At 57.6% G+C, this 136,920-nt stretch overlaps 2 protein-coding genes and 1 long non-coding RNA gene across 3 annotated transcripts; all 3 read right to left on the minus strand.

The window, feature by feature from the left end:
- Positions 1–2,403: 2,403 nt before the first annotated feature.
- On the minus strand, positions 2,404–86,912 carry ADGRD1 (adhesion G protein-coupled receptor D1). The gene is made up of 26 exons (XM_075996415.1): positions 86,274–86,912; positions 86,146–86,182; positions 77,339–77,422; positions 74,385–74,480; positions 72,496–72,618; positions 68,621–68,800; positions 65,629–65,883; positions 63,389–63,453; positions 62,199–62,354; positions 61,110–61,169; positions 60,460–60,577; positions 59,572–59,682; positions 57,777–57,852; positions 55,947–56,091; positions 39,502–39,575; positions 34,876–34,999; positions 28,250–28,353; positions 27,260–27,371; positions 26,742–26,895; positions 22,584–22,650; positions 20,309–20,375; positions 11,457–11,548; positions 7,768–7,894; positions 7,224–7,265; positions 5,660–5,752; positions 2,404–4,503 (listed from the first exon to the last, which is right to left on the minus strand). Exons 1-26 carry the CDS (start codon positions 86,340–86,342, stop codon positions 4,408–4,410), a joined length of 2,727 nt encoding a protein of 908 aa, XP_075852530.1. The 5' UTR covers positions 86,343–86,912; the 3' UTR covers positions 2,404–4,407.
- Positions 86,913–96,720: 9,808 nt separating this feature from the next.
- LOC142863515 (uncharacterized) lies at positions 96,721–101,923 on the minus strand. The gene is made up of 3 exons (XR_012914292.1): positions 101,721–101,923; positions 97,469–97,562; positions 96,721–97,326 (listed from the first exon to the last, which is right to left on the minus strand). It is a non-coding gene; the product is annotated as an uncharacterized LOC142863515 (long non-coding RNA).
- A 19,061-nt stretch (positions 101,924–120,984) lies between these two features.
- Positions 120,985–124,510, minus strand: RAN (RAN, member RAS oncogene family). The gene is made up of 7 exons (XM_012767028.3): positions 124,376–124,510; positions 123,907–123,952; positions 123,577–123,661; positions 123,342–123,467; positions 121,975–122,162; positions 121,473–121,643; positions 120,985–121,380 (listed from the first exon to the last, which is right to left on the minus strand). Exons 2-7 carry the CDS (start codon positions 123,940–123,942, stop codon positions 121,336–121,338), a joined length of 651 nt encoding a protein of 216 aa, XP_012622482.1. The 5' UTR covers positions 123,943–123,952; positions 124,376–124,510; the 3' UTR covers positions 120,985–121,335.
- Positions 124,511–136,920: the final 12,410 nt, after the last annotated feature.

Consider the following 136,920-nt stretch of genomic DNA (forward strand, 5'->3'; position numbering starts at 1 on the left):
TTCCACGCACGTAGAGAGGATCCTAGTTGCTGGTGCTAGAAGGCCCCGGATTTTGCTAATAACAAAGGCTGAACTCCCCCTGCCTCCCGTCATGGAAACTGCACGTTCGCTGTCCATCGCGGAAAAGCGCGGCCAGCCAGTCTGCCGCTGCGAGCGCGGCGGTGCCTGTACGCGAACCTCTTGTCGATTACAGCAGAGTCCGCGTCTGCGAAGACGGGCACGGACATGTAGGAGATACACTGTCCAATCCGTAGACAATGCCTAGGGTGTGCACTGATTCGCAGATACGCTACTTTGTAATAATACAGCTTTTTGTCGCCTGCCAGGGGCCAGGCACCCCGGTTTCATGCCACGGAGGTCTGCGTGGAGTTGCTCCCGCCCAACCTGCTCTCTCCTCCCATCACCGTGTTCCAGAAAGTTGGCTCAGCAACCACCGTAGCCACGGGAACCTCCTCTAAGATTCAGGACAATGATCCTGATCTCCAAAGTAAACTCATGGATAAGAAAAAAGCACCTGGCACTGCAGAAGGTTTGCCACAGAGAGAACGTCAGCGAAAGAGGAACATGTTCTCCTGGGCGAGATTCTCCACCCAAGGAAGTGAAACCCACAGTGCGGCCGTTCTGTCCACGGGGCACGGGGACACACCGCGTCACGTAAAGCGGCAGCCGTCTGCATAAAATGTGCTTTGCGATAAAACACCATGGCACACTAAATAGAACTGAGGCACTAAATAGAACTTAAGCTCTTAAGAACTTAAGAGCTTGTCCCCGAGCAGGAGGAGACATGTCCCCATGTATTCAGGGCGTTCAGCCATCCCCCTAAGAAAAAGCGAAGGGGCCGGGCGCGGCGGCTCACGCCTGTAATCCTAGCTCTCTGGGAGGCCGAGGCGGAAGGATTGCTTCAGCTCAGGAGTTCGAGACCAGCTGAGCAAGAGCGAGACCCTGTCTCTACTAAAAATAGAAACAAATTAGCCAAACAACTAAAATTAGAAAAAAAATGAGCCGGGCATGGTGGTACATGCCTGTAGTCCCAGCTACTCGGGAGGCTGAGGCAGCAGGATTGCTTGAGCCCAGGAGTTGGAGGTTGCTGTGAGTTAGGCTCATGCCACGGCACTCTAGCCCAGGCAACACAGTGAGACCCTGTCTCAAAAAAAAAAAAAAGAAAGAAAGAAAGAAAGAAAGAAAGAAAGAAAGAAAGAAAGAAAAAGCAAAGGCAAAGGAAAGACATAAGAAAAACCATTCAACCTCAGTAGCAATCAAGGATATTCAAATAATAAGTTTCACACATATGAAATTGGTAATAAAAATACCAGCAACACTCTTTGCTGGTAAAAACTTTTGAGAAACAAGAATATCAGTGAGAACTGACCCAGGAACCATTTTGGTAAACAATCTGGCAAAATGTCTTGAGAGCCACGGAATTGTTTACTTTCTGTTGCAAAAGGCAGTTTTAAAATTTTAACCTGGAAAATCATCAATGTAAGAAAAAATATATATAAGGAAAAAAGCCATAAGCTCACAGACATCCACGTGCATCCATCTGCTGTTATATGTTAAGGTAGGTATAAAATATATTAAAATATACATATAAAAGATACTGTGTAATATGTATATAATATATTCATATATAAATGACATATATAGTACTGATAAATATGTCTATATATAAATATATGTGTATGTATATATATTTTATATATATTTATATATAATATATATTTATATATGTATATACTTTTATATATGTATAAAAGATACTATGTAATATGTATATAATAAAGATATATAAATAACATATATGGTGCTGAAAATGTATAGATGTTGATATATTTAATATAACACGGGAGCACAGATAATCTAATTGTAAAATAACGCAAGGGTTTTGGTAAAACACGGCATGTACTTGAGCATTTTGGGCACGTCACACTGTCCCTGTGAACAGTCCCCGGCGCCGTGGAAGGCGGTCTGCGGGAACGCGCTGAGTCTGAAAGCGGCTGCACAGCAGAGACGCCGCAGGGCCGTGGACGTGACGCCTCCCGCCTGCAGGAGGGACAGGCAGCGAGCGGAGGGGCCTGGAGGGTGGCGTCCCTGGTCCAGGCGGCCGCGGCGAGGTCCCCCAGGCAGGCAACGGGCTGTGCCGAGCCCGCCCCGCGCCTGCCGTCTGCCCGGGTTCCTGTTCGCGCCCTGTCTCCGGGGACGAAGGCTCCAGAATGGGCATCCCCAGGGTGGGGCTTGCTGGGTACACAGCAGGTGCCGAATACATGCCTGCTGAGTGAGCCCCAGCTAGGGCTCTGCTCACGCGTTTCTCTGCAGACGCGCGCTGAGAGACCCGGTCCTGCGGACGCGTGCTGAGAGACCGGGTCCCGCCCTCGCTCCACGGGCAACAGGTTTTAAAGACCACACTTTATTTTAAGGACAATAAGATTTTATTTCATAAAACCGCAACATATTTTCACTACAAAGTGGCATTCATCACCCTTCGTGTACTACACACTACTTTCACACACGACTCATCCCGATTTCTTATTTGGGGCCAAATTACGTGCAGATAATAAAGTACTACGGAAGCCAAAATACACAGCCTATAAATAAAGTGCCGACTCGCATTCACTGGAAACGAAGGGCTCAGACGGGTTTTGTTCGTTGCTTCTCTGACATATTATCTAGGGGGAGAGAGGGAGGTGACGGTGACACACACGGAGGTCCGTCTGGAACACAGACCCCGAGTGGACTCGCCTCGGCAGAAACTGCACCAGGAAGGAACCCGTGTGTACGCCGCAGGAATACAGTGTTCTCGCTTCTCGGTGCTCGGGGGCGTGACGGGGGTCTGAGTCCCCGTGACTTGGCATGTAGGACTGCAGGTGAACCCGGAGCGGTGGCCACGTGCAGGCTAAGCACACAGGGACACCTCAGTGAATACTCGGGCGCTGCGGTGGCCTGGGCCACACAGCCCGGCCACGGGCCACGGCCACGACTCGTGGGACCTGACCCAAGGCACGTCCCCACCGTGGCGAGGTGGGGGACCTGCAGACGGCTGTCACACTTGGGGGGTCGGGGCTGAGCCGGGGGCCACAGAGCTCGTGGAAAACTCGCTCCGAAAGGAAGCAGCCACGTGGGGGGAGGGGCCTACGGGCATCACGGTCACAGTTTTAAAGATTTTCCAGCATCAAAAACAGGTCTGAGTGTCCTATCTGCACCTTGCACAAACACGGCTGGTGCGGTGGTCACAGTATGCTCACGGCGTCTCCCAACACTCCCGCGGGGCCTTTATTCACATCTCTGCGCCCAGACCCTCGAGTTCCACGGGGCCCGGCCCACCAGAGCTGCGGCAGTCACCCCGCGTGCTGGGGGCCGAGTCCGAGTCCATACGTCGACATCCACACAGAAGGCTCAGCGTCGTCACCTCCCTCCCCATCCGTGGGGACTCGGGGCGGCCCTGCCACGTGGGACCCAAGTGGCCTCGACCGCGGCCCGGTCTGCCTTTGCAGCCACATGAAACAGCCACCGCGCTGCCACTACATGCTCTGCTCACTGGGAACGAGAAAGACACCCACCCCAGGGGAAGGGAAGACTTGGAACCCAAGAGATAAAGACACAGGAAGAGGCCCTGGCGGGAGGCCGCCTGGGCTGCAAGCAGCAGGGCAGCTGTGCTGGGACGGAGGGACCCTCCAGGTGGCCTTGGGCCCCAGTCAAAACTCATGAGGGGGAGCTGAGAAGCCCCCAAGGCAGTGGCATCCCCAGGTGGCCTCGGAGCCCAGGCTGCCGGCCGGGGTCCCCCCGGTTCCTCACACAGGTGCTGGTCACGCCATGTCACACCCATGGGGACCGCCAGTGACTGTGGCCTGCAGCTCTCCCTGACCCCGGTCATGCCCCAGCTGGCACCCGGTACCAAGGCCGGCCCACATAGCCGCGTCCCCGTGGACAGACACGCTCGTCCCTGGCACCGGCTTCTTGTTGGGTCAACCCTGCAGATTGGGAGGCTCCTCCCCACTTGCCCCACTCGCCCCCAGCTGCCTGCACCTGGCCCTCCAGGGGACCCTGCCTGGGGACCTTAACCACCTCTGTGGCCCCCAGTCCCCACGAAGGGGCTGAGGCAGAGCTTCCCCTCCCAGAGCTCGTGCCCCGCTGGGTCCCGGGGAGGCTCACACACAGCGTCACGCGGCCACTGCACAGCCCGGGACCCCAGAGGGCAGTCACTGCAGTCTCACAGCCCGAGGGGGGGGGCCACGCTGCCCACGCTGGCCTGGGCCGGCTCACACGGAGGTGCAGGTGAGGACGCCGGCTCGGGGCCACCACCCCGCGTCCAGACAGCAGTGAGGAGAGGGGGCGGGGGGAGGCGGGTGCGGTTTTGTCCTGCCAGGGAGGGGCCGTGCGAGTGGCAGGCCTGGCTGGTGCTTGGCCCTCGGCTCACACCGCGGACAGGTCCACGCGGTGGGCGGAGTGGCTGCTCTTGTCCCAGGGGCTGAGCTTGGTGGAGGCCATGCCCGGCCGGGTCCCGTTCATCTGCGGAGTACAGAGGGGTGAGGAGTGGAGACCCCGCCCCAGGAGGAAAACTCGAACCCCACGTAAGTGCAGAGAGCTCTGGGCCTGAGGTAAGGGGGGGTCCCCCCGTTGGGGCAAAGCGCAAACTGGGCCAAAGTGGCTCAAGCCTGTAATCTCAGCACTCTGGGAGGCTGAGGCGGGAGGATTGCTTAAGCTCAGGAGTTCGAGACCAGCATGAGCAAAAGCGAGACCCCGTCTCTACTGTAAATAGAAAGAAATTAATTGGCCAACTAAAAATATATAGAAAAGGCCGGGCGCAGTGGCTCACATCTGTCATCCTAGCATTCTGGGAGGCCGAGGTGGACAGATTGCTCAAGGTCAGGAGTTTAAAACCAGCCTGAGCAAGAGCGAGACCCCGTCTCTACTATGAACAGAAAGAAATTAATTGGCCAACTAATATGTATAGGAAAAATTAGCCAGGCATGGTGGCGCATGCCTGTAGTCCCAGCTACTCGGGAGGCTGAGGCAGCAGGATTGCTTGAGCCCAGGAGATTGAGGTTGCTGTGAGTGAGGCTGACGCCACGCCACACCTCTATCCCGGGCAACAGAGTGAGGCTCTGTCTCAAAAAAAATAATAAAATAAAAAAAAAGGATGAGGTTGCTGAGAGCCCTGAGCACGGAGACTGGACTCCTCGGCGCCTGCGGGGAGTGGCCGGTGCAGGGGATGCAGCCCTCCAGGACAGGGCCGGCCCGCTGCCGTCTGTGCCCAGGCTCTGCCTGTTGGTCGGCTGACCTGTCAGCCCCTCCGTCCCCAGACTCAACGCAAGTCCCGGCCCTGGGGACTGGGCAAGGGAGAGGCTGTGGCAGCCTCGTCAGGGCCAGGCAGGACGTGGGGACGAGAATGACCAGTGTCCCCAGCCTCCTGCCTGCACAGCGCCACCCCTCGGGGCTGGGGCTCTGGGGGAGAGGCTGAGCCTGCAGCGCCAGGCATCCTCGGGGAGGCAGAGGCCACACGAGGTCAGAGAGCCGGAAGGCAGCCTCCGGGGCCAGCCTCCTTGTAACCACCACAGGAGCGAGAGCCCTGGGGCCGGGAGGGCTTGGGGGGGGGCATTTGGAGCAGGGTCAGCCGGGCGGGAGGAAGGGCTCACGACAGGACGAGCACCCCCCAGGCACTCACGATGTCCGAGTGGAAGGGCTTCCCGTGGGCACTGCGGGCAGAGCTGCTCGTCAGGGACCAGACCTTGGTTTTGTGCTTGAAGGCGGCTCTCACCTTGGGGAGCGGAAGGGAGGTTCGTTAGAGGCAATTTCAGAGGCTGAAAGAACAGAAACCAGGCTGGGCGCGGTGGCCACGCCTGTAATCCTAGCACTCTGGGAGGCCGAGGCAGGCGGATTGCTCGAGGTTGGGAGCTCAAAACCAGCCTGGGCAAGAGCGAGACCCCGTCTCTACCAAAAATAGAAAGAAATTAATTGGCCAACTAATATATATAGAAAAAATCAGCCAGGCATGGTGGCGCATGCCTGTAGTCCCAGCTACTTGGGAGGCTGAGGCAGCAGGACTGCTTGAGCCCAGGAGTCTGAGGTTGCTGTGAGCTAGGCTGACGCCATGGCACTCACTCTAGCCTGGGCAAGAAAGGGAGACTCTGTCTCAAAGAAAGAACCAACGAACAAAAACCGGAGCTCGTTCTGAACGGTCTCTGGGAATGTGGGCTGAAGGGAGGCCCCGGGGCGGGGACAGATCTGGAAACGCCAGAGTTGGAGGTGGCGGTAGCTCCAAAGCAGCCACCCGTGTAGCTGACTTGGCAGCGTGGACCACGCCCCCCCCACAACCGGGACAGGCCTGGCCTCTGGTGGGCTCCTCCCCGCTCAGCAGGGACTGACCCGGGCAGAGCGTGAGGATGGAGACCAACACACAAGCCAGCACACGCGTGGGCGGGCCGTGCGTGGTTCCGAGGCTGCCCCGCCCTGCCAGGGGGATCCCAGTCCCTGGGCCCTGCAGCCACGTGACACTTCCGACACGGGCACCGTCCTCCCCAGCAACACTCTCGGTCCCACTGCCCCCCCACCCCGCCGGCCTATCCTGTCCCTGCAAACTGGCGTCTCCACTGAGCATGCCCAGGCGAGGCGGGGCGGGACGGGACGGGGCGGGGCGGGGGGGGGGTCACCATCCCAGAGGCTGCCCCCCCCAAGCCACGGCCTGCAGGGCCTTCAGTGACAACGGGCAGGGTGCCAAGCCCATGGTGCAAGGCAGACGTCCCACCATGGGACTGTGGGCCCCGAGGGGCAGGGCTGCGTCCAGAGAGCCCCCCTCAGCCGCGTCCATGACAGTGCAGTGGCCCCCCTCGTGCCGCCCGGCACCCTAAAAGTCCTCCGCCAGCTCCCGCAGGCAGAAGTCCTCCTCCCCACAGCCCAGCAGCCTCCCCGGGCCCCGGGGGGACCAGCGGGAACACGTCTGCACCCTGCTCTCCCCAACTCCCCAGACACCCCTCCCCCAGCTCGGCTCCCCGCCCGCCCTGCCTCCCCAGTCCCCGCGCAGGGGGCGGTGCCTGCCGTGACGACATCAGCAGAGACAGGATGCTGGCACGTCGCCTAGCAACCGGGGTGGGAGAGGAGGGGCTGCTGAGGGCTGTCACGGGCCAGGCCCAGCCGGGACTTTGTCCCCAGACGCCAGCCTGCAGGGCGCACTGGGCCCCTTCAGGATGACGCCCCGCTCCGCGCTGGCAGGACGTGGGGGGGGGACATACCTCTGAATTCAGGAGACAGTGGAAGAGGAAGATGAACAGTCCCTGGGGAGGAGGGGAGGAAACACGGGGTTAGAGCCGTTTGGACGTCATACAGGCCCTTTTCGGAGGCGCTTCCCAGCCTTGGGCCCTGCGAGTGGCCCTGGCAGGGCTGGCTGTCGGGGACTCGCTGTGACCGGATCCCGTGACCCAAGTCCACGGGAGGGAAGGCGTCTCGGACCCTGGGTCTAAGCCAGACCCCAGGCAGCAGCTGCAGTGGGGCGCCCCTCAGGTCTGGGGGTGCCCATCCTTGGTCTGGGGGTGCCCGTCCTTGGGTCTGGGGGCACCCATCCTCGGGTCTTGGGGTCCCCGTCCTCGGGTCTGGGGTCCCCATCCTCGGTCTGGGGGCGCCCGTCCTCGGGTCTGGGGGCACCCGTCCTCGGGTCTGGGGGTGCCCCACGCCAAGGGCTCATGAGGTGTGTGACGGGGACAGAGCCTACACCCCCTCCTGCCTCCGCGGCAACCTGCTGTGCACACCTCCCTTGCAGGGCCGGCCGGCGGGTCTCACCTGCAAGGAGTTGAGTGTGGCAAACAGGTACTGGAAGACCAGGGCCCGGTCGTTGACGGCGAGGACGCCAAAGACCCACGAGGTGCCCAGAATAGGCAGCAGCACGGCCACCGCCTTCGCCGTCAGCCTGGGAGAGAAACGGCTGCGGTCACTCGGGGCGGTGGGTGGACCGGCGTGGGCTCGCGGATGGGCTTCTGGGTGGGGCGGACCAAGCCCCTGCAGGGTTGAGACCTGGGGTATAGGTCACCTCAGGTGAGGCATTTACCTGCCGCGAGCCTCAGGTTCCCCCAGCTTGGTCCCCTCGTGGCTGGCAGCAGGAGAGGGCTCTGGGGAAGGCTCAGTTCCCTGCAGCGCTGAGCGCCAGCCCAGCCGGACCAGGACGGGAGGAGAGCCCCACCCAGGCCTGCGGACTTTGAGTGTTCGCAAAGACAAGGGGGAGGACGCAGGCAGGAGGGGCGGGATTCGGGGGGACGGAAGCCGCAAGGGACCCCGTCTGTAGGGGACTGACATATATTTTCCCAGTTTAAGGATTAAATTTAGCGAGTAACGTATGTGTTCTGCCCAGAGCGTTTGAAAGTGATGTGTTCTGGACAAGGTCCTTGTGACAAACACGGTTGCTGCCCAGAGGCATGACAACAGACCTGAGTCTCTGCATTGAGGGGAGAGCTGCCCAGCCCCTCGATTCGTGGAGGCCCGGAGGCCACACGATAAACACATTGCTCCTTTGATTGCTGGTTAGCCCCATAAGATGGGTGGTTAGTCAATGACCGGTAAGACCCCTCAAGGGAGGGGCGACCTAAGCCATGCACAGCCGCAGGGGATCGGCCTAAGAGCAACTGGGGAGGAAAAATGCCCCCGGTGGCGGCCTTGCCCTACCTTGCTAATCTCGGTCTGTGATCTATGCCTGGCGCCTCTAGCAACTGCCTGGAAACCTTGAGTCAGGAGACATCTGTGTCCTCAGGCTACGTGTTCCGGAACGTTTATGGCTATTGCTGCCACGCCTGGGTGGGCACGTACAAGGAACTAACTTTGATTTTGGGGGTATAAAATTAAAACGACTGGTGCGTTCTGCACTGCAGTCTTGTAACCGTCTTTGTGTGTGTCTGTGCGTCTTTTTGTGTTCTGTGTTCATTCTCCGTCCTGCACAGGGGCCATGACACCCACAGCATCTGTAACTCTGGGAGCTGGGAGACGTCGGGAAGGGGTGGCAAGGCCCTGGGATGTCCCAGTCCACTCGACACTCGCACTTGCCACAGTCCCGTCCCCCCTGACTTCTGAAACACCGGGGCTTTCCACCGCGGGGCCCCTCTGTGTTTGAGCCTCACAGAAAAGTCTAGAGGCCGAGGGGGCCCAGCTGCTTAGGCCAGCAACCGCCACCTGCCTCGGTTCACCTGTCATCATGCGGCACGGTGGCGGTGAGTCTGTCCCCGCCACTAGACTGCGAGTTCCCTAAAGCTGGGACTGTGTCTTCTCCCCTCTGCAACCCCAAGGCGCAGCCCAGCGCCGGGACGCAGGGGCCTCAGGGAACGGTCGCTGGAATGAATGAATGAATGAATGAATGAATGAAGAACAAATGGATGGAAGTACAAAAGTGCCACACGTGGACCCAGGGCCTCCCAGGAGGAGGGGAGACGCGACCAAAATGAGCTTCCTGGTCAGGAGCCCAGGATCCTGGCAAACTCCCTGCAAAGCCCAGGACCGCTCCAGCACTTCGGATCTCAGGGAAGCTGCAGACAGCGTGTTCTCATAACGTTAATGCAATAAAAATAAAACACCTGTCTCTAGGAAACAAAAGTATCGGGCATTATTCAGCCACAGTCTTGAGTTCATGGAGAGACCATGTTTGAAAGGATCAGGCACTGAGAAAAATGTGCTACTTTTAAAGTGGTGGTTTTTTTCTTAAAAATAGAGCGATGAGAGAAGATCTTGGGGAAACAAGTGGAAGCTCTCTGAGGACTCTTGTTAACACGGCCAGAGCCACCAGTGTCTCCTTGTCACACGCAGAGGAGAGGGGCCCTGGCCCCAGCCGAGGCCCTGGGCAGGTGGGGCTGCAGCCAGTCACCTTTAGTCCCCACTGCAGCCGCCCCCTCTGCTGTCCAGGGCCACCCTGTCGTGGGTGCCCAGGCCCTGTGTGAGTCCCCACCCGCCACACCCACTGCTCACAGGTGAGCTTCCTCGCTGGAACGAACAAATGAATGAATGAACGAATGAACAAATGGATGGAAGTGTGAAGGTGCCACCCGCGGACCCAGCGCCTCCCAGGAGAAGGGGAGACAGGAGTGGATGAGGCTGCTTCCTCGGAGGGTGGGGGTGGGGCGGGGGGACAGCGGGGTGGAACAGGGAGGGAGCACAGGTGTGTTCTGGGGTCCTGTGGGGGGCCGGGGCTCAGACGGGGCCGAGCAAGTTTTCTCTGGGGACAAGAGCTGACAGACTGGCCACGAACGCCGGGTGAGGGCCTCGAGAGGGGCAGGGCTGGGCCCCTCCCAGCCAGGCCACGGTAGGGTGGGGCCGGCCAGTCTCAGGCACGGAGGGTGGGGGACGTGGCTCTCGGCCCCGTGAGCCTCTTCTCGCCCACACAGCCCTGCGAGGGCTCTAGGGGCTGAGAGGCCCACGCGGCTGGGCCCCCGTCAGCTCGGCTCACGGCGTCTGGAATTTGTTACAGAATTGTCATCTCTTCCATCTGCGGCCGACTTATTTTCCATCTCGGCCTTCTCATCAGGAGAGATGCCCCGCAGGGCAGAGCCGACAGAACATCAGCTGCCGGGGCCAGGCCGGTCGCCACGGAAGCCGCCAAGTCCCCTGAGAGGAGCTGCCTCCCGTGTGGGTCCCTGTGGTCTGGCCACTGCTCCCGGGGGGCTCGGTTCCGGGTTGACGGGTGAAGCCCGCCCCTCTCTCCCAGCCTGAGTCCTCCTCCTCCTCCTCCTCCTCCTCTTCCTCACCCAGGCTCAGGCTCCGTCTGAGCAGGGACAGAGACTCTCCTGTGGGCTGAACCCCCCCGCCCCTGCCACAGCCTCTGCCCCCGGGGGACCAGAGGTTGGAGGAGGGACCGGGTCCCGGTGACAGAGCCGGCAGACCATTCCTGTGACATAGGCCTCCACCCTCTGACTTCACAGTCCCTGCTTCTGCTCTCGCCAGTCTGGGTGGGGTTTTCTGTCACCTGCAGCCGGCAGGGCCCCCGCGGGTACGGGTCAGGAGCCCCCGACGGCAGCAGGACGCGTGGGTGGAAACCCCCAGACACCTGTCCCCTCCCCAGAGGGGCCTGAGCACGTCGGGGAGCTGCTGTCTCTAGGACCAGCCTCCACACGCAGCCCTGCACGGGGGACCCTGTCCTCCTGCCATTCCACAGTGGGGGCAGCCAGACGTCGAAGGCTAAATAACTCGCAAGGCCCCAGCAGGTGGCGGGGTGGCTGGGGGGTGGGCAGTCTGGCTCCAGCACACCCCCAGCTGCCTCTCTCCTGGGGGGGGGGCCAGGGGACATCAGCAGAGCCACTCGTCACGCACGGGGCCCCAGGCCGCTCAAGGGCCCCGTCCCGCATTGCAGGAGGTGGGGACACGGAGCCAGGGGAGGTCGTGACGCCCAAGTCGCCCCTGAGCTCGCGGCGGGGGGGCCCGGTCCAGCCTGGGGCTCAGTTGATGGCCCTGGAGTGGCAGAGCGGCCGCAGCCCCGCTGGTGGCCAGAGGTCACTTACTTGAAGGCGCTGGGGTCTCCGTGGATCTTGTAGTTGTCGGCGCTGATCTGAGAGATGACCCTGGTCACAGCGACCAGGATGCCAATGTTGACCTGCGCGGGGAGAGCAGCGGCGGTGAGGGTGGCGGGGCCGCGCCCACCGCAGGGCTGAGCCCACTGGCAGCTGCCCCTGCCCCCACCACCCTGCCCACCCGGGTTCCTGAGCACGGCAGACGTCACTGGGCCAAAGCTGCTGTCCTCCCCAAGTCCCTGGGCCTTTTCCAGCAAACAGCACGTGGCTCGCCTCAGAGGCCGCCCGCACCTCAGGGAGGAGAGCAGAGACGTGTTCGGGGCCCAGGGACGGGCCAGGGAGGGAGGGGAGGAGCGTGGACCTCGGGTCGGAGCCTCATCTCAGCATTGGCTCGCCCCGGCAGCGCCCCCGAGCCCTCTGGTCCTCGTTCCCCGCTTGCTGGGAGACGCTGAGAGCCCCAGCTGCTCGGAGACGGGAAGTCCCAGGCGCCAGGCCCCGGCACAGTGCCCGGCCCTGTCTCCTGTCCCGGGCAGCAGCCGTGTGACCCATGGAGTTACAGCAGAGGGGCTTTGGCTTCTGCCCACACCGGGTTTGCTGGGCACCTCTGGGAGGCTGCCCTGGGGACCCACGGGGCTGGGCGGGGCACGGGGGTCCCTGGCGAGGCTCCAGCGTGGCCCATGCCCTCCCCTGGGCAGCCCCCCCATGTCCCGAACAGGGGGTGCAATGCGGGGGACAGCGAGGGAGGTGGAGCCCCGATTCCCCCCTGCTGCAGGCCCACAGCGGCGTGTGGGGCTGTGCCGTGGGCAGTTCTCCGCCTCGGCTTTGAGAAATCCGGAGGTCACTTGCAGGTGCATGAGGGCCCGGCTCCGGGCGCAGACCCTGCCTGGACGCTCAGGCCTGGCCACAGGCACTCGCAAAGGCTCTTCCTGGCAGGCCTCACGGGGGAGCTGCTGTCCCCCGAGCACCAGGGCCAGGGCCTGGCAGTCCCAGGGGAGCCGAAGGAAGGCGCGGCCTCACCCCGCCCGGCACCCACACGCCAGGCCTCACTGAAGGCCCTGCCGCGACCACAGTGTCTGGACCACGTCCTCTCCGACTCAGCACCTGGCGCCCTCCCACTGTGAGCCCTGCCTCTCCTCCCGCCCAGCTCCCGCCCGTGAGCCGCCTCTGCTCACGGCTCCCTCCCGGCCGTGCTCCCCGGGGAGGCCGTGCTCCCTGCAGCCTCCCGCAGCCACCGCAGCAAGCGGGCACGATGAGTTGCCCCTCTTCTGGCTCCTCCTAACCGACCGTCTCGGCCCCTGCGCCCAGCCATCTCCCCAGCTCGGCCCCCCAAGGTCAGCCCACCTGTTCCCTCGTTTCCTCACCTGTCAGGTGAGGCTGATGACACAGGTGTCCCACGGCCACGGGAGAGAGAGGAAAGGAGCCGACGGCTCAGCGCCCAGTGCTGTGTCCGCACAAAGAGCGCCCAGCACGGCGATGCCCCCAGCCCCCCTGCCTGGCCGGCTGCATCCCAATGGCCAGAGAGCCGCGCCGGCCTAGGTCTGGGCTGGCGGCGTGGACGGCAGGGTACCGGGTTCGACGCAGCTGCGTCCCACCCAACTCGGCCAGCGGCAGCGCCAGGGCGACTGGCGCGCGGTTATGGCTTCCAAGAGTGGGCGGCTCACTCTCTGGAACCTTCTACCCACGCCTTTGGGGCGGGGCGCCTGCACGGCTGGTCACCTTCACCCAAATCCGCAGAGAAGCCCCAGGACACCGGGGCCCTGGGACGGGGTATCGAGGAGACTTTCTGTGCAGCCACCCTTAAGCTTCTCTTTTAAGTTTTTGAGCCACGTGTGTCACCGAGTCAAGAATCGGGTTATTCAACTAGATCCCCATTTGAATCAATTATAAATTAAAGGGGAAATGACACGACACCCAGTTCCTGCGAACGCCCCAGCAGTGTCAGGGGTCAGGAGGAAGGCACCGCCCTTGCGGGGTTCCGGTGACGCAGGCGGGCAGGCGGCGGGGAAGCCGTGGAGGCCGGCGGCCCCCCAGGGAGGACGGACAGCACCTCCGGGGAGCCTGGCCGCCCCCCAAGCCCCCGAGGCCGAGCGTCCCTCCTGCTCTGCTGCTCATGGCCAAGATGCGCGTCCCTGCGGCAAAGCTGGGGGGACCACACGGCCGCCACGGACTCTTCCCAGGAGGCCCCTCACCCGCTTCTACGGCAGCAGCGTCACCCGGTCCTGACGGCAGGGCCCTCCCGACCTAATGGCCCGCTAACCTTGGTTCCACCTTCAACACTGGCTCCTGGGGGGGGGGGAGTTTCCAACACGGGGACTCTGGGGAAGCCTCCGACCCACAGCTGCCTGTGTCTGCATTTACATGTCTGCATCCGCACGCATCCACGGACGGCCCCCGGCTTGCCGTGGTTTTACTAGCAGTTTTCAGCTTTACGGCGGTGGGGAAGGGGCTTGCGCTCGGCAGACGTCGTCCTTTGTGTGCTCACACAGCCAGTCTGTCTTTCACTTCCAGTCAAGTGTCCAATGCATTGCACGAGACGGTCAGCACTTCATTATAAAATACGCTTTGCATTAGACGATCTTGCCCAAGGGCAGGCTACTGTAAGTGTTCTGAGTGCGTTTGAGGCAGGCTAGGCTAAGCTGTGAAGTCTGGTAGGTTATGTGTATTATATCCATTTTCAACTTGTAATATTTTCAATATATGATGGGTTTATGAGGACTTAAGCCCATCATAAGTCCAGGAGCATCTGTATTTCCCTGTAGCTGTATCTATATCTATATTTATGTATCAATATCTCTGTATCTGTGTCTATATCTGTATCTGTCTATAACTGTATCCACGTATCTGTGTCTATGTATCTGCCTGTGTCTGTATCTCTGTATTTGCAACTGTATCTGTTTCTCTATTTGTATCCATGTATTTGTGTCTATGTATCTGCCTGCATCTGTATCTCTGTATTTGCAACTGTATCTGTTTTTGTCTCTATTTGTATCCGTGTATTTGCATCTATGTATCTGCCTGTGTCTGTATCTCTGTATTTGCAACTATATCTGTTTCTGTCTCTATTTGTATCCGTGTATTTGCATCTATGTATCTGCCTGTGTCTGTATCTCTGTATTTGCAACTGTATCTGTTTGTCTCTATTTGTATCCACATATCTGTGTCTATGTGTCTGCCTGTGTCTGTATCTCTGTATTTGTAACTGTATCTGTCTATATTTGTATCTATGTGTGGGTCTGTATCTCTGTATCTGTATCTGTGTCTGTCTCTACGTGGCAGGCAGCCACTCTGGCTTCTACTCAGGGGAAGCAAGAATTTCAGCTTCTCCCCAGACCTGGAGGCTCCCTCCTCTCCTCTCCTCTCCTCTCCTCTCCTCTCCTCTCCTCTCCTCTCCTCTCCTCTCCTCTCCTCGGTGGGGCCAGCATGGAACAAGCCACTCTGAGGGCGCAGGCTAAGGTACTCTTCACATCTGTGGAGTCCCTGCCCCGGGTGGGGGGTGTCCAGGCTCTGTGGCTACCGTAAGATCAGGTGCCACGAGCTGTATCCCCTCCAAAGTTTGTATGTTGAAGCCCTGACCCCCTGTACCGCAAAGCCAGACTATACTTGGAGATAGGCTCTTTAAAAAAGGTAAAATGCAGGCCGGGCATGGTGGCTCACGCCTGTAATCCTAGCACTCTGAGAGGCCGAGGCGGGAGAATCCGCTCAAGGTCAGGAGTTTGAAACCAGCCTGAGCAAAAGCGAGACCCCTGTCTCTACTAAAAATAGAAAAAAATTAACTGGCCAACTAAAAACATATATATAAAAAATTAGCCGGGCCAGGCATGGTGGCGCATGCCTGTAGTCCCAGCTACTCGGGAGGCTGAGGCAGGAGGATCGCTTGAGCCCAGGAGTTTGAGGTTGCTGTGAGCGAGGCTGACGCCACGGCACTCTAGCCTGGGCAGCAGAGTGAGACTCTGTCTCAAAAAAATGATAAAAGTTAAGATGCGGTCATCAGGGTGGGCTTTAACCCCCCCATGACTGGTTTCCTCATTAGAAGAGGAGGTCGGGACGCAGACACCCATGACGGGATGACCGCTCAAGGACACAGGAGGAAACAGCCACCAGAGAGGCCTCAGAAGAAACCGACACTGCTGACACCTCGATCTTGGACTTCCGGCTTCCGAAACTTTGAGGAAGCGAATTTTCTTTGTTTAAGCCACCTAGTCTGTGGCACTCTGTCATGGCAGCCCTAGTACCAGGGGCTGCACCAGGGGCTGCACCAGGGGCTGCACCAGGGGACCTCGGGTCCCACGGGCACGTCTGAACTAAGTGTCACTGGAGCCACCCAGCGACTGAAAGCCCACCCCCCTGCATCACGGAGGACAACCTGAGAAGGCGCAGCGGGTCACGTGTGCATCTGGCGGCAGGAAGACGGGGGAGGGTGTCACCACAGGGGACTCCGTGCTGCGCTCTTCTCCCCAGCAGCAGGCCCGGCAGGTGCCACAGTGCCCCTACACTGTCCCCAAAACTCCTGACCCTGCAGGCCAAACTTCCCCAGGACACAGGGAAACCACGTGTCTCAACAGAAATGTACAGCTTTCCAAAGTGTGTTGCTGTACCCTCATGCCAGCAACAGAAGGGTGTTTCTAAATGAGTGTAATCTTGCAGCAACCGTCCCCAAGCCCAAATCTCCCCCTAGGGAACCACCACTCGGCACGCATCTGTCCAGATGTTCTCTTATCCACGCACACGCTCACGTGAATGTGCACGGCATGCAGATTTTAGCCTCTTACACAAACGGGGTCACGCGAGACTGGTTATCTTGCAGCTCGCTTCTTCTTTGGAAACGAGGCTAAGGACCGTGGTTAAACGGGGACATGGCCCAACGCGGCACGAGCCATTTGATCCTCTGAAGAGGAGAAAGAGGGAAAAGGCGCAAGACCCACCGCCCGCCCAAGCCTGGGTGACACAGGACAAGTGGGGGAGGCACGGGGTTGGCAGCACCCTCCAGGGCTCCCCCAGACCAGTCGTGGTACCGTCCGGCCCAGTGTGGAGCCTCAAAGCAGCCGCAGACGATGTGTAAATCAGGGACGCGGCCGGTGCCAATAAAACTCCATCTGCAAAAGCAGACACAGGAGGCTGGGCGCGGTGTCTCACGCCTGTAATCCTAGCATTCTGGGAGGCCGAGGCGGGCGGATTGCTCGAGGTCAGGAGTTCGAAACCAGCCTGAGCAAGAGGGAGACCCGTCTCTACTATAAATAGAAAGAAATTAATTGGCCAACTAATATATATAGAAAAAAATCAGCTGGGCATGGTGGCGCATGCCTGTAGTCCCAGCTACTTGGGAGGCTGAGGCAGGAGGATCGCTTGAGCCCAGGAGTTGGAGGTTGCTGTGAGCTAGGCTGATGCCATGGCACTCACTCTAGCCTGGGCAACAAATCGAGACTTTGTCTCAAAAAAAAAAAAAAAAAGGAAACAAAAGCAGACACAGGGCCACACTGGCCGCCACCCGCTGAACCGTGCACCGGGCCACAGAATCGCTTAAGGCTGTGCTCAGCCCCTTTCAGCTCGGGCCTCCCTGCGATCCCAATCCCCACTGATGTCGGGGCTGGGGGTGCCCAGGCCCTCAGGCCATTGCATGTGAGCGTCACCCAGGCGGCTGCAGGGCCCTGAAGACCAGGTCTGGAGAACCCAAACCTCTGCGGGGGAAGTGCAGGCAGGAAGGACTGACAGGGGGTGGGACTGAGGACCTGGGGTGACCGACTGTCCCCCCGGGAATGACAGTGGGGCTCTAGCACCCTGGGAAGCTGGTGCTGTGCTCCACGCCCTGAGGGGTCGGAGAGGAGAATCCCAGCTGAACAGCCTTAGAACCTCAGCCGTCGCTGACCAGAGCCACACACAAAACTGAGATCCCAGAAACATCTGAGACAGGCTGACTCTGCCCAGGCGCTGCAGGCCTACAGGGCTTAAGTCAGCAAGAGAGAGAGCATGGAACATCATACGTGACACAGCTATTTCTCCCTCTCACCCTTTGTCACTACATTGTCCTTCAAGCCCTGTTCCAAGTGGCCGTGCTCTGACCAGGGGTCTGATTACCAGGGGCAACTGAAGTCTGTTCCGAACAGATTACTACAAATTGTCCTTCTAGACCCCAGAGAGCTGGGAGGAAGAGAGAGCAGACCTCTTACTGGAGCCTCCGGCATTCGTTACAAGTGTATAACGCAACTGCAGGTGGCCCCGCACAGGCCTGGGGACCACAGCGCAGCCCCGGGTTTGAGGGGCTGCAAGCACACGACAAGGGGCCACGTCCACGCTGACAGCAGCGCCAGAAAGATGCCTCAGCTGTGCGCAGAGCCTCTGCCAGACACAGGGACCCAGCCTCTCATGCAGGGAGAGCCCCCCACGGCAGGGGTGGCCGCATGGAAGGGCAGGTGCAGGGAGAGCCCCCCACGGCAGGGGTAGCCGCATGGAAGGGCGGGTGCAGGGAGAGCCCCCCATGGCAGGGGTAGCCGCATGGAAGGGCAGGTGCAAGGAGAGCCCCCCAGGGCAGGGGTGGCCGCATGGAAGGGCAGGTGCAGGGAGAGCCCCCCACGGCAGGGGTGGCCGCATGGAAGGGCAGGTGCAGGGAGAGCCCACCAGGGCAGGGGTGGCCGCATGGAAGGGCAGGTGCAGGGAAAGCCCACCAGGGCAGGGGTGGCCGCATGGAAGGGCAGGTGCAGGGAGAGCTCCCACAGCAGGGGTGGCCGCATGGAAGGGCGGGTGCATGGAGAGCCCCCCACGGCAGGGGTAGCTGCATGGAAGGGCAGGTGCAGGGAGAGCCCCCCACAGCAGGGGTGGCCGCATGGAAGGGCGGGTGCAGGGAGAGCCCCCCACAGCAGGGGTAGCCGCATGGAAGGGCGGGTGCAGGGAGAGCCCCCCCACGGCAGGGGTGGCCGCATGGAAGGGCAGGTGCAGGGAGAGCCCACCAGGGCAGGGGTGGCCGCATGGAAGGGCAGGTGCAGGGAGAGCCCCCCACAGCAGGGGTGGCCGCATGGAAGGGCGGGTGCAGAGAGAGCCCCCCACGGCAGGGGTGGCTGCATGGAAGGGCGGGTGCAGGGAGAGCCCCCCACGGCAGGGGTAGCTGCATGGAGGGGCAGGTGCAGGGAGAGCCCCCCACAGCAGGGGTAGCCGCATGGAAGGGCGGGTGCAGGGAGAGCCCCCCACGGCAGGGGTGGCTGCATGGAAGGGCGGGTGCAGGGAGAGCCCCCCACGGCAGGGGTAGCTGCATGGAAGGGCAGGTGCAGGGAGAGCCCCCCACGGCAGGGGTAGCCGCATGGAAGGGCGGGTGCAGGGAGAGCCCCCCAGGGCAGGGGCCCAGGGAGCTAGTCCCAGCAGGGCTTGGTCCCAACCACGTGGGGCAGGACCTGCCAGCAGGAAGCCTGGGCCAGGCCCACAGCAGCCCTTGATATCTTCCCCTGGGTGCACCCCCCTGCTGGTGCCAGCACCATCTCCCCAGGGAACCCCTCCCCACACTCCCCCTCCATGGACCTGGGGGAGGGTTGATCCCCCAACTCAGTCTCCGAATTATACCTGTGACCTACGTCCGACCAATCAGAGCATTCCTCTCCTCTGACCACAGTGAGGGCTGGCCAATCACAGCATTCCTCTCCTCTGACCACAGTGAGGGCTAGCCAATCACAGCATTCCTCTCCTCTGCCACAGTGAGGGCTGGCCAATCACAGCATTCCTCTCCTCTGGCCACAGTGAGGGCTGGCCAATCACAGCATTCCTCTCCTCTGGCCATAGTGAGGGCTGGCCAATCACAGCATTCCTCTCCTCTGGCCACAGTGAGGGCTGGCCAATCACAGCATTCCTCTCCTCTAGCTCAGCAGGACCCATGAGGGACAAATTGCTCAGGCTCATCAGAAGTGGCGAAACTCAACCCCAAGCCTTGTGGGAACATGGGACAATGGCGGTGTCCCCATGGCAGTTGATGCCGGACTCCTGAGGGAACCGGGAGCCTCCCAGCAGCCTCGGGCACCTGTCTGGGCTGAGGACTCAGGGCAGCAGAGCCGCCAGGTCTGCACTGTGAGCCAGGCTTTCTGCACCTGGCACCCGAGCTGTCACCTGCACCCCGTCACCTGCACCCTGTACCCGTCACCTGCACCCCACACCCGTCACCTGCACCCCACACCCTGTCACCTGCACCCCACACCCTGTCACCTGCACCCCACACCCTGTCACCTGCACCCCACACCCTGTCACCTGTACCCCACACCCTGTCACCTGCACCCCTCACCCTGTCACCTGCACCCCTCACCCTGTCACCTGCACCCCTCACCCTGTCATCTACACCCCATATCCCAGCTGTCCTGACACCTACACCCCGCACCCCTCACCCTGTCACCTGCACCCCTCACCCTGTCACCTGCACCCCTCACCCTGTCACCTGCACCCCTCACCCTGTCACCTGCACCCCATACCCCAGCTGTCCTGTCACCTACACCCTGCACCCCACACCCTGTCACCTGCACCCCTCACCCCAGCTGTCCTGTCACCTGCACCCCACACCCCAGCAGTCACGTGGTTCCCAGGAGCCGACTGCTGACACTGCTTTGCGGCCATGGTCCTGGTGCCCCTGAGCAAGGGCAGAGTGCGTGGAGATGGCAGCCGCGGGGGGCCGGGAGGGCACAGAACCGGGCAGGGCACCTGTGGCCTCAGCAGGGACAAGGTCGCCAAGTCTTCCCCAGGCGCTCGGGGAGGTGACACTGAGCCACTCCCCCAGGAGGAGCTGCGGCAGGTGACACTGCACCCTGGGGGGACATGTCCCTGGGGAGCCCCTCCCCCCTCCCCAGCCCGGCTCTGCGCCCACATGGGCAGGGACCTACCACGATGACGGACAGGGCGGGGGCGACGAAGGCCCAGATGGCGCCACTCCGCAGGGACAGCCAGCAGCTGGGGAGGGAGCAGAGCGTCAGTCCAGCCGCTCGGCCGCCTGCACCCGAGGCGCTGAGCAGCTGCTAAGGCGGTGTCTTTCCCGGTGACAGGGCCCGCCTGGGCACAGCCCTGATAACACCCTTAACCCCAGCGAGTCTCTGTGTCCCCACGACGCTCTCCCGCGTGCTCGTGGAAAGGGTTTCCAGGTCTGCAGGCGGGGTCAGCAGCCTCTGGAGAGTCTGCCCAAAATCCAAAGTAGATTTTAATTTCATCATGAAAAATAAATAAGCCTCTGCCGGGGACCAGCTTTCTCGCAGAGCATCTCAAGAAGCCCCTTCCAGGAGGGGTTAGCTGGCGGGCCGCCACGTGGCCGGCACCCGGCCGTTCCCATCGGCCCAGAACGGGAGGCCGGGTCCAGCCCTGGTGGCCCCACTGGGGGAACAGGCTGCGGAGGATCCGGTGGCCGCTCTGCCGTCCTGGGCCGTCGGGTGCAGTTTGAGGACTCGGGCGGGAGAGCCGGGTCTCACAGTCCGTCTCTTCCCAGCGCCCGGGCACTACCGAGAGCCCAGACTCCCTGGGGCCTGGCGTCTTGGCGTCCTCTCAGCCGCTGGGTGCTGAGTGTTTGCCGGGGCACCTGGGTGCCGTCAGCCGTACCCAGGCAGCCACCTGACCCGTCCTCACCAGCACAGACGTGACGTCTCCGCCTGCAGCTCGCTCACCCGGTGACCGTTTGCCGAGCAGTATGTCAGCCCCGAGTCACGTCAGCCCCACACGCCAGGTCACCCAGCGTCGCCCCACGGAGCCCTGTGTCCGTGCAGTGATCACCGCACCCTGCAGAGGAGGAGCCGGGGCTGGGAAGCTCAGGTGGCCTCCGAGCTCTCTCACGGGCACGCTCGCCGCCTGTTCCTGCCCCGTTCCTGCCGACACCTCCCGGACCAGGAGACTGGGGGCGGCCCGAGACAGGTGACCGCGCCTGCCCGAGGCTCACGCGTGTCTGGACACGGAGCGGGGCGAGGAGAGACCTCTCGCCTGCGGCGTGTTGCACAGGAGGAAGACGCTCCGCGGGTCTGAGTGCGCCTCTGCGCGGGGCAGCTCGCGGGGGCTCCGAAGTGCGACGTTCTGCAGAGACGGGTCGTGCCTTCCAGCGCTTCACCAGGACTCCGAGTCCACGAGGAGCCTCCGACAGACGCCCGTCCTGCCCGGACGCCCTGTGCGCTTCCTGAGCCCCGGCTGGCGGGCGCTGCCCGGCTCTCGGCGGCGAGTGCGGGAGGCGCATCCTCCTGTCTCAGAGCGGTGGGCGCCCCCACCCGCCAGCGCGGGCGCGATGAGACTGCACCAGTGCCGCCCAGGTTGCTCCAGAAGAACATTCTTCTTCTAACTAGTGCCTCAAGTTCCAGCAGCTTCCAGGACGGAAGGAACGGGCCGGAACAACGGTCTGCTTGATCACCCTGATTTCCAAACGCTCGCAGGCGGCGCCTTCTCTGAGTGCTTCATCCGCGCCGAATCGCTGCACTAAGGCAGAAGAGCTAGACTCCCCCGCGTCACGACTCGTCCAACTCTCTTCCTCTTCTGAAGCGCTCTCGGCGGCGGTTCTCTTTCATGTTCTCACCCGGTGCAGCCGCAGCCCGCTGGCGCAGGCACCGGCCTCCCGAGGACATCTGAGCCGAAGCCCTTCTTCTTTAAGGAGAGCAAACCACATTTCTAGAACCGGAACCCACGGCTGGTCCCACGCGCCGTCTCATCCTCCTCCTGGTCCCGCCGTGGGCTCGCCGGCTGCGTTCCGGTGGAGCCCGTGACCTGCAACACGGAGCCCCCACCCGGGACTCCGGCGTGGGAACCCCAAGCCCCGCCTGCCTGGTGCACGCGAGCCCACGTGTCTCCAAACACGCATGTGCTCACTGCAGCTCACCGGGCACGCCGTGGACTACGCACGTGCCGACCGCCCTAACAAAGGGCGGGGGTCACACACGGGTGTCCAGAACCGCGCCTGGGCAGGCCACACGCGTGGGAAAATTCCAACCAGAAACTCCTACCCACCCCTCACCGCCCTGAGGCCATCATCGCCGGCTCCAAGGCTGGAGGTGCCCAGAGCAGAGCTGGCTGGCGCCGCCCTGCCTGGCCCACGCCCTCCCGCCACCAGCCTGGGGAGCCATCCCCGTGCCTGGGGGGCGTGGGGGGCAGGGCGCGAGGCCACGGGCCCTTCCCCAGGGCAGGCCTTTCACTTACTTGTCACTTGTCCCGTAACCGTCCATGGCCGATGACATGGAAACGATGCAGATCAGGAGAGGAAAACCTGCAGAGAATCAGAGGGAGCCACGTAGGCGCCAGGGCCCTCCGGTCGCTGGTTCACGCACCCACGTTCCGCCCAATGCGTGCGGAGAGCTTGGCGCTGGGGGCTGGGGCGGGCCCTCTGCCTGGAGAGTCCCGGCCCGAACGAGGCATAAGGCACAAGCGCACGCCTCGCCTGCCCGCGCACGCCCCGCCTGCCCCACACGCCCCGCCTGCCCGCTCACACCTGCGCCCGCTCACGCCCCGCCTGCCCACTCACGCCCCACCTGCCCCTCACGCCCCGCCTGCCCGCGCACGCCCCACCTGCCCCTCACGCCCCGCCTGCCCACTCACACCTGCACCCGCTCACGCCCCGCCTGCCCGCGCACGCCCCGCCTGCCCCGCACGCCCCGCCTGCCCCGCACGCCCCGCCTGCCCCGCACGCCCCGCCTGCCCCGCACGCCCCGCCTGCCCGCTCACACCTGCGCCCGCTCACGCCCCGCCTGCCCCTCACGCCCCGCCTGCCCCTCACGCCCCGCCTGCCCACTCACACCTGCGCCCGCTCACGCCTCACCTGCCCCTCACGCCCCGGCTGCCCGCTCACACCTGCGCCCGCTCACGCCCCGCCTGCCCACTCACACCTGCGCCCGCTCACGCCTCGCCTGCCCCTCACGCCCCGCCTGCCCCTCACGCCCCGCCTGCCCACACACGCCTCGCCTGCCCACTCACACCTGCGCCCGCTCACGCCCCGCCTGCCCGCTCACACCTGCGCCCGCTCACGCCCCGCCTGCCCACTCACACCTGCGCCCGCTCACGCCCCGCCTGCCCGCGCACGCCTCGCCTGCCCCTCACGCCCCGCCTGCCCCTCACGCCTCACCTGCCCACACACGCCTCGCCTGCCTGCTCACACCTGCGCCCGGTCACGCCCCGCCTGCCCACTCACACCTGCGCCTGCTCACACCTCGCCTGCCCACACACGCCTCGCCTGCCCGCGCACACCTCACCTGCCCACTCACACCTGCGCCTGCTCACACCTCGCCTGCCCACACACGCCTCGCCTGCCCGCGCACACCTCACCTGCCCGCTCACACCTGCGCTCACTCACGCCTCACCTGCCCGTGCACACCTCGCCTGCCCGCTCACACCTGCGCCCACTAATGCGCTAGACGGGAAAGCGCACGGGTCTCGCCAAAGCGTGTGACTGACGCGGGTGAGACCAGGCACCGCGGTGCCAGAGGAGGGGGCTCGGCTTGGGCCGTCGGGAACCTGGTTCGCAGCGGGGGCCGAGGCCGTGCCAAGGGAGACCGAGTCATGCTGGGTTGCCACGCGGGGGTGGTGTCTGGGGCGGGTAGAGGCCAGGGACCCTGCTCTGCACCCCGCAACGCCAGGACGGCCCACGGCAGGTCACCCGGCCACGCGAGTGTCCAGGGCCCTGCTTGCGAAACCCGCTCCGGGTGGCGGGGGAGGGGAGCAGACCCTCCCGGAGGTCTCGATGACAGGGACACTGCATTTCTCAGCCCCGGGATGGGAGGAGGGGATGGAGAGGCACGGGGAGGACCCTCCTGCCCACCAGCAGGGGCGTCTCCACGCCGCGGCTCGCCGCCGCCCTCTGGGGGCAGAATTGGCCTCGCACCTCCCTCTCGGAGAACCAGGGTTTTTATTTTTTTGAGACAGAGTCTCACTCTGTTGCCCGGGCTAGAGTGCTGTGGCGTCAGCCTCGCTCACAGCAACCTCTAACTCCTGGGCTCAAACGATCCTCCTGCCTCAGCCTCCCGAGTAGCTGGGACTACAGGCATGCGCCACCATGCCCGGCTAATTTTTTCCTTAGTTGTTTGGCTAATTCCTTTCTGTTTATAGTAGAGACGGGGTCTCGCTCTTGCTCAGGCTGGTCTCAAACTCCTGACCTCGAGCGATCCTCCCCCCTCAGCCTCCCAGAGTGCTAGGGTTCTTGGTGCTCATGACTCAGTGCCCGCGGGGACGCCCGGGGCAGGCAGGAGCGAACGCAGCCGCCAGCCCCGTCTGTCCGCGGGGATCTGCTGCCCAGATGACGCCCGCATCGCTCCACAGACCCGCGCCCCCTCGGGACAGCCGCGGCTCATGGAAATCAGTCAAAAGAAAAACACAACAGTCTCTGCAGATTCCCCTAAGCACACACACAGAAAAAAAATTTTTTCATTTTACTCAAGAAAATCTATGAAATCTTGGGTAAGGACAACGAGAGTCAGAACTTGGGCTCTTGGGCCGGGCGTGGTGGCTCACGCCTGTCATCCCAGCACTCTGGGAGGCCAAGGCAGGAGGATCGCTCGAGGTCAGGAGTTCAAAACCAGCCTGAGCAAGAGCGAGACCCCGTCTCTACTATAAATAGAAAAATTAATTGGCCAAATGATATATATAGAAAAAATTAGCCGGGCATGGTGGTTCATGCCTGTAGTCCCAGCTACTCGGGAGGCTGAGGCAGGAGGATTGCTTGAGCCCAGGAGTTTGAGGTTGCTGTGAGCTAGGCTGATGCCACGGCACTCACTCTAGCCTGGGCGACACAGCGAGACTCTGTCTCAAAAAAAAGAACTTGGGCTCTCAAGTCAAGGCTGCTGCCCCACCCAGCTCCTGCGGGGACGTTCCCGCTCCGGGTTGGTGCCGGCTCCGCTCCCCCCCAGACTCCCAGCGTCTCCTGTCTCCCGGGGACGGGGGCAGCCCTGCATTTCTCACACCCCCACCTCCACCTCGCAGAGGCTCCACCCCAGGGAGAAGCAGCCGGCAGGCGGGCTGAGGCCTCCTCCTGCCCCACCAGCTCAGCGCCCAGGGTGTGGGGCCCGTCCTCGGGCCCCACAGGGCGGCGGAGGGTCCACACTGGGAGACACACACCCCATGTGTAGGAGACACACACTCCAGATTCAAAGAAACAAATGCGTGGAAAGGGAAATGATGGAAAAGACAGACCAGGCCAGCAGCAACCACGCAAAAGTGGGAGTAGCTGTGCCAATGCGAGACACAGAGGCTTTATTTATTTTTTGTTTGTTTGGTTTTTTTTATTTCGGCATATTATGGGGGTACAGATTTTAAAGACACAGAGACTTTAAAACAAAGATGATGCCCAAGATGAAGGGAGATGTTGTATAAATACAAAATTCTTCAGAAAGACGTAAGTATGATCGTGTGTGTACCTGACAACAGGATGCCAAGGGACAAAACAAAACCCAACAGAATTCGAGGGAGAAATCCATGATTCAACAAGTGGCGACTGGGCAGAGCAGCTGGATGAGAGATTGACAAGGAAACAGGCCAGGGGACTCACACACACACCAGCTAGACCCGACACACGCTGCAGACCACTCCACCCAACGACGGCAGAACACGCTCTTCTCAACGGCAGATGGGACATTTTCCAGTCTAGATCATTTACTAAGGAGCAAAACAAACCTCAACACATTTGAAATGACCGGAATCACATAAAATAGGTTGTCTTTCCACAATGGAAATTGAAATGAGGCATTAGTAACAGAAAAAAAAAAAAATTGAGAAATTCTCCAATGTGGGGAAACCAAACAACACACTTATAAGTAATGAATGAGTCACATAAAAAAAAATCAAAAAAGAAATTAGGAAATACTTTGAGATGAATGAAAACGGAGACACACAAATGAAGAATAACAGGATGCAGCCAAAGCAGAGTGTAGATGAAAATATATAGCCACACAGGCCCACATTAAAAAAAGAAGGATCTCCACTCAGTAACCTCAATTTGCACTTCAAAACACCAGAAAGGAAAAACCAAACTAAAGCTAAAATAAGCAGAAAGAAGGAAAAAATGAAGATTAAAACAGAGAGCAACGAAATAGATAATAGAAATAATAGAGAAAATCAATAAGACCAAAATTTGGTTGTTTGGAAAGACCACTGAAAGTCATAAACCAAGTCAGAAACGTTGGAATCGTTTCCAAATGCTGTGGGATTTTTGCCTTTGATTGGCCAGTGGGTGCTGCTTCCCCTCTTGGCCTCCAGGAGACCCCAAGAAGGACAACGTGAAGAGGAAGTCCCATCTGCAACCTGCCCCGTCCTCACCTGCCCCGTCCCCTCCCCGCCTGCCCGTCCCCTGCCCAGCCCTGGCGCCCCACCTACCCCATCCGATCCCGTAGTAGTAGAGGTGCTTGCTGTCCTCGGACCCGAAGACCTTGATCACCATGCTGTACAGGTGCAGCCCCTCCACCAGCATCCAGGCGAAGGAGCTGAGGAAGAAGTAGTGCAGCAGCGCCGCCATCACTCGGCACAGCGTCTAGGGTCGGCCGGAGACACGGGAGGTGAGAGGACGCTGGGGTGCACACCGGGCTTGCCTGGGGTCCCGGCCTCCCTGCCTCCAACTCCTGGGGCCTTTAGACACAGGGCCCTGGGAGGCACGTGCTCTCCTGGCCCCCCGGGGCCACCGTCTGGGATTGTGCACGCCTGGGTCCGGGGTGGGTCCCGGGGTGGGCCTGCACGGGCAGCGTCATGGTCTCCCCATGGACGGACACGCGTGACGCCGGGCCCCACACAGCACTCCCGAACCAAGATCTGCGTTTTGAGTGACCCCACCCCCCGCCGGGGGACGAGGAATCCCGAGTAACGGGAAGGGCGTGGGGGGACGGGGCTGGGCGACCCACCGTGCCCGGCTCGAGGCGGAAGCTGGCGAGCAGCAGCACCTGGGCCAGCAGCACGGCGCAGGACAGGTTGGCGTGGATGTGGTAGCGCTGGTTCCTGATGGTGCTCACGGACCTGGGGGCGGGGGCGGGTGTGAGGCCGGCGCCCACCACGGCCCCCACCGCGGCCCCCACCATGGCCCTCCTCCAGCAGCAGCTGGGGGGTCTCCACAGCCCCTCCCACGTGCTGTCACTGTCACTCCCTGCCGTGAACCCTCGCTGGCTCCCTACTGCCCCAGGGTTCGGCCCCAGCTCCTTCCAGAGCCCGCCCAGCCTGCCAGCTGCTCTCACCCGACTCTACTTTCCCGCTCACCGTGCCCTGCCTGTTTCTCGCCAGTCCCCGGCTCACTCCGGCCTCGCAGCTGTTTACCCGCCATGGTGAGCCGTCTGTCTGCCCGGGTCTCTGCGTCGCAGCTCAAACGCCGCCCCTCACAGAGACCTCCTGGCCCTGCCCCCCCCACTCCAACTGCGAAGACGGCTGCGCTTCTGTTGCTGCCCAGCCCCCACCCGGGCATGCTCTCGGGGTCCTGGGCCGACCCCACGCGGGCTGGGGCTTGCTGAGGCCACGGCAGGAAGGGACGTCCGGGCCCAGCTCCTCCCTGCAGAACTCCCCGTGTGCCTGGCCGGGGCCCTTCCGGACCCTTCCAGCTCAGCTGAAGCCTGGTGCCCCCCAACTCCACAGCCCTGTCCCCCCATTCTCTAGTCCCCCCCAGCAGCCCCTCGGCCCCCCGCACCCCAGATCCCAAACCGAAGTGTCACTGGGGAGCAGCTGCCTGGCTGGGACGTGCGGGGTGCGGGCAGCGCCAGGCGTCCACACCACGGCCAGGCGTCCACACCACGGCCAGGCGTCCACACCACGGCCAGGCGTCCACACCACGGCCAGGCAGCCGGCGGGGCTGGCGCCGGGGTCTGCGCGAGCCGCCGGGGCTGGCGGGGAGAGCAGAGGGCACTCACGACAGCACGGCGAAGGTGGCCAGCGTGGCCGCCAGGCAGAGCACGGACACGGAGCAGCCCACGTAGCTGATGGAGGACAGCGCCACCTGGTGTCCGCGTGCGAGCTGGGGAGGGGCAGAGGTGTGGACGTGAACAGAGTCCCCAGGGCCCAGCCCTGCTCCCCGGCAGGAGCGGCCCCACAACCCCGCCGCCCCCTCCAGCTTCCCCTCGGACAGACAGCCGCCCGCAACCCCCGCCCGGAGCACAGGCAGCCGAGAGGCGCGGCCGCCCCACCGCCCGGTGAGGAGCGAGGGGTGCAAGACCCCCCTCGGCCGCCTCCCAGGGGACGACGTGACTCGTGTGACTCGCTCAGCTGTGAAAGGAAAACGCCACGAGGCCCCTGTGAGCACACGCGTGCACAGTGCTCGGAGCAGGGCTGGGACGCGGGGCGAGCCAGGCGAGGGCGGCCACTGCCCGTCCGTCCCACCCCCGGTCCCCACAGCGGCTGCAGGTGCGTGTCTCCGTGCTGCCTGCACACGACGGCTCCCAGGAGCCTCCCCTCCCCGGGCGTGGGGCGGTGAGCCCCTGCGCCCGGCCGCCGTGTCTCGCAGAAACGGGGCGTGGACACGCAAGGCGGCCAGAGCAGACGCAAAGCCACGGAGGAGGGGACGGGAGCCGCAGGCCACGTGACGGCACAGCCCACACAGCACTCCCTGGCTCTAGCCGTCCGGACACATCTGACCCTGGGCTCCCAGAGAGACGGGAGGGCCGGGTGCCCACGCCGGCTCACCCAGCGGTGGGCGCCACCTGCCGTTCCCGGCTGTCACCAAGTCGGCATTAGGCAGAGCTGGGAGTGAAGGCAGGTACTGCCGGGAAGCCCGCCCGCCCGGTGGGTTCCGATGCCCGGACACAGCCGGGAACCTCGGCCCTGGGCTGGCGGCGGCGGGGAAGCCTGTGCCGCCAGAGCCCACCGGACAGGCTGGGAGAAGCCGCCATGCAGCCTCCTGCTCGTCCAACTTGTGCCAACGGGCCCTTTCCAGGCCTTGTTTGAACACCCTGTGTCTTGAGGAGGCGGCATCTTTTTTTTTTTTTTGAGACAGAGTCTCACTTTGCTGCCCAGGCTAGAGTGAGTGCCGTGGCGTCAGCCTCGCTCACAGCAACCTCTAACTCCTGGGCTCAAACAATCCTCCTGCCTCAGCCTCCCAAGTAGCTGGGACTACAGGCATGCGCCACCATGCCAGGTTAATTTTTTCTATATATATATTAGTTGGCCAATTAATTTCTTTCTATTTATAGTAGAGATGGGGCCTCGCTCAGGCTGCTTTCGAACTCCTGACCTGGAGCAGCCTCCCAGAGTGAAGGACCTAAGCACCTGCCTTGCTCACGCCGCGTCACCTCGTTGAGGGGGGCATCTGAGGCCGGGCGCGGTGGCTCACGCCTGTAATCCCAGCACTCTGGGAGGCCGAGACAGGAGGATCGTTCAAGGTCAGGAGTTCGAAACCAGCCTGAGCAAGAGCAAGACCCCGTCTCTACTAAAAACATAGAAAGAAATTAATTGGCCAACTAAAAACACGTAGAAAAAATTAGCCAGGCATGGTGGTGCATGCCTGTAGTCCCAACTACTCGGGAGGCTGAGGCAGGAGGATTGCTTGAGCCCAGGAGTTTGAGGTTGCTGTGAGCTAGGCTGACGCCACGGCACTCTAGCCTGGACAACAGAGTGAGACTCTGCCTCAAAATAAATAAATAAATAAAATAAAAAATAAAGGGGTCACCAAGGGGCCCCGCGTCCCCTCGCTCCCCAGCCCAGGGGCCCTGGGGTGCCACCGTCCCCCCAGCCGCACAGATCGTGGGTCAGTCTGGGGCCATCTGGGGAAACAGAGGCCTCTCTGGCCTTGCACAGAGCGGGAGATTTAATTCCGGGAGCTGTCTGCCGCGGGGAGGGGAGAACCGAGACCCCGAGGGGCGAGTGAGGTGGCCCAGGCCTGCGCCATGCCGGGAGGCCACATCCGCTGGAGGACACAGCTGGGTGGGGAGCTGTCCCCCAGCAGGGCCCCGGCAGGGGGGAGGCCGCTGCTGGAAAAGCCGCTGGCAGCTCAGTGAGAGAAGAGCCCAGTGGCCTCCTCCCCTCCGCTCCCCAAGTGACGGGGCCGTGGCAGCCGGCGTGGCGGGCGGCCCCGTGGGCAGAGCGGGCAGCGGGAGGGATGGATCCGAGCCCTCCTGTGCCCCGGCCCGGGGGGACGGCGCTGCGCTGGGCAGCTGCTGGCCTCGGGGCTGGCGGAAGCCGTGGGGCCCCAGCTCCACACGGGCGGGGAGGCGGCCCGGGGACTGAGTGCAGAGCACGTATGTCCGCTCCCCGTGGGAGGCGTGTGGACAGTGGGAAGACCCCAGCTCGGGCTGTGAGGGACGCAGGCTGGTAGGGGGTGTGGTTGGGGCTGGGTGGTGGGGCTGGGTGCTGAGGCTGGGTGCTGAGGCTGAGTGCTTAGGGCTGGGTGCTGAGGCTAAGTGCTTGAGCTGGGTGCTGAGGCTGGGTACTAAGGCTGAGTGCTCAGGGTTAGCTGCTGAGGCTAGGTATTTGAGGCTGGGTGCTGAGTTCTCAGGCTGGATTCTGAGGCTGGGTGCTCGGGCTGAGTTCTCAGGCTGAGTGCTGAGGTTGGGTGCTGGGGCTGTGTGATTGGGCTGGGTGCTCAGGCTGGGTGCTCAGGCTGAGTTCTCAGGCTGAGTGCTGAGGCTGGGTACTGAGGCTGGTAGTGAGGCTGGGTGCTCGGGCTGGGTACTGAGGCTGGGTGCTCAGCGCTGAGTGGTACCCTCTCTCCCCCTCACAGCTCCATGGGGACAGGCCCCCACGGTGCAGACGGGGCGGCTGAGGCTCCGGGAAGTCACCGGCCCGAGGCCACTCGCCATATGAGGAGAGACCACGTGTCTGCCTGCAGAGAGGGGGGGCCCCGCTGAGCCCGGCCCGGTGGCACGCAGAGCTGCCCGGGGGAGGGGCCCCCGACACCCACGCAGGGCCCCCCGTGGAGGGAGCTGCACGCCCTGCGGCACCCGAGAGCCGTCACACGCCCGCTGCACCCTCGCCCGGCTCAGGCGGCTCCCGGCAGCCTCCAGCACCTTACCCAGGCCCTGCCGCCGCCCGCCCAAGCCAGAGCCAGCCTCAGTGGTCCGGGCTGCACCTGGCCGGGCAGCCACTGAGCACGGGTTCTGGAGCCATCTGTCCAGGGTGGGGACAGGCCCTGATTGGCCGGGGATAGAGTGTGAAGGCGGGCCCCCCCAGCGGGCCGCACTGCCTGACCACACGCCGGCGAGGCGTGGTGTGCCCTGGCTGTGCCCTTCCTTTCCCACGGTGGCTGATTTAGAAACGCCCGGAGCAGCCGGGAGTTTGCTCAGGACGCGGATTCTCCGAGGCGGAGACCACAGACGCCCACGCCCAGGGCGGCCCCGGCAGGAGCGAGGCCAGGAGGAGCAGGCGTGGCAAACTCGGGGCTGCTCTTTGGGAGAGAGAGCCCTCGGCTGCCGCGATCCTAGCAAACGCCCCCTTCTCCCACCCGCGACAGGAACAGGAAACACGAGTGCGTGATGAACTGCACTGCCGGTGTCGGGGGGCCGTGGGGGGCGGCAGGACGGTGGCAGCCACGCCAGCCCGCAGGCCACGCTGCCCGCCAGGACCGGAGGCTCGGCATGGCCACATCTCCTCTATCTATATTTTCTTGAACCGGAAATCCAAATTTTTAGATAACACATCTGGGTTTTGAAATATTGACAGCCAAGTTTTTTGTTTTTTGTTTTTTTTTGTCTTTTTAATTTAAACTTCCGTGAGCTAAGTGCAGCCTGTGTGCCGACCGGAGGCAGCCTCAGACCCTGGTGTGCGGCCGTCTCACTGAGTTGCTCTTTCCCCGCGCCCGCCAGGGAGCGGTTTTTCCCAGGTGCACCTGCCCCAGGTCCCAGGCGGGCACCCCACAGGCACCCGTGGCCCGGCCACTCCCAAGGACCCTCCAGAGCCGAGGTCCCCAGCCCCCGGGCCACAGACTGGTCCCGGTCCTCCGTGGCCTGCTAGGAACCTGGCCACATGGTAGCAGGTGAGCCAGCAAAACTTCGCCTGCATTTACAGCCGCTCCCATCGCTCTTGTCACTGCCTGAGCCCCGCCCCTGCCAGACCAGCGGGGGCATCAGACCCCACGGGAGCAGGAGCCCTGCTGTAACTGCGCGTGCGCGGGGGCTAGGTCGCGCTCCTGTGGGAACCCGATACCGGGTGATCTGGGCGGGGCTGGGCGGTGGTGCCAGCGCAGGGGAGCGGCTGCAGACACAGACCATCAGCAGGGAGGTCCGACTGCGCAGTACCCGTGACGCGCTTGCATCATCCCGAAACCTTCCCCAATGCCCCCAGTGCGTGGACAAATGGTCTTCCCTGAAACCGGTCCCTGGTGCCAGAAAGGCCGGGGCCCGCTGCTCTAGAGGAACGGGGGTGGGGGTGGGGTGCTGGGCAGCGGGCGGCAGGGAGGCACCGGCCCCTGGAGGATGGCGGAGCTGCGTGGTCCTGGGCTCTGGGTTCCTGCCAGCTCGGCCGCTGTGCCACCCCCGACTCCTTTCCCCACGGCACAGCCGACAGGTGCCTGTCCCACCTGAGACCAGCAGACTGCCACCTTGGGTGGGAACACAGGGACAGAGGCGGGAGGCTGCGTTGCCCTCGCTGGGCCCAGGGGGCTGCCACAGGCCGGCCCTGTCCCGGCACCCCGGCCTCATCCCCCAGTCCTGCCTGTTCCAACCTCCCTCCACGGCCTTCCCGCCTGCGCCTTCTCCACGCCAGCACCGTGGCGCAACAACAAGGAACGCCAGGAGGCCACGAGTGAGCCCCTCCCAGGTCCTGGCTGGGCCAGGCCGGGGCCCCATCCGCCATGGCTTCCGCCACGGCTTCCCCCTCCCTGTGGCTGGTCCACGGAGGTGACAGAAATCCGGCTCCCACCCGTCCATGTAAATCAGGCTGTTGGCTGACCCAGCACGCACGTGGCGCCGTGGCTCCCAGAGAGAGCGTGTCTCTGTCCCTGGTCCCTCTGCCCTGCGGAGCGGGCTCGGCCACCCACGCCCTCGTCCCGCAGCTCTCGGGCTCTCAGTGCCGGTGTCAGGCTGGAGCCCGGACGAGACGAGCCCTCGAAACACCACACCGGGAGCAGCCTGAGAAACACGGCTTCACGCCGCCATTTCACGCGGCCACACGGATGCCGGAATGGCTCCGACCCGCGGGCCGGGGCTGCAGGCCTGTCTCCCCGGCTCTGCCCCGGCTGGCAGCCCAGCACGCACCGCCACGCCTGCCCGATGGCCACATACCGAGACACAACCACACACGTGTGAACACACGTTCACACGCATGAACACACGCACCATTGTGGCCTTGTTTTATAAAAATGGGATACGTGTCCACTCTGTTCTACATCTTGCCCTTGTCACATAATGGTATCTTGGAAATCCTTCCAAGGATGGATTGTAATTGCAAGGCAGGATTGTAATTCGTGCTTTAAAGCTTGCACATCACTTGAGTTCATCATCTCTCTTTTAGTAGAGAGATGAACAGTCTTCCTTAGCATAGGTGCGTTGAATTTACGCAATCATCAGTGCTGTCGCTATTAGTGCTCTGCCATTCTGCCATTTCTACTGTGAATCGTGTTGCAGATCTTGCCTTACTTACACTTTCTTTTGTCGTCTTGTTTTCTCCTCCCTTTAATCCGCTAACCCTCCCCTGGGCAACATTCCCGGAGCGCCACTCCCGGCCGGCCGGCTGTCTAGGGGCCCACCCAGGGGCGCTCGGCGTGGGGAGGCCAGGAGAGCGTCTCGGGCAGAAGGGTGGGCGATGAGACGCAGGTGTGCACTGAACCTGCACCCGGGACCGGGGGCCAGCGGGGCCAGCCCTGCGCCCGGCAAGACTTGAGACCCGCGCCAAAGAAACACGGTCTCTCAGGGCGTTTTTGCTAGTTCTCTGAACGCGCCGTGGGTTTGGCGCCTACTTATGCTATCGGCCTGAATTTTTTTATTTTTCATAACAATGTTCCTTTTTAGCATGGGTCATTTTCAACCATTTTCAAATCAACCCTTCCTGGCAACGAGTAGATGTGATTTCTCCCGCGGCGACACCCACAGACTGCCTGAGTCCAGCGTCACCTGGGCTGGGTGGCGGCAGGTTTACCATCGCAAACGTTTGCTCTCTGGTCCCAGCTGTTCTGGCTTTCGGGGCTGCGCCCCCTCCCCGCCTCTCGACCACAAGCAGGACGCCCACGACCGCGGTTTCCCGCTGAGACTGGACCCTCCCCCCTCGCTCCCTCCGCACGGGACGTGGGGCTGGTCTTCCGTTCCCAGCACGGGGGGACCCGCCAGAGGCCAGGCTCTGCCCCCTGGTGTGACCTCCCAGGGTCCCCAGCAAGCCTGGTCTGCGGTTGCCACGGTGACAGTGCACGTGGGCAGGACCACGCCACACACGGCCAATACACCCGTGGACTCATCACGTACGTGCCGGCGCCCAAACGTGGGAACCCTGGACCCCAGGAGCCAGGACAGTAGTAAGTTCGGCTTGTGGACACAACCCGCAGAGTGCGTGTGCCCACCTCCCTGCCCCCGCCTGCAGCCAGGCGTCTCCACGGCAACCCCTGCGGGACTGCGCTTACCTGCAGCGGGACCACCTGCATGAGGATGGCGAAGTTGGTGAGGTGTGTGCAGCGGCAGCTGGAGTAGCTGAGGTTCCCCGCAACCCGAGCACAGCCCTGGTCCGACCAGACGCCTTCCCCGGAGCTGCAGACACGGGAAGAGTCGGTCACGGGACAACACGGACCCTCGGCCGGGGCAGCAGCCCTCACCCACACGGGCCTGGCGCACTCACAGCGGCCACCAACACAGGTCAGGACGGTGCGGGGACCTGGGTCCCACCACCGCGCCGGCGAGAGCTGGGGAGTTGAAGGGAGCTGAAGCAAGCCGTCCCAGGGTCAGATTGGCCGAGACCCCAAGTCAGCAGAACGGGAGCCCATTGCTTGTTCCCACGATTAGCAGGACGTGGCTCGTTGACCGGCTGAAGAGACTGTTTCTCCAGGCAAACGGCCAAGAACCTGTGGCCTAGCACTCGAGCCAAGATTGCCTGGTAACCAGCACGCGGTGCTAGGCACTTGCAAGATGGTCTCGGATTCAGGGTCTCGCGCTCGAGCCAAGATTGTTATTATCCGAAAGCAGCGCAAAACATCAAAGAGACCTCTTGTAGAAGGCCATGCTTTCTGCTTTGACCGGAAAAGCAGGTGTTTTGGCCGTGGGAAGTCACGTACCAAAAAGTAGCTGGGAAAGTAGCTGGCACGAGAAAACAACCGTGGGACGCTTGCACAATTAAACTGTATATAATAAATTGAGGAGCACTTTTCCAGCGCTGCAGTCCGAAACCGTCTCTCGTCTCTGTGTCCTTTTTTCTTCCGGGACTGCAGCCAATTCTGTCTGTCTGCGTCTTACGTATATGTTCTGTGTGTGTCACCCCCCGTTCTGTAATCGGGCCACGACAGGAGTGGCTGGGGCGGGTCATGCCGCCAGGACACAAAGCCCGCCCTGAGCCCGGACACGTGCAAAGCCCCCAGGCAGCACCCGGCCCGGAATGAGACGTGCACACCCACGGCCCGGCTCCGAGAGAAGCTCCGGCTGTATGCTCGAGGGGCCACGCCCGGGGAGGGCCACAGAACCACGTCTCAGTGGCGGCAGTGCCCGTCTCGGGGAGACTCACACAAAACCTCACACCCCCCCGTCACCCCCAGAGGAGGGGGCAGGTCAGGACATGACGCCAAGGTCAAAGGGGAGCTTTGCTGTCTCGTGACATTTGGCTTCTTACGTGAATCACGTATCCACCTGCTCCGTGCACGATTTCTGAAACTATAGACCCCGACAAACACGCCTGGACGCAGATACACGCCTAGAGCGCCAATTGCGGTCACCCCGCAGTGGGATGGATTCCCACGTTCAAGAAAGAAAAGACGCTTCTGTGGTTCCTCTTCCCAGGACTTGGCCGCTCGGTGGTCACAAGGACAAACTTTGCTGCGGGAAAGGCAGGGCCCAGGGAGGAAGCGCTTGTGTAGCTGGAGAAACGAAAGGCTCCGTTTTTCTCTGCTTCAAGTTCAGCATTTGGGGCTTTTTTGGGGGGGGGGACAGAGTCTCACTCTGTTGCCCAGGCTAGAGTGAGTGCCGTGGCGTCAGCCCAGCTCACAGCAACCTCAGACTCCTGGGCTCAAGTGATCCTCCTGCCTCAGCCTCCCGAGTAGCTGGGACTACAGGCATGCACCACCATGCCTAGCTAATTTTTTATATGTATTTTTAGTTGGTCAATTAATTTCCTTCTATTTATAGTAGAGGTGGGGTCTCGCCCTTGCTCAGGCTGCTCTCAAACTCCTGAGCTTAAGCAATCCTCCCGCCTCGGCCTCCCAGAGTGCTGGGATGACAGGTGTGAGCCACCACGCCCAGCCCTACCACATTGCCTTTTTAAACACTTGGGAATTATTTTTTCTCAGCCAAATCATTCATTAGTGATTTTTATTTTATTTTAGACAGAGTCTCACTCTGTTGCCCGGGCTGGAGTGAGTGCCGTGGCGTCAGCCCAGCTCACAGCAGCCTCAGACCCCTGGGCTCAAGGAGTCCTCAGCGTTAACTGTGTAGAGCGTGAGGCAAGTGCCACGTGCGCCCCACTCTCAAGACAGAGCCACAAAGCACCAGCAACAGAGCTTCAAAATACACCACAGAAAAACTCACAAAGCTAAAAGGAGAAATACGGAAATCCACCGTTCAAGGCTGGGTGCGGCAGCTCACGCCTGTCATCCCAGCACTCTTGGGAGGCCGAGGCGGGAGGATTGCTCCAGGTCAGGAGTTGGAGACCAGCCTGAGCAAGAGCGAGACCCCGTCTCTACTAAAAATAGAAAGAAATTACCTGGACAACTGAAAATATATATAGAAAAAATTAGCCGGGCATGGTGGCGCATGCCTGTAGTCCCAGCTACTCGGGAGGCTGAGGCAGCAGGATCGCTTGAGCCCAGGAGTTTGAGGTTGCTGTGAGCTAGGCTGATGCCACAGCACTCACTCTAGCCTGGGCAACAAAGCGAGACTCTGTCTCAAAAAAAAACAAAATAAAGAAATACACTGTTAAAGCTGGAGGAGTCACACTCCTCAGAACAAGTTGACAGAAAAGGAATGACCCAGAAGAGCTGAGCATGACTATCACTCGCTGGATCCAATCGACGTTGCTAAAACAACCCCCCCCAAGTGCATGTTTTCGTCAAGCACACATGGGATGTTCCCCAAGACTGAACATATATCCTGGGTCATATAAAAGCTCCTAACAAATTTAAAAGAACTGAAGTTATAGAAAGTACATTTTCAGATCATAAAATGATTTAATTACAAATCAATAGCAGAAAGTTCCCAACTATTTGGAAATTAAACAACATACTTCAAAATAACACATGGTTGAAGGGGAAGTCACTAGGAAAACTAGAAAACATTTGAAATGTAATGAAAATAAAAACGACACATCAAAATTTGTGGGATGCAGCTAAATCGTGCCTACGGGAAAACTTAGAGCATTAAATGTTTATATTAGAAAATAATAAAAAGCCTCTCATCGATATCTAAATCTACACTTTAAGAAATTTTAAAATGGAGAGCAAATTAAACCCAAAGTGGGCAGAAAGAAATAAACTAAAGACAGAGAGTAAGTCAATAAAACTGACAACAGGAACACAACACAGAAAAATCCATGAAAACAAAAGCTATATCTCTGGGGAAAAAAAATCAATAAAATTAATAAACATCTAGTAAAAGTGACTAAGGAAAAAAAGTAAAGACACAGATTACAGATGTAAAAAAAAAAAATGGAAAAGGGACCCTCCAGACATGAAAAAAAAAAACTAATAACAGAATACTACAAACAACTCTATCCCCATAAATTAAATGGCTTTGATGAAATTCTTTTAATTATTTAAAAAAAAAATAAACCCACAAACTGCCAAAACTCATTTAAAAAGAAACAGATTGGCTCAAACAGTCCTGTATCCATAAAAGAAATCGAATGTGTAGTTAAAAACCTGCCAACAACGAAAACTAAAGCTCAGATGGCTTCACTGGTCAATCCTACCAGAATATTAACGAGAGGATTAACGTCAAGTCTGTGCATTCCAAATGCATCCCCAAAATGCACCTTTCACAAAGGGGTCACTACCTGGACACAGAAACCAAAGACACTGCAAGAAAAAAAAAAAAAAAAGGAAACTACAGACCAGTGTCTTTCATGGACTCAGACACAGAAAGCCTCAACGATGCCAGCAAATTTAAATCCAGTAACCACAAAAAGGGTTCCATGTAATGACCGAGTGGGGTTTCCCCAGGGGGTGCAAAGTGGGTAAAAAACATTCAGCTTTAACCGTGACGCCCCCCCCCCCCCGTCTGGAAGCTGCCCAGACGTCCCTCTCCTAGGGACAAGGGGAAGACACAGGATGGCAGCCTGGGTGCGGGAACGGCGGAACGCCACGCCACTCCGCAGGAAGAGCAGGACGGAGCTGTGGACACCGGCACTAGAGCAACGCGGCTGGACCCTCGGCCTCCCGACACGCGGTTCCCCGTGCCGGGCGTGGGACAGAACCCCGGAGGCGGCACGCGAGCCCCCGTTTGCAGAGCTGGAGGTGGGGGGCGGGAGGGGGCGGGGTGACAGACGGACACAGGGGAGTCTCTGGGGGGACGGATTGTTCTGCAGGTCGACACCCGGGGCCGGGGCCCAGCCACAGAGGCCGGAGGTCGGGACTCAGAGTTTTGAGCGGCTGATGTTCGGCACACGTCCCTGCGGCCAGCGGGGACTCGGGGCAGGAGCACGACATCGAGTGAGCCGGGAGGGGCCGTCCCCCAGCCTCTTTCTCCAGCCCCCCAACCCGGAGACCCCCAGGACGGGGCCAGCCGCCTCCACGTGCCCCCCACCCCGGCGTCTCCACCAAACCGGTTTGAAGGCCCCCTGGGCTCTAGGAGGCTCCGTCCCGGCAGACCCGGACAGTGGCCGGCCGCGCCCCACGGGGTCAGGGAGGAGGCCGCGTGCCTGCGCCCCTCCAGCGCCTGCCCCCCTCCAGCGCCTGCCCCGCGTGAGTTGTTCACGGGAGACACAGACATGTTGGCTCCAATACCCCGGGCGGCCTGTCGCAGGCCTGGCACTGGACGCCCACCAACCGTCCTCCCGGCCCCCCGGCCCCCAGCCCTCCCGCCTGCCCCCGCCCGGCAGCCCCCTCGGGCGGTACCTGAAGTCCAGGAAGGCGCAGTACAGGAAGACGCGGCTGCTCCCGTCCGTGGCCTCACTGTGCTGCTTGCGAGTCTGGAACGAGAGAACACGGGACAGGCTCCGTGAAACACGGGACAGGCTCCGTGAAACACGGGACAGGCTCCGTGACGAGGCTCCGTGACTCGGACAGGGCCAGCCCTGGGCGCTGGCATGGGGCGGAGCCCCTCACACGGAGCCCTGGGGTTTGAGGCGCGTGGCCGCTGGCTTTCTGTCTCCATCCCTGCCGTGGTCCCGCCGCACTCCGCCCGCGCCTCCGTGCCCCACGCCGGTCCACCAGCTGGGCTCCCCACCCCAGGGCCTTTGCACGTGCCGCCGCACCCCCGGAAAAGCGCACCTGCCGGAAGACAACCACCTGCTCCCACTGCAGCTCCGCTGGCCTCTGCCCAAACGCGAGTCCTCAGAGACCCCGAGCCCGTTCCGCGCACTGCCCGCCCTCCTGCCACGTTCTCTCAGTGTGGGTCACCACGGGGCGTGCCATACATTCAAACAGACGACGTGTACCTGCAGGAACACGTTCACTCCTCTGCTCCCCTCCCCGCCTGGAACACTCGACAGTCACCGTGCCCAGAGCCTCTGTCTGTCTCCCTCGCTGCCTCATCCCGGGGCCTGGACAGGGCCAGGCATACAGCAGGTGCTTACTGAGCGTCTGCCGAATGAATGGAGAAAGGGACGACCAGCCGGGAACTCACGTGGCCTCCTGAACGCGGAGGGCCACGGCACCGGCGCGCCCAAATCACACCTCCTGATGGTTTCCAGGAGCGAAAGGAGGAGCAGGACAGGAAATCCACGAAGCTAAGGCGCGCTCTCCTCTGGTCTCGAGCTGAGGTTGGACGAGAAGAGCAGCGTCTACACACAAGCACCTGCAGACGCGCCCCGGCTGCTGGACTTGGCGCCGGGGCCGCAGCTGTTTGGAATCTCTCCCGGCGCTTGGGGTTGTGGTTTTCTTCCCTTTGCTCCTCTTGTCGTGAAATTGGCCCAAGTGTTTAAGCCCGAGAGAGCCGATCCCTTAACTCCTCTGCTATTTATACGGCTCTGACGCCCCCCCCCAGGAGAACTCGGGACGGTGTGCAGGGACCAGAGGCGAGCGCTGCCCACGCCGGGCGTCTTTAACCTCTCCGGGGAGGCTGGGCCGTGGTTTCGCCGTGAGGACGGCCAGGGAGTCTGGTCGAAATGGGGCGCGGAGCCCAGCGGCCTCAGCCAGATGGTCCTGCTCCACGTCGCCACGACACCCGTGTCCACGGCGACCGAGACCACCCGCCCCGCGCCTCCCCACCTCCCCCCTCGCTTCGCGGTGAGAGGAGCCCAGGCGGGGCTCTTGCTCAGGTTGCTTTCAAACTCCTGACCTTGAATTATCCTCCTGCCTCAGCCTCCCAGAGTGCTAGCATGACAGGCGCGAGCCTCCTCGCCCGGCCCTCTTCACGGGACATCTGCGTGGTAAGTCATTTGTCCCCAGGCCCCCCGTCGGAATCCTTCTGGGACGTTCCACAGCCGCCATCCAGCGTTATCTGCCTGTGATGCAGCGCGAGGATTCGCCTGGCTTAAAGCAACCCCAACAACGGCCCGCCAACGCCCGGGGTCTGGACAGAGCCCGACTCCCCGCGGCGGGCCCCAGCTTTACGGAGACGCTCCTCACTCGGACAAGAGGCGCGGCCGGCCCTAGTGGTCCTCGTTGTTGACGCCACACCCTCGGCGTTTCCCCACAGCCGGGAAACCCTCCTCCTGGGCCGCGAACCAAAGAAAGGCCTCCAGGTTTTGCTCTCAGAGCGAGGCAACTCTGCCCTGCTCCGTCTCTTAGGGGCGGGGGTCTGCAGACCGCGGGGAAATTTCAACTCCAGGGACGCCCCGGGGGGCTCAGTCAGAACCTCCCGGGGAGTGTCAGCACTTTTATTTCTGGGGAAATAACGGCGCGGGTTTAAAAGGGTATAAAATTCTGATCTGGTTCTTCAAACCTGGTTCTTTGGCCATTAATCATAACAAATCGCATTTGCGGCCTCCAACGCTCTGATGCAGCCCGTTAAAACGGTGCTGTTTTCCATGGCGGATGAGCAGTCTGACTTCAGAAAAGAAAGTTGGAACGTGGCAGTCCACGATTCGCATTCTAGAACTGTCTGCGGAGAGGACCGCCGTGACTCTGCCCGTATTTTCTGTCCCTACGCTTTGCTTCCCGTTTTCCCCCATTTGCCGCTCTGTACGCTCGCAAATAAAACGGTTAACCCTTAACTTTCCCGGGCCTCAACCACATGGGAACTCTCTTGCCCCAAAATCTCTTTTCCTGAGTCCACAGCGAATATGGAGCCGGGGGCGGGCACAGACGCTCCGCTCAGCAGCCACCAGGAGACGCAAGGTAAATGCTCCACCGGGTGCTACTTCACACCAGGGGGACCGCTGAGATTCCGTCTGGCGACGCCGTGAGCAGCCCGGCAAGAGCCGGCAAAACTGAAAGTTTTCCTGCCGTGTGACCCAGCACCCCGCCCCAGCCCCACATCAGCCCTTTGCACTCGCTTGCTCTTTTTCTCCATTCCTTTATTCTACTCGGGATTTAATTTTGTAAATACTCCAGAATAATAAATACTGGAGTTTCTTTTCATACAGACTTATTTATCTGGATCTTATGTTTCAAACTATTGATACATTCAAAGAGTAATTTTAACCTCTGTGATTTTTCATGGTGTGAGCTGCTACCGGTGCCAGCCGTGTCGAGTCACACTAGACATCCCAGTGCAAAGGGTTAAACCGCAGCCATGACCGTCCGTGGAACAGTGGCTAAGCCACCGTGGAGTAGCCGCGAGACGCAGCCACCCTGTCGCCGTGTGTGTGCGTGTGTGTGTGCATACGTGCATGCGTGCGCACGCATGTGTGCGTATGTGTGTCCGCACATGTGTGCATGTGTGTGCATGCACGTGTGTGCACATGGGTGCATGCATGCATGGGTGCATGTGTGTGCACGCGTATGTGTGCATGCATGTGTGTTCGTGCATGTGCGTGCATGTGTGTGGTGTGTGTGCGTGCGTGTGTGTGTGTGCGCGTGCGTGCGTGCATGAATGCATGGGTGCATGTGTATGCATGTGTGTTCGTGCATGTGCATGCGTATGTGTGGTGTGTGTACGTGCGTGTGTGTGTGTGTGTGTGTGTGTGTGTGTGTGTTGAGTTGACTGCTGAGACTCACCCACGTTGATTAGTGAAGTTCCAGTTCACTTACTTTGGCTACTGCTACAGAAAGTCTAAAAACGTCTGAAATTCTTAAAAGCAGTCTTGCTGATGAGGTTACGGTGGGGTGACGGCCGATTACTTCTGAAATGATCACCTGTCATGCCCAGGCCACAAAAATCGTTTTGGGTCCTTTCCAAATCACCGTGTTCGCTTCTCCAGAAAAGGCTTTTACTCCAAGGATGCGCACCTTCCTAACCGGGCAGAGCCTTGGGCAGGGTGAACCAGCCTCGAGCAAACAAATGAGGGTTTCCGAGGAAATGACAAGACGCAGCAGGGGGCGAGCGCCCGTGAAGACAGGGGTGCGGTGCTCGGAGGCAGGAGACGGGACCCCAGCAGAGTGCCGGGGGCACCTGGGCCTTCCCTGTCGCTAGAGCGGCAGGTGCCCGTGCACAGACGGCTGCAGAGAAGGAACGAGGAGACAGACTGGAAATGACGCCTGGGAACCGGCACAGCAGCAGGGATGGCTGGGGGACCCGACAGAGAACAGCCCAGGCACCGCGGGAGAGGGGACGCCGGCCCTGCCGCGGGGTACGGTGAGCGCACCTTTCCCAGACCTGCCCTGCGCAGGAAACTACGGCTGAGGGCCCTGGGCCCGGCTCCTGGACGCACGCGGCCCACGGCGTCCTGGCCCATGTGAGGGGACATGCGGGAGCGGCTGCATCATGGGCAGGGCCTGTTGCCAATGTCATCCTGCACCTCCCCGGTGCTCACACCTGCACCTCCTCCTCCCTGGGGGCTCACACCTGCACCTCCTCCTCCCTGGGTGCTCACACCTGCACCTCCCCGGTGCTCACACCTGCACCTCCTGCTCACTGGGTGCTCACACCTGCACCTCCTCCTCCCTGGGGGCTCACACCTGCAGAGTCACCTGCGGCTCCCGCGGTGCTCATGAAACCACACGTCAACCCCGCAAAGCCATCAAGAAGGGACGCCGCCCAGCGCACACCAGGCCTCGGCGCACACGCGGGCTCCCGGCTGCGTCCTGGGCGAGGCTGCAAGGGCAGCGATCCCAGCAACCCCTTCCCCAGCTGCTTCCAGTCCACATACGAGGCCGTTCTGCGAAGTGCGTGGACAAAGGCGTGACCTTAGTGACCTGTGCACTCTCAGGCAGGCCAGAAAATGCTGCGGCCAGAATCTCCGGCTCTGATCGCTGTGCGTGGGAGAAGGCAGGCGTGGCTGAAAGGAAGGCCATCAACAGAGGCCGAGAGTGCACGGGCTGGGCCCGCCCCCTCCCTGCGGAGCCAGCAGGCGCCCTGGGCCACAGCCACAGGGGGTCACGTGGTCCAGCAACCCTGTGCTCCGACAGTGCCCAGAGAGGTCAGGGCCACGGCCACACAAGGTCACCTGGCCAGGTGACCCTGTGCTCCAACAGTGCCCAGAGAGGTCAGGGCCACGGCCACACGAGGTCACGTGGCCAGGTGACCCTGTGCTCCAACAGTGCCCAGAGAGATCAGGGCCACGGCCACACAAAGTCACGTGGCCCAGCAACCCTGTGCTCCAACAGTGCCCAGAGACATCAGGGCCACGGCCACACAGCTGACCCCGTCAGAGCCAGCCCCGCGCCCCTCGGGCTCAACTGCACAGGGGTGCAAATGGCGGCCTCTGCTCTCCTGTGCTGGCGTCCTACAGCCCCTCCTCCTCCCACCGCAAGCACCTTCTTCTTGTTCCTTCCTCCTCCTCTTCCTCGCCCACCTCCTCTCGCCCGAGTGTCGGGACCTGACCAGGCACTGGCATCCCCACCATCCTGGGGACGAGCCCGACCACCGCCGCCTTGGAGCGGGAGTCTCTGCCCCCCCAGCCCCGCGGGACGCACAGGAGGCCACACGGCGTCTAAGCATGACCTGCCCTGCCCACAAGCGAGGCCTGGTTTCTCAGAAGACAGCAGCCGCTCACGCAGAACTATAAAAAGTTGCTGGATCGACAACCTACCATCATTGCGGGATAATTACTGATCTCAGCGTCAGCTGGGTGGTGCCGGGGTAGGCCCCACGCCCTGCAAATCTGAGAGGCCCCAATCACTGGGCACGCCCCGAGCGGCCACTCCCCAGGGGCCCCTGCCCACCCCGACTCCCCCAGAGGCTGTGGGTTCAAGCCCGGGAAGGGCAGGCAGCCCCACCCCCACATCCCCTGCACATCTGGGCGGCGCCACAGCTGCAGCAGCCAGGGCGGGAAGACTCAGCGGGTGGGCGTGCCCTTCCCGCTCTCCCCAGAGGACGGGCGATTCCCGGCCAGCCGCATGATGTGCTCAAAGGAAGCCTGGTCCCCGGGGAGGGCAGGACGCGGAGATGACCCAGAGCTCCCACCCACGGCTCCGCTGACCAGCCGGTTCACAGTTCCAGAAAAGCTGCTGTCCCGGGTCGACCCCGTCCTGACCCCGTCCTCCCCTTAGCCTCCTGTTAGCAGACAGGGTGTGCTGCCTGCCATGCACGGCCAGACAGAGCTCCGGGACAGGTGGACGCCTGCCCTCCCCTGTCCCGGGCCCGACTGACTGACCTCCCATGGAGACCACCTTCCCGCCCCGTGGCTGGCCGGCGAGGGTCAGGGCGCAGGTGTGTGGAGGCCCCAGGAGCCCCCGCCAGAGCAGCCGGCGCCCTGCCCACCACCCTCCCGACAGGGGCCGTGGGGGGACAAGCGGAGCCCCCTCCCCAGGCTCAGAGGAGGGGGGCCGACGCAGAACGTGGGGCCCCCAGTCTCCGGCAGAGGAGAGAACCAGGCCTCGGTGTGCGCTGCCGTCCTTCGGGGCAGCTGTTGACAGCAGAGTCCCCAGGGAGGCCGAACCTCCTCCCGCTCACTCACGGGCCTCCGCGAAGCCTCGCCCGACACCCAGAGCCACCCACGGGTGAGGATGTACCCATGCTGCTAAGTCCTGTCTAGAAGGGCTGCAGGGACCAGAGTGAATTCCCATCACGGCGGGCGCAGGGGCGTCAGTGTGCGGCCTCGGCCTCCCAGGCGGCTGTCGGGGTCCCCAGCCCACTGGCTGCTGCTGCTCCCGCCAGACAGAGCAGACCTCGGGGCTGGGGAGGGGTGGATAAGGGGACAGGGCGTGGCCCCCACATCAGCCCCTCTGTGGTGGTGCCCTGGCTCCAGGGGCTGAAGCCAAGGCCCGGGCGGGGGAGAGCAGCAGCCCCCAGAGTGTGTCCCGGCCGTGGGCTCCGCCCGGCAGGCTGGCACCTGAGGACAGAAGCTGCCCTGCCCAGGGCTGTGGCTCCGCCAGGCCCCACCCCCGTGGGCGCCGTCTTCCCCGCTGCTGAGGCTGCCCCCACCCAGGGAGCAGGACCCCGAGCAAGCCCCTCAGCCAGTCCCCAGAGGCCCGGCCCCACGGGCACCCCAGGCCAGCGAGGGGCACAGCAGGGACCAGAGAGAGCGGAGGGGTGAGGGGAGAGGACAGGACAGAAGGTGAGGACTGCTCTTCGCACGCTCTCGTGGACACACCACCTCCAGACCCCCGTCCCACCGCTGGCAAATCCCGTCATCTTGTCCAGACTGCTGGAGACACGGTAAAACCCCCGGGAGCAAGAGGCCACGGCTCCCAAACTCAGGTCCCTCGGGGGCCGGGCAGGTGATGCCCAAAGCGTTGCCAGAGCAGCCAGGACCCCACGGAGCGCAGCCGGCCGGGACGTGGCCCTTCTCAGACCCTCCCCGCCCCCGTCCTCCAAGGGAAAACAAAAACCCAGCCTTTTACGTGGGATCTCCCGGCTTTAAAACATCTGCAAATAATTCATTATTGTAAAGCAGGAGCAGCTCTTCGGGCCCCGGGCTGGCAGTCTGAGGCCTCTGCCTTAGCAAAACAGGCTGCTCCCCCAGCCAGGGAAGTGAAGGCGGGCACCGGACCCCCTCCCGGCGGACGCTGGGCCTCCAGCCGAGCGTGCTTGGCGGGTTGGGGCTGGAGGCTCCGCGTTTGAAGGCAGAGTGTTTCAAACCTTCGACAAGCAGAGTGACTTGCAATAAACACAGTCATCCTCCCTCCCAGGGCCAGATGTTCTGGGCTGTCCTGTGCCTGAAACCTCTGCTGGGAACAAGACTCCTTTGTTTTCTGTTTTTGTTTTCTCTCTCTGCATCTGCGGCACAGCCAGCGTGAACTCTGAGTGACTTCCTTACGGCCTTCCAGGAGGAGGGTCTGCACTCTCTCCCTGCCCCTGGGGTCTCTACGGCCACCCAGGCAGCAGCCTGGGGGATGCAAGGCCCGGCACTCCTGCTCAGCACAGCCCTGGGGGCTCCAAGTGCTGGTTCTGCCCACGGACCCAGCTCGATCGGCATCTCGGGGCAGTTTCCCAGCCTCCCTCTTCCACCTGCTCCTTCCGAGCTTTGCCTCGGGAACCTGGAGAAGCCAGCAGGCTTCCTCCTCCCCAGGGACAAGCCGCCCCTCCCTCCCCGGGGGCCCAGACATCGCCCGGAGGAGTCAGCCTGCCTCCTGCTCTTTCTCTTTTTTGTGTGCTGCAAACATGTTAAAACTCAGCAGGTGCCACATGCAGGCAGTTTCTCTGGGAAAACCAGCAGGCCGGGGCGGGGGGTGCTGGGGTGGGGGCTGAGGGTCCCCCATCACTTGGGTTTTCTTCTGCCCCTGAGGTCAAAGGTGGGATTATGCCGCCCCCCCCACCCCCGGTCCCTCACCCCGGCTGTGCTCTTGTCTCGGGTTAGAGCAGCGGTCCCCAACCATTCTGGCAGCAGGAAATCTCAGCACGCGGGGTCCGACTCCACCTGCGTGACCAAGGGGACCCCCACGGGGTGGGGCGCCAGGGGTGACGTGTGCCCCCAGGATTAGCTTATTGCCGAAGCCCAAACAAGCTTTGCTTCTCTCTCTCTCCAAGCCGGTGAACAGACCCCCGAGCAATCGTCCTGCTTTCTGCAGACAATTAACCGGGAGGATAAGCCTCTCATCCGCGTGGCAATCTCCGCACACAAAGCGCCTCGGTGCGTGAGGCGTCAGCGGGTCCACATCCGGCAAAACGGGCCAGTTTCTCTCCTTTTATTTTCGCTTCCATGAACACTGTCAAAATACGGCTTCTTCGATAAGCAATAACAATACCACGCTGCTGAAGTGACTGGCTGTGGCGGTGTTTCCATTTTCAAATCTGGAAACCACCGGCCACCCGTCACGCCTGGGGCCCCTGCCGGCCTCGACACGGGCGGGTCTGAGGATGCAGACAGCGTCTGCCTGCTGTCTGCAGAGAGCCGGTGACCCCTCTGCCGCCCTGTTCTGACGCAGAGCCCTGGCGCCCGTGGGCTCGGCCTGTGAACTAAAATGCTCACACCCCCCACCAGCAGCCTGCTGGACCCCCTCGTGGCCAAAGGAATGTCCTAGAGCAGAGCTGCCTGCCAGGAGGAGGGAGGTCAGACATGCCTTACCATGCCCCCTCCCTTCTTGGGGACTTCCTTTGTAACCCATTAATAGGCCTAAGGGTACGCAAGACACACCTGCAGGTCCTCAATTTATGCAACAAATGTGGCTTATCTCTGGTAAACAGTTTATGTTAAAACATTCCAAGCCTTTAGATAAAGCTCCATGTCTTTAGCCAATTACAATCCGCAGAATCTTTAAACCCACCTATAACCTGTAAGCACCCCCCACCTTCGAGATGCCCCACCTTTTTGGGCCAAACCAATGTTTATGCCTCCCACACACTGACTGATGGCTTTACCCATAACTCCCGTCTCTGAAATGTACAAAACCAAACTGTGACCGAGCCACAGCGAGTCCACTTGCCCAAGGCCTCCTGGCAGTGGTTCCAGGTCATGGTCCTCAAATTTGGCTCAGAATAAATCTCTTTAAAATTATTTTGCAGAGTTTGGCTTTTTTTGGTTGAAAGGCTGCAGGTGCCCGGTCAGGAGCCGGAGTCTCGCTTTCCAAGCCCAGGTTCCTGGCTGCCCAAAGTCCCCACTGTGTGCCGTGTGCCGTGTGCCGTGCATCTCACGACAGGCAAAACACATGAGCAGTCGGTCTGGAGGGGAAGACAAGCAGGCGTGGAGGGACCTCAGGGCAAGACACGGAGCAAGCAGCCCCGTGGCCCAGGGAGGGGGACAACAGGGCTGAGATGGGAGCTGGGCACACCCTGTCCAGGGGCCGGGCGAGCGCTGGGCCCTGTGCCCTCGGCCTCTGCGTCCTCGTGGCCGCCCAGCCCACAGTCAGCAATCCCATGCAGGCCCCGGCAGGGCAGGAGGGCGAGCTCCCTTCTCCTTCCGGATTTTGCCCCCAGCCGTCACCTCGCCCAGCCCAGCCCTGCATGCCTCCCCCCACCCCCTAGCAGGAGCAGAGCCACGTGTGGACACGTCCCTCTCGCTCACCCATCCGCCCAGAGCCCCTGACACGCAGCACACAGGCATGGCGCTAATCAGCTGTTTGTGGAGTGAATGAGCGAGCGTCCTCACCTCCGGCTTGCACGACTGCAACCAACGCGGAGGCAGCCGAGGGTACCAGCGGCTCCGGAACCCTCTCTGTCTTCAAATCCTTCCCCCCACCCGCCCCAGCCCCTGCTGTGCAAAAACACACGCCCATCCCCTCTGGACTGGGGACAGGGTACCCCCCAGCCCCCACCCACACAAAACAGAAGGTCTGAGCGTCTGCGTGGCTTAGGGTGAGATCGCGGGGAAACCTGCCACATTGCTCTGCACAAACCACACGCTCTGCACCAAACACACGCTCTGCACAAACCACACGCTCTGCACCAAACACACGCTCTGCACAAACACACGCTCTGCACAAACCACACGCTCTGCACAAAACACACGCTCTGCACAAACCACACGCTCTGCACAAACACACGCTCTGCACCAAACACACGCTCTGCACAAACACACGCTCTGCACAAACCACACGCTCTGCACCAAACACACGCTCTGCACCAAACACACGCTCTGCACAAACCACACGCTCTGCACAAACCACACGCTCTGCACAAACCACACGCTCTGCACAAACCACACGCTCTGCACAAAACACACGCTCTGCACAAAACACACGCTCTGCACAAACCACACGCTCTGCACAAAACACACGCTCTACACAAAACACACGCTCACGCAGAGGCTCCAGCCCAGGGTTAAGGACATTAAGTTTGCATTTCCCGGGGAGGAGAGCGGGTGGACAGATGAATTGCTCACCAGCAAAAGCAGTGTTTGCTGCACCCGTCTTACTGTTTCTCTCACAGGCACGACGGCGGCCTCAGGACGGGGCAAGGCGCAGAGAGGCCCCCAAGAAAGCGCGGCCAGCGGCAAAGTCGCACTCTGCTGGCGGCTGTCCCCGAGGGGTGACGGAAAGACGTGGGCGCAGAACCCTGCACCCCCGAGAGGAGGACATAAACGGGCTTCTGAAGCAGCAAGCCCCTCGGCCACCATCACAGAAAAGGCAGCGGAGGGAGGCGGGAAGTGTCCTCGGGACGTCAGATGCATTTCAGGGTCCCAAAGAGCGATGTCGTGCAGCTGACGGGACGAGGGACTTTACACGTGGGGGTCAGAGCCCGAGGGCAGGGAGGATCTGCCAGGGCTTAGGCAGCCGGCAAGGGCAGGCTTTTCCCCGTGAGGTTTTCTCTGGAGAGAGCTGTTCTGTGAGTCCTGCCACCTCTGCCCCGGTGACCTGGGACGAGGGCTGTGGCAGAGCTTGGAGAGCCGTGTGCGTCCGTCTGTCCCCGTAGGCAAGAGCTTAGGCACCGGGGCCTGGCCCTCCGCAGGGAGCCCTCGGGCCCTGGATAAGGGCCAGGGGCTGCATTTGGGAAGAAGGTCCTCCCCATCCCATCTGTGGGGACAGGAACCCAGGGCCACATGCAGCGTCTGCTGCAGGAAAGGTCAGCCCGGGGTCGTCTGCCCGAGCGGCAGTCCAGGGAAGAGGCCTGATGGGCCCCCAGTTCCACGCGGAGACGGCAAGGCGATGACCCTCTGGGGTTCCCCCCACCCGCTGCTCGGAGCGCAGAGCCAAGCTTTCCGGAGACGGGGCGTTTGCACCTGCCTGGAGGAGGCGTCGTGACCACCTGGGTTAAGACAAGGGCCTGGGGCCGGTGGAGGGAGGGCAGGTGGCCGGCATGAGTGGACACCGAGCCCCGGAACCCAGATGCACCCCGAGAGAGGCCCTGAGAGCCAGAGACCCGCGGGCTCAGCCCCCAGGGACATCAAGCCCGGCGTAAAGGGCGGGAGACGGTGCCCAGAGTTTCCCCCCAGCTGGGCGACAGCTGCAGCCTGAGACCCCCTTGGACCCTGTGACCCGGGGCGGGGGCGGGAAGGGGTGCTCCGCAGGGTCGGGCCCCAGAGGGAGCCATCGGGTGGGGGGCGCCCCCAAGCTCCTGTGCCCACAGTGACAACGGCACCCCTGGCTGGTGCAGCTGGTGCCATGGGACTAAGTGCCGCGAAGTCGCCCTCCGGAACAGGTCACCGGAGGAGGTCAGCACGGCCCAGACCCGCTGCGAACCATGAGAGGCGGCTGGAGCCCAAGGTCACCCGGGAACGGCCCAGGCCACCGCACCCGCTTGCTTTCATCCTCCCACGATCGCCGGCCTCGCTCTGCCAACTCCGGCTCCCCTGAAGCGATGAGCTTCCAGACAGGTGTTAAATACAGGTCTCCCCTGCGTCTTTCAGTGTGGCCGTGACCCTCTGGAGGTGTCTGCGCTAAATCACACGGCGTCCGGGCTGCAGAGGCTCCAGGCTGCTGGCAGGGGGAGTTTGCTGCCCCCTCCCCCCCCCCGTGGAGGTGGCAGAGGCCGACACCCGCACCTGCCCCGAGGAACAGGTGACCTGCACGGGCCCCGCCCTGCGGGAGGGGGAGCCATGCCCCCCACAGGCACCTGATACCCCCCCCGCGTGTCCCCACGACTGGACACGGAACATCGCACCCACAAGGGGCGGCCCCGGAGGAAGAGCCTGCCCACCCCAGGGTGGCTGGTTGAGCTCAGAGCCCGGCCTCTGCCCGAGAGCATGCAGGGGGCTCCCCGCCGACCACTCGCTGGCCCCCGGGGTGCCCAGACATGGCCAGACCTGCCCCCAAAGCCCGCAAGCGTCACCTCCCAGGCAACTGGGACGTCTCCAGTGTGATCAAATCGAATATCACAGCACAGGGAGGGGAGCCTGGATCACCCGGGTGGACCCAACAGGGTCACTGGCCGGCAGAGGGAGGCGGGGGTGGGGGTTAACACGTGGTCGGGGAGATGAGAGGTTTCCTCAAACGAGCGAGCCTGAGTCTGCGGTCCTACTCACTCCCTCCGTAAGCAAGTGCAGGTCTGGCTAGATCATCCAGAACTGATCTTAACACCGGGAAACACAGTGTGGACATTTAACTGAGCAACTCTGCCCCTGAGAAGTCACCCCAGGCCGGGCGCGGTGGCTCATGCCTATCATCCCAGCACTCTGGGAGGCCAAGGCGGGTGGATCACTCAAGGTCAGGAGTTCGAAACCAGCCTGAGCAAGAGCGAGGCCCCATCTCTACTATAAATAGAAAGAAATTAATTGGCCAACTAAAAATATATATGGAAAAAATTAGCCGGGCATGGTGGGGCATGCCTGTAGTCCCCAGCTACTCGGGAGGCTGAGGCAGGAGGATCGCTTGAGCCCAGGAGTCTGAGGTTGCTGTGAGGGACGCTGACGCCACGGCACTCACTCTAGCCTGGGCAACAGGGTGAGACTCTGTCTCAAAAAAAAACAAAAACAAAAACAAAAAAAGAAGTCACCCCAGAGAGACGAGGGTGCAGGAACACAGAGGTTCTTACGGGGCCATGTGTGAGGACGCAAACCAGGCACGTGACACGGGAAGACGGCAAAGTGACCGTCACGTGGCCTCGAAGGCCGCCATGGAGTCTGCAGTCACCGGCTGGCCGGCTTCAGTGGCGGAGGCCCCGAGACGCTAGACAGGCACTTTAGGAAGAAGAGGAGGGATCCCGCCATGCTCAGGAGGGAAAATGCAGTGAGACCAGCCACGCTCTGGCCGGCGGCGGGAAGGGCGGGGAGCGGGGACTGTGCTGGGGACAAGCCACGTGGGCACCAGCCACATGGGGACAAGACGTGGGGACAAGCCACGTGGGGACACCCCTGCACCACCCCCACCAGGCTCTTAGTATGACCCTCTGTCTGCAGAGCGCAAGCTCCAAAGCCACCCTGATAAAAAAAAAATTTTTTTTTTTTCGAGACAAGAGTCTCACTCTGTTGCCCAGACTAAAGTGCTGTGGCGTCAGCCTCGCTCACAGCAACCTCAGACTCCTGGGCTCAAGCGATCCTCCTGCCTCAGCCTCCCGAGTAGCTGGGACTATAGGTACGTGCCACCATGCCTGGCTAGTTTTTTATATATATATATTTTTTTTAGTTGGCCAATTAATTTCTTTCTATTTTTAGTAGAGACGGGGTCTCACTCTTGCTCAGGCTGGTCTTGAACTCCTGACTTTGAGCGATCCACCCGCCTCGGCCTCCCAGAGTGCTAGGATGGCAGGCGTGAGCCACCGCGCCTGGAGCTGATAAAAATTCTGAGATAAAAAATAAATAAAATGAAAAGATAAAAAATATAAAAACAGGCTGGTCCGAAGGTAGTGAGTTACTTCACGTGATTGTTCACAGTCAGTTACAGATTGAACTCCTTGTTCTACTGCTTCCCCCCTCCTCACCACTGCACTTGACTAGTCTAAAAAAATATATATATATATATATACATATAACACGAACACAGACGGGGCCATCCCCTTCCCACTCCAACCTGCCCCCTGCAGCCGGAAGGTGCAGATTTAACAGACACACTCGGAAATGGGGGTCTCTCCTGGGGCCCCTGGGGGGCTCACTGCAGCCCGTAGGGGCAGGGAGGGGGTGTCGGGTGCTCTCTCCCGCCCCTGGGGTTAACTAGGTGCTCACAAAGGGCCCCCTTCGACCCCTCCCTCAAGCCCTGGGGGCACCCGCACTCCCTGGGGAAGGGAAGCACCGAGCCCTTGCCGGAGGAAAATCCCTGCAACCCCCTCTGCGCTTTCCCCGAGGAGCTGTGGGGGACAGACAGGCTGACAGCCGGCCCCCCGCGGAGTCGGCCTCATGTCACAGGCCCATCCCCCAGCGAGCAGACAAGTCATCCCAACTCCAGAAAGCGTCCTCCCCCCTCCCCCAGCGCCCTGGGAAATGTGGAGCGACCTTCAAAAGAAAAACCCCAAAAACCCTGGAGAACGCTTGGCAGAGACAAGCTTTAATTAACATCCTCCCTGGTATGATAAAAATTCCTCCCCGCCTCTGCTCGGAACGAGACTCCTTATTCAAACACTTTCTTCTCTTTAAAAATAGCTCCGGTACCCGGCCATTAGAACGCGGGCTGCCTGTCAATCCGGGCTTTCTTTTCCTGTGGTTGTCAGACCCGCACCTTCCTTACTTCCCAGAAGACAAAGACGGCATCACAGCGGAGCCAGGGTGGGAAGCGCGGGGCGGCCGCGGGGTCCGGCTCCCCCCCGGGCGCGTGGACCAACCTCCCTCCGCAGTGGCCAGTCCCGCCCGGGGGGGAATCTGGCCAGAGACCGCCGGAGCCTCCCAGAACAGAGAGGCCCCCGGTTCTCCCCGCATCTGGGAGGCTGAGAGACACGTGTGCACGCCCAAGGTGTCCTGAGAAATGTATGCACACAGCACGCGTGGCTTCATGACACGTTCTCAGGACTGCGCCCTTGGGTAGTGTGGTTGTGTGCAAACATCACAGCACACGCTTGCACACCCTGGACGGCACAGCCCGGGCTATATGGTAACACCTGCTGCTCGTGGGCCGCACATCTGTGCAGCAGGTGACTATAGCGAACGCTGCAGGTAGCTATAACACGACGGTCAGTGTTTGTGTGTCCAAACATCTAAACGTGGAAAAGATGCAGTAAAAATACGGGATTATGGCTGGGTGTGGCGGCTCACGCCTGTCATCCTAGCACTCTGGGAGGCCGAGGCAGGAGGATTGCTCGAGGTCAGGAGTTTGAGACCAGCCTGAGCAAGAGCGAGACCCCATCTCTACTATAAATAGAAAGAAATTAATTGGCCAACTAAAAATATATAGAACAAATCAGCCGGGCATGGTGGCACATGCCTGTAGTCCCAGCTACTCAGGAGGCTGAGGCAGGAGGATCGCTTGAGCCCAGGAGGTTGAGGTTGCTGTGAGTGAGGCTGACGCCGAGGCACTGTAGCCCGGGCAAAAGAGCGACGCAGCCAATTCCGCCGTGTTACTCCAAACGACCCAAATGCTCTGAGCTCTCTGACAGAGTCCTCGGAAAATCCCGACTCCGAGTCCTGCACCGACCCCGGGTCTCACGCCAGGACCCAGCCTGGGGGAGCCACACGCGTGGTTTTTTTTAGTTTTTTGTTTTGAGTCAAAGTCTCACTCTGTTGCCCAGGCTAGAGTGATCCCCGTGGCGTCAGCCTAGCTCACAGCAACCTCAGACTCCTGGGCTCAAGCGATCCTCCTGCCTCAGCCTCCCAAGTAGCTGAGACTACAGGCATTCGCCACCATGCCCGGCTAATTTTTTCTATATATTTTTAGTTGTCCAGCTAATTTCTTTCTATTTTTAGTAGAGACGGGTTCTCGCTCTTGCTCAGGCTGGTTTTGAACTCCCGACCTCGAGCGATCCTTCCTTCTCGGACTCCCAGAGTGCTGGGATTGCAGGCGTGAGCCACCGCGCCGGCCTGCATGCGTGTTTCTGAAGGGCAGCGCACACCTGTGCCCCGAGGAGCCGGGAAGCCCTGCCCACTGGGGAGATAAATGACATCCGGTCCCACGGTCGTGATGCCCCAGGACACACGGCTCGCCAGGACACACAGCTCGCCAGGACACACGGCTTGCCAGGACACACGGCTCACCGCACAACACGTGAAGCACAAAACCGTCTTCTCCCGAGTCCTGCGGCTCTCTGACTGCGCGGAGCCGCTCACCTGGCTCGTGGCTGTCACACCAGGTGCCTGGGAGGCGCCAGTCCCTCCCCTCCCCCGGGCCGCTCGTTAGAAAGCAGAGGACGGTCCATGCAGGCTGCCGCCCACGCACCCGGGCGGCTCCCTCTGGCCTCCGTGGCCTTGGCCCCATCGCCAACACAGGTCACCGGGCGCCACCCACGGGGCTTCCCGCCAGCCGCACCTCCGCACAAAGTCTCAGGAGAGGGACGGCAGGGACGGGACGAGGCCAACCTGGGCCGCCCGGTCGCCACCCCCGGCTCTCTGCGCTTCACTTGAACACCCGCCTGCTCCTCGGCGAGAACCCGGACGCATGGACGGAGACGCCGAGGAACTCACCAGCGTGTGCCTGAGCCGGACGGAGACGAGCGGGGACCCCGACAGGTTCCGGGCGAGCGCGGGCGGCGGGGACACCTCCAGGGAGATCAGCGGGCTGGCGGCTGACAGCGGGCAGCCCTTGCAGCGCGAGGCAGCCTCCGCGATCCTGGGGGACCACGGAAACCGTCACGAAACGGAGAATGAAGGGCGTGAGCATGGGGACAAGGGTTTAGGACAACTCGAGGCCGGGGGTGTGGGAGACCGGCGGCTCTGCCGGGTGAACTCTGACCCCCGAGGGTCGGCACCGGCTGCCCTGCTCAGGACGGACCGGCACCTGCGTGTGGGGGCGCCGAGCACTCACCCGGCCGGCTCGCCGTCCCCACGGCGGCCCTCGGAGACCAGTGCCCTGGTCGCCCCTGGTTCAGAGCGGCACACATGCAAGTCTACACGGCTAGCCGGGTGGGGATCTCCGGTGTGGACCCAGCCCTGTGCCGGGAACCAGAACACCAGCTCTCCCACGCCAGGACAGTCCCAGACACGCAGGGACTGTGCAGGGGCAGCGCATAGACGACGCTTTTGCCGGTGAATTGCTTTTCTTTTTGAGACAGAGTCTCGCTTTGTTGTCCAGGCTAGAGTGAGTGCCGTGGCGTCAGCCTAGCTCACAGCAACCTCAAACTCCTGGGCTCAAGCAATCCTGCTGCCTCGGCCTCCCGAGTAGCTGGGACTACAGACATGCACCACCATGCCCGGCTAATTTTTTCTATGTATTTTTAATTGGTCAATTAATTTATTTCTATTTATAGTAGAGACGGGGTCTTGCCGTTGCTCAGGCTGGTTTTGAACTCCTGACCTCGAGCACTCCTCCCGCCTCGGCCTCCCAGAGTGCTGGGATCACAGGCGTGAGCCACCGCACCCGGCCTGATTGTGCTTCTCTCCGACTGTTTTTCTGAAGAACTTTAGAACCCCGGCAGGAGTGACGGTGCCGCTTCCTTCCACGGTAGGGAGCCTGCGGGGTGCAGCCTCCCGGGAGGGTCGGACCCGGAGGACGGCCCTTCCTGCACACCGAGCGGCGGCCCCCGAGAGCCGACGCCGGGGGGAGCCAGCTCTGCCTTCCCGGGCGAGGCCCTCGCAGAGCCCGGCAGCCGCGGGCGGCGGAGACCGGCCTGGACGCGTCCCTGGGGCCCGACAGGCCTGCGGCCCACCCGCTCCCGCCCCTCCCCGCCCCGAGCCCTCTGTGCCCGGCCTGAGCTGGCCTCGCCGCGGGTGCCCAACACGGCCCTGACGCACGGGGCAGGGCTGCCGCCTCGCCGTCCCACGGAAGTGGGAACTGGGGGCGGAGTCGGGTCGTGGTCGGCCTGGGCACCTGGCAGGCAGCGGTGCCTGAGCCGTCCCCGAAGGGCTGGGCGTCCTCGGGCGTGACAGTGGACCGCCAGGCGTCGTGTGTGTGTGTGTGTGTCTGTGCGTGTGTGCATTGTATGCATGTGTGTGCATACATGTGCATGTGTGTATGATGCGAGTATGTGTGTGTGGATGTGTGTGCACATGTTGGTGTGCGTGTGTGCATGTGTGTATGTGTGCAAGTGTGTGTGGATGTGTGTGCACATGTTGGTGTGCCTGTGTGCATGTGTATGTGTGCAAGTGTGTGCATGTGTGTATTGTGTGCATGTATTTGCATGCGTGTGCATGTGTGCACATGTTGGTGTGTGTGCATGCGTACAAGTGTATGTGTGCAAGTGTGTGTGTGTGTGTGTGCACGCGGACGCTGGGGGAGTGTCACCGGGTTGGGCCGCCCACGGCAGGCACACGCACACCCCCTGCCTCCCCCCACCCATCTCCGCACCCGAGACCCACCTGGTGCTGGCGGGCGGGATGCCGTGCAGCGCGTGGTGCACGGAGTGGTAGAGAAGCCCCACGATGGTGGCCCAGGCTGGGGAGAGAGCAGAGGCCCCGACGCCGGTCAGGCTTGGCGGTGACAAGGAGAGACGCGCACGGCCCTCGCACCCAGGACCCGGCAGCCCCGGGGGCGGCAGGTGAAGGGCACTGCGGCAGGATTCGCACTGCAGACTCTGCGGCGGCTGCGCCACGGAGCCTGTGCCGGCCGGGGCGGCCTCCAGGCCTGCCGTGTGCTCGTCCTGCCGGCCGGCCGCAGGGGTCACGCCGCGCGGGGTCACGCCACTCGGGGTCACGCCGCCCAGGGTCACGCCGCGCGGGGTCACGCCGCGCGGGGTCACGCCACAGGGGGTCACGCCGCGCGGGGTCACGCCACAGGGGGTCACGCCGCGCGGGGTCACGCCACAGGGGGTCACGCCGCGCGGGGTCACGCCACAGGGGGTCACGCCGCGCGGGGTCACGCCACAGGGGGTCACGCCGCGCGGGGTCACGCCACAGGGGGTCACGCCGCGCGGGGTCACGCCACAGGGGGTCACGCCGCGCGGGGTCACGCCACAGGGGGTCACGCCGCTCGGGGTCACGCCGCTCGGGGTCACGCCGCTCGGGGTCACGCCGCTCGGGGTCACGCCGCGCGGGGTGACGCCGCTCGGGGTCACGCCACAGGGATCACGCCACAGGGGGGTCACGCCACAGGGCGTCACGCCGCGCGGGGTCACGCCACAGGGGTCACGCCACAGGGGGTCACGCCGCGCGGGGTCACGCCACAGGGGGTCACGCCGCGCGGGGTCACGCCACAGGGGGTTACGCCGCGCGGGGTTACGCCGCGCGGGGTCACGCCACAGGGGGTCACGCCACAGGGGGTTACGCCGCGCGGGGTCACGCCACAGGGGGTTACGCCGCGCGGGGTTACGCCACAGGGGGTTACGCCGCGCGGGGTTACGCAGCGCGGGGTTACGCCACTCGGGGTTACGCCGCGCGGGGTCACGCAGCGCAGGGTTACGCCACGCGGGGTCACGCCACTCGGGGTCACGCCACGCGGGGTTACGCCGCGCAGGGTTACGCCACGCGGGGTTACGCCACGCGGGGTCACGCCACAGGGGGTCACGCCACAGGGGGTTACGCCGCGCGGGGTCACGCCACAGGGGGTTACGCCGCGCGGGGTCACGCCACAGGGGGTTACGCCGCGCGGGGTCACGCCACAGGGGGTTACGCCGCGCGGGGTCACGCCACAGGGGGTTACGCCGCGCGGGGTCAAGCCACAGGGGGTTACGCCACGCGGGGTTACGCCACTCGGGGTTACGCCGCGCGGGGTCACGCAGCGCGGGGTTACGCCACGCGGGGTCACGCCACTCGGGGTCACGCCACTCGGGGTTACGCCGCGCAGGGTTACGCCACGCGGGGTTACGCCACTCGGGGTTACGCCACTCGGGGTTACGCCGCGCAGGGTTACGCCGCGCAGGGTTACGCCACTCGGGGTCACGCCACTCGGGGTTACGCCGCGCGGGGTTACGCCACGCGGGGTTACGCCACGCGGGGTCACGCCACGCGGGGTCACGCCGCGCAACGCCGCAGCGCGCACAGACGACACCGCCCGGACGCCGCTGCGCCCCTCCCCGCCGCCACGCGGTGACAAGCGGGCCACCGTCCCCGCCCTCTCGCTCCGTCCGCGGCAGAGCACGCGGGGCGCCCGCACCGCCCGCCAGCCGGGCCTCCCGGGCTGCCCCCGCCCCGCCCTGCCCGCCCGCCCCGCGCTCACCGCGGCCGCGGAAGGCCTCCTGCGGGATCTCGACGTAGCTCGGGCCCCGCGCCGGGAAGCGGTAGCGGGAGACGTTCGCGGCCCCGGGGAGGGCGCTGGCCACGGAGAACTCTGCAGGGAGCGGGGCGGGGCCAGGGGCCAGGGTCAGGGTCAGCAGCCGCAGACCCGCCGGGGACCCCCCTCCCCGACAGCGGGCTCCCCCAGCCGGCGACCACCGTGGGAAAGCGCAGCCGAGTCAGCCGGAAGGGCCGCGTCTCCCCGAAAACAAGGCAGGGCCTCATATTCATCTTTCCTCAAGGAGACGCCCTAGGGCTTGCTTCCAGGGCGCGTGTGATTTTTTTTAAGTGCGGTACAACTGTCTGTATTTATTCAAATAGAGTGAGGTTGTCATCTCCTGGAGCATCATCCTCACTCTCCAAACCCCGAATCCCATCCTGAATGTCTTGCGACTCTGTTTCCTTTAGAGCCACCGGGCCCATCTCTCCTGTGGAGCCACAGAGCTCTCACGGGCGGATGAGAAGGGCTGCTCGTCTTTCCCGCCCCGCGACGACACGCACGGGTTGTGCAGACGCGCCGCGCAGCCACGCCCATCACTGGGGCTGATTTTCGGGGTAGGGCTCATATTGCACAAATGCTTAGAAATCCTGCTGGGGCTTGTTTTATGGGTTGGGCTTATTTTCAGGGAAACACAATAACCATGACCCGGAGGCTGAGCCGTGGCCGTCCCTCCGGGGCTCCTACCTGTGGGGACCCCAGCCCAGCCCTCAGCTCTCGGGGCACCGGGCGACTGAGCCCGGGACGCGGGGAGACCCCAGGTGTGGAGGGCGCCGGTCCCCACAGGGGCCCCACGGCCAGCGAGCCCCGTCCCGCCCGCCTGCGCCCACGTACCCGCCACGGAGGAGGAGCCCTCGATAGCGGCCCGGGGCCGGCTGGCCCGCAGGTTGGACGCTACGTGGCCCATGACGGTGTCGACGGTGGCCACCAAGCCCAGCGCCACTCTGCCGTCCTGCAAACGACACGAGGGGGGGCCGTGAGTCCCCCGCCCGGCTCACGAGGGAGCCCACGGAACCACGTGTCCCCACCACGGCCCTCCCCGGGAGGGAGAAGCCACATGACTGCCCTGACTCACAGGCCGGGAGGTGACCACAGAGAGGCCACAAGCCGGCCGAGCCCACGAGCAGGGACACAGGTGAGGGTGGACCCCCCCACGGCCCAGGCCACGGGCTCCTGCGTTTCTGGGCCAAGACACCGACTTCTGGGCTCAAGTGATCCTCCTGCCTCAGCCTCCCAAGTAGCTGGGACTACAGGCATGCACCACCATGCCCGGCTAATTTTTTCTACATATTTTTACTTGGCCAATTAACTTCTTTCTATTTTTAGTAGAGACGGGGTCTCGCTCTTGCTCAGGCTGGTTTCAAACTCCTGACCTCAAGCAATCCACCCGCCTCGGCCTCCCAGAGTGCTAGGATTACAGGCGTGAGCCACCGCACCTGGCCGGTACACACGTTTTAGAAGACGGAAACGTTCTTTCCTCTCACCTCTGACGCGCTGGGCCAGCCGGGCAGCAGCAGGACCCCTCCCACGGCCTGGAGGAAGGTCTGAGGGGAGAAAACAACAGACTGAGCACTTGTCCCTGCGCCTCACGTCTGAAGACCTTCCGTTCTCCCCGCACCTCCCAGCATAGACGGAGCCTGGACCGTGTGGCTGACACCCCCCCCCTGCCACACACACACACACACACACACACACACACACACACACGGAGGCCCCATGGCAACCAGGCCGGCGACAGGGAGGGTGCCCGAGCCCGGAGCAGGTGGAAGGTGTCTCGAGGAGCCAAAAGAGGGATCGTCGTGATGCTAATGCTGTAACTGTTGGTCCCCTAAGTGCTTGCTTGCTTATTTATTTATTGTTTTATTTGTTGTTTATTTATTTACTTATTTATTTTGAGACAGAGTCTTGCTTTGTTGCCCAGGCTAGAGTGAGTGCCGTGGCGTCAGCCTAGCTCACAGCAACCTCAACTCCTGAGCTCAAGCGATCCTTCTGCCTCAGCCTCCCGAGTAGCTGGGACTACAGACATGCGCTACCATGCCCAGCTGATTTTTCATATATTTTTAGTTGGCCAATTAATTTCTTTCTATTTATAGTAGAGATGGGGTCTCGCTCTTGCTCAGGCTGGTCTCGAACTCCTGACCTCGAGCGATCCGCCTGCCTCGGCCTCCCAGAGAGCTAGGACTACAGGCATGAGCCACCGCGCCCGGCCGCGCTAAGTGCTTCCGACAGCTCTGGGAACTGCCACGGGGTGCAGACCGTGGGCCTTGGCCCCTGGCCGGGTCCGCCAGTGACCCAGCTGCACCTGGTGTAGACAGGCGGCTGCAAACCCAAGAGCACAGGGCCAGGCGGCTGCCTGCGTAGACCAGGCCGCATGCACAGAGGGAAGGAGGAAGCGGAGGCCCCACTGCGGGCACAGAGCCGGCCAGGAGGGCACGCCGCCCGGCTGTCCAGCACTGGCCCGAAACCCAAGCGTCTTGGCGCCAGCGCCTGGCTTTTCACTCTGTCGGGGTCAGACACGACACATGCACGGGCCGGGCCTGCAGCCCACGGGACACGGACACCGCACGGCTCACCTCCGTGAGATTCTGCGCCGTGTCCTCCGACAGAGATTTGTTGGGTAAACTGAGGGACAGGTTCTGAAGGTAACTCAGCACGGTGCCGGGGCTCTGGAAGTTTCTCCTCTCTTCCGTGAGGTTGGTTATGATGGGGCGGTAGGCGTCGGTGGGCACCTGCAGGAAGGCAGCGGCGTGAGTTCCCGCTCAGGACCGACGCCAGGTGCGCCACTGAGGTTCACGGGTCCAACTCTGGGTCCTGGGCTGTTTTTTTAATTTTATTTTTTCTTAAGACAGAGTCTCACTCTGTTGCCCGGGCTAGAGCGCCGTGGCGTCAGCCTCGCTCACAGCAACCTCAACTACCTGGACTCCAGTGATCCTCCTGCCTCAGCCTCCTAGATAAGCTGGGACTAGAGGCATGCGCCACCATGCCCCGCTAATATTTTCTATTTATAGTAGAGACGGGGTCTCGCTCTTGCTCAGGCTGGTCTTGAACTCCTGACCTCGAGCGTTCCGCCTGCCTCGGCCTCCCAGAGTGCTGGGATTACAGGCGTGAGCCACCACGCCCGGCCACAGTGCTTTTTATACCACGGTAATAACCATGTAGGCTGGGTGTGGTGGCTCACACCTGTGATCCCAACACTCCGGGAGGCTGAGATGGGACGATCACTTGAGGCCAAAGTCTGAGACCAGCCTGAGCAAGAGCTAGACCCTGCGTCTACTAAAAATAGAAGTGGTGGTGCATGCTTGTAATTTCAGCTACTTGGGAGGCTGAGGTGGGAGGATCGCTTGAGGCCAGGAGTTTGAGGTTGCAAACCACGGCACTCTAGCCCAGACAACAGAGTGAGACTCTGTCTCAAAAAAAAAAAAAAAAAAGCAATGAAGAGAAGGGCACACACGGAGGCCGAGCGTCCAGGCAGCCCCTCCCCGCGCCCCACCCACTGAGCCCCCAGCCTGGCCCCCAAGTGCTCCCAGGGGTCTGGCTCACTCCTTGCAGGCACCTGAGCTTACTGGGGCAGACACCCAGGGGCTCCCCTCCCCAGCCGCGGCTGAGACCCAGTGCCAGAGCCGGCCTCCCCGCCACCTGCCGTCTCCCCAGACCTCCCTCTGCCCGCAACGCCACGGGAGCCCAGCCCCGCCGGGGGGTCCGTCCCCGGCAGACAGACGTCAGCCGACGCCTGACAAAGGCCAAAGGAAACGCGTCTGCTCACCGCGGTGCTCGCTGCAGGGGTCACGCCGAGGCTCGGCGGGGTGGACAGAGGCAGAACATGCTTTCCTGGGGGAGAAAGAAAAATGCTTAATTGAGCATCGAAACACGGCCGCCTTCGCTCACCCCACGGAAGGCCTGTCCTTATTCAACACCTTCCCGGCCCCGAGATCATTTGGAGCAGGAGCATTGCTGCAGAGATAAAGGCGCATAAATCAGCGTAACGGGGCCGGGCGCAGTGGCTCACGCCTGTCATCCCAGCACTCTGGGAGGCCAAGGTGGGAGGATCACTCAAGGTCAGGAGTTCAAAACCAGCCTGAGCAAGGTAAGGCCCTGTCTCTATTAAAAATAGAAAGAAATTAATTGGCCAACTAAAAATATATAGAACAAAATGAGCCGGGCATGGTGGTGCATGCCTGTAGTCCCAGCTACTCGGGAGGCTGAGGCAGGAGGATCGCTTGAGCCCAGGAGTCTGAGGTTGCTGTGAGCGAGGCTGACGCCACGGCACTCACTCTAGCCCAGGAGACAGAGTGAGACTCTGTCTCAAAAAAAAAAAAAAAAATTCAGCATAACGGGTGTTAATAGACAATATGGATTTTCCCACATCAAATTATTTTCCCATTTACACTGTAAATTGCTTTTGAGCACCCTTCATGCAAGTCACCATACGCAGAGATGACTTTATACGAGGTATCGCTGATTGGAAATAAATGAAGAACCCAGAGAAATAGATTTCCCTGGCAGCCGGGGAGTGGCATTAGTCGCGGGGGCGAGGACATCCCGTTTTCCTCCGAGACAGGCAGAACGAAGAGTGACCTCAGTAAAGAGGCCCAGGAGCCTCCTTCCTGAGCCTCCCCCTGCCCCGAGGATTCTACTACTCTGTCCTCGAGGAGGATCACTTGAGGCCAGGAGTTCAACACCAGCCTGGGCAGCATAGTGAGACCCCACGTCTAAAAAAACAAGATGGAAAAATTAGCCAGGCGTGGTGGAGCACCTGTAGTCCCAGGTACTCAGAAGGCTGAGGCAGGAGGATCGCTTGGGCCAGGGGGATTAGAGGCTGCAGTGAGCTGTGATCGTGCCCCTGCACTCCAGCCTGGGTGACAGAGTGAGGCCCTGTCTCAAAAAAAAAAAAAATTAAAAAACAGAAACAGCTAAGAGCTACCGAAAACTCGCCACATGCCAGATATTGCACTAATGGCCTCGCACGTCTTTTTACATTTTATCTCCACCACGGCCCCAGGAGAGGCGGGGTGTGGTGTTGCTGCTATACATTTCACAAAGGGGAAAAACACGATTTGAGCTGCCAGGACAAAAGGGCACACGCCGTGTGATTCTGTCTGTGGAGTGTCCAGAAGAGGTGATCCGCTGACACAGAAAGTAGCCCCATGGCTGCTGGCTCGGGGAGCATGGGGTGCTTCCTGAGTGTGGGGCTTCTTTTGGGGGTTCAGACTAGTCAGAGGTGGTGGCTGCAAAACACTGAGAATGTACTAAATGCCCCCGAACTGTTCACTTCTAAACACTTACATTTGTGTTATATGAATTTTCCCTCCACTCTTAAAAAACTGACTTCTCAACGTCGCGTGACTCATGGCTCGTTAGGGCAGAGTGGGGATTTGAACCTGGGTCCACCTGCCCACAGGCCAGCACCGCCCTGCACTGAGCTGGAAGAGGCTAAAGACCTCGAACCTGGCCGGGCACGGCAGCTCACGCCTGTCATCCCAGCACTCTGGGAGGCCGAGGCGGGAGGATCGTTTGAGCTCAGGAATTCAAGACCAGCCTGAGCAAGAGCGAGACCCCGTCTCTACTAAAAAAATAGAAAGGAATTAGCTGGACAAGTAAAAACACATGTTGAAAAAAATTAGCCGGGCATGGTGGTGCATGCCTGTAGTCCCAGCTACTCGGGAGGCTGAGGCAGGAGGATTGCTTGAGCCCAGGAGTTGGAGGTTGCTGTGAGCGAGGCTGATGCCACGGCACTCACCGTAGCCTGGATGACAGAACCAGATTCTGTCTCAAAAACAAACCAACCCGGGCGACCGGCAGGAGCACGCGCACCTCAGGTGTCTCTGGGACGTCCTCAGCTCCTCGTCTCGGGGAACAGGTGTCCCCCGGGACACAGCTCACACCTGCAGGCTGACGCCATCTCGGAAGGGGGGAGGGGGGCGTGCTGGGCGGGGGAGGGGGACGCGAGGGTGCCCCCCCCACCTAGGGACAGACACCAGACCCGCCCCGCCCCCGCGCACTGACCCACGGCTGCGGTGAAGTACATGGCGACCTCGTCGGGCGTCAGGGCGCGCTCCCAGATGATGAACTCGTCGAACGCCCCGTTCTCGTAGCGCCGGGCCCCGTCCTGCGCCGACCCTAGCACCAGGCTGGCGCCCGGGTCCCCGTAGGCGTGCGACACCTTCCCGCTGGGGTCCGAGGTGCTCAGCGTCCCGTTGACGTAGACCTTCAGGCCCTCCTTGGGCTTCCAGGTGAACAGCACGTGCGTCCAGTAGGGCCCTGCGAGCCAGCGAGGGGGGAGTCGCCCTTCTGCACGGCGGGAACGAGCTCCCCACGCACACGCCTCCTCCCCGACCCTCAAGCCCGTCCCTCCCTCCCTCTCTCTTTCTGTCTCTCTCTGTCTCTCTCTCTGTCTGTCTCTCTCTGTCTCTCTCTCTGTCTCTCTATCTCTCTCTCTGTCTCTGTCTCTCTCTCTGTCTCTCTCTCTCTGTCTCTCTCTGTCTCTCTGTGTGTCTCTCTCTCTGTGTCTCTCTCTGTCTCTCTCTGTCTCTGTCTCTCTGTCTGTCTCTGTCTGTCTCTCTCTGTCTCTCTCTCTGTCTCTCTATCTCTCTCTCTGTCTCTCTCTGTCTCTCTCTCTGTCTCTCTCTCTCTGTCTCTCTGTCTCTCTCTGTCTCTCTCTCTGTCTCTCTCTCTGTCTCTCTGTCTCTCTCTCTCTCTGGACGGCCGGCCACTGCCGACCCTGGTGAGTCCGAGCAGGGGTCGAGACTGGGACCTGACTATCCTCGGTCCTTCCGAGCACAGCAGAGAAACCACCTTTGGCCCGTCCCCACAATCCCAGATGCAGTACAAGGAGATGCCTTGTCACTGTAACCAAGGAGCTGCGGGTCTGGACACCAGCGGGCAGAGCTGCTGCGCCCTGCCAGGGCCGGCTCCCCCCAGACACGGCGAGGGGAGGGGACGGAGGGGCCGTTTGGTTTTGCTCCGTAAATAATGATCACAAAACAGACAGACAGGCCGGCACGGTGGCTCACGCCTGTCATCCCAGCATTCTGGGAGGCCAAGGTGGGAGGATCGTTTGAGCTGAGGAGTTTGAAACCAGCCTGAGCAAGAGCGAGACCCCGTCTCTACTAAAAATAGAAAGAAATTAGCTGGACAACTAAAAATATATAGAAAAAATTAGCCGGGCATGGTGGCGCATGCCTGTAGTCTCAGCTACTCGGGAGGCTGAGGCAGGAGGATCACTTGAGCCCAGGAGTTGGAGGTTGCTGTGAGCGAGGCTGCCGCCACGGCACTCACTGTAGCCCAGGCAACAGAGCGAGACTCTGTCTCTGGAAAAACAAACAAACTAACAAGCCTTGTTCTCATCAAGCCCTGAGCCGGGTGGCACAAACCGGCCCCTGGGGAAGTTTCTACCCTACAGAAAGGAGGGAGATGAGGCTACAGGGTGACCGAGCAATTGAGTCCAAGACGGAAGCTGGTGGGTGACCAGCTGCCAGAAACTAGGCAGCTCAGAGGTGACAAGGTCCCCAGGGGCAGGTGTCACCTCCCTGAGCCGTCTGTCCTTATCGGAGAAGCAGAGAGTGAGACAGGGCTGAGGCGAAAGTCGCTGGCCAGGACAAAGGTCCCTCCACCCTCCAAAAAAATAAAACAGAAAACAAATCCAAGAAAGGAAGGAAGAAAAAAAGAAAGCAAAGGTGATAAAATATTTGAAAACGGTCAGGATGCAAGCACCAACCAAGCAGACAGGAGCCCAGTAGGAAAAACCCGTGTGGTCAGGAACAAGGCAAGAAGGTCCCTCGATCCAATGTTGTACCAACTAACGCAACAGGGCAAAAAATAATAATAATAAAATACTAACAAAAAGTATATAGATTGCGTAGGATGCAATAAAACTATCTCTGTTTACAGATGGCATGATTTTCTACATAGAAAACACAAAAGAATCAACGACGACAAAAAACCTCTTCCAACTAACAAACGATTGCAGCCAGATTGCCAGACGCGGGATCAGTATACGAAAGTCAACCACTTCTCTGTACACCAGCAACGAACAAGCGGAATTTAAAGTTAAAACAGCAAGTTATCATTTATGCCAGCGCTCCAAAAAAAAAAAAAAAAGTAAAGAGAAATACTGAAGTATAAATCTAACCAAAGACGTGTCAGGTCTCTGCGAGGAAAAAGGCAAAACTCTGAAGAGAAAACGTAAACAAAAGGTACATGAAGGGAGCCATGTCCCGTGGTCACGGCCGGGAAGGCTGAGCGTTGCCTGGCTGTCACAGTGATCTATGTGCTCGGCACGACCCCATACTCCCAGCAAGCTCTTCTGTGGCTCTCAGCATCCTATTTCGAACTTTAGAACTAATGGTTAGAATTTGTTGATTCTACAACCGGGCCCGGTGGTTCACGCCTGTCATCCCAGCACTCTGGGAGGCCGAGGCGGGCGGATCACTCGAGGTCAGGAGTTCGAGACCAGCCTGAGCAAGAGCGAGACCCCGTCTCTACTATAAATAGAAAGAAATTAATTGACCAACTAAAAATATATAGAGAAAATTAGCCGGGCATGGTGGTGCATGCCTGTAGTCCCAGCTACTCGGGAGGCTGAGGCAGGAGGATCGCTTGAGCCCAGAAGTCTGAGGTTGCTGTGAGCGAGGCTGACGCCACGGCACTCACTCTAGCCTGGGCAACAAAGCGAGACTCTGTCTCAAAAATAAATAAATAAATAAGATGCAATCCGTGAGCGCGGGTGCGTTACGGCTGAGCATTGCGCCCAAGACAGACACTGTCAGTAGAAGGAGCCACGCCACAGCCGGGGAGGAGACACTGCCACAGCCGTGTGACGAGGGGGCCGCTGCCCGGAACACACGAAGGACTCTCACAACCCCGCAGCGGGGAAACAAGCGACCCGGGCAACCAGCCCTCGGGAGACTGGACAGGCGGCTCCCGGGACGCACACACGGCGCCCAGAGCGGACACTCGCCCCTGGGGGCCGCGCTCCGGGGCGGAGGCCGCCACTCACCGGGCGGGCTGAAGGTGGCCTCCCACGTCTTGGAGTTGTCCCGCGTGTACAGCTCCACGGAGCCCCGGCCGCCGCTGGAGCCGACCTTGAAGCCGTCGGAAATGACCTGCCCGCCGTACGCGGAAGGGACCGGTCTGGACTGCTCCCCTTGCATCTTCCAGAAGAAGGAGAACGTGACCCCTGGCGGGCGGGAAAGGACACGCGGGTTACCTGCCGACGGGAGCCTCCCTGCCTTCCGCTCTGCGCCTCCCCTTCCCCTCGTCCGAAGGCGGCGTACGCTGAGAAAGCACGCGGCGCCGTTGGGCGGCGTTTATTGCGGGCGCTTCTCCGAGAGCTTCACACGAATCGCGGCCTTTTGACTAGTGCCGGCGCCCGCCCCTGCGCCCATTGTGAGGACGCAGAAACTGAGGCCAACCTGCTCCAAGTCACCAAACCAGGGACCGACGCAGGTGGGTGCAAACCCCAAGAAGATCCGGGGCGGGGGCGGGGCGGGTGGACGTGGGGACCCCTCCCCGCCACCCACCCCCTGACGGGCATCGTCACGGTAGCGCCTTCCAGAGCCGCTGCCCTAAACGTCTCTGACAAAGAAAGGAGCCACCTCCCGCGTACGCTGGTTTATAAACAGCATTCTTCTAGAGATTTACGACGCCATGAACCTCCTCCCGTGCCCATAGACACAGCCTGGCGCCGCCGTTCTCCCGTCTGCGGGCGTCCCGTGGCAGACGGGCGTGGCCTTCTTCAGACAGCCGGCCCGCCGCGGGTCCCAGGCTCCCTCGGGCTTGGTGGAGACGCGGCTCCGTCCCAGGCAGAACCTGCGGCAGCCGTCTCCCCGCGCGGCTCGCCGGGGAGCTGACCGTCGCGGGGACGGGCGCTTCCGAGGTCCCCGGCAGCCACGGTCGCTCCGTCCCCACAGACGAGCCACGCCAGGTGCCCGAGGGGACAGGGCGGCGAGGGCTGCCCTGGAGACACCCCGGGAGCAGACTGCCAACTGCCGGCGAGGTCGGACCCAGCCCCGCGCCGGGGGAGGCGGCGTCCACGAGGGACTGATGGGCCACTCCCCCCGTCCCCTGACCTCCCTCCGTCACCGGGAGCCGACGGGCGCTCGGCACATGCCCGGTGACGGCACAGGGCGGCCACTGTGTCTCGGCACCTTTGTCAGCGTGGAGCACGGAGAGTGACGTCTGTAGCCCGGCCCTGAAGTCCTCTGGTTTATTTATTTACGTATTTTTCTGAGACAGAGTCTCGCTCTGTTGCCCAGGCTAGAGTGAGTGCCGTGGCATCGGCCTCGCTCACAGCAATCTCCAACTCCTGGGCTCAAGCAATCCTCCTGCCTCAGCCTCCCGAGTAGCTGGGACTACAGGCATGTGCCACCATGCCCAGCTAATTTTTTGTATATATATTAGTTGTCCAATTAATTTCTTTCTATTTATAGCAGAGACGGGGGGGTCTCGCTCTTGCTCAGGCTGGTCTCGAACTCCTGACCTCGAGCAATCTGCCCGCTTCCGCCTCCCAGAGTGCTGGGATGACAGGCGTGAGCCACCGCGCCCGGCCTGTTTTATTGTTTAATGTAAGAGGAACCCCCAAAGCCCAGCTCCTGATGGCGACGCTCGGTCCCGCCGCTCCCCCATCTCGCGAGTCTGGGGCCCCTCGCCGAAGGGGGTTTGAGGCTCAGGCCTGGCTGGGGCTGGTGGGAGTCTGGGGGCTCACTGTCGTGACACTGTGGGGCTCCCAGTGGCTCTATTCTGCCTCTAGGATCACTAAACCCCTTGGCCTGTCTCAGCATGTGTGTGTGACGTGTGTGTGCGTGTGTGTGGCATGTGTGTGCGTGTGTGTGGCATGTGTGTGCGTGTGTGCGAGCTAAGCCACCGCCTGGCCGGACTCCACCTATGGAAGTTGGAAGCAAACCCGGCTGCCCCCCAACCCCACCCCCAGCCGGCCCAGGCTCAGCAGTGAAGGGGTTTGGGGACGCTGAGAGAGGACCCCGGTGGGACGGTGGGTGGGCAGAGGAGGGAGGCAGTGGCAAAGTTGTTCCGGCCTTATGTATATAGACGGAACCAAGTTTAGACCTTAGAGCTAATCTTCCAAAGAGGTTAGGGGCAGAGTCTTAGAGAGTCACTGAATTAAAAGAAGACACTTGGCCGGGCGCAGTGGCTCACACGTGTGTAATCCTAAGCACTCTGGGAGGCCGAGGAGGGAGGATCGCTCTCGAGGTCAGGAGTTCGAGACCAGCCTGAGCAAGAGCGAGACCCCGTCTCTACTAAAAATAGAAATAAATTAATTGGCCAACTAAAAATATATAGAGAAGAAATGAGCCAGGCCTGGTGGCGCATGCCTGTCGTCCCAGCTGCCTGGGAGGCTGAGGCAGGAGGATCGCTTGAGCCCAGGAGTTTGAGGTTGCTGTGAGCGAGGCTGATGCCACGGCACTCACTCTAGCCTGGGCAACAGAGTGAGGCTCTGCCTCAATAAATAAATAAATGAATGAATGAATGAAGACACTTGTCCTTCATATGTGCAGATTGGCGTTTCGTTGCCGCCCATCCTTACTGAGATGCCCTAAAAATTAATATACTGGTTACGAGTCCTTCAAATGCGCTGTGACAACGTCTCAGGACGGTTGTGCTGCAGCGTGCCTTTGCCAGTTCAAAGCCCGGATGTGATTGACAGAAACATGGAAAACTGCATGATTTTTATGATCCTGGTTTGGGATTTCTCCATTTCATTTTCTAATACAAGAGGAATCTCGAAAAACTACAGGGAGCCTGGACCTCTCTGGACCTCCGAAGGCTCCAGCATGTCACGGGGTCACCGAGGAGAGCAAAAGTCCCTCAAATTGCCCCGTGATTTCCGAGGGCACACTGTGCTCTGGGGGTACAGAAGCCAGGAAGACCCCCCAGGCCCTCTGGCCGCCTCTCCCCACACTCTGAAGCAGCCAGATTCGCAGGGAAGTGAGCGCAGCCCGTTGTGAAATTTTTGTTATGAAACACATTCCCAGTAGGATTCGGGAAAGTTAATTTTTTCCAAAAACCCTGCTGTGTTGAAAAATTCCTTTCACTCAATTCAACATGATCCTGTCTCGGCCAAATGTCTTTCTGTCCAGAAGAAAAATTAAAAAATAACAGCATTGCACATGGGGTTAGGTGAGAGGAGGGCCCATATCTTGATTTCCCATTTGGTTAACTTGAGGCTTCTATTTAAATATTAATTCATGTCTTCGCAGAGTCTTAAAAGATTCACAATGAGCCTTCAGCATTAGCATTTTTTTTTTTTTTTTTTGAGACAGAGTCTCACTCTGTCATCTGGGCTACAGTGCCGTGGCGTCAGCCTAGCTCACAGCAACCTCAAACTCCTGGGCTCAAGCGATCCTCCTGCCTCAGCCTCCCAAGTAGCTGGGACTACAGGCATGCGCCACCATGCCCCGCTAAGTTTTTCTATATATATTTTTAGTTGTCCAGCTAATTTCTTTCTATTTATAGTAGAGACGGGGGTCTCGCTCTTGCTCAGGCTGGTTTCCAACTCCTGACCTTGAGCGATCCTCCCGTCCCGGCCTCCCAGAGTGCTGGGATGACAAGCGTGAGCCGCCGCGCCCGGCCTGCTGTGTGCATTTTTTTAAGGAAGTTTTTTTTCCTCCCCCCTTTACAAGGTTAAATGTTTTGATCTCACGTCTCCGTGGGGGCCACACCTCTCGGCCTCGGGGACAAGGCTCTGTTGGGACAGCAGCCACCTGTGTCCCTCCCTGCCCCGGCCCCGGCGTTTGCCTTGTGGGTGCGTCCCGCAGTTGGGGAGAACTACGTGCTCACACCTGTGCTGGCCCGAGGACAGGGGTGAGGGGGTGGCTCCCCAACAATGACCGAATACAGCAGGCGCCAACTACTCACCCTCGGGGCCGCAGCGCGCAGGGTTGCTGAGGCAGGAGCTCTGGAACCTGCCGTAGTAGAGGAGCATGACCCCCTTCTCCTCCTTGAGGTAGATGCCTTTGTTGACCCGGCCCTCCACGATGTCTGGGCGAGACAGAGGAGCCGTGCGTCAGCGACCGCGCGAGACTCGAGGCCCGGAGGCGCGCGTCAGACCCACAGCGTATATACAATGCCCGCCGCCATTCATCTTTCTAATTTTATTACACGTCCATGATCTGCATCTCTCTATGATAGTAATGTCATAGACCGGATCAATATTTGACTGTCAATAATTACATTATAGATAATTTAGGGTTGAAGGGTTAGATGATAAATTAGTACTAAATCCCGTTAATATCATATTTGTGTAAGATGTGTGTTATAATGTCACAGTTATTACATTTGCCCGCAGGTGCACTCCTCGAGGGCCTTGACCCTAACCTGCCACCGTCCTGAACTCTGGTGGCCTCCGCATGTTTTGTGCGTCCTCCCGGGGGCTCCCACCCCCCACTGAACGTCCCACGCGAAAGATCCCAGCGCGAGTGTGTACGTAAAGCTACGACTGAACTCCCTCTCCTTATGAGTTGTTCTTGAAAGCCCCTAATCCCAGACATGTGTCCTCAGGATTTAAAAAAAAAAAAAAATCCATTCTCAGACTCTATGGGGAAAACTCATAGTTATGTTTTTTTGTTTTTGTTTTTGTTTTTGAGACAGAGTCTCACTCTGTTGCCCGGGCTAGAGTGAGTGCCGTGGCGTCAGCCTCGCTCACAGCAACCTCCAAGAGTAAGGATTAAGTCCTCTTATTTTTAGTTGGCCAATTAATATCCTTGTATTTTTAGTAGAGACGGGGTCTTGCTCTTGCTCAGGCTCAGGCCGGTTTCGAACTCCTGACCTTGAGCGATCGTCCACGACCCTACGTGGGCATGCAGAGGGGCTACCTGGTCTTTCGACACGGCCCCCACCCCGCTCGGCTCTCCCAGCACGCTGTCCTGTGTGTGGCCGAATCGAGGGGCCTCTGTGTTCCTCCTCACACTCTTAAAACCCATCATGTTTTTATTCAGCCCATCGATTGCTGGGAGAGGTCTGTACGGTGCAGACGTGAATGGATCACTAGTGGCTGCACAACAATATCCGGCTATTGGATTGGGAAAGTTAGCATCGGAGGCCAGGCCAAGTGAGGTGGCTCACGCCTGTCATCCTAGCACTCTGGGAGGCCGAGGCGGGAGGATCACTCAAGGTCAGGAGTTCGAGACCAGCCTGAGCAAGAGCGAGACCCCCGTCTCTACTATAAATAGAAAGAAATTAATTGGCCAACTAATATATATAGAAAAAACTAGCCGGGCATGGTGGCGCATGCCTGTAGTCCCACCTACTCAGGAGGCTGAGGCAACAGGATTGCTTGAGCCCAGGAGTTTGAGGCTGCTGTGAGCTAGGCTGACGCCACGGCACTCACTCTAGCCTGGGCAACAAAGCGAGACTCTGTCTCAAAAAAAAATGAAAACCAGCCTTGCTTTTCCATTCAAAGGGCCTGCTCTGCCTGCGCCAAAGCACAGGCTCTGTCTAAAAATCCAAATATTTCTCATGTTTAGAAAAGGTCTCCTCCTGCGTCTATTTTGTGCTGAAAACAAGCAGCCTGTTCAGAAAGTGCCGGCAACCTGAAGGGCTCGTCCCACCTCCTGATGTACCTGGACCTGTGACACCTGCCTCAGGGTCAGCCCTACGTGGCCACCGCTGACACCTGGGCCTGCTGCACCTGCCGGGGACATTGGCTCCTCTGCCGGCCACGGCAGAGAGAACGCCCACGACCCCGAGGGCGCCGGCCTTAGAACTCGCAGACCAGACGGGTCGCAGAGCGAAGGGGCGCTGCTCACCTACGGTCGCAGAGAGGTTGGAGTAGGCAGAGTCGTTGGTGTGCACAAAGGTAGAGTTATGGGGAGGGGGCACAGTGAGGTTGTGGGTTCGCAACACTGGGGGGGAAGACAAAAGAGAAAAGCACAAAACATGAGTGAGACAAAAACACACGGACGGACACGACATATCTCTCAACCCACGACTCGCAGCGGGAGGCCCAGCCGGGCCGGCAGAAGGACTCCTCTCTCCTCTCCGCTCCCGCCTCCCCTCCCCGCGGCCCCCACGGCCGGCCCCCTCCCGGCCCCGCTCCTTGTCCCAAAGCCGGGGCGCGACGGCTGCTGGATTTGGTGCCGGCCATGGCTCCCGGCTGCCGCCGGCTCCAGCTCCCAGGCGGACACTCGGTTGAGAGATACGAACTTGAACTTGGCCGCTTACAGAACGGCCTTCACGGAAGGGTTAATGAGTGGTGACAATGTCACGAGGACGGATGAGACAGAGACACGGCGTGAGGACAACCGCGTGGGGCACGACACACGGACGAGACGCGGACGGTTCGCAGACAGAGGGCAAAGCCGCGCCCCCCGGCAGGAGCTGTTGGAGGCCACCGGCTGTCCGCGACGGCACACTGTGCTGATGGACCCCACTCCGTCCCTTCCCCTTACGAAGCCTGTCATCAATGTAAAACACACCGGGACGGTCGTGACTCGAGGAACAGCGCCCGCGGGGAGGCGCCGTGAGACCGTCACCGTGCCGTGTTGCGGAACAGATGTCGACATATTAGAGGTTTCCTAGAAGCCAACACGCTCAGCGAGCAAAACCCCCCGCAGCGTGTAACCGCACGCCGTGGGCCGTTCTGCCACCCTAGGAGAGGGCTTTTTCACGGGTCAAGGCTTTCCGAACGCCAAGAGCGACTGGTTCCACCCACAACAGGGAGCTCATTTGCGGGGCGGGGAGAGAGGAAGCACGCCCACGGCTATCGGGGCTCTCGTCCGCAATAACTCCTGAAGTTGTCGTTGCCGGGTCCCGAACACTGAGCTACTTCAACAACGCGCTTCCGCTTGGTGAACATGATCCCCTTTCAGTCGGCTTTAAATTAAAGGCCCCGAGAAAGGAAAACCAGATTACAGCGAGGGGACGCAGTTTCTTTTAACCTGTGCCAGTCGCACAGCAAACTTGCTCAGGGAGTGTTTTAAAAGCCCTGCAACACTGAATGTTCACAGGAGCGAGCAAAATGCCAGCGTGCGAGTGTGGGAAGGAGGGTAACCAGCAGTCTGTGGCTTTTGGGAAAAGAAAAAAAAACGCATGACACAGAACCAGCGTAGAGACCACTGAAGCATTGACAGGGCCGGCTCACAGTGAGACGCCTTCTGTATACCTCTGCCGTCTGACACGTCCAACAGCACTAAGTCCATGAAGATAAAAACATAGGGCCGGGCGCGGTGGCTCACGCCTGTCATCCCAGCACTCTGGGAGGCTGAGTGGGGAGGATTGCTCGAGGTCTGGAGTTCAAGACCAGCCTCAGCAAGAGCGAGACCCCGTCTCTCATAGAAAGAAATTAGCTGGACAGCTAAAAATAAATAGAAACAAAAATTAGCTGGACATGGTGGCGCATGCCTGTAGTCCCAGCTACTTGGGAGGCTGAGGCAGGAGGATCACTTGAGCCCAGGAGTCTGAGGTTGCTGTGAGCTAGGCTGACGCCATGGCACTCACTCTAGCCCGGGCAACAGAGTGAGACTCTGTCTCAAAAAAATAAAATAATGGCTGGGCGCGGTGGCTCATGCCTGTAATCCTAGCTCTCTGGGAGGCCGAGGTGGGCGGATCGCTAGAGGTCAGGAGTTCGAAACCAGCCTGAGCAAGAGCGAGACCCCATCTCTACTATAAATAGAAAGAAATTAATTGGCCAACTAATATATATAGGAAAAACTAGCCGGGAATGGTGGTGCATGCCTGTAGTCCCAGCTACTTGGGAGGCTGAGGCAGGAGGATCACTTGAGCTCAGGAGTTGGAGGTTGCTGTGAGCGAGGCTGACGCCATGGCACTCACTGTAGCCTGGGCAACAAAGTGAGACTCTGTCTCAAAAAAAAAAAAAAAAAAAAGAAAGAAAGAAATTAGCTGGACAACTAAAAATAAATAGAAAACAAATTCAGCCGGGCATGGTGGCGCATGCCTTTAGTCCCAGCTACTCGGGAGGCTGAGGCAAGAGGATCGCTTGAGCCCAGGAGTCTGAGGTTGCTGTGAGCTAGGCTGACTCCATGACACTCTAGCCCGGGCAACAGAGTGAGACTCTGTCTCAAAAAAATAAAATAAAATAAGATAAACAACAAAAAATTTTTTAAAAAAGGTAAAAATGATCCCAAATCTGTCCAGATTTAGAGTTGGGAAAAGGTTCTTATTGCAATGGGGAAAAATGCTCAGGGGTATCTTGGGTTTCCCCTACTAGCAAATGTAGGAGCTGAGTCAAATAGAGACACAGTTTCCCACGGAACTGGGCCCCTGGGAAGCCGGCAGGCGACGCTGGGTCTTCTCGAGGGTCGCCGCTGTGCGGGGAGCGGGCAGTCAGTCAGTGCCCTTGTGAGCGACCCTCAGCCGGCACGACCTTTGGCCCCTGCTGCACACAGGCCCCTGCCTGGGCGGACACGGAGACCGTGCCGGTCTGGCCGAGCTGGAAGACGTGCTCCGGACTCACCCACAGACGGATCCGGACGGCAGCCTCCGCCCTGAGGCTGGGGAGACGCACATTCCGATCGTGTCTGAGTCGGAAACGCTGCGCTTCAACGCGCGGTAGTGCTGTGTGTGGAAGTTCTAGCGAAACCCTCTGCGACAGTTTCGAGGGGGGAGAGACGCCGACATTCGCCCGACAGTCTCCTCCGGCCCAGTTTCCACTCCGAGCAGACCCCTCCCACGTCCGCCCCCCACCCCGTGGCACGTGGCCTCCCCGACCACGGCGCCCTCGCCACCGCCCGCCCGCGTGTACCTCCGGTGGTGTCCTGCAGCTCGCGGATCCCGTCCACGCTCTCCAGCGGCCAGTAATGGGAGGCAGAAGCCAGGACCTCAAACCCTGGGGGAAGAAGAGGGAGAACGTCGGGTCGCGCTGGGAGGGGGGAGAGCTGCCGATAAATGGGTGGGGGGAGAGCCCCGCGACCGCCACCACCCAGGGAGACGTGGAAAAGGCAGCGGGTAAAAACCAGCACTCGCTCTCGGTTCAAAACACGTCTCGTGGCCGGGCACGGCGGCTCACGCCTGTCATCCCAGCACTCTGGAAGGCCGAGGCGGGAGGATCGCTCGAGGTCAGGAGTTCCAAACCAGCCTGAGCAAGAGCGAGACCTCGTCTCTACTATAAATAGAAACAAATTAATTGGCCAACTAAAAATATATAGAAAAAATCAGCCGGGCATGGTGGTGCATGCCTGAAGTCCCAGCTACTCGGGAGGCCGAGGCAGGAGGATTGCTTGAGCCCAGGAGTTGGAGGTTGCCGTGAGCCAGGCTGACGCCACGGCACTCACTCCAGCCTGGGCAACAGAGTGAGACTCTGTCTCAAAAAAAATAAAAAATAAAAGAGGAAGAAACTAACAGCAATATCCTGCCAGACCTCGTTTGAGGTACTTAACAAACACGTCCTCGCTTTGTCCTCAGGCTGATCTGTAAGAGCATTGTCCTCCTGGCCTCTTAGTGAAGACAAGGCGGCGTGAACGCCGTGCTCAGAATCGCGCCGCGTGCTGTTGCGGACGCGACACGCACACGCGTGTCCGAGCTCGCGTCTGGTCTTCCACCGTCCCTCCGTGTTTCCTCCCCACCGGCTCAAAGTTCCCTTTTCGCTCCTTGCACCCCGAGCAGGCAGGACCTTTTGCAGACACATATCGCCTGTCCTGCTCTTCTCGCTCGATGCTGTGCAAAAGATTTAACTTATCTGTGTCTGGTCCCCACAGTTGGGTGTGGGGGACAGTCCCTCGGGCGGCCGCCCCACTGACAGCGAGCTTGGCCACCCTCCCACCAACGGAGCGCCGACAGCTTCCCGTGTCTGCTCCCACGCGTGTGCTCTAACACATGTGTGCTCTAACACGCGTGTGTGCTCTAACACGCGTGGCTCCGCGCACGGAATATTAATACTAATCTTTTCTTGGGTGAGTCCCCCGCGATTAGTTCCCAGAAGTGGAAATAGTGGTCCGGATGACTAAAGAATCATCAACCGCCCTAAACATCTGCTAGATCATTGGAAAGTAAAAATAAAGTAATCTTTGTGCTATTCTTTGTAAAAAGAATAAATAAATAAGACTTTTTAAAGAGGAGATAATAGGATCATTATTTCCAAATGATGTCGGCCTGATAACCAAAGTGAAAAACCATTACGAATAAGAAAAGAATTTGGTAAGTGAAAAACTATTACAAACGGTAAAAGAATCTAGCAAAAGGCTTCTACGAATGTAATATACAAATGTCGATAGCTTTCCTGCGTTCCAACAACAGTGGTATTAAAAAAAAAAGAAGAAGAAGAAGAAGAAAAGTTTTCATTTATAAGTGTAGCCCATTAAGAGAAAACAGTTAAGAAGAAAAGAACAAGAATGGTACAAGATTCACAGAAAGAAAACAAAAAATACAAAATAATATGGAAGGATGTTAACCCTTCCATAAATGACAAACTTAATCTGTTCTTGGAAAAGCAGACTCAAGGTCATAAAAATGTCAACCATTCGATAATTAATCTATAAATATTAAGAAATTTGCTGTAAAAAGGCTGAGAGAATTTCTCGAGAGGAAAATCTGATTGTGGAGGTTATACAAAAAAATAAATGTTCATAGTCCATTTCTGACGAAAAAAAAACAAAAACAAAAACAAAAAAATAAATAAGCAAGAATAACCGGCCAGACGCAGTGCCTCACGCCTGTCATCCTTGCACTCTGGGAGGCCAAGGCAGGTGGATTGCTCGAAGTCAGGAGTTCGAAACCAGCCTGAGCAAGAGTGAGACCCCATCTCTACTATAAATAGAAAGAAATTAATTGGCCAACTAATACATAGAGAAAAAATTAGCCGGGCATGGTGGCGCATGCCTGTAGTCCCAGCTACTCGGGAGGCTGAGGCAGGAGGATCGCTTGAGCCCAGGAGTTTGAGGTTGCTGTGAGCTAGGCTGACGCCACAGCACTCACTCTAGCCTGGGCAACAAAGGGAGACTCTGTCTCAAAAGAAAAAAAAAACAAGAAAACCTGAAGAAGGAAGATAAAAGGTTAGTGAGAGAGAACACTCACTTGAGGCAGGACATCGTATGAGACTTAAGATGACTTGTCACAAACAAATAGTTTGCTGGAAGAAAAGCCCACCAACACTCCCAAGTACATGTGGACATTTGCTTATGATTAAGGTAGTATTTTAAATCAGAGGGAAAATATCATTCAGCAAAAGGTATTGGAACCAGCTAGCCCTCTGGGAAACATCAAGATCCCTACCTCACTCCTAACACTGTAACCATTTCCAGATGGATCAAAATTGAAATGTTACAAAACAAAACATAAAAGCCTCTGAGGGAAACAGATTATAAATCTGACTGCATACATTCTTTTAACTTTCCTTATGGAAAAAAAAATATCAAGCTAAATCAAACTGAGGAATTACGTTTACATAACACGTATGACAGAAACATACGGATTTCTCTTCAGCTGTGTTAAATTTATTACATTAATAAAACTCTATTACTGGCCCGGCGCGGTGGCTCAAGCCTGTAATCCTAGCACTCTGGGAGGCCGAGGCGGGCGGATTGCTCGAGGTCGGGAGTTCGAAACCAGCCTGAGCGAGACCCCATCTCTACTAAAAATAGAAAGAAATTAATTGACCAACTAAAAGTATATATACAAAAAAAAATTAGCCGGGCATGGTGGCGCATGCCTGTAGTCCCAGCTACTCGGGAGGCTGAGGCAGGAGGATCACTTGAGCCCAGGAGATTGAGGTTGCTGTGAGCTAGGCTGACGCCATGGCACTCACTCTAGCCTGGGCAACAAAGTGAGACTCTGTCTCAAAAAAAAAAAAAAAAAAACCAACTCTATTACTATTAAGAAAAAACAAACCAACAGAACAGCGGGGCCAAGGACACAATCGGACAGTTCAAAGAAAAAGAAACACGAATTATTTTTAAATATAGGAAATGATGTTCAACCTTGCTCGTAATTTTTTTAAAAAGCGTGTTAAAAACCACAGTGACACAGCCTGTCAGAGCTCCCCTATCACACCGGCAATCGAAAAGTCAGATGCGCCAAGTTGACAACTTCTACCCCGCTTCTGATGGGAGTTCAAACCAGCACAGCTTTCCTGGCAGGCAATCTGGCGATACCTGTCCACGCTGCGACTGTACGTTTCCTTGGATCTAGTGATCCCGCTCCTGGGAATCTGTGCTGGAGACATGCTCACATAAATGATCAAAGACACATACACGAGGTTTGTTTGTTGCAGGGTTGTTTATAGCGTCAGAAGCCTGAGAGAAGCTTGCGTGCCGGTGGACAGAGGAGGGCTGCTGAACAAACACGGCACATCCGTGCAAGGCCCAGTGCGTAGCTGGCCTGGACACGAAGGCTCGTACACGGAATGATGGAGAATGTTCTTTGATTGACATCGTTAAGTGCTGAAACATCAAGGTGAGAAAAGAAAATGTGCGTGCCGTGAGCTGTCCGTGCAAAATACAGGTGTTCGTGGCAGGGAGGGAGGGAAAGAGAGAGGGAGGGAGAGTGAAATGTGTGGATGGAAACCCCAGAAACCAATGCCAGTGTTTTGGGCATGAAAAAATTGAGGATCTGGGTGTCCTGTGTAAGAAGAAGGTTTACATCGTATTATATTTCTGTTCTATTTGAACTTTGGGACCTGCATTCCTTTAAAAGTATTTTTTCTTTTTTTGAGATAGAGCCTCACTCTGTTGCCCAGGCTGGAGTGCCATGGTGTCAGCTTAGCTCATAGCAACCTGCAACTCCCGGGCTCAAGCGATCCTCCTGCCTCAGCCTCCCGAGTAGCTGGGACTACAGGCGTGTGCCACCATGCCCGGCTAATTGTTTCTCTATATATTTTTAGTTGGCCAATTAATTTCTTTCTATCTTTAGTAGAGACGGGGTCTCGCTCTTGCTCGGGCTGGTCTCGAACTCCTGACCTTGAGCGATCCTCCCGCCTCGGCCTCCCAAGAGTGCTGGGATGACAGGCGTGAGCCACCGCACGCGGCCTCCAGTAGAACTTTGGGACCTGCATTCCTATGAAAGTGTTTTAAGACCTGCCGTCACAGTGAAAATGACCGTCAGGCGTGTCCGCGCTAAACGCCAGGCGGGAACCGAAGCAGCCGCCTAACGTCCCCACTTTTGCCTCCATGCCGCTGAGCACCCGCACACGCCCCGGCCGCCGGCTCCTTTCTCAGTTCCCGTCTGTCACCTCAGCGCTGCACACGCGAGTCCGAAATGCGAACCGGGAACAAAGCTCGCCGATGGCATACGCCAGGGGTCCTCAAACTTTTTAAACAGGGGCCCCCGTTCACTGTCCCTCAGACCGTTGGAGGGCCGGACTATCGTTTAAAAAAAAAACTATGAACAAAGTCCTATGCACACTGCACGTGTCTTATTTTGAAGTAAAAAAACAAACGGGCAGAAACACCCACACGTGGCCCGCGGGCCGTGGTTTGAGGACGCCCGGCACATGCTACAGAGGAGAATCCAGACGACACGCGTCTCTCCCCCGAGTGCCGGGACGTGACGCCGACCTCGGTCGACCTGCAGCGGGGGCGGCCCTGCTATGGCAACGCGGCAGCGAGAATCCGAGACGCAAAGGTGGAAAACGTTCGTTTTCATTTCTGCCACGCTGTCCTCCCCCCGTTCTCTAAAATCTGGGATGTTCATTCTGCAGAGAAGCAAGCCTCGGTGACTGGTTTGTGCATCTGGGGGAAGAGTCTCAAACGGCAGCAACATCTGCTCCTCAGACAGCAGGTGCAGCATCTGCAGAACTCCCGTCTGCATAAAGTGAGCCCCCTGGACACGAGATTCTTCCTGTCGTTCCCGCCTGCAAATGGCCACCGTCGGTTCCGGGTGGAAAGGGGGGACAGAGGGAAGGGAGGGTGTCTCGTTCGCCTCGGAAGACGCACCCCAAAGCCAGGCAGGGTCCACAAGTGACCGGGGCCTGGGGGGCACTGGGACCTTCCACGGCATGTCACTGCACGTCACACAAGCCTGCAACGTGGGGCTCACGTGGCAGACCGGGAACAGCGAGGAGGGAGGGGCTGCGGACAGAAACGTCGGGGGGCAGGCGGGCCACGAGGCACTGTCTGGAAAGATGCAGGGACGGCGTTCCAGGCAGGGAACCACCCGGAAGGTGCAGGCCCTGTAAGAACAGGCGCCGGACACAGATGCGAGGGATCACCCCCCCCCCGTTGTCCAGGGACATAAGAGGCTGCAGGGACCGCAGGGCGTGTGCCTGGCACCAATGACCACGCTGCCTCCTCTTGCCAGACAACTCCTGCCCAGTCGAAGAGTTTGCCGGAATTTCCAGGTATCCCGCTCTCTAAAGAGAAGCCAGACATCCTGGTTTCTCCATTTGAAATCTCCCCCCAATTTTTTTTTTTTTTTTTGAGACAGAGTCTCACTCTATTCCCCAGGCTAGAGTGAGTGCCGTGGCATCAGCCTCGCTCACAGCAACCTCAAACTCCAGGGCTCAAGTGATCCTCCTGCCTCAGCCTCCTCCCGAGTAGCTGGGACTACAGGCATGCACCACCACACCCGGCTAATTTTTTCTATATGTTTTTAGCTGTCCAAGTAATTTCTTTCTTTTTTTCTTTTTTTTTTTTTAGTAGAGACGGTGTCTCGCTCTTGCTCAGGCTGGTCTCCAACTCCTGACCTCAAGCGATCCACCCGCCTCGGCCTCCCAGAGTGCTGGGATGACAGGCGTGAGCCACCACGCCCGGCCTGTTATTTGAATTTCTTTGTCGTTATGTCTGCCTGTGGTCTGTCTCTGTGCCAGACTCTTATCCTATCTGCCCCGCGCCCCTCATGTCTGAAATCAGGCCTGGGGTGGGCGGTACTGTATCGGAAATTCAGATTTTTGCCTTTTAAAGTCTCCCAGATTTTTAGTCTTAATGATTTAAAAAATAACTGTGCCGATGAAATGCAAAAACAAGCAAATGAATACACATAGAAGATAATTATGTATATAATTCTGGTACCCCAGAGAATCTCTCATTTCCCAAATTCCCATTTGTTCATTGGGTATATAAGCATTATTGCTTAAAAATCCCATGATAAACATATTTTTTCCCTCTGGGAACACGAAGAATGAAGTCTCTGCTGTGACCCAGGGGCTGTGACGGTCCTTTACAAACTGCGCAACGCCATGTAAACAGCAAGAACGGTAATCACTATAATCATCCGCCTCGGCCTCCCAGGCCCCTAAATAGGGCTGGTTCAGGAGCCTCCCGCCCTCCTGGGAAGGGACTGAGCCGTCCGCACCACGCACCCCGGGACCAGGAAACTTCTGGATAATGACACGGCTTGGTTTTGTTCTTTTTTAAACATTCCCTTGTCCTCGTTATAAATGTTATCTATAAAATGGCGTGTTTATAAAAAACACGGCCCGGGACGTCCTGGCCAATGCCATTTATGGACTGAGATTAATCGACCGTCACGGCTTCCCGGAGGGAGCAGAGGCCGACGCCAGCCGGGGAGACAGCGGCGGCTGCGGGCGGGTCCGGACACCCTGGAGCCCCGGCCGTCCCCTGTCGGAGCCCCACCGTCCCGTCCCGGCTTCCCTGTCAAGCGGGCAGGCGGGCTGGCCAGTCTCTAAGGCTCCTTCCAGCTGCAACCGCCACGATTCCTCTAAAACGGCCGTGTGCACCCGCACACCAACACAGGTGGCGCAGAGGCTCGGCACACCTCCCAGCGGTTTTGCGACTTCCTGCAGGACCGAGGGCCTATCTCTCTAGGACGCGGCCCAGCTCAGATCGGGCAAAGAGAAACCAGACCGCGCCAGGGCAGGCGCCCGGGAGCTGAACCGCGCAAGCTAACTCAGGTCACCAGGCGACCAGGGAATCCTCACCTGGCGGCGTGGACGCGGCCACACCTGCTTCCTGGGCACCTGCCAGGCGTAGGGCCGAGTGCAGGAGCCAGAACGAGAAAACGGGGAAAGCCGCGCCCACAGTTCTGGTAAAACCTCGTACAAAGTTGGGAGCGGCTGTGGCGGGAAACAGGCTCCGGAGACCAGGGTCCCCGCCCTGTGCCGGGGCCCCCTCCGTGAGGCTCACCTGGTACCTGTGTGCACCTGTGCACACCTGCGCTACTGCACCTGCCGCTCGGCGGTTATTTTCCAGTAATCTCCGTACGTCTGTCTCCCCCAACTCCCTTTGCAACCCGAGCCCCCTCCAAGGCCAGTGCCGTCCGTGCCTCTGAGACCCTGAGCAAGTCCCTTAATGGCCCTGGAAGATACACGTCTTCATCTGCCGTGTCCAGGTCACCAGTGAGAGTCGGCGCCGGGGTCAAGTTTCCCTGGGGGGCTCCCCGGGGCCTCGGGGTCATGAGCAGGAGTGTGACAGGGGCGCCAGGCCTGGGGCCCCCAGAGGCCGTGGTGGGGGCCTCGGGGGCTGCTCGGGGCTCCAGGACCTTGGGGAGCGCAGCTCTGCCTGACCCCCGCCGCCAGCTGGGGGACCCACCCCCCTACCCCCACCCCCGGGTTCCCCCTCTGCTGGAGACCAGCCGAGAGGCCCACAGGGCTCCTGGACGAGGCGCCCGCCATGGAGACCCTTCCCTTTCCTCCAGCGACCCGGCCGGGGAAGGGGACCGTGGGAATCCACAGCTCCCATGCCTGCCAGGCAGGGGGCTCGAGAAGCTCCCCGAAAACGGGGGTGAAAGAGAAATGGCAGCACCCCGAGCCCCGTCGCTGGCAGGCAGGAGGTAGGGGGATGGCCCAGAGTGTCCAGCGTGGCCCCCCATCACGGCCGGGTTCCCAGGGCTCTGACTGGAGGGCTCTCTCTGGGGGGCTGGGCGCTAGCTGGGGTCGGGCCCGGGTGCGGCCTGAGCCCGGTTCCAGCTGGGTGTTAGAGGCCGGTCCCCGTGAAGCCGGCGAGGCCACTGTTGGGACCGAGCCACCTCCCCAGCAGGCCGGCGTCCGGCCCCCCAGCCCAGCTCGGACTTCAGCGGTGGGGGGGCTCCCCGCCCCGACTTCCAGCAGCAAGCGCCCCCGCTGCCCACGGGACTCCCGTCCCTCCCCGCCCGCTCCTGCCCGCGGGGAGTGAACCGCACGCCTGCCATGGAGGACGGCGCCTCCCGTCCAACCAGAGAGAAACCTCGCCCCGACCAACGCTTCCAGGCTTGCAGCTTCTCCAGGGGGAAGGGAGGCCGCCTGGCCGCGTGGGGGGAGGCCGCCCGGCCGCGTGGGTGGAGGGCATGTGGGTTCGCTCCCCATCCTGCACCCGAGGGGGAAAACCACGGAGGGCGGCTACCCACGGCCTCGGACGGGCCAGAGCTCCGTGTCTCGGGCCCGGGTGAGCTCACATGCGAGACGCAGGACGCGAGTTGAAGGGGCCCTAAAGTGCCCGGCCCCGAGGTCGCCCGGCTCCCCTGATCGCAGGGCTCGCGCCACCCAGAGCCGGGGGTCGCCCCGTCCCAGCTCCAACCCGGGAGGACAAAGCGCCCGGCCCCGCAGAGAGGTTGGGGGACGGGAGACCCCGAGGACGAGCACCCTGCGGCGACAGCCTCGGCCACGAACCAGCAAAGTGTTCCTGGGACACCCGCCGGGCAGGAAGGCGGCGTGGCGAGGAGGAGGAGGAGGAGGAGACGCCTTACCTGGGTGGTCTTGCGATCGGGAGTGGGCTCCCCGCACCTGCACACACACAAGACCACACCGTGAGACACGCGGGGACACGCTCCCGCCGAGACCCCCTCCCCCGCCCGCCGACCACCTGGGCCGTCACCTGCAAGCCGCGGCCGAGCAGCAGCAGCAGCCAGCAGCACCAGCAGCATTGGGCCAGCAGCTGCCCCATGGCGCCGGCGGCGGGCGCGGCCCACGCGTGGTCCGAGGGGCCGGAGGCGCGAGCGTCCTCCTCACCTCCCGCCTCCCTGGGGGCCCGGCATGAGCGCGGGCTCCGGGGAGGAGAAGGCTTCGTCTCCTCCGCGTCTGCCAGGCTCGGCCGTCCCGGGGGTTAACGGGCGTCCCCTGCTTGTCCCGGAGCTGGGCCTTCTCGGGTGACCCGGGTGACCCGCAGGCTCATGGCGGGGAGGGCCCGCCGCGGAGCACACGCGGGCAGGGACCCACGTCCCAGTCGTGCAGTCGCAGGACACGAGCCGTCACCGCGTGCCGGGCGGGGGCCGTGCGTGGCCTCGGGGCTTCCTTTGTGTCTCAGGAGCCTGCGTGCGTCTCCTCCGGGTGTGGGCTGGGCTGTCCTCCTTCCTCTCGAGGTGGGGAGCCAGCGACCCTCCCCGGAGAGCTCCTGGCGGCGGCTGGAGCCTGTCCCTCGGATGGCTGCTCGCGAGCGAGCTCCTCCTGCTCTGGCTCAAGTTTACGACGGCGGCGAGGGCTCCCGCCCTGGGTGGGGAGCGGTGATGTAAAGCTCCTCCTCGGCCGTCCTGCCAGGCCTCCCCTATTTATATCTGAGGCCGCCCCGTCCTGCCTGGGTCCTAGCTCCAGCCCGTCGCAGGTGGCCGGGATCCCAGGCTCCCTGCGGACGGGACGGGACGGGGCCGCACACCTGCTTCCAATCAGCCCCGGAGGAGGCAGCGCCGGGATTGCACGAGCGGGGCAGATGGAGATCACGCGGCAAGCCCTGCTTGGACTCAGGTCTCGTTTGCCCAGAGGAGGCGGTAAGGTGATACCTGGGCAGGAAAGGAAAACACACGCGCCCGCCCTGCCCGCCACGCTGGGGGCCGGCCACATACCCCTCCCCCTGCAACTCCTCCAGAAGTCGGTGGAACCCGCAGCAGGGTCATTTACACGGAGCAGTCACGCCCCACCCAGCACACGGGATAGCGTCTCCGTGTGAGAGCAAAGGGGGCCCTTGGTCAGCCGTACCTCGGTTTACCCCAGGCCAGACTTTATCCGATCTACTCCAAATACAAGTGTACACACACACACACACACACGCCTGTAATCACAGCCATGTGTGCTACGTGATCTGACTGACACTTACCTTTCTTTTTTTTTTAGACAGAGTCTTGCTTTGTTGCCCAGGCTAGAGTGAGTGCCGTGGCATCAGCCTAGCTCACAGCAACCTCAGACTCCTGGGCTCAAGCAATCCTCCTGCCTCAGCCTCCCGAGTAGCTGGGACTACAGGCATGCGCCACCACGCCCGGCTAATTTTTCTATATATATTAGTTGGCCAATTAATTTCTTTCTGTTTATAGTAGAGACGGGGTCTCGCTCTTGCTCAGGCTGGTTTCGAACTCCTGACCTCGAGCGATCCACCCGCCTCAGGCTCCCAGAGTGCTAGGATTACAGGCGTGAGCCGCCGCGCACGGCTGACACTTACCTTTCTGGGAACGGCCCAACACGCACCAGCTGTGCTCTCAGGCAAATCGCCTGTCTCTCTGGGTTGCAAATCCCCCGCCCAAAAGGGAGGTTGGGGCCACCCCCATCCCCCGGGGCAGGGTCATCCGCGTGAGCCTCCCACAGCAGTGCTTGGAAAACACGTGGTACTCAATCAATGCTACTTTTTTATTAAGGAAAATGATCGGGCCGTGAATGTTGGCTGTATTATCACGAAGTAGAAAATAACACCCAGTAAATGCTGGCTGATGCCGCCATCTCCACGCTCCTGACTTTAAATGGGAATCAGGAGCCCGCGCCGACCTACTTCCTAAAGAGGAGAAGAAAACGACTCCCACCTCCACGCTCAGGGAGAAAGCGGTGGTGTCCGGAGGGAGGTGATTATTTTATTTTATTTTTGAGACAGAGTCTCGCTCTGTTGCCCAGGCTAGAGTGAGTGCCGTGGCATCAGCCTCGCTCACAGCAACCTCAGACTCCTGGGCTCAAGCGATCCTCCTGCCTCAGCCTCCCCAGTAGCTGGGACTACAGGCATGCGCCACCATGCCCGGCTAATTTTTTACATATATATTAACTGGCCAATTAATTTCTTTCTATCTTTAGTAGAGACGGGGTCTCGCTCTTGCTCAGGCTGGTTTCAAAATCCTGACCTCGAGCAATCCGCCCGCCTCGGCCTCCCAGAAGGCTGGGATTACAGGTGTGAGCCACCGCGCCCGGCCGGTGATTATTTTTAACTCGTGCGGGCGGCCCACGGCCACTCAGATGCTGGGACAGCCGGACCCTCTGGCGCAGCTGGGGCAGTGGACAGGGGGTTTCCGTGCACGTTCCCTCCCCCGCCACCTCCAAAGCCCGGAGCTGCGACTGTGACCTGGGGCCGGTTGCCTGGGCTGGTCCGCTGGGGGAGGGGCTCACTCGCGACCTTTGTCCCCGTGCTCCACCTGCTATCCGGTCCTCCCGCTGACCCTCAGGAGAGGGTGGAGGGAGGGACGGCTGTGGCAGGTTCTCCCCGCCCCAGCCCGAGCGTCAGGACAATGACACGGATTCCCGGACACAGGGGCCCCTCCCAGCTCCAGAGCCGGGCACAGCCAACGCTTCTTTTCGATCATAAAACCGTCGTCGGACGACAGACGGCACCCGAGTCCAGGGCGGCCGTAGAAACCAGGTGCCGCGTTTCCACGAACATAAGACGGGGCCTTATGTTTATGTCTCCTCAAGAAGACACCCTAGGGCTTATTTTCAGGGGATGTATTGTTTTTTTAAGTGCGGTACAACCATCTACATTGATTCAAATAGAGTGAAGTCGTCTACTCCTGGAACATCATCGTCACTCTCCAAATCCCGAATCCCATCCTGAACTTGCGACTCTGTTTCCTTTAGAACCGTCGGCCCCGATCTCTCCTGTGGAGCACTAGAGCTCTCACGGGGCGGATGAGAAGGGGTGCTCGTCTTCTTTCCCGCTCCGCGACGACACGCATGGGTTGTGCAGACGCGCTGCGCAGCCACGCCCGTCACTAGGGCTGATTTTGGGGGTGGGGCTCCTATTGCGCACATGCTCAGACATCCTGCTGGGGCGTGTTCTATGTGTGGGTCTTATTCTCAGGGAAACACGGTACAAAGCAAGCCGAGCAGAGCCCGCCCCTCGAGCGTCTACACTCACCCAGATCTATGTTTGATCCCGATCCCGTGCTCCTCTGTGTCCCGCAGGGGTGGGGGGGAAGAGCCCACCCCCACCTACAGCCGGTTCTCAGGGCTGTGCCCCCCAGAGAGCAGGGCCCTGGCAATGGGGCGGGCCCCCAACCAAACAGCTCGGGGTCCCTCTGTGTGTCCCACCCTGTCACCCCCTATCGTCACCCACGCCCGACACCCTCCCCTGCGGCGAGGTTCGCAAGGCCCCGCCCCCAGTCGCTGCGGGGCTCGCCTCACCTCTCCAACACCTGCTTCCTTTGTCGCCAGCCTCTCCCCGTGGGGCAGAGGAGCTCCTCCTGCTCCTCCTCTCCGGGCTCCCGGCCCCCAGAACAGGGCCGGCACACGCCACAAGCATGCAACACACAGCACTGAGCCGAGACGTCTTTTTCTTTGAGACAGAGTCTCACTCTGTCGCCCAGGCTAGAGTGAGTGCCGTGGCGTCAGCCTAGCTCACAGTAACCTCAAACTCCTGGGCTCAAGCGATCCTCCTGCCTCAGCCTCCCGAGTAGCTGGGACTACAGGCATGTGCCACCATGCCCGGCTCATTTTATATATATATATATTTTTATATATAAAAAATATATATATTTTTATATATAAAAATATATATAAAAATATATATATATATATTTTTTTTTTTTAGTTGGCCAGTTAATTTATTTCTATTTATAGTAGAGACAGGGTCTCCGTCTTGCTCAGGCTGGTCTCGAACTCCTGACCTCGAGCAATCCGCCCGCCTCGGCCTCCCAGAGTGCGAGGATGACAGGCGTGAGCCACTGCGCCCGGCCCAACCGAGACGGCTTGAGCGAGGACAGCCGGCTCTGCCTAAGGGAAGGGGAAAGTCGTGGAGCTCGGGTGGCATGTCTCGGGCCGCTGCTGAGTAAATGCTGCTTGGATATTAAAGGGGCTCTCCGTTCCGATCAGGCTTCACTCCATAAAGTTTTACGGGGAAGCCGCAGGCAGGACGGCCACCAACCATGGGGACGTGGCTGGATCGTTCATGCGGGTTACGCCGTGCACGTGACAGATCCCTCGGGTGACTCCCGTGCACGTGACAGATCCCTCGGGTGACTCCCGTGCACGTGACAGATCCCTCGGGTGACTCCCGTGCACGTGACAGATCCCGCGGGTGACTCCCGTGCACGTGACCGATCCCAAGGGTGACTCCCGTGCACGTGACCGATCCCAAGGGTGACTCCCGTGCACGTGACTGATCACACGGGTGACTCCCGTGCACCTGACCGATCATGAGGGTGACGCCGTGCACGTGACTGATCATGCGGGTGACTCCCGTGCACGTGACTGGTCACCTGGGTGACGCTGTGCACGTGACCGATCACGCGGGTGACGCCGTGCACGTGACTGATCACGCAGGTGACTCCCGTGCACGTGACTGGTCACCTGGGTGACACCGTGCACGTGACTGATCACCTGGGTGACACCGTGCACGTGACTGATCATGCGGGTGACTCCCGTGCACGTGACCGATCCCAAGGGTGACTCCCGTGCACGTGACCGATCCCAAGGGTGACTCCCGTGCACGTGACTGATCATGCGGGTGACTCCCGTGCACGTGACTGATCACACGGGTGACTCCCGTGCACCTGACCGATCATGAGGGTGACGCCGTGCACGTGACTGATCATGCGGGTGACTCCCGTGCACGTGACTGGTCACCTGGGTGACGCTGTGCACGTGACCGATCACGCGGGTGACGCCGTGCACGTGACTGATCACGCAGGTGACTCCCGTGCACGTGACTGGTCACCTGGGTGACGCTGTGCACGTGACCGATCACGCGGGTGACGCCGTGCACGTGACTGATCACCTGGGTGACTCCCGTGCACATGACTGATCACCTGGGTGACTCCCGTGCACGTGACTGATCACCTGGGTGACTCCCGTGCACGTGACTGATCACCTGGGTGACTCCCGTGCACATGACTGATCATGCGGGTGACTCCCGTGCACGTGACTGGTCACCTGGGTGACGCTGTGCACGTGACCGATCACGCGGGTGACGCCGTGCACATCTGACGTGTGTCCCGTGGGCGGCCCCGGTGCTGGGGTCGGTGGCCGGGCTGTGAGCACAAGGGGCTCCTGATGCCTGACCCCCCCAGCCGCCCCTCCCTGCGGCCACAGACCCCCACGCGGCGGCTCACGACCGTCATCCAAGCGCTCTGGGAGGCCCAGGCAGGAGGATGGCCCAGGCATGGGAGGACTTCGCTCCTCGGGAGGAAGGTCAAGGCCAGGCCCGGTGCCTTGTGCGGAGGTGGCTGCTCCTCCAGCCCCTGCTGCGTCCTGCCGGCATCCGGGGAGGAGCGGCCGCGTGGGGACAAGCTCCCCCTTGCAGCGGCCGAGGGGCTGTGTCCTCGCGCCGGCCCTCGCTGGCCCCTCCACTCCCATCACACGCGCCCGCTGCTCCTCCTCACCTGCGGCTCCACTCCCCTCCGTGCCTGCCGTCTGTCACCCACAAGATGACGCCTGTGGCCGCCCTCCTCAGACCACCCGTCCTTCCCAGGTTTCAGGCTGGGTGGCTTCCCCGGGCCCCGCTCCCTAGCGGGCTGAAGGAAGGCCGTGGTCGTGTAGATCAGCTGGTTCTCCTGGGACGGGTGCGATTCTCTCGCCCCACTCCACTCCCGGGAGGGGGCGTGAGGCTTTGGTTCTCACGACAGCGGGGTGGCCGCTCTGCCTGGCCCAACCCCGGGTGCCAGCCGGGAAGAAGGGTCCCGGTCAGAAGGTGCAGGAGGAGCAAGGATCAAAGGGCAAAGATTTTGCCTCTTAAAAATGTTTTTGCAGGCTGGGCGCGATGGCTCACGCCTGTCATCCCAGCACTCTGGGAGGCCGAGGCGGGAGGATCACTCGAGGTCAGGAGTTCAAAACCAGCCTGAGCAAGAGCGAGACCCCGTCTCTACTAAAAATAGAAAGAAACTAATTGGCCAACTAATAAATATAGAAAAAATGAGCAGGGCGTGGTGGTGCATGCCTGTAGTCCCAGCTACTTGGGAGGCTGAGGCAGAAGGATTGCTTGAGCCCAGGAGTTGGAGGTTGCTGTGAGCTAGGCTGACGCCACGGCACTCTAGCCCAGGCAATAGAGTAAGACTCTGTCTTAAAAAAAAAAAAAAAAAAAAAAACTAAGAAAATTGATATCCAGCAGACGTGCTCTAAAGATGCATTAAAGAAAGTTCTTCGGCCGGGCGTGGTGGCTCACGCCTGTAATCCTAGCACTCTGGGAGGCCGAGGCGGGAGGATCACTCGAGGTCAGGAGTTCAAAACCAGCCTGAGCAAGAGCGAGACCCCGTCTCTACCATAAAAATAGAAAGAAATTAATTGGCCAACTAATATATATAATATAAAAAAAAATCAGCCCGGCATGGTGGCTCGTGCCTGTAGTCCCAGCTACTCGGGAGGCTGAGGCAGGAGGATCGCTTGAGCCCAGGAGTTTGAGGTTGCTGTGAGCTAGGCTGACACCACAGCACTCACTCTAGCCTAGGCAAGAAAGCGAGACTCTGTCTCAAAAAAAAAAAAAGTTCTTTAGACCAGGCACGGTGGTTCAGAGCTGTCATCCCAGCACTTTGGGAGGCTAAAGCAGGAGGATCACTTGAGGCCAGGAGTTCAAGACCAGCCTGAGCAACAGAGTGAGACCCTGTCTCTACAAAAAGTAGAAAAGTTAGCAGGGTGTGGTGATGAGCCCCTATAGTCCCATCTACTCGGGAGGCTGAGTCAGGAGGATCGCTTGAGCCCAGGAGTTTGAGGTTGCTGTGAGCTATGACAACACCACTGCACTCTACCTGGGGTGACAGAGCGAGACTCTGTCTCAAAAAAAGAAAAAAAGAAGAACAAAAACCCCACAAAATTAAAAGGAGAAATAGACGAACACACAATTAGAATTGGAGACTTCAACGCCCCTCTCTCGGTAACTGTAATGGTGAACTTTATGTGTGAACGTGACTGCCCAATCCTTTAGGAAGCCCAGGTAGCTACTAAAACTTTACTTCTGGGTGTGGCTGTGAGGATTTCTTCTTGGGGGAGAAGTTAGCATTTGCCTGAGCAGACTGAGTCAGGAAGACCCACTCTCACCAATGGGGTTGGGCAAAATCCAATATGTACTGAACGTCCTTTTGTTGAAAGGTGGAGGAGGGTAAGATTCACTCTCCCTTCCGGAGCTGGGACATCCACTTTGCCCTGCTCCTGGGCATGGGAGCTCCCGGATCTTGGACCCTCAGACTCCAGGACTTAGAGCTGTGGCCCCCGAGTTCTCCGGTCTCTGGCCTTGAACCGGGAGTTACGCTGGTCTCTCCCCTGGTTCTCAGGCCTTCAGACTGAATCGCCCCCACCTGCCTTCCTGTTTCCCCAGCCTGGGGACTGGACATAGGCAGGACTTCTAGCCTCCATAGTCACGTAAGCCGATGTCCATCTCTATCTCTCTCATTCATAGACAGACAGACAGAAAGAGATCCTTGTGGTCCTGTTTCTCTGAAGACGAGCCCTAACTAACATGGTTGTAGCTAGAAATAGGAGACAGAAAATTAGCAAGGGATTTAGAAGAGACGAACAGCAGGATCAACCATCTGGATCTGATTGGCATTTGTGGGGCACTCCACCCAGCGACTGCAGGATACACATTCTTCTCCAGTGCACATGAAACACTCACCAAGATAGACCACAGCCCAGGCCACAAAACTAACCTCAATCAATTTAAAAGAAGAGAAACCGTATAAAATATGCTCCCTGGACATAATGAAGTTGAGATAGAAACGAACAACAGAACAACTGGCAAATCTCTAATCACTTGGCAATTAAAAACATGCTCCCAACTAATCCATATGTAAAAGATGAACTCTCAAGGGAAATTAGAAACTATTTAAGTGAGGATGGAAACACAGTGTATCCACATTTGTGGAGTACAGCTAAAGCAGTGCTTAGAGGAAAATTTATAGCAATGCATGCTTATATTAGAAAAGAGTAAAAACCTCAAAATCAATAATCTAAGGAGCCTCCGTGTTAAGAAATTTAAAAAGTTAGAGCAAAATCAACCTAAATCAAGCAGAAGGGAAAAAAATAAGTTTTAAGTTATTATATGTCAACGATGATTTCTGAGCAGGAAAATCGTTGCGAAAACTAAGCCATCTAAACAAATTTCCTGCTCAGAAATCTTCAGTGACATATAATTACTCACCAAAAAGAGAACGGTTACTAACAGATCCCTGCCCATCGTGGTCCCACATGACTTCCCAATAGCATCATCTCCTCCTCCCTGTTTTCCCGACCGAACTGAGTGTTCAGCTTCTGCCAACCACGCCTTCTTGCTGCTCGTGCTGCCTTTGTCCACACAGCTCCATTCGGAACTTCCTTGCCCATCCACATCTTAAAACTCAAATTCTACTCAACCTTGTGACAAAATGCCTCTGTCTTGAGATTTCTCAAAGAGCTAAAAGTAGATCTATCATTTTGTCCTGCTGGTATCTACCCGCTCACTACTGGGTACCCACCCAAAGGAAAAGAAATCATCCTATTAAAAAGATGCCTGCACTTGTGTGCTTATCACAGAACAATTCACAATCGTGAAGATGTGGAATCAAACTAAATGCTCATCAGTCCATGAGTGGATAAAGAAAACATGGTGGGCCGGGCGTGGTGGCTCACACCTGTCATCCCAGCACTCTGGGAGGACAGATACACCAGAACCCAGACTTCACCACTACGCAATATATACCTGCGATAAAAATCCACCTTGTGCACCCTAAATCTATTAAAATTTAAAAAAAAAGATAAAATGCCTCCATCCTCAAGCCTACACACCAAATACTTCACATTCAACGTTCTGTTGTTTTATATGCCTTACACGCATCGTTTTATCTAATACTTCTTGGGGTTTTTTGTTTGTTTGTTTGTTTGTTTGTTTGAGACAGAGTCTCTCTCTGTTGCCCGGGCTAGAGTGAGTGCCATGGCGTCAGCCTAGCTCACAGCAACCTCACACTCCTGGGCTCAAGCGATCCTGCTCCCTCAGCCTCCCGAGTAGCTGGGACTACGGGCATGCGCCACCATGCCCGGCTAGTTTTTTCTATATATATTTTTTTAGTTGTCCAATTAATTTCTTTCTATTTATAGTAGAGACGGGGTCTCGCTCTTGCTCAGGCTGGTTTCGAACTCCTGACCTCGAGCGATCCGCCCTCCTCAGCCTCCTCCCAGAGTGCTGGGATGACAGGCGTGAGCCACCATGCCCGGCCTGAGACAAGTACTTTACATAAAATATCTGATAAAACACAGTTCAGTGCTCGCGGTGCGGGGAGGGAGGGATGTCGCCGTGGTTCGAGGGTCGGGGAAGGCCGTGCTGAATGGGCGGCCTCTGAGCTGAGCCCAGGCGTGCGGGACTCCCAGGGGACCGCCCGGCCGAGGAGGGGGACGGCGAAGTCCCCGTGGCGGGAATGAGCCTGGCACTAGTGGGGACCGGGGAAGCCACGGGGCTGGAACATGGGGTGGGGAAATGGGGGTGCTCAGGACGGGACGGGATGTGCGCGGGCCAGACCGGGAACAGCCCTGGGACGGCGGAGCGGAGGCCGGGCGGGAGTCCAGGGTGCCGGGAAGAGGCTGGCAGGTCCGGACAGGGCAGCGCATTAGCTCATGGTCGCCCAGGGAAGCTGGCTCTGGCTGCGGCGTGGCTGCCCCACTGCGGGAGGGGAGGGGAGGGCAGGTGACGCTGGGGGTCTGGCGGAGCAGCCCTTGGGGACACCCGGCCAAGAGAGGACAGCAGCTTGGACTGGGGAGGTGGAGGCTGGAGTGGAACAGAGGGAAGTAGGTAAAATCAGGATCCGTTTCTGGAAACAAAGCTGGCAAGACTTGCTGATGGGTGAGATGACGCCAAGGAGAGACTGCGCCCGGGGTGGAGGCAGCCCGGGGACCAGATGCCGGGGACCATGACGATGGAAGCAGGGAAGGAACAGGCAGCAGGCCGGGCGTCAGGGTTCAGGGAAGAGACCCTGACCCCACCGGCCCCTGGGTCTGAATGCCCAGCCCCATTCCGAGGGCATCCCGCCCTCCCAGGGCCCGTGGGGGTCATGGACGGGGACCGCTGTGAATCTCTGGGGAGACCGGAGACCAGCCTAACCCCAGCCCACGCCTGCCCTGGGGAGACCCCAAGTGGTAGCTGTAAAGTTTTCCGGCGGTGAAAGAAACAGAGAGAGAGAGAGAAAGAGTGGGGGGCAAACAACGTGGCTTTATTGAGCGCTCCCGGACGAGGTTCGTGGGTCCAAGAGAGGAGAGCCCGAGAAGTCGCATCCGTTTGGAGGGGGTGAGGCCTTTTATACCGTTTGGGCAGGGCCAGGGACTTTTGGCGGAAGAGCTGGGGATTCTCCATTGCGACCTTCGGTGGTCCTTGAGAAACAACAGGGGCTGGCAGTGTTTGCAGAATCCAGGAGCCAAGACTTTCTTATCCGGGTGGACCTCTGGCTGTGGTTGTCCTCAGCGGGGCCTGCCAGTTTGTCCTTGGCGGGTCTGGTCTCGTGAGCCTCTTCTTTTCTGATCTAGGGAGGGGAAGGAGGCCCGCCGCCAGCCTTACCGTAGTGACGGGATCAGAAAGTGGGGAAGCCACGCTGGGGGCAGGTGAACACCCGCGATCGACGTGGGGGCCCCCCACGGGGTCCTGGAGCCCTCACACCCCAGCCGGGCCCCATGTCGCCATTCCTTGATCCACTCCACGCCATGGGCCCAGAGCTCCTGAGAAGTCCCGCACTGCCCACGGAAGCCACTCCAGAAACCACCTGCACGGCCACAACGTCCCTGTGTGCTGTCCCGGCTTGTCACTGAAAGGGGGGAAGGGGGGGAAACACTCTCTTTGCAGCCGTGACAGCCTGCAAGGGGGGGGGAGGTGCGTTTATCCCCAGCAGCCACGGCAAGGCCCCGGCCATAACAGCAGCCCCTTTCGGGCCGGGCGAGGTGGCTCACCTCTAATCCTAGCACTCTGGGAGGCCGAGGAGGGAGGATCGCTCAAGGTCAGGAGTTCCAGACCAGCCTGAGCAAGGGCGAGACCCCGTCTCTACTAAAAAAAAATAGAAAGAAATTAGTTGGACAACTAAAAATATGTAGAAAAAAGTAGCCGGGCATGGCGGTGCATGCCTGTAGTCCCAGCTACTCAGGAGGCTGAGGCAGGAGGATCGCTCAAGGTCAGGAGTTCCAGACCAGCCTGAGCAAGAGCGAGACCCCGTCTCTACTATAAACAGAAAGAAATTAATTGGCCAACTAAAAATATATAGAAAAAAGGAGCCGGGCATGGTGGTGCATGCCTGTAGTCCCAGCTACTAGGGAGGCTGAGGCAGGAGGATCGCTTGAGCCCAGGAGTTTGAGGTTGCTGTGAGCGAGGCTGATGCCACGGCACTCACTCTAGCCTGGGCAACACAGTGAGACTCTGTCTCAAAAGATACATAAATAAATAAATAAAATACAAACAGAAAACAACAGCGCCTGCTTCCCCTGAACATGCCCCGGAGCCTTGCCTTTTCTCCCGGCCCGCCCATATTTGTTTGTTTCCTGCGGGCTGTTTTGCTGAGTGTCTGTGGAATGCGCCTCCCTTGCCAACCACGCTGGAATGAACCGGAGAAGGGGCGGCCGTCGGTGCGGCCCATTCCTTAAAAGTCACTTTTTAAGAAGCACAAGAAGGCCGCTCCCTCTGCCTGCCTGTCCTCCCTGGCTCAGCCATCACCGCCTCTCCGGGATGAAGGCCCCTCCCTGCCCCGGCCCGGCACCCAGCTGGCCCCAACACTGAGCCCCCAGCTGCCGAGAGTCCCAGCCGGACTTTGGTCTTCAGTGACACCCCGTGGAAGCCGGCAGAGCTGGTGTTATTTCTGCTACTCATGATGACAAAAAAAAAGCAAGGAAGGCCGGGCGCGGTGGCTCACGCCTGTAATCCCAGCACTCTGGGAGGCCGAGGTGGGAGGATCGCTCAAGGTCAGGAGTTTGAAACCAGCCTGAGCAAGAGCGAGACCCCATTTCTATTTATAAATAGAAAGAAATTAATTGGCCAACTAATATATATAGAAAAAATTAGCTGAGCATGGTGGCGCATGCCTGTAGTCCCAGCTACTCGGGAGACTGAGGCAGGAGGATCGCTTGAGCCCAGGAGTTTGAGGTTGTTGTGAGTTAGGCTGACGCCACGGCACTTACTCTAGCCCTGGCAACAAAACGAGAGAGTGTCTCAAAAAAAAAAAAAAAAAAAAAAAAAGGATATAGATGCCGTAACAGGGTGATTTTGCGGATGAGGGTTTGGGTAGAAAGAGGAAGGTTCAGGGAACCAAAGGCTCCCACGGGGTAGGTCTGTGGGCCTAGGGTGAAGGAAAGAAACTGGAAGCATGTTAGTATCCAACACCCAAATCCTGCTTTGGGGCCGGGAGCGGTGGCTCACGCCTGTAATCCTAGCACTCTGGGAGGCCGAGGCGGGAGGATTGCTCGAGGTCAGGAGTTTGAAACCAGCCTGAGCAAGAGTGAGACCCCGTCTCTACTATAAATACAAAAGAAATTAATTGGCCAACTAATATATATAGAAAAAAAAATTAGCCGGGCATGGTGGCGCATGCCTGTAGTCCCAGCTACTCGGGAGGCTGAGGCAGGAGGATCACTTGAGCCCAGGAGTCTGAGGTTGCTGTGAGCTAGGCTGACGCCACGGCACTCACTCTAGCCTGGGCAACAAAGTGAGACTCTGTCTCAAAAAAAAAAAACCAAATCCTGCTTTGGATACCACGCTGCACACCCAGCCTTGGGCGGGGCGGGACGCAGGACAACCGGGACGTCTGTGAAGTGACTGACGCACCATGTCACTTCCTCCCCACCATCCGCCGTCTCCGCAGAGTGTGACAGTCCGGGTCGTGCGAGGGAGACACCCAAGTAGCTCATGTCTCTGCGTCTGGATTACTTTATCCACGTCCCTGCCCTGAGTTCTGGGCGTCCGTAAACCCGCCTTGCAAAATTATCTAACTCAGGCTGTGAGGAATGCGGAAACACCAAGTCTTCATGCCCTGAACTCATCGGCTGCCTCACACTTACTAACTCCTAGTTGTTCCACATCCCTGAAGAAAAATATGCTATTTATGCAATCCCTGAAGATCCCATTTCCTGGCCGGGCGCGGTGGCTCATGCCTGTCATCCCAGCACTCTGGGAGGAGGCCTAGGCGGGAGGATCGTTTGAGCTCAGGAGTTCGAGACCAGCCTGAGCAAGAGCGAGACCCCGTCTCTACTATAAATAGAAAGAAATTAATTGGCCAACTAATATATATAGAAAAAAAATTAGCCAGGCATGGTGGCGCATGCCTGTAGTCCCAGCTACTTGGGAGGCTGAGGCAGGAGGATCGCTTGAGCCCAGGAGGTTGAGGTTGCTGTGAGCCAGGCTGATGCCACAGCACTCTAGCACGGGCGACAGAGTGAGATTCTGTCTCAAAAAAAAAAAGGCCGTTGGCCGGACGCTCTGGTGGACGCCGTATGTGTGTGAGGCAGAGAGAGACAGAAATGGACTATTGATGACAGCCCGGCCGAGCAAATTGGCAGCCTCGGCACAGCCAGCCACACGTCTTATTCAGACCTGCAGGATCGGCTATTAAATAAGCGGGAGGAATGACCAGGAATGACCCCAGCCTCCACCCCTGCTCCCAAATTGCTGCTGCCTGTAACGGGCCGTGCTTTCCTCCGCGTAGGAAAGTGCCCTTGAAGCCCTGCAGCTGCGGAACGGGCCTGCCGTTGGAATGACGGAGCGGCATTGGAATAATGAAGTTTTAATTCATTCTGAAAGACGGGAAAACATGCCGGCAGACCCTGACCTTTCTCAGATTCTCAATAACAGGCCTATTTTTAGGTTGTTTTCAAACGCCGTGTCTCTCAACTCGCGAGGAGGAGCTCCGGGTGGGGCGGACCGTGGGACGGCCGAGCCCTGCTAGAGGAGGGGACATCGCCGCCCCCTTGCCCTGCAGCCACTGCCAGCTCGGGGACACTGGCGGTGTCACCCTCATCTTCATCACGAGGCCGCCGTCACCTTCTTCCAAGCGAGCAGCCGGCACGTGTGGACGTGGAACCCGGCACCTCCTGCGAGACCCACTGGGTCCTCACCATGATCCCACTGGGTCCTCACCATGACCCCACTGGGTCCTCACCATGACCCCACTGAGTCCTCACCATGACCCCACGAGATCCTCACCATGACCCCACTGAGTCCTCACCATGACCCCACTGGGCCCTCACCATGACCCCACTGGGTCCTCACCATGACCCCAGTAATCCTCACCATGACCCCAATAATCCTCACCATGACCCCACGTGATCCTCACCATGACCCCACTGAGTCCTCACCATGACCCCACTGGGTCCTCACCATGACCCCACTGGGTCCTCACCATGACCCCAATAATCCTCACCATGACCCCACTGGGTCCTCACCATGACCCCGCTGGGTCCTCACCATGACCCCACGTGATCCTCACCATGACCCCACTGAGTCCTCACCATGACCCCACTGGGCCCTCACCATGACCCCACTGGGTCCTCACCATGACCCCAGTAATCCTCACCATGACCCTGCTGGGTCCTCACCATGACCCCAATAATCCTCACCATGACCCCAATAACCCTCACCATGACCCCACTGGGTCCTCACCATGACCCCAATAACCCTCACCATGACCCCACTGGGTCCTCACCATGACCCCACTGAACCCTCACCATGACCCCATGGGCAACGGCCATGATTTTTTTTTTTTGAGGCAGAGTCTCACTCTGTTGCCCAGGCTAGAGTGAATGCCGTGGTGTCAGCCCAGCTCACAGCAACCTCAAACTCCTGGGCTCAAGCCATCCTCCTGCCTCAGCCTCCTGAGTAGCTGGGACTACAGGCATGCGCCACCATGCCCGGCTAATTTTTTCTATCTATATTAGTTGGCCAATTAATTTCTTTCTATTTATAGTAGAGATGGGGCCTCGCTCTTGCTCAGGCTGGTTTCGAACTCCCGACCTCGAGCGAGCCTCCCGCCTCGGCCTCCCACAGTGCTGGGGTGACAGGCGTGAGCCACCGCGCCCTCCCGTGAGGTCCATTAAGCAGCAGGGATTTGGGGAACTTCCTGTCCGCTGCCCCCCTCTCGCTAAGCCGTCGAGAACGCTGCTCCGTGAACCTTGAAACAGTCGTTTGCAACGAGGAAAACAGAACCTTCGCTCAGAGGAAGTCTACCTCTTCTCTCAGCCTTCTCGATAATTTCGCATTCCCTCGCGGCGCTAAATGTCGCTCAGACTTATAATCGCAGGCAATTACGAGACAAAGTCGCCGTCCTCAGCTAATGCGGTTCCCCTCGCAACGCAGCGTTTCTGAAGAAGAAGATAAGAGCCAGGCTTGCGTGATGGCGCTGGGCGAGGCGATTCCTCTTATATCTTTTAAAAAGTGATTACAAAAAAAAAAAAAGTGATTACAGACACACTGGCTTTGCCAAAAAAGCCAACGCCCAGTGCGCCTGTGCTCCCTTTTCTTGGCAAATCTCGGCCCGTTAATTCTTTTGCAACTAGAGAGATATTTGATGGGAACAGCTTCTCACACCGGCCCCTCCAAACCCAAAATCCCCTCTCGGGGCGGGGGCGGGGGTGGGGGGACGTCAACCTCAGGCCCTGCAGTTCCCGCCTCCCTGCCTGTGCGCTGCCCGATCCATCCAGGGCGCCCCGACCTCCCCGTGCAGGGCGGGGGGCATTTCCCGTGGAGGCTGGGGCCCAGGGGGCCAGGGGTTTGGCGGGGGACGGGACGTGAGTGGGGGCTTTGGAGAACACGGGGCTGGGCGGGAACCCTAGCCCTGTCGCTGCCTGGCTGGAAACACCCCCCCCCACGGCCCGTTTGCCAAGTTCTGTCACTCGGGAGATGAGAGGGGCACTTGGTGCAAAGGGCTGTGCGGAGGGTGAGCGAGACTACGTCTGCAAGGTTCCTGCCGCACAACAACCGCCCGGCAAACACCGGCGCTCGCCGATCCCGCCTCGAAGCTTCAGGGCTGTGAACCCAAGATCGCCAGCCACACGTGTGTAGTGCCGGGAGCAGGTATTATTATTATTATTTTTTTTTTTTTTGAGACAGAGTCTCACTCTGTTGCCCAGGCTAGAGTGAGTGCCGTGGCGTCAGCCTAGCTCACAGCAACCTCAAACTCCTGGGCTCAAGCGATCCTCCTGCCTCAGCCTCCCGAGTAGCTGGGACTACAGGCATGCACCACCACGCCCGGCTAAGTTTTTCTATATATTTTTAGTTGGCCAATTAATTTATTTCTATTTATAGTAAAGATGGGGTCTCGCTCTTGCTCAGGCTGGTCTCGAACTCCTGACGTTGAGCGATCCTCCTGCCTTGGCTTCCCAGAGAGCTAGGATTACATCCCCTGGTGCTCAGCACGGACCGACGCTGACACCCCACGCCTGCGACAGGGCCCGGCTGGGACTCCCACCGTCCAGCCTCTCCAAGCTGCCCCCGTTGGTCCAAACGTCCAGCCCCAAGGCGATTCCATGAGCCCCTAACACCCTTCCAGAAATTTCCCTTTTTGCCTAAGAAAGCCAGCACCAATCTTCTCTCTCAACAGAACCCTGACTAACACGCCTGGTATCGGGGGGAAGATGTTTGCGCATCATGCCTGCTGCGCCCCGGCCAAGCCGGCCAGCCCCGCTCCCCACAGCCAGGCCTGGGCGGCGGCCAAAGCGGCCTCACCCTTGGCCAGGGCTCCGGAGCACGTCTCACGGATTTACAGCTGCCCCAACGGCCGGCCGGACCGCTCATCGCTTGGCCTGGAGGCGCACACTGGCAGGGAGGGGCCGGGAAGGCAGGCGGAGCCGCATTCCAAGAGCATCTGGGATTTCTGCGCCTGAGTGATAAAACCCTCACCCCACAGCCGGGCGCCGTGGCCACGCCTGTCATCCCAGCACTCTGGGAGGCCGAGGCGGGAGGATCGCTCAAGGTCAGGAGTTCCAGACCAGCCTGAGCAAGAGCGAGACCCCGTCTCTACCAAAACTAGAAAGAAATTAGCTGGACAACTAAAAATATATATAGAAAAAATTAGCCGGGCGTGGTGGTGCATGCCTGTAGTCCCAGCTACTCGGGAGGCTGAGGCAGGAGGATCAATCCTCCTGGAGTCTGAGGTTGCTGTGAGCTAGGCTGACGCCACGGCACTCACTCTAGCCTGGGCAACAGAGTGAGACTCTGTCTCAAAAAAAAAAAAAAAAGACCAAAAAAAAGGAGGATATCCAGAATACGCCTGCAGGAGCATCGACTCGGGAATTCTGTGCAAACCTTTTCTTTCCAGGTTTCAGACTCCCGAGCTGCGAGGCCTGCGCTCTGCCGCCCCCTTGTGGCGGTCCCGAGGGTGCTGGGCCGCCGCGGCTCCCGCAGGTGGGGCCCTTGGCCCAGGTGCACCTTGGACGGCGGTGCAAGCTTGTCAGACGGAAACAAGCGGCCTACAAAAGGAAGGGAACCTCAGTCCCCTCTCCCTCTTGATACCCAGCATGCTGGCCGGCGTCCCACTGGGCAGGATGACCCCGCTCCCGAGTGGGGTCACCAATACCCCTAGGTCCCTCGCTTCCACCCCTCAGCATCCCAGCCACGCGGCGCACCTGCCGGTTCTTCCAGCAAGCCTGCATTGCCTCCGGACTCGGGCTTTGCACGCCTGGTTCCCTCTGTCTGGAATGTTCCCTCCCGGGCCAACCCCCTCCGTCCCTCTCGCTCGGGGTCTGCCCCGCCCCTGGGGGCAGCGCCAGCCCCTGCCAGCGGGCCCGCGGCCCTCACCTGTGCCCGGTTGCTCCGCAGCAGTTACGAGCTGGGGAAGGTGAAGCCCTCGTGGGCGGCCGTCTCCCGGCCTGAACTCACAGCAGGACAGGGACCAGGTCCACTCACTCACCCAGCCGGGTCTGAGTCAGGGCCCCCGACACAGACGCGACTGTCTCGAGCGAGCGACCGAGCAGGTGGCTGCAGGTGCGAGCCGGGCTGTCGCTCCCAGACGTCCCCCCTCAACGCACGAGCTCTGCCCCTTCCCGCCCCGGCGTGGCCGGGAAACGCAGCCCCGCCCTGCCGGCTCGGGGTCTGTGTCTGGACCTCGAACCCGGGTGATCCCCGCGCCCATCGCAGCCCGGGCGGCACCTTGCAGCACGCACCTCCGCAAACGGGGCGTCAAAACCTGAGAACAAAACCTGAAACGTCAGTCTCTTGGCTAAAGCCTCACCCCTTTCTACTTTGCGAACACCGAGACGGGACACGTCCTCCAAAACGCCGGAAATCCCGGCAGCGGCAGCATTCGCAGGGTGGCGTCGTCTCACGAAACACCTCGTTTCTACCCCAAGACGATTTCTCTGTGTAAAACACTGTCCCCGCGGCCCCGTCCCCGATCAGCGGGCGGCCCTGGCAGGTGCCAGGAATAACGGCCAACCTAGGAGCCGCTGCCCAGTCAGTCGCCTTGTTTTGCTGAGTTTCTGTTTCCTATTTGCAACGATTGCTCTCCCGGAGACAGGGTTTCATCTGGGCTTGGAACACGAGACCATTTCGGGACGCAGACCCTCACGTACACATCCGTCTCCCTAAGAACCTGCGTATCGGCCGGGCGCGGCGGCTCACGCCTGTCACCCCAGCACTCTGGGAGGCCGAGGCGGGAGGATCGTTTGAGCTGAGGAGTTCGAGACCAGGCTGAGCAAGAGCGAGACCCCGTCTCTACTAAAAAAATAGAAAGCAATTAATCGGCCAACTCAAAACACATATATAGAAAAAATTAGCCGGGCATGGTGGCGCATGCCTGTAGTCCCAGCTACTCGGGAGGCTGAGGCAGTAGGATTGCTTGAGCCCAGGAGGTTGAGGTTGCCTTGAGCGAGGCTGACGCCACGGCACTCACTCTAGCCTGGGCAACAAAGCGAGACTCTGTCTCAAAAAAGAAAAAAATAAATAATAAAATAAAAACCTGAATATCAAGCGCGTCTAAACTACTCTGTCCCCAAACGCACAGCACCTGCCTCCGCCTGAAAGGAGCCTCGCTGAGGACGCCGTTATTCCCGCTGAGGACGCCGTTATTCCTGCTCTTTCCTCGCCACGTGTGGGGGCGCACGCCCGGGGGCTCCCGCGCCTCTCTTTTGTGCAGGCGACCAGCCCGCGCGGCCAAGTGTGAACACTCTGAAGCACAAAAGGGCTTCGCTAGCAGCGACCAAACGACTGCCCTGCGAGACAGAAAAAACCCCTTTGGCCCAGCTCAGGGAGCCACATCTTCCCTCTGGTTCCAACAGATGCGCGTCTGCTGTGGCCGGTCTCCCGAAATACCTCACAAACCTGGGTTGCCGTCCTCAATAACGGGGGGCTCGGCCGGGCGCGGTGGCTCGCGCCTGTCATCCCAGCACTCTGGGAGGCCGAGGCGGGAGGATCACTCGAGGTCAGGAGTTCTAGCAAGAGTGAGCTAGAGCCTGAGCAAGAGCGAGACCCCATCTCTACTATAAATAGAAAGAAATTAACTGGACAACTAATATAGAGAGAGAAAAAATTAGCCGGGCATGGTGGCGCATGCCTGTAGTCCCAGCTACTGGGGAGGCTGAGGCAGGAGGATCGCTTGAGCCCAGGAGTTGGAGGTTGCTGTGAGCGAGGCTGACGCCACGGTACTCTAGCCCGGGCGGCAGAGTGAGATTCTGTCTCAAAAAAATAAATAAGGGGGGGAGAGGTAGCAGGGGCGATATATGTAACCCTAACAATACTTGTACCCCCATAAAATGATGAAATAAAAGGAGGAAAACAATTTTTTTTTAATTTGAATTAAAATAAATAAATAGCGAGGGGCTCATTCGCTTCCTGGGTAGCTGAGTTGGAAGGAAGATCACCACGGACCACCTGGGCAAATGCCCATTAAAAATAAAAAATAAAAATAATAACAAATAAATAAATAAATAAATAAAACGCCTGTGCGGCCACAGCATGGAGCGTGAGTGCCCCCGTGTGGCTGGCAGGGGGAAGGACTCCACGAGGGCAGGCGCTATTATTCCTAATTGCCGGGCAATTAGGCGCGCAGCCAGGTCCTGGGCACCGGGGAGACAGGAGGTCCCTGCGCCTGGGAGCGTCCATTGTAGCGGGACGGCGCACAGCTGCAGCACGCGGGATGCCAGCTGCACAGATGAGTCCCCGCGGACAGGGACCTCCCGCTCCTGAGCGTCCGGCCCGGGCGGCCAGCAGGTGACGGTCATGGACAAACAGGTGCGAATGAGCAAAAGGAGAACAAGGGGACCGCGGAAGCATTTTAACCCTTTGCACTCGGGTGTCGAGTGTGGCCCCACACGGTTAGCAAAAGTTATAGAGATTAAAATTACTCTTTGAATGTATCCATAATTTGAAATATAAAAAAATCCAAATAAGTTTGTATGCAAAGAAACTCCAGTTGGGTTTTTTTGGGGTTTTTGGGGGGTTTTTTTTGAGACAGAGTCTCACTTTGTTGCCCAGGCTAGAGTGAGTGCCGTGGCGTCAGCCTAGCTCACAGCAACCTCAAACTCCTGGGCTCAAGCAATCCTGCTGCCTCAGCCTCCCCAGTAGCTGGGACTACAGGCATGCGCCACCATGCCCGGCTCATTTTTTCTATGTATATTAGTTGGCCAATTAATTTCTTTCTATTTATAGTAGAGACGGGGTCTTGCTCTTGTTCAGCTTGTTCAGGCTGGTTTCGAACTCCTGATCTTGAGCAATCCACCTGCCTCAGCCTCCCAGAGAGCTAGGATTACAGGCGTGAGCCACCAAGCCTGGCTGAAACTCCAGTTTTTTATTCTACTGCCGCGCTTTGTAAAATCTGGGGTATTTAAAAAATTAAATCCCAAGTAGAATAAAGGAATCGAGAAAAAAAAGCAAGGGAGTGCAAAGGGTTAAAGGCTGTCGGGGCTCTCTGAGATGCATGCTGATTGAACTCAGACCGATTGAACTCAGACCAGGACCATGAGCCTGCAGAGATCAAGGCGTCCCTGCCTTGTCCTGAATGCAGGAGAAAGTCTTTAACTGTCTAAGTAAAAATATTAACTGTATGTGCCCCATGGGTGTCTTTTCTTCAGATTATGGACGTTTCTAGCCATTGTTTCCTGACTGTTTTATTTTTGAGACAGAGTCTTGCTTTGTTGCCCAGGCTAGAGAGTTCGGTGGTGTCAGCCTAGCTTACAGCAACCTCAAACTCCTGGGCTCAAGGGATCCTCCTGCCTCAGCCTCCCGAGTAGCTGGGACTACAGGCATGCGCCACCATGCCCGGCTAATTTTTTTTCTATATATTTTTAGGTGGCCAATTAATTTCATTCTATTTATAGTAGAGACGGGGTCTCGCTCTTGCTCAGGCTGGTTTCGAACTCCTGACCTGGAGCGATCCGCCCGCTTCGGCCTCCCAGAGTGCTGGGGTTACAGGCGAGAGCCACCGCACCCGGCCTTCTGACTGTTTTAATAGAAATGGATGTTGGATTCTGTCAGATGCTCACTAGGCAGAATACGTTTAATGGTCCAGGATACGTTTAATCACAGTGATTCATTTTTAGATGTCAGGTCAATCTTGCATTTCTGGGAAAATGCCTCCCTGGTCCTGGTGTACCACTGCGGTCCCCAGCCACCAGGTGCGCCAGCCTGCAGCCTGCTAGGAACCGGGCTGCACAGCAGGAGGTGAGCAAGATAAGCTTCGTCTGCATTTACAGCCGCTCCTGTCACTCATCGCCACCTGAGCCCCGCCTCCTGCCAGACCAGCGGGGGCCTCAGACCCCACAGGAGCAGGAGCCCTGCTGTAAATCTCATATTCGAGGGGTCTAGCTTGCTGCCCCTTATGGGAACCCGGTGCCTGGTGATCTGGGTGGAGCTGGGTGGTGATGCCAGCGCTGGGGAGCGGCTGCAAACACAGACCATCAGCAGCAGAGAGGTCTGACTGCACAGTAAACGTAACGTGCTTGAATCATCCCGAAACCATCCCTGCCCCCGTCTGTGGGAAAATTGTCTTCCATGAAACTGGTCCCTGGTCTCAAAAAGGTTGGGGAATGCTGATGTGTGTATATACATATATGTGTGTGTATGTGTATATGTGTATATACACATACACATATATGTATATGCACACACATGTGTGTATGTGTATGTGTGGTGTGCATTAGATTTGGATTTGCTAAAATTTTAAGAATTTTTGCATAAGTATTCATGAGAGATCTTGGTCATTTCCTTTCTTGGCAATGCCTTTCTCTGATTGTGGTACCAAGGTAGCTCTGGATGTACAAAACGAGTTGTGAAGTAGTCCCTTCTCTTCAATATTCTGGAAGAATTTTTGTAGAATTTGTGCTGTCGCTTATTTAAGTATTTGGTAAAACCTGCCACTAAAACCGTCTGAGTCTGGAGCTTTCTTTGTAGGAAGATTTTTAACAAATATTTTTATTTATTTGTTTTTATATATTACAAATATTTTTAATATCTTTAGCATATGAATACATATCTTCAGCAGACATGGGGCTATCGATCTGCATCTTCTGGGTGAGCTTTATAGCTCCTGTCTGCGGAGGAATATGTCCATTTCATCTACAAGGTTGAATTATCGACATAAAATTATTTACAATTTCCTGTTGTCTTTATACTATCTCTGCTTACCATGGCCAGTCCTTCCTCTAGCGTCTTGAACATGTAGAACGTGCTTAGAATAACCAACGCCCTGCACTATCATCCAGTTCTATCATCTGTATCATTTCTGGGTTATTTTTTTTTGGTTGGTTGGTTATTTCTCCTCATTATGGGTCACCTTTCCCTGCTTTCCTTTGTATGCCTTGTAACTTTTTATTGTTTACTAAGCAGTATAAATATTACAGTGTTGATTGCAGGATGTTTTTGTGTCCCTATAAATATTCTTTCTTTTTGAGATAAAGTCTGACTTTGTCACCTAGGCTAGAGTGAGTGCCGTGGCGTCAGCCTCGCTCACAGCAACCTCCAAGTCCTGGGCTCAAGCGATCCTCCTGCCTCAGCCTCCCGAGTAGCTGGGACTACAGGCATGCGCCACCATGCCTGGCTAATTTTTTCTATGTATATTTTTAGTTGTCAGGCTAATTTCTTTCTATTTTTGGTAGAGACGGGGTCTCACTCTGGCTCAGACTGGTCTTGAACTCCTGACCTTGAGCGACCCTCCTGCCTCAGCCTCCCAGAGTGCTAGGATGGCAGGCGTGAGCCACCACACCCGGCCCCTTATAAATATTCTTGAGCTTTGTTCTGGGATGCTACTTTCTCCTGACATGTAAGTTACGTGGGAACAGTTCATAGTCCCTTTAGGTCTGGATTTTAAGCTTTTGGGCCAGGTGAGAGCAGCTCTCAGGTCTAAGCCCAATTTTATGCCATTTCTGAGGTTAAAAAGAAAAAAAAGGCTTCTGAGTACTTTGCCTAACGCCCATAATAAATATGACGTTTCTCGTTCCGGCTGGTGGGAACAGGCACCATCCCCAGCACCGAGTGTGCTCTCAGATCTGTCATCGCTAATAATGCTTTGGGGGGTTCTTCCCGGCTCCGCTGGGTCCCTAAGGTGACTGGCCGTGTCGGTGCACACAGGAGAAGGGCGCCCTGCAGACGGATGCGGGGCCCTGTGGCCAGCTCCCCGCGCCCTGCCCTGCGGGCTCTCCTGCTTCGGCCTCCCTGACGCCGGAGTCCGCTCCTCAACTCACAGCAGCTGCTGGGCTCCACCGGGCTCCCTGCCCGCCTGGGCCCGCCCGAAACTCTCCGAGTGTTCGCAGGGCTCTTCTGTCCCCGTCCATCTCTCACACATCCCTGTTTTCCGCACTCACAGCCCACTGCCTTGGAAACCACTGTCGGCCCGTCCTGTCCATTCTTTCCTTCGTTTCCTGAGTGAGAGTGAGAACAGTCCCTGTTAAGGCCGGGCGCGGTGGCTCACGCCTGTAGTCCTAGCTCTCTGGGAGGCTGAGGCTGGAGGATCACTCAGGGTCAGGAGTTCGAAATCACCCTGAGCAAGAGTGAGACCCCCATCTCTAGTGAAAAAAAAAAAAAATACAAAGAGATTAATTGGCCAACTAATATATATAGAAAAAATTAGCCGGGCATGGTGGCGCATGCCTGTAGTCCCAGCTACTCGGGAGGCTGAGGCAGGAGGATCGCTTGAGCCCAGGAGTCTGAGGTTGCTGTGAGCTAGGCTGATGCCACAGCACTGTAGCCCTGACAACACAGTGAGATTCTGTCTCAAATAATAAAAAAAAAAAAAAAACAGTCCCTGTTGCTCCCTCGGGGCTAGAAGCAAGTCTGGACAGTTATTTATATGTAAATACCCCTCTTTTTTATTCAAGCCACTTTGATTTATATTTTCTGTCCTGTGCAATAAAAAAAAATGCACAGACAAATACAGCCATCCAATCAGAACTGTTCGATTTCACTTTGTTAATGTGTCTCAAATTGTGTCAATTACAGATTCATTCAGGGTTACCAGAAATCTCTTTTAAATGCTAATACTCCCAGTAGGAGCAAGGAACTATGGAAGGTTTCACATATTAATACGAATAGTTTCTGACTGCTTTCCACCTAGGGAAAGAGAGAAAAGGTAAAAAAAAAATGAGGAAGAGGCAGGCTAAGCTTTGGTAGAAGAATACACCTAGGGCCGGGCGAGGTGGCTCACGCCTGTAATCCTAGCTCTTTGGGAGGCCGAGGCGGGCGGATTGCTCGAGGTCAGGAGTTCGAAACCAGCCTGAGCAAGAGTGAGACCCCGTCTCTACTATAAATAGAAAGAAATTAATTGGCCAACTAATATATATAGAAAAAATGAGCCGGGCATGGTGGCGCATGCCTGTAGTCCCAGCTACTCGGGAGGCTGAGGCAGGAGGATCGCTGGAGCCCAGGAGTTTGAGGCTGCTGTGAGCTGGGCTGACTCCATTGCACTCTCACCTGGGCGACAGAACAAGACTCCATCTCCAATAAATAGAAAAGAGAGAGAGATCTCAACATACGTTATGAAATAATCTCCAAGATACAGTGCCATGTGCCAAAAGCCAAACGCCTATTGTCTGCGTAAGCTTAATTTTTGTTTTCTTTAAAGTGGCAGAACAATGAGAGTCTCTATTCTTATTTTTTAGCGCATAGACGCATTACGGCAGGACTCACAAGAAACCCACTGGGCCAGGAGCTGCCAGGCTGGGGGGCTGCTCCCCGCTGTGCCTCTTCCTTGCTGGACCGCGTGCGTGTCTGCCTGTCCCCTGTTCAAATAACCAAAAGTATTAAAAACTCATTAACTCGCTGTGCACACGCACACACGGTGTGGTCGTGGAGAAAGCCGTGGAGCGGCCACCCGCCAGGCCGTTACCATGGGTTACCCGGGCGGGAGGTGGACGGGGAGAGAATGAAGTGACGATGGCGCCCTTTGGGGTGCCTGAGACACAGGTCACAGGCGATGATGGCCCAGACCGAGACGCGGGAGGCGCCGCCTCAGGGTGTTCTAGATGCCGTGTTATATTTACATATCGTCTGTATTTTTTTTTAAATAATTAACACCCACCCTTGCATAATCAAACAATGGTAATTTTCATTCTTAAGGAAATTCCCAATACATTAAAAATACCATTTATTCCTCAAAAATAAAAACCAAATGAACCGATTTTATTTCATGAAGAGAAAACCTGGTCTCTTCTTTAGAAAGAAAATACAAAAATCAGAAACACAGATACCTTCTTCAAGAAAGGGATTTCTGTAATCCCAGCACTCTGGGAGGCCAAGGCGGGAGGGTGCCTCAAGGTCAGGAGTTCGAGGCCAGCCTGAGCAAGAGCGAGACCCCGTCTCTACTAAAAATAGAAAGAAATTAGCTGGACAACTAAAAATATATAGAAAAAATGAGCCGGGCATGGTGGTGCATGCCTGTAGTCCCAGCTACTCGGGAGGCTGAGGCAGGAGGATTGCTTGAGCCCAGGAGTTTGAGGTTACTTTTGAGTTAGGCCGAAGCCACGGCACTCTAGCCCGGGTGACAAAGTGAGACTCTGTCTCAAGAAAAATAAAAATAAAAAACAACAAGCGGCCGGCCATGGTGGCTCACTCCTGTAATCCTAGCACTCTGGGAGGCTGAGGCAGGCGGATTGCTCAAGGTCAGGAGTTCAAAACCAGCCTGAGGGAGACCCCGTCTCTACTAAAAATAGAAAGAAATTAATTGACCAACTAGAAATATATATAGAAAAAATTAGCCGGGCGTGGTGGCACATGCCTGTAGTCCCAGCTACTCGGGAGGCTGAGACAGGAGGATCGCTTCAGCCCAGGAGATTGAGGTTGCTGTGAGCTAGGCTGATGCCACGGCACTCACTCTAGCCAACACAGTGAGATTCTGTCTCAAAAAAAAGGGATTTTTTTCTTCTGATTGAAAATATCACAATGTATTTGCAAGTAGGAATATTGGATTCCAAATTCAGTGGCATCTTTGTCTTATCCTGCACTTTGCTCCTTTAAAAACCACTGACTCCAACAGATCAGAATCCATAAAAAAAGAAAAAAAAAAAAAATAATAAAAAAAAAAAAAAAAATAAAAACCACTGACATTAGGCCGGGCGCGGTGGCTCAGGCCTGTAATCCTAGCTCTTGGGAGGCCGAGGCGGGCGGATTGCTCAAGGTCAGGAGTTCGAAACCAGCCTGAGCAAGAGCGAGACCCCGTCTCTACTATAAATAGAAAGAAATTAATTGGCCAACTGATATATATATAAAAAATTAGCCGGGCATGGTGGTGCATGCCTGTAGTCCCAGCTACCCGGGAGGCTGAGGCAGAAGGATCGCTTGAGCCCAGGAGGTTGAGGTTGCCTTGAGCGAGGCTGACGCCACGGCACTCACTCTAGCCTGGGCAACAAAGTGAGACTCTGTCTCAAAAAAAAAAAAAAAAAAAAAACCACTGACATAGTTTGTTATATGGCATGTGGGCTAGTCTCAAACAAGGGGGGGAAAAAAAAGAAATTTAATTATTTAATAAAAATAAATAAATAAATAAACCACCGACAGTCCAGAAGAGAAAAAGTAGAACCCTTTTATGCCTGACAGTTTCAAGGCTTTGGAGGCGTTATTTAGATAATTATATGGTCATCAAACAGTGCCCGCTGTGAAGCGAATGGTTCGTAAATGTGTCTGTTAATCGTTGACCCCACATGAGGCCGCAATGGGTTTGTCACACTCTCAGCTTCTGTGTGTCCTGCTCACAGGTCTCACGCGGCTTTTGAACTCGTCTTTCTATATGTCTAAAGCACTCTCTTTTTTCCTATGTCCCCACGTCACCTTCTATGCAAGATTATTTAGAGTGACAATAGAATCAATAGTAATGTTAAGGCCGGGCGTGGTGGCTCACGCCTGTCATCCCAGCACTCTGGGAGGCCAAGGCGGATGGATTGCTCGAGGTCAGGAGTTCCAAACCAGCCTGAGCAAGACTCCCCTGTCTCTACTATAAATAGAAAGAAATTAATTGGCCAACTAATGTATATATAGACAAAATTAGCCGGGCATGGCGGTGCATGACTGTAGTCCCAGCTACTAGGGAGGCTGAGGCAAGAGGATCACTTGAGCCCAGGAGTCTGAGGTTACTGTGAGCTAGGCTGACGCCACAGCACTCACTCTAGCCTGGGCAACAAAGCAAGACTCTGTCTCAAAAAAAAATAGTAATGTTAATATAAAGGCCGGCCGAGTTCACGAGCACCTGTAGTCCCAGCTACTCTGAGACCAGCCTGAGCAAGAGCGAGACCCCCTCTCTACGGAAAATAGAAAAAATGAGCCGGGCATGGTGGCGCGTGCCTGTAGTCCCAGCTACTCGGGAGGCTGAGGCAGGAGGACAGCTTGAGCCCAGGAGTTTGAGGCTGCTGTGAGCTAGGCTGATGCCACGGCACTCTACCTGGGGCGACAGAGAGAGATTCTGTCTCAAAAAAAAAATTAAAATTAATAATAATAATAAAAATCAGTTAAAAGAGACATTGCAAATCCTGCGAAAGACGCAACATTTGACACACTGGACGAGAAGGAGGTCGCTTTGGAGCCTGCCCAGGTCTCGACAGGACGAGTGTCCACCAGCTTCTGCTCTGAGCCGGGAAGACCACGCAGGGCCCTGCGGGAGACCGATGAAGCCCTCAAATGTTTCCACACGAATCTTCTTGTAATGACCCTCCTGTGAAAGTCAAGTGTGAATTGAAGAATAAACTGTAATTCTCCCATGCAGATTACGTCCCTCCCAAATTAACACGATTCATTTTTGGTTTGTTCCAAGAATTAGCCTCAGATTTCAATGCTGAGCTCAAGAGCATTAAATGCAAAACTTGTCACATCTTCACCCTGAAATGTTGGTTGTTTTAAGTAGACTCATTTCAAGTGACTACTATTAATGCCAATTATCTTCGGATAACAAGGCCCTCCTGCAACATATATTACAGAGCTTATTACACTAGAGTCTTGTTAGGATTTAATATGATTAAATATTTGGTGGTTTCACTTTCGCTCTTTTAAAAGAGTCACTGGCCAACAAAATGTGTATCTTTCTCAACATCGCAGTGATAATATTGCTACCAACAATACCATCCACAGCCCCCTCTTCTGCTCCTACAGCGATTCTCAGTTGTTTGACATAAAAAATCCAGACTCCCGGACGGGCGTGGTGGCTCACGCCTGTAATCCCAGCACTCCGGGAGGCCGAGGCGGGTGGACTGCTTGAGGTCAGGAGTTCGAAACCAGCCTGAGCAAGAGCGAGACCCTGTCTCTACTATAAATAGAAAGAAATTAATTGGCCAATTAAAAACATATAGAAGTCGGGCGCGGTGGCTCACGCCTGTAATCCCAGCTCTCTGGGAGGCTGAGACGGGTGGATTGCTCAAGGTCAGGAGTTTGAAACCAGCCTGAGCAAGAGCGAGACCTCGTCTCTACTATAAATAGAAAGAAATTAATTGGCCAACTAATATATATAGAAAAAATTAGCCGGGCATGGTGGCACATGCCTGTAGTCCCAGCTACTCAGGAGGCTGAGGCAGGAGGATTGCTTGAGCCCAGGAGTTGGAGGTTGCTGTGAGCTAGGCTGACGCCACGGCACTCTACCCCGGGCAACAGAGTGAGACTCTGTCTCAGAAAAAAAAAAAGAAAGGAAGAAAAAGAAATCCATGGGAGGGGCAGTGGGGTCAAAAAAAAATCCTGGAAAAAGAATTACAAATTTAATAACAGGCGGATTTGTACGTTGTATGAATATTTTATTTTATTTATTTATTTATTTTTGAGACAGAGTTTCGCTTTGTTGCCCGGGCTAAAGTGAGTGCCGTGGCGTCAGCCTCGCTCACAGCAACCTCAAACTCCTGGGCTCAAGCAATCCTCCTGCCTCAGCCTCCGGAGTAGCTGGAACTACAGGCATGCGCCACCCTGTCTGGCTCATTTTTTCTATATATATTAGTTGGCCAATTAATTTCTCTCTATTTATAGTAGAGACGGGGTCTCGCTCTAGCTCAGGCTGGTTTCGAACTCCTGACCTTGAGCAATGCACGCGCCTCGGCCTCCCAGAGTGCTGGGATGACAGGCGTGAGCCAGCGTGCCCGGCCTGCATGAATATTTTATACACTGCATGGAGCTCTCTACACAGCATCCCAGCACTTTAGGGAGGCTGAAGTGGGAAGATTGGTTGAGACCAGGAGTTCAAGACCAGCTTGGGCAACATAGCAAGACCCTATCTCTGCAACATATTTAAAAAACAAAAAAAGAAAGAAAGAAAGAAAAATAAACAATGTTACGGTGTGATCCCGTCTTCTGAGAAAACAGTTGAAAGGGTATAGGACCAAAAGTCAACAAGCTACCGCTAAGCCATAGGAAAACCCGCCAACTGCATGTCTTACCTGGTCAGTCCGTGGTCTTCTGAAACACAGCGCATGTGACTTTTTCACTTTAGGGAAGAAATGCTCAGAGGTGGGGGGAGGGGAGGATGCAAAAAGCAAATGCTACTCACCCAAAAATGGCCCCGTGGTTCACACTGCCAGCCAGGCTCCCATCTGTCTGCATAAAGGTATTGTTCCTGCCTAGCATTTCGGGAGGCCGAGGCAGGTGGATCTTTTGAGCTCAGGAGTTCAAGACCAGCCCGAGCAAGAGCGAGACCCTGTCTCTACTATAAATAGAAAGAAATTAGCCGGACAACTAATATACATAGAAAAAATGAGCCGGGCATGGTGGCACATGCCTGTAGTCCCAGCTACTCGGGAGGCTGAGGCAGGAGGATCGCTTGAGCCCAGGAGTTTGAGGTTGCTGTGATCGAGGCTGACGCCACGGCACTCACTCTAGCCCGGGCAACAGAGCGAGACTCTGTCTCAAATAAAAAATAAAATAAAAATTTTTTAAAAAGCAGCAAACGTGTGGACCGAGCTGGTGCCTGGCATCGCTGTCACTGTCCCTGAGTTGATGCACCTGCTGAGGATCTGTTGGAGGGAAAAACAGTAGCTCTGGTGTGACCCTCCACATCCCAGAAAGTGGAGGGAACATGGCAGGTGAGGGTCTCTGGGCACCCAGTCCTGCTGCCAAAATCTGTAAAAATGATACTGGCCCAGCGGTGGCTCACGCCTGTCATCCTAGCACTCCAGTAGGCCGAGGTGGGCAGATAGCCCAAGGTCAGGAGTTCGAAACCAGCCTGAGCAAGAGCGAGACCCCCGTCTCTACTCTAAATAGAAAGAAATTAATTGGCCAACTAATATATACAGAAAAAAATTAGCCGGCATGGTGGTGCACGCCTGTAGTCCCAGCTACTTGGGAGGCTGAGGCAGGAGGATCGCTTGAGCCCAGGGGTCTGAGGTTGCTGTGAGCTAGGCTGACGCCACGGCACTCTAGCCTTGGCAACAGAGTGAGACTGTCTCAAAAGAAAACAAAACAGAAAAAAAACGCAGACGGATGAACGGCCCACATCATAAAAGGATAACTTGCATGGGATGGTTGGTATTTTGTTTCGTAAAAGTAACAAAAACCAATTAAATCCAAGCTTCCCGCCTCCAATGTCAAAGGCTAAAGGTAAAGGGTCACAGACCCAGCAGGACTAATAGCACCGTGTCCGTCCCATGTTCCGTGGGCAGCTCCCCGATCGCCCACGCTGGCCTCCCCTACCCTCCACACTGAAGACACCAAGCAGAGTAAAGGGATAAAGGATAGCATCAACTATTATACCCGCCCCAGGAAGGAAACACCATACTTCACAATAGCCCAAGGGTACTAACGGTGTAATAAGATTCATTCAGCCCCTCTCTTATTTTATTTATTTATTTTGAGACAGAGTCTCAGTCTGTTGCCCAGGCTAGAGTGTGTGCCGTGGCGTCAGCCTAGCTCACAGCAACCTCAAACTCCTGGGCTCAAGTGATCCTCCTGCCTCAGCCTCCCTAGTAGCCGGGACTACAGGTGTGCGTCACCATGCCTGGCTAATTTTTTTCTCTGTATTTTTAGTTGTCCAGATAATTTCTATTTTAGTAGACAGGGTCTCTCTCTTGCTCAGGCTAGTCTCAAACTCCTGACCTTGATCGATCCTCCCTCCTTGGCCTCCCAGAGTGCTAGGATTCGGCCCCTATCCTACCGCCATGAATCCCATCACCTCTGCCTCTAAGCCCCAGCCCCCTTTCCTCCTCAGGCTGCCATAGAACATTTGGTAACACTACGGACATGTGTGAGCACAGAAGGGACCCTTGCCCTCCTGGCAAGGAGACTAGTAAGGGAGACAGACACAATGGCAAACTTAACGTGTTGACCAGGGCTACAGGGGTCGTCTGTGCTGTGTGCACAGTAGGGACATCTGACCCACCAAAGGTGACAGTCAGCGTGCAAACTCTAGAGGAGCCAGTGCATGTAACCGGTAGGACTGACTTCAGTGAAGAGCGAAGGGGCATTCTGACAAACAGCACGCACGCAGGTGCATGATCTCGGGATGCCCAGGTGACCAGAGCACCGAGTCTGAAAGCAGGCAGAGCCCTTGCAGGCAACGTGGGGCAGGGAACGGGTACAGTGGAGTCATCACAGCTCGCTGCAACCTCAAACTCCTGGGCTTGAGCAATCCTCCTGCCTCAGCCTCCCGAGTAGCGGGACTACAAGCACACAGCACCACGCCTAGCTAATTTGTCTAATTTTTGTACAGACGGGACCTCGCTTCTGCTCAGGCTGGCTTCAAGGGATCCTCCTGCCTCAGCCTCCCAGAGCACCAGAAGTACAGATGTGAGCCACCGCCATTGGCCAAACCTTGCTTTTTGAATGACTAAGCTCTTAACTAATGGCAAGGTTTAAGTGAGTAGGTACACATTTCACCTCCCCAACAGGACTTCACGCTTGAAGGTTAGAAGGTACTGGAACGATGTATGATGAGTGATGACACCCTAGTGCTGGGCCTGCCCTTGGCTCAGGCTGGCTTCAAGGGATCCTCCTGCCTCAGCCTCCCAGAGCACCAGAAGTACAGATGTGAGCCACCGCCATTGGCCAAACCTTGCTTTTTGAATGACTAAGCTCTTAACTAATGGCAAGGTTTAAGTGAGTAGGTACACATTTCACCTCCCCAACAGGACTTCACGCTTGAAGGTTAGAAGGTACTGGAACGATGTATGATGAGTGATGACACCCTAGTGCTGGGCCTGCCTCCCACAAGGGCAGAATTTAGCCTCAAGTTACTTCGTGAGCAGGACACCTGCAGCCCACATGGCGGAAGGCATCAGCCAATAAGCACAATGCCACAAGCACAAGTAAAACCTGACCCTCATCCCACTTGCCCAACACATCTTTGTGTTCCTGGTCTGTTTTTACAAGAAGCCAGTAATTCCCTAAAGCTACTTCAGGTGAACATAGGCAGCTAAGACACCAGTCCTCTTGGAGTTCAGTGTATTTTTGGAAGTCTCTAAGCTTTCCTATCCTAGACTTTAAGACTGGCATGATATTAAAAACTCCTTGGTTTAAAACTTGGCTCTGGCACAAATTGAAAACATTTTACCCCTACCCACTTCCCCAGGGCTTCACGTTTTGTCTGCAAACCGTATTGAGTATGCTGCTGCTTGGCGATCCTGCTCTGATAAGCTATTACTAGAGTTCGTAGTAACTGTTCAATATGAAGCTTTTTTTTGAGGCTTCCATTATATACCAGATTTCAAAAATTGAGACCAAATTTTTCCCTTATGTACAAACTGGATAGAGGTGTACCTCCTCCCCCCCCAAAAATGATAATCTCTGCTATTTGGTATCTCCTACAGCAAATACTAGAGATGATTCAGAAAATCCAGGCAAAGTAGAAGCAATATATTTTGCAACAATTATTCTTCCAATGAGTGACTTGTAAATTCTCTCCCACCCCACGTTAAACAGGTAAGTGAAGTAGCTTCCCAGTTGTAACTGTTACATGTGAGATTCAGATCATCGACACCACGCTTGCATTCTACATAAGGTTACAAACACATACACCTTAGATTCAAAGTCTGAAGAAAGGGTTCATCCCAACTATGGGGAAAAGGCTTCAAACCGCACGCAGGCTGCTGAAACCTGGTTTGAATGTAGCACAGCATATATAGCAATTCCGGCTTTCAAGCAAATGATCCAGTTCACACATAATTGCATTCAATTCACCCTTATTTCATTTCTCCATATATTTGATCTTTGCTTTCATTTTAAGGTAGGCAAGTAATCTGACAACTAAACAGAGCTTTGGTAAACTGGACTACATAGTACTTGTGAGAAAAATAGCTATTTTTAAGATTCTAACTGCTACAGTGGTATTGATGTGATCAAACCCCTTAAGCAAGACAGACCTAATTTACTTTTAAATGTGGGATTAAAGGCTTAATCTGGTAGAAAGTTGAACCTGTCTCCCGTACGTAGTGAGAAGCCCATTCTGTCACTGTTGCAGTATGCCTAGTCCTTCGCCTGCCCTGCCTACACAAACCTCCTTTGAAAAAAATAATTGTCCAAAGCTGTGTGTTCCACTTAAATCCTTAATCTTTCAGACATCTTTAAAGCTTGGGAGTACTTGAAAGCAGCAGGAAACATGAAACATCTTCTTAGAGCATCAACTTCACACTAAACATCTAACATTAACACAAAGTGCAGAATTCATACTCGTTAACACTCGAGAATCCCCCAGAGCTCCCGCCATCACCTGCAGTTCCACCCGTATTTGAAGTTCTACATTGAAATTCCTGTCACCTTTACCATAATAAAGCACAACCCTTAACGTATTTTTGACAGGTCACACATTTTGAGCAAGTTCTTCCCTAGATAAGGCTATGTAGCCAAAATGAAGGTGGGGCAGACGTGATTTTAGCTTAACAGGACTAACAATATTTACAACCACGTAACTCTTAAATAGAATACTCCTGTTGGCCCGCCATATCCAGTTTGTGACATGATTCAAATATACAAAAAAATAAAAAGTAGACCCTAGGGAGAAATTCACCTAACAGATTTCAAACTATATGAAATCAATAAATTTTAATATTAACATGGCATAAACTTCCCTATTTTAGTGGTTTTAAAATGCTTATAAACAAGGGATGAGCTCACTTGCTTTAGATATTTGAAATACAACTTTATTCTGATTCTAAACGAAAAGGAATGGGAAGGACAGTTAACAAACAGGATTTCACCACTAAACATTGTGATGTGACTGTAGCAGTCTTATATTTGAAACTCAAGGAGGAATCAACTGCGTTCCAGAACAGCTAAATATGCAGGTCCAAACAATGAAGGTATTTTTTTAACTGCCATTCACTCCGAAGCCCATTCATCTCCTTCAGCATCACACAGATGAAGCACATGTTCCATTTAGCTAGATAATAAAGTGGCACACACGCTGCACCGCTGACATCACAGGACAGCCTATAAAACTAGACTTCTGACGCTGGGCTCCAGCTTCATCTCACAGATCATCGTCCTCATCCGGGAGAGCGGTTGTCTGGGCCACCTGGAGAAAGATGGAAAACGGTGACACTCCAAATTAAAACCACAGCAAGAGAACAAGGCAAACCCAACTCCTTAGCAAAGCGGACGTGATACCTCTAAGTCGTGCTCATACTGCGCTGCCAAGGCCGGGTCCATGACAACCTCTGGTGGGGCGAGAGCAGGCATGGCAACGAACTCCAAGTTAGGGTCTCCAATGAGCTTTCTAGCAAGCCAGAGGAAGGGCTTTTCAAAGTTGTAATTACTTTTGGCAGAAATGTCGTAGTACTGTTTAAAACAAAAGTAAAATTAATCTGTTAATAAAACAATGATTATTCTGAAGACATTCCAAGCTAAAACATAAAATTCTTTCAATTAAAATATGAATCCATGGAATTTACTTTGGGAAGAATAAAAGAAAAACAAAAGAAAAAAAAATATGAATCCGTTAATGAAACAATGATCATTCTAAAGACATTTGAAGCTAAAAGATAAAACTTTTTCAATCCATACATATAAATGAACAATAAACTTTGTAGTCCTATCTACTTATATACATCATCTTCTCTAAGAATCAATCGTAATTAAGTAAATAAGAAGCTTTAATTTTTTAACATACCTGAAGATTCTTCTTTCGGTGGAAGACAATCGATTTTGCCTTCACTTTCCTGTCCTTAATATCCACTTTGTTGCCACACAACACAATGGGGATGTTTTCACATACTCGTACCAGATCTCGATGCCAGTTAGGCACATTCTTGTAAGTAACTCTTGATGTTACATCAAACATTATGATGGCACACTGGGCTATAATAAAAATGTATGGTAGTTAGTACAAACCTAGGAGATCGTGACATGGATGAACAATGGATGAACCATGGGCTAGGACTCAATTAGTCTCAGACCTCACTCTGGGTCACCTAGATCTCTTCCCCAGTATCTCAAGGTCTATTCCAACTCTCAGTGTTGAGTTATTGTAACACACAACATAGCTCACAATTTCTTTTCAAAACATCTTGAAAAACCAGCTTACCCTTTCAAATCTCTTCCCCTGAAATACATCAACACACCTCATCCTCAAAAAGCATCTAAAGTATTTTAATGATACATCACCATTCCATCACCATTCCAGAGAATCCACCTCCCATATTCTGAGTGTGAGGCCTGGAAATACATTCTTTAAAAGGGTGAATACACCAGGGAGCACACCTCTATTTAAAAAAAAATCCAGATCAAGTCTACGTTTACCTGTAGGGATAGCTATGCTACAACTAATTAGGCAACTCACCACAAAATATGTACAGTGCAACACAACTTTCTTACTAAAAAATGTGGGGAGGTAAAAAATTTTTTATTTGTATATGCTGAATGAAAGCAAAAGGAAGGATTCACGGTAATTTTTCATTGAGAAAGTGAGATCCCAGAAGATAACTTTATTCACCTTTATGTGTGACATAATAAACATTCACTTCCTTTGTCAATTTTCTAACAAGCCCTCTGAAAAAAACATTGTGTGAAACTTAGTACAAACAGTAAGAAATCCGCGGGGCTTCTATGCGTAACCCTTGAGAGGTGGACAACAGCTACCTCTTCTGGTTTAGCATGTGATCAAAGCATGTATTCCCTATCACCTCCAGCATATACCTACCTAAACCTCCATCTCCAAACACTGAAACTGCACCCCCACCGGCTTTGACATTACTGTCACTGTTCCAAGGTGCGGGGCCTTCCTGAGTCCCAGTGTGAGCCATACAGCGTGTATTCAAAACCAGGGCCAGCCAGCACGCCAACACACGACACAAGTCAACTTTCACTGAAATCTCCTCCGCCCAAACGGTGGTCAGCCCCGCAAAAGCAGCACGTCTTTTAACTCAAAAGCCACACCGCCTCCGTCACAGCGGGCATTCAGGCGCGCAGCCTGCCGCAGCGGACCTGGCCGTGTCTAAACGACCTCGGGGAACCGGGGCGGGACCCGCTGGGACGCACCTTGGATGTAGTAGCCGTCCCTCAGCCCCCCGAACTTCTCCTGGCCGGCGGTGTCCCACACGTTGAACTTGATGGGCCCTCTGTTGGTGTGGAACACGAGCGGGTGGACCTCGACTCCCAGGGTGGCTGCAACGGGAACACGTTCCCCGTCGGTGGAGACCAACTCCCCACCGGCGGAGCCGGCCGGTCCGCGCCTCGCGGGCGCCCGCGACCCGGCTCTCCCGCACGCACGTACCTACATACTTCTTCTCGAACTCGCCGGTCAAGTGGCGCTTCACGAACGTGGTCTTGCCGGTGCCGCCGTCGCCAACCAACACGAGCTGCCGGGAAGTGACCCCGAAACGTTCCGCATCTTCCGAACCCCTCCCCCGCAGTCACGGGGCCCGCAGACGGGCTCGGGACCACCATTTCCCGCAGCTTTAGGCCCCCAAAGCGAAGGACGGGGCCCGGGGCCCGGCTACCCCTCGTACGTGCCCCGGGCCTCGCGGCGCCCGCCCCGCACCCCGCGATCCGCGGGCCCGGGAGCCGCGTCCACGCGGGCCCCGCGCCCCGCAGGGCTGCCTACCTTGAACTGGACCTGCGGCTCTCCCTGGGCGGCCATCGCGGCGTTCCTGCGGAGGAGAGCGCGCGTCGGGCGGCGGGCCGGGCAGGCCGCGGGCCACATGGCGGGCCCGCCCGCGCCCCCCGCGCCCCACGTGCCCGCCCCACAAAGGCCGCCCGCCCGACGCGGCGCCATGGCGGCGGCCGGCGCGCGGGCAGGCCCGGGGCCACCGGGCGGCCGGCGGCGGCGGGGCGGCCGGCGGGTGCGGGGCGGACGCGGGGCCCAGGCCGAGGCCGGCGCGGCGGGATGGCGGGGCGGCAGGGCGGGCGCCCGTCCCCAGGCCCGCCCCGGCCCCCGCCCGGCCTCGGCCGCGCTCGCCCTCGCCGCCGCCGCCCCCCGGCCACCCCGCCGCCCCGCTCGGGCCCCCCGCGCCCCGCACCCGCCGCCGCCACCCCGCCGCCCCCGGCCGGGCCCGGCCAGCGGCCGCCGCTACCTTCCAGAAGCGTCTCCGCGCCCGTCCGACTGAGGCTGGGAAGATGGCGGAAGCGCAATTCAAACGCCGGAGACGCAGCCGACGCCGGCGCGCGCGCAGGGCGGGGCCGGCGCGGGGCGGGGCCACGGCGCGGGGCGGGGCCACGGCGCGGCGCCGGCTCACGTGGCCCCGCGCGCGCGCGCACGCACGCAGCCTGACTCCGGCGGCCGCACCAAGCCGGCCCCGCACGTAGGTCTGGGCGGGCGGTGCCGCGGGCCACGTGGGAGGACGAGCCGGGCGCGCGCACGCACGCCGGCCTGCGGAGCCACGTGCGCCGGGTCCCAGGGCGGGCTCCCGGGCGCGCATGCGCCGGCGGATGGGCGGGCTCCGGGCTGGCTTGGGCCCGGGCGGGGTCGGGCGGGAGCGGCTGCGCTTCCTTCCGCGCCAGGGGCCGGGCCTGGGCGGGCTCCGCGCGGCTCTGTCCCGGGCGGCGGCCCGAGCTGAGCTCAGGAGGCGCGGGCGTGTGCGCTGGAGGAATGAATGAGTCAACGAATGAATGAACGAGTCCTAAGCGGGGCCTCCTGCGTCCAGTCCGCGTCCCGGTGTCTCCACAGCCGGGTCCGCACGCCGGGGCGGCCCCTGCCGGAGGGTCACAAAGCCCGCCCGCCTCCGCGTCGGGGGTCGCCGCCTGGGCGCGTCCTGCAGGGGGGCGGCGGGCAAAGAGGGAGAGGGGTGCATGGGAGGGAGAGGGGAGGGGAAGGGGTGCAGGGGAGGGAGAGGGGAGGTGGAGGGGTGCAGGTGAGGGAGAGGGGAGGGGGAGGGGTGCAGGGGAGGGGGAGGGAAAGGGGTGCAGGGGAGGGGAGGGAAAGGGGTGCAGGGGAGGGAGAGGGGTGCAGGGGAGGGGGCGGCGGGCAAAGAGGGAGAGGGGTGCAGGTGAGGGGCAGGGGTGCAGGTGAGGGGGCGGAGGGCAAAGAGAGAAGGGTGAAAGTGAGGGGGAGGGGTCCAGGTGAGAGGAATACAGGGGAGAGGGAGAGGTGCAGGTCAAGGGGTGGCCGGCAGGGGAGGGGCAGGGGTGCAGGTCAAGGGGCGGGGGTGCAGACGGGGCGGGGCTCCTCTCACGTCACTGTCACTGTCGGGAAGTGCAGGGTTCTCGGAGCAGAAGGGGGGGGGGACGAAGCCTGAGCGACACACACACAGGTCGCACACTTGCAGGTCGCAGCCCCCTGCCCCAGAGAGCTCCGTGGGCTGGCGCTGGCCCAAGAGTAGAAATATAAACCTGGCCTTGGGCATAGGGTCCTGCATCTGCGGGCTGCTGGGGGCGATACCTGGAAACGTGCAGAGGACCCAGGTAGATGAAGAGGTGGGATAGGGACCTGCTCGTTCCCACTCTCACTCTCATTTCCAAGTGGGAAGTCCCCGGGCGGTCCCGACACCCTCGCAGCCCTTCTGCCCGGGGCCCCGCTGGACTCTGGGGCACCCGTGCTACTCTCTTGTCTCAGGGACCCCAGGAGTGTGCGGAATTGGGTCCGGGTGACCCCTGCTCTTTCCAGGAATGTGGGGAGCTCTCAGCCCACACCTCCCAAAACTACCCGCTTGGGGTGCCTACTCTGAAATCACAAATCACTGCGTCTGGCTGTTGAGGTCCAGCCAAAACGGCTTATCTTTTACTGTGATGGGGCCTGGCCACACCATGAGTTAGATAGTAACTCCAGCGGGCCGAACGTGGGCCATTTCAACCCCCTCGATTGCCACCTGCCATTCCCTTATCTATCCAAATAACTTCATTCGTTCATTTATACATGCATATGGAGTCAGCCTAGCTCACAGCAACCTCAAACTCCTGAGCTTAATGGTCCTCCTGACTCAGCCTCTGGAGTAGCAGGGACTACAGGCAGGTTCCCCCGTTCTTGACTAAATTCTCTATTTTTAGTAGAGATGAGGTCTCCGCTCTTGCTCAGGCTGGTTTCAAACTCCTGACGTCAAGGAATCCTGCCTTGGTCTCCCAGAGTGCTGGGATTACAGGTGTGAGCTACCAAGCCCAGCCTCCAGCCAGGTACATTTAAAACACCCTTCTCACTGGGCGCGGTTGCTCACGCCTGTAATCCTAGCACTCTGAGTGGCCGAGGTTTGTGCATTGCTCAAGGTCAGGAGTTCGAAACCAGCCTGAGCAAGAGCGAGACCCCCGTCTCTACTACAAATAGAAATTAATTGGCCAACTAATATATATAGAAAAAATTAGCCGGGCATGGTGGCACATGCCTGTAGTCCCAGCTACTCGGGAGGCTGAGGCAGGAGGATCACTTGAGCCCAGGAGTTTGAGGTTGCTGTGAGCTAGGCTGACCCCACGGCACTTACTCTAGCCTCGGCAACAAAGCGAGACTCTGTCTCCAAAATAAATAAATAAATAAAACACCTTTCCCGGTTTCCTCGCCAGGCACAATGCCTTTACAAGGCCTTTGGGGACTAAAACCCATCATTACTCGCCTTTCCTTCCAAGGCTTGCTTCATCCTACAGACTTCCCCTATACACCCCTAATCTGGTAAAAAAAAAAAAAAAAAAAAGCTGGATGGATCTTACCTCCTTGCCTAGGATTTCAGACTCATTAACCTGGCAGTAAGACCCATCCACCCAGTGGTCCCTAACCCTTGCACTATGGTATCCTTTCATTCCAACCACCACTACCCACGACACAGTGCTAGACCTAAAAGATGCCCTTTTCACGATCCCACTGCACCCGGACTCCCAGGACATGTTCGCATGGACTGACCCAGACTCCAAACTCACAGCTCTGTTGAACTGTACTCCCCCAGAGATTTAGGGACAGCCCCCACCTCTTTGGACAGGCATTAGCCTCTGGCCTAACCCAAGTAAACCTCTCCCTGTCTGTCCTCTTATGATGTGTAGATGACTTGCTATTATGTAGTCCCACGGAAGCCGTTTCCCGCCAACATACTATACAACTCCTCAGTTTTTTGGCGGAGAAAGGCCTTTTGTGTGTCCACAAAAGGCACAGATTTCCTACCCCAGTTACCTGTCTAGATAGGTACACACCTTGCCGGGTGTGGCGGCTCAGGCCTGTAATCCCAGCACTCTGGGAGGCCAAGGCAGGAGGATCGATTGAGCTTTGGAGTTTGAGACGAGCCTGAGCAAGAGTGAGACCCCTGTCTCTACTAAAAATAGAAATTAATTGGCCAACTACAAAATATATAGAAAAAGATCTTATTGCATCCCTATCTCCTACCTCCAGTGAGAGAGGGCTCCGCTCTTTTCTAGGTTTATCCGGATGTTTTCGTATCTGGGTCCCTAATTTCAGCATCCTGGCTCAACCCCTGTATCAAGCAACCAAAGGGGGTCTCAATGAACCCTTAGATCCTACTGTAAGTAGTAGTCACTTCCCGACGTCTCCCGCCCTTTCCAGCTGTATACCGATGGGAGACAAGGTGTAGCAGTAGGAATCTGAGCACAGACGCTCAGACCATAGCATGCTTGTCCAAACAGCTGGACAGAGCTATCAGGGGCCAGCCAGCCTGCCTGAGAGCCTCATCTGTAGCAGGGAGAGTGAGAAACTCACTTTGGACAGCCCGTCACTGCCCATCCTCTCCCTCCCTTGCTCATCTCTCACCCCGGCCCTGCAAACCCTGAGGTCTTCTCCTCGTGTTCAACGACTGCATCTACTCTCCGTAGAATCTCCGCATAGATCTCTTGCCAAAGCCCTCCTTTAAACCTGCCACTCTCTCACCCACCTCTCACCGTCCTTCCATGCATTCTTTTTTTTTTTTTTTTTTGAGAGAGAGTCTCATTCTGTTGCCCAGGCTAGAGTGAGTGCTGTGGCGTCAGCCCAGCTCACAGCAACCTCAATCTCCAGGGCTCAAGCCATCCTCCTGCCTCAGCCTCCCGAGTAGCTGGGACTACAGGCATGCACCACCGTGCCCGGCTCATTTTTTCTATATATATTAGTTGGCCAATTAATTCCTTTCCATTTATAGTAGAGACGGGGTCTCGCTCTTGCTCAGGCTGGTTTCGAACTCCTGACCTCGAGCAATCCGCCCGTCTCGGCCTCCCAGAGTGCTGAGATTACAAGCGTGAGCCACTGCCCCCGGCCCCTTCCATGCATTCTTGCACAGAGGTGCTGGATTATAAGATTCCGAGTTTTCCTAATTTCTCTCAACAGCCCATACCTAATTCCACTTACCCCAGGCCGGTAGATGGTGGTTCCTGTACGTGTGAAAAATGGAGGAGGGCGGGGTGTGCCATAGCCTCCCAGGGAAACATCATGGAAAGTGGGTCACTCCCGCTAGGAGCGTCCTCTCAAAAGGCTGAGTGGCCACAATCAGGGCCCTGATACTCAAGAGAACGCAACAGCCGACCTTTATATGGACTCCAAACACGCCTGTCACATCCCACCGTCACCTGCTCCTGTGTGGGAAGAGCGAGGTGTCCGCGCCACAAAGGGCTCCCCAATAACCAACGCGCCTCTTATTTATTTATTTTTGAGCCAGAGTCTCACTCTGTCGCCCAGGCTAGAGTGAGTGCCGTGGCGTCAGCCTTGCTCACAGCAACCTCAATCTCCTGGGCTCAAGCGATCCTCCTGCCTCAGCCTCCCGAGTAGCTGGGACTACAGGCATGCGCCACCGAGCCGGGCTCATTTTTTCTATATATTTTTAGTTGGCCAGTTGATTTCTTTCTATTTGGGGTTAGAGGTGGGGTCTCGCTCTTCTTCAGGCTGGTCTCGAACTCCTGAGCTCCAACCATCTGCCCGCCTCGGCCTCCCAGAGTGCTGGGATGACAGGCGTGAGCCACTGCGCCGGGGCCCCAGCCTGTTCTTAAGCTCTTGCAAGCGGCTCGCCTACCACAGGCGGCGGTGGCGACACATTGCAGAGAACGCCCACGGGACCATGACCCCATCACAGTTGGCAATGACTTGGCGGATCAAGAGGCAAAAAGAGCAGCTTTATGAGATCCTCCCACTCCCGCCAATCAGGTGATAGCCCATAGCTCTCTCTCATGACTCCAGTAATTATTCCCCTGGAGAGAAACATTCCAGCTAGAAGCTGGGGCCACTCCAAATGGCCCCTGGTTATTTTACTTATTTATTTATTTGTTTGTTTGTTTGTCTATTTATTTATTTATAGACAGAGTCTCGCTCTGTTGCCTGGGCTCGAGTGAGTGCTGTGGCGTCAGCCTTGCTCACAGCAACCTCAGACTCCTGGGCTCAAGTGATCCTCCTGCCTCGGCCTCCGAGTAGCTGGGACTACAGGCATGCGCCACCATGCCCGGCTCATTTTTTTCTATATATATTAGTTGGCCAATTAATTTCTTTTTTTCTTCTTCTTCTTTTTTTTTTTTTTTGAGACAGAGTCTCACTTTGTTGCCCAAGCTAGAGTGAGTGCCATGGCATCAGCCTCGCTCATAGCAACCTCAAACTCCTGGGCTCAAGGGATCCTCCTGCCTCAGCCTCCCGAGTAGCTGGGACTATAGGCATGCGCCACCATGCCTGGCTAATTTTTTCTATATATATTAGTTGGCCAATTAATTTCTTTCTATTTATAGTGGAGACGGGGTCTCGCTGTTGCTCAGGCTGGCCTCGAACTCCTGACCTTGAGCGATCCTCCCGCCTCGGCCTCCCAGAGTGCTAGGATTACAGGCGTGAGCCACCGCACCCGGCCTCAACATATAGTTTTGACCTGTGAGTTGGCACCAACGTGGCGAGGGTTTGCAGATGTGATTAAGGGTTTGGCTTTTCAGATGGGGAGGTCATCCTGGATTATCCGCATGGACTGGATCTAATCACTTGAATCCTTAAAAGTGGAGCCTGTGGCCGGGCGCGGTGACTCACGCCTGTAATCCCAACACTCTGGGAGGCCGAGGCGGGCGGATTGCTTGAGATCAGGAGTTCGAAACCAGCCTGAGCAACAGCGAGACCCCGTCTCTAATATAAATAGAAAGATATTAATTGGCCAACTAATATATACACATAGAAAAAATTAGCCGGGCATGGTGGCACATGCCTGTGGTCCCAGCTACTTGGGAGGCTGAGGCAGGAGGATCGCTTGAGCCCAGGAGTGTGAGGTTGCTGTGAGCTAGGCTGACGCCACGGCACTCACTCTAGCCTGGGCAACAAAGCGAGACTCTTGTCTCAGAAAAAAAAAAAAAAGTGGAGCCTGTTCCTGGCTTTGGCCAGAGAAGAAGACATGGTGTTCAAGAAGGCTCCGGAATGGCTCCGCAGATGGAGCGTGGGTCTCCCCAGAGGCTGGAAAAGGGAAGGGCCGGCTTCTCCCCCAGCCCTCCCAGGAAGCGCGCAGCCCTGCCTTCCATCCTCTGCTGCCCTGCCTGGCCTCTGGCCCCCACAGCTGTAAGATAAATACATTTGCGTTGCTTCCAGCCGCTGAGTTTGTGACAGTGGCCACAGGAAACTGACACAAGCATGTGACATCGTATTTCGAACGCTACCTCCGGGTAATGCATTCAGCCCCATCGTTAAAAGGGTAGCCTACTTCTGAACTTGGCATCAGGATGCATTAAACACAGCGACTGCATTTCCAATCCCATCACAGCTTCATAGGCACTTAAATGTGCGTTCTGTATGCAGGACCCGGAGAAGACAGAAATGAGTCCTAACCCAGACTTGGATTTATGAGCAGAATAAACATGCCTACGGTCAACTGATAATTCTCATTTCTTTAGGGCTGTGAATTTGAATATAGACTTAAATTTTATTTTCCTTACTATTTCATTAAGTCCACTAAAAAGAAATTAATTTAGAATCATAGAATTTTTTAAAAAGCAGGAACCTTGCTGGGTTTGAATCCAAACTCTGCTGCTGACCAGAAGTGTCACCCTGGCGAGCTGTTCAAAACCTGCTGCTTGGCCCGGCGCGGTGGCTCACGCCTGTCGTCCCAGCACTCTGGGAGGCAGAGGCAGGCAGAGAGATCCTTTGAGCTCAGGAGTTCAAGACCAGCCTGAGCAAGAGCGAGAAACTGTCTCTACTAAAGAAATAGAAAGAAATTAGCTGGACAACTAAAATTATAAAGAGAAAATTAGCCAGGCATGGTGGCACATGCCTGTAGTCCCAGCCACTCGGGAGGCTGAGGCAGGAGGATCACTTGAGCTCAGGAGTTTGAGGTTGCTGTGAGCTAGGATGACACCACGACACTCTAGCCCGGGCGACAGAACGAGACTCTGTCTGAAAAAAAAACACCTTCTGCTTAAGACCTTGAATTAGTGATACCCACAGGGCTTCTCCCAGGGGTGCCGTGAGGCCGGATGGGTCAGAGGGCCACGTAGGAGCACAGGGTGAGCACTCATTAAAATCGCCCTGTGAGCGATCTGACCCATTCACTCGTTCTCCATATGAAGAATGTGAAGTTCATCAACTTGCAGTCTGCTGTAACTCACCCACTACAGTAATAAGGTTTACCTAAAAAAAAAAAAAAAATTTTTTTTAGAGACAAGCTCTGGCTCTGCCACCCTTGCTGCAGGGCAGTGGCATCATCATTGCTCACTGTAACCTCAAACTCCTGAGTTCAAGGGATCCTCCTTCCATGGCCTCCCAAGTAGCTGGGAACCACCCTCCTGGCCTGTATCTGCCTCCTGCAGATTTGGCCCCTGCCTAACAGGACTACAGGCGTGGACTGCCACGCCTAGCCAATTTTTTTTTTTTTTTTTTTAATTTAAGACAAAGTACTGTCTCCGTGTTTGGTTTTGTTTCAGAGTCTCACTCTGTGGCCCTGGGTAGAGTGCAGGGGCATGATCACAGCAACCTCACAGCAACCTCAAACTCCTGGGCTCAAGCAATCCCCCTACCTCGGCCTCCCAACTAGCTGGGACTACAGGCATGCACCACCATGCCTGGCTAATTTTTCTATTTTTAGTAAAGACGGGGTCTCACTCTTGCCTAGGCTGGTCTCAAACCCCTGGCCTCAAGGGATCCTCCTCCCTTGGCTTCCTAGAGTGCTGGGATTACAGGCGTGAACCACTGCACCCAGCCAAGGTTGCCTTTTGAATGGATAAATGTCCTGAGCAGATTTCGCAGTGTCACCTTTTCTTTTTTCTTTTTTTTTTTTTTTTTGAGACAGAGTCTCACTCTGTTGCCTGGGCTAGAGTGAGTGCCGTGGCGTCAGCCTAGCTCACAGCAACCTCAATCTCCTGGGCTCAGCAATCCTACTGCCTCAGCCTCCCGAGTAGCTGGGACTACAGGCATGCGCCACCATGCCCGGCTAATTTTTTGTATATATATATTTTTAGTTGGTCAATTAATTTCTTTCTATTTTTGGTAGAGACAGGGTCTCGCTCAGGCTGGTTTTGAACTCCTGACCTTGAGTGATCCGCCCGCCTCAGCCTACCAGAGTGCTAGGATTACAGGTGTGAACCACCGTGCCCAGCCACCTTTTCATTCATTCATCCAACAACTATTAAATACCTCCTGCGTTGCTGGGCAGCAATCCTAGGTGTTGAAGGTAATTGTGAGCAAAGCAGAAAGAGTCCGGCCCCTGCATTCTGGAGGAGGACAACATATAAGAAACAGCACAAGGCCAGGAGCGGTGGCTCACGCCTGTAATCCCAGCACTCTGGGAGGCCGAGGCGGGTGGATCGCTCAAGGTCAGGAGTTCAAAACCAGCTCTGAGCAAGAGTGAGACCCCCGTCTCTACTAAAACTAGAAAGAAATTAATTGGCCAACTAAAAATATATAGAAAAAATTAGCCGGGCGTGGTGTCGCATGCCTGTAGTCCCAGATACTCCGGAGGCTGAGGCAGGAGGATCGCTTGAGCCCAGGAGTTGGAGATTGCTGTGAGCTAGGCGGATGCCATGGCACTCTAGCCCGGGCAACGGAGTGAGACTCTGTCTCAACAAAAAGAAAAAGAAAAAGAGAAAGAAAGAAAAAGAGAAAGAAAGAAAGAAAGAAAGAAAGAAAGAAAGAAAGAAAGAAAGAAAGAAAGAAAGAAAGAAAGAAAGAGAGAGCGAGCACATGACACCTGTAAGCTTGTAACTACGGTGCTAATGGGTCACAGGTGGGGGCAGGGACTGGGAAAGGGTGACATAGGAACTGTCAGGTCCTCTCTAGGTTCCTGACCCAGAGCCGCTGCAATCCTTGGAATTTCCTGCGAGCGGGTGGTGGGAGGAGTGTCTTTTGTTATTCAAGATGAGCCTTGTTCAACCACTCCAGCGTTTGTGCAGATGAGGCGACTTCAGTGGGCCCCTGCGCTGGCTGCAAGGAGAACCCACCTTGTGGTTGGAGGGTTGGAACCTTCAGCCCCGATCTCAAGCAGCTGGGGATTGAGTGACTTGATCAGTCTTTCCTACGCAAGGGGCCACCACACAAACCCTAAGCCACAGGGCTCCGGAGCTCCTGGGCTGGTGAACCTGCAGGGCTGCTGAGAGGGCTGGAGCCCCCAGAGAGGGCGTGGGCCCCTGCACCTCCCACTCACACCTGCCCTGGGGGTCTCTTCTTTCTGGCTGTTCCTGAGCTGTAGCCTTTGAAAGAAACAGGTAACAGGCCGGGTCTCCGTGGCTCAGGCCTGTAATCCCAGCACTCTGGGAGACCGAGGCGGGCGGATCGCTCGGGTTCAGGAGTTTGAGACCAGCCTGAGCAAGAGCGAGACCCCGTCTCTACTATAAATAGAAAGAAATTAATTGACCAACTAGGAAATATATATATATAAAAAATCAGCCGGGCATGGTGGCACGTGCCTGTAGTCCCAGCTACTTGGGAGGCCGAGGCAGCAGGATTGCTTGAGCCCAGGAGATTGAGGTTGCTGTGAGCTAGGCTGACGCCATGGCACTCACTCTAGCCTGGGCAACAAAGCGAGACTCTGTCTCTAAAAAACAAAACAAAACAAAAGAAAAAACATTACAAGCCTTTAGACAAAGTTTCATGTCTTTAGCTAATTACAAGTGAAAGAATCTTTAAACCCACCTATAACCTGTAAGCCCCCGCTTGGAGATGTCCCACCTTTTCGGGCCAAACCAATGTGTGCCTCTCACGTATTGATTTATGACTTCACCTGTAACCCCTGTCTCCCTGAAACGTATGAAACCAAACCGTAACCCAGCCACAGCCAGTCCACCTGCTCGAGGAATCTTGGGTGTGGCTCTCGGGGCCGTGGTCACTCTTGCTTGGCTCAGAATAAACCTCTTTAAATTGTTTTACAGAGTTCAGGTTCTTTTCTGTTGACACCAACAACGAATTCTCCAACTCTCTTGTCAACAGCCTGAAAATATATAACATCTAACGTATTGCGTATCTACATACACACACACACATGCAAATTGCTTCTGTCTCTCTGGAGAGCCCTGGCTGGTACAACTGCCCACGCTGGCCGTGTGCACTTGCGTGCTCTGCGTAGTATCTCCCTAAGGAAAACGAAGACTTTCCTCCTAGGATGTTGCAGGAACTAATCTACATGAAGTCCCTAGAACCCTGCCTGACCTGGAGTGAGCGGACAACACGCGTTGATTGGTGTCATTTGTGTGTTGTAGAAGCAGGAACTAAAATTTAGAGAGGTTAGGAGCCTAAGGCCACGCAGTTCGTGGGTCAGGGTTCAAACTCCGAGTTGGCCGAGTCCGGAGCCTAAGCCGGGGTCCCCTCCCTCCGAGGCCTGTGCACTCTGGACAGCCACACACTAAGATTGCTGTTTAATGGATAAAATTTTACACAGTAGGCTATCATCTTGAGTGTAAGTAATTTCGTCCTAGGCAAAACCACCTTTACCAAAAGTACCATTTCCCTTGCCCATTCTTTTTTAAAGTTCTCGGATTTCCCGTGGAGAGCAGTAGAGAGTATTTTAAAATCTTTTATCCATTTTATGAAGCGAATTTGTCATCATCTTCCATGAGGCAATCTCATTCCTTATTACTAAGGGCTTACTCACATTCTTACAGTTTAAGTGCTTTTATTTTATTTTATTTTTTGAGTCAGAGTCTCACTCTGTTGCCCGGGCTAGAGTGCCATGGCATCAGCCTAGCTCGCAGAGACCTCAAACTCCTGGGCTCAAGTGATCCTCCTGCCTCAGCCTCCCGAGTAGCTGGGACTACAGGCATGTGCCACCATGCCCGGCTAATTTTTTTCTATATATTTTTAGTTGGCCAACTAATTTCTTTCCATTTTTAATAGAGACGGCGTCTTGCTCTTGCTGAGGCTGGTTTCGAACTCCTGACCTCAGAGTGCTGGGATGACTGGCGTGAGCCACCGCGCCCGGCACTAAGTGCTTTTATTAATAAAAGTGAAAACTATGCTGCCCCCTTTTCCCTTTTTCCTCCTTCTTATTCCTCCCCCTCCACCCGCCTGTCTCCTACTTGCCCGAAGCATTATTCCGCAGGCTCAGGGTGTCCAGTGAGGCTTGTTCTTTGGGGAACACAAAACAAAGGCTGCAAACAGGAGAATCCTATAAATCCGCACACGGCGTTACGGATGTGTTCCACTCTTCAGCGTGCTGGCTCAAACCTTCGTGTACTTAAGCAACAAGGATGCAAACAGCCATTTCTGAATGTCAGGTAGGTAAAATGAAACCAAAGGTCTGGAGGAAAATTCTGGACTGCACAGAAGAAGCTGGTGGATGTCAGGTTTAGCAAGAGATGTGTGCATAACCCTCACCACGGTAAGGGGCCCATGAGCCCCACAGCTGTTTCTTTTTTTTTGAGACAGAGTCTCACTTTGTTGCCCAGGCTAGAGTGAGTGCCGTGGCGTCAGCCTAGCTCACAGCAACCTCAAACTCCTGGGCTCAAGCGATCCTCCTGCCTCAGCCTCCCGAGTAGCTGGGACTACAGGCATGCACCACCATGCCCGGCTAATTTTTTCTATATAGATTAGTTGGCGAATTAATTCCTTTCTATTTATAGTAGAGACGGGGGTCTCGCTCTTGCTCAGGCTGGTTTCGAACTCCTGACCTCGAGCGATCCGCCCGCCTCACCCGCCTCGGCCTCCCAGAGTGCTGGGATTACAGGCGTGAGCCACCGGCCCGGCCTGCAGGTGTTTCCTATTGTGATTTCAGCGGGTGTTCAGGTTTGTTCTAGCTTCATGCAGGCCCCTGCCATTCCCTGGGGACTGGATGAATGTTTGTGTGTTCAGTTCGTGGCCACCACACAGCTACGTGGTCAGGGAAGGCTACAGAGATCATCGTCACCATCCTTCATCTACTCTTTCGTTCATTCCTTTACTTGTAACATTCCTTGAAAAAGGATAAATAATATAGCATGTCTCCTATAGGCGAACTGCCCTGTTCTCTAGGAGCTAAATACCTAATCTTAGTAAATGACTATGAGTTTCCATTGCTGCTGTAACAATTATCTAGACGTAGCAGCTTGAAATAACACAAAGGTATTGGGTCCCGATTCAGCAGGTGAGAAGTGGGCTCAGCTGGGTCCCCCACTCTGGGTGCCACGCGGCTGAAATGCGGTGCAGCCCCTGGGCTCTAACTGGCACAGGGAGGAGTCCCCACCTCTGAGGTGGCTCCCCATGTTGGCAGGAGCCAGTTCCCTGCAGGTCTGGGACTGAGGCCATTAGCTCAGCTGGCTCCCTGCTGGGCCCCGCCCTGGGCACTTGGAGCTCTCTCTTGGGTCCGGGCATGGG

Source organism: Microcebus murinus, chromosome 22 (genome assembly GCF_040939455.1).
Source record: "Microcebus murinus isolate Inina chromosome 22, M.murinus_Inina_mat1.0, whole genome shotgun sequence".
Lineage (NCBI taxonomy): Eukaryota > Metazoa > Chordata > Mammalia > Primates > Cheirogaleidae > Microcebus > Microcebus murinus.

What these genes read in the sequence shown, in the direction of transcription:
- ADGRD1 (XM_075996415.1), bottom strand. Translation starts at nt 86,342, where the DNA reads ATGGGGCAGCTGCTGGCCCAATGCTGCTGGTGCTGCTGGCTGCTGCTG. An exon ending in TGCTCGGCCGCGGCTTGCAG is followed by an intron (nt 86,183 to 86,273) that starts GTGACGGCCCAG and finishes GTGTGTGTGCAG; the next exon opens with GTGCGGGGAGCCCACTCCCG. An exon ending in CCGATCGCAAGACCACCCAG is followed by an intron (nt 77,423 to 86,145) that starts GTAAGGCGTCTC and finishes TTCTTCCCCCAG; the next exon opens with GGTTTGAGGTCCTGGCTTCT.
- RAN (XM_012767028.3), bottom strand. Translation starts at nt 123,942, where the DNA reads ATGGCCGCCCAGGGAGAGCCGCAGGTCCAGTTCAAG. An exon ending in AGCCGCAGGTCCAGTTCAAG is followed by an intron (nt 123,662 to 123,906) that starts GTAGGCAGCCCT and finishes ACTTCCCGGCAG; the next exon opens with CTCGTGTTGGTTGGCGACGG. An exon ending in GGACGGCTACTACATCCAAG is followed by an intron (nt 122,163 to 123,341) that starts GTGCGTCCCAGC and finishes TTTTTATTATAG; the next exon opens with CCCAGTGTGCCATCATAATG.